Source organism: Sorex araneus, chromosome 1, assembly GCF_027595985.1.
Source record: "Sorex araneus isolate mSorAra2 chromosome 1, mSorAra2.pri, whole genome shotgun sequence".
In the NCBI taxonomy this organism is placed as follows: Eukaryota; Metazoa; Chordata; class Mammalia; order Eulipotyphla; family Soricidae; genus Sorex; species Sorex araneus.
Genome location: NC_073302.1, coordinates 307600920 through 307745098, shown reverse-complemented (window position 1 = coordinate 307745098; position 144179 = coordinate 307600920). Strand labels below are relative to the sequence as shown.

Sequence of the window (144179 nt, the reverse complement as noted above, 5' to 3'; positions counted from 1 at the left end):
TATCTCACCTGCATGGCAGGGCCTGGCAAGCTACCCATGGCGTAATTGATATGCCAAAAACGGTAACAAATCTCACTTGGAGACATTACTGGTGCCAGCTCCAGCAAATCGGTGAGCAGCAGGATGACAGTGATACAGTGATACATAAAAATAGAGAGGAAGAGGGAAAAAAAAGCATTTTGATGGCTCCTCTCATTAAAGCACCAACCCTGTCACATTTCCTGTCCTCAGGACCTCATCTAAGCCTCTTTGCCTGTCAGAAGTCCCACCTCCAAACACCATCACACTGAGTTAAAAGCCTGGATTGAGGGTGGAAAACAATTTGTCCACAGGAATATCTACCTATCCTCAACCATCTACAGATAGATATGCTATTGACATGTGACTCTGGAGAATATTGATGAATATATCTTGTCATTCACAGAATCTGAACGGCAAAATGGAAGCCACCGACCAAACCGTATTTCTAGATCACTTCATTCTCTTACTGACATTTTAGACACTTCCAATCCTTCGGCCACTTTATTTCTTGCGAATAACACCTGCCTTCTAGGTTCAGTTTCAGTTCTTAGTGGAATACTGAGTGGTGCCTTTGTCCCGTAGCAGGTAGGGCATTTGCCTTGCATGCAGCCAACCTGGATTTGATTCCTCCGTCCCTCTCGAAGAGCCCGGCAGCTACCAAGAGTATCCCACCTGGAAGGCAGAGCCTGGCAAGCTACCCATGGCGTAATCGATATGTCAAAAATGGTAACAAGTCTCACAATGGAGACATTACTGGTGCCCACTCGAGCAAATTGATGAACAATGGGATGACAGTGCTACAGTGCTATCAAGTTATACTTTCATATTCCCCTGGTATTCAAGTCTTTAGGGCCATTAATGGCTTTCATTTTGTCCTACAAACCAATACTTCTCTGGTCTTGCTGTAGACCTCCATCTCATTTGAGCCTATCTATGGATTCTTCTATATCACTGGACATCATGTTTGGTATGGACACCAAAATACGTAGGAATTAATTTTACTACAGAATTCACTTTACATGAAGTTCATGGATCCATTTTATTTCACTCAGCACCCCAAGTTCTATCAAAGTTTCTCCTAATCAGTAGTAAATGCTTAATGAAATCTTATTGAACGAGATTGGGCTGCACCTGAAGAAAAATCCCACAGAGATTGGTAATGACAGGTCATGACAAAATATGGGTTATTATCATCAGGGCAGAAATCAGGTGGAAAGGGGAGGCCCTAGTGTTGAGTGAATGTTAATACTCTCCCCTTTTATCTCTGATAAGTGAAAACAAAGCATCCTTCTGCCCAGGGGAATGGAAATGAGGAAATTGTGTACACTTCCTTTTATTCTGTAAATCAAACAAAAGATAGAATAACTCTCCTGAAGAATGAATCTTCTTGTAGAAGAACCATCGCATATTCTTTAAAATGCATTTTTAACTAACATAACAACTTGATTTCAGTTGAAAACATACTTGACAGCAAACAGCAGACCTCAATTTTTGTTCTGATTCTGGCTAATTGGCTGAGTTTTCTAGAAGTCAGTTAATGGCAGTAAAGAATTTTGTTTCATTTATTTGTGAAGGAATTGGACTGGATTATTTCTGAAGTCTCCCTCGGCTCTAAATTCCTTTTCTAGTCTAACAAGACTTAAATTTTTAAAGCCCTTATTTCTTACTAACTCTTTAAAAATGTAAAAATTGCCATGCAGCATTTTTCTGTGCCAAAAAAAAAGTTTCTGTGTCAGCATTTCAGGATACTTAGATATAAACCTTTATACATACACTCTAACATAAAAAATACTAATTTTCTATTCATTTTAAGGATTTCAATCTTCATAAGGCTCTACCTTATTATTTATTTAATGGTGGGACTAGTAATGAATAATATAAAATATATCTTTAGAGTTGGAATGCATGCTGTCTTGCATTTTCTTCTCTTAGTGCTGGATTTTATATTAGATTATTAAATATTTTAAACTAACATGATAGAAACTTAGCATAACATTTATTAATATCTCATGTTTTTAGGATTACTTTAAGATTATTTTGAGAGGGGCAAGGAGCTAATGCAAGGGATAATGCCCAGCCAGGAGTGATCTGAAATTTTCTCTTTTGTTTGTTTGTTTGTGGCTCACACTCAGAGGTAAACAGAGTTTAGTCCTGGTCTGCACTCAGGGCATCACTCCTGCAGTACTCATGGGACCATATGTGGTTCAGAGGCTCAAACCCGGGTCAGCAGCATGCAAGGCTTGCACTTACCCACTGTATTGTCTCTCCAGTTCAGAAAAAAAAAATTAGAATGAAATCTATTCATTCCATTCAATAGTCTTAAATAATGATGGATATTAAAACTACCATTCATATGTAGTAAATTACAGCACTTCTTTTTTAGTTTATTGAACTGTATGCCATAAAATTTTTTTCAGTTCAAAGTACTATTTCTAATCCTTAATGATTAAGCTATTGCAAGCAATATTTAAAGAAATCATATTATTCAAGTATGCTGAAACTTCCATTTCAAGAGTCAGTGAAATACAGACTGAGTAGAAAATACCACACAAAGATAAGTTTAATTATTCTGATTTAACTGTTGGTCTCCTTCTACCCTTGTGACAAATAATAGACTTAGAATATTTGAGATGGAGTAAGTTGTATCTCCTTAATAGCACTGTAGCACTGCACTGTCATCCCGTTGCTCATCGATTTGCTGGAGCGGACACCAGTAATGTCTCCATTGTGAGACTTGTTGTTACTGTTTTTGGCATACTGAATACGCCACGGGTAGCTTGCCAGGCTCTGCCGTGGGGGTGGGATACTCTCGGTAGCTTGCTGGGCTGTCCAAGAGGGATGAAGGAATCAAACCCAGGTCGGCCGTGTGCAAGGCAAACACCTTACCCAAGGAAATTGAGGAACATTGATGGGACTTAAGGTAGAGGTGAAAACATGCAGAATTGTCACAGATGAAGAGATCCAGTGTTCACAGGCAACAAAATGCTGCTTGCAAACCCCCTGTATTTGTTCCTTTCTCCCTTAATCTTTCCAAAGTCTTCCAGCAAGCACTGAACAGTCTCACCATGTGAACTCTGTTAATGCTATCATTGCGTGGATTGGTGACCTAAAAGGGTTTGTGCATTTCCATAGCCTCATCTCAACGAAGCCAGGGGATCCCAAAACAGCAGAATCCATCTACCGGTTTCACTTCCCTCTCGCCTTGCATAGAAATCTAACAGGAAGCAGAGGGGAGGAAGCTGACCTGAAAGTGCCCCAGAGCAGCGCCAAGGGGAAAAGAGGAAGAATTCATCAGAAACAGGAACAGAAGATCGCCAGCACAGACCAGAACTTAAAGTCTGAATCCATCTGCTGGACTGGGATGTTTGTGGAATATAAAGTAATAAAATGGGAGACTAACACCCAAGGATAGTAGAGATAAGGACCAGGAGGATTGTCCACAGCTTGGACACCGGCCTCACATTTTGGGGGAAAAGGCAGCTAAGATAGAGAAGGGACCACCAAGTGAAGGGTGCTTGGAGGGCCCGCTCAGGATGGGAGGTGCGTGCTGAAAGTAGACTATAGACCAAACATGATGGCCACTTAATACCTGTGTTGCAAACCACAACACTCAAAAGGAGAGAGAGAGAGAGAGAGAGAGAGAGAGAGAGAGAGAGAGAGAGAGAGAGAGAGAGAGAGAGAGAGAAAGAGTAAAAGGAAATATGCCTGCCACGGGTGGAGGGATGGGTAGTCGATCATTGCATGACCGAAACATGAGCACGAAAGTTTGTCAGTCTGTAATCTGTAATTGTACCTCACGGTAATTCATTAAAAAATATATATAGGGGCCGGAGCGATAGCACAGCGGGTAGGGTGTTTGCCTTGCACGCGGCCAACCCGGGTTCGATCCCTGGCATCCCATATTATGGTCCCCCGAGCACCGCCAGGAGTAATTCTTGAGTGCAAAGCCAGGAGTAACCCCTGAGCATCGCCGGGTGTGACCCAAAAAGCAAAAAATATATATATATATAAATTAACAAACAAACAAATAAATGAATAATTAAACATATGGCTACCTCCTCTCCCCCCACTTCTTTTCTCTGCCTCCCTGGGATAAAACCAGCAGGCAGGAGGCCCACACTCTACCATTCAGCCTCATCCCAAGGCTCTGGTTGCACTTTCAAAAGTAAAATGGATAAATTATTAATCAAAAGCAAAAAACTGAAATATGTAAAAGAGAAATATTCTTTAAGAAAGTGTTCGTTAGGGGCCAGAGAGATAGCAGAGGACATAAGGCACTGGCCTTACTTACATGCAGTAAACTCCAGTTCAGCACCACATATACCCAACCTCAACAGAAAGGGGGGGGGGAGTGGACAGAGGAAGGAAGGGAGGAAAGAGGGAGGGAGGGAGAAAGGGAGGGAGGGAAGGGGAAGGAAAGAATCATTAACTAACAAACCACCCTAGCTAAAATAAGAATAAGCAAAAGCCCATGGAATCAAAAAGATGATTAAATGAAATCTTTAAATATTGATAGACAAAATGCCCTTAGATACCTACATGAATTGAACGACTGTAATGGGAAATTCACACAGAGTATCATGCAGTGAGGAAAAAAGATTACAAATATGGAAGTATAGCTGAGAGAAAAGAAAGGAGTGTTTTAGGGACATGGCATATATCTAATCAGTTTTTCTAAAGAAGAGATTAAAGAAAATGGTTAAGGCCCAAGAGATAGTTACTCAAAATATTACAAATTCAAGAGAAAAACTCAAGTCTTAATAATAACAGTGCAATAATAACAAAGTTAATAATCAACTCTATTTCCATAAAACAGAAACAATTGAAAAATATTAAAAATAAAATTGTATATACCATAAAAGTCAGATATCAATGAAGTTAATGAATATGAGACCTCCAAGAGAAGATCTATACTGAACTGTTACTGAGAGAAATTAAAAAAAAAACCTAAACCACGGCAGGGCATACTATTTTATCAAGTTTCTATTGCCACAATAGCTCTATATTATTTTTAAAAAGAAAAGTTCAGTGGCTTAAAAGGCCAAGTATCTGTTTAGCTAGGTTAATGCATTGATAGTATAATTACTGAGATTCAGCTAACTGTTGGTTCAGAAAATCTGGTTTTGCTCTAACTTTTGCTGTCACTAGCTCAGGTTGGCTTAAGGAAGTTCTAAAGCAAAGAGAAAAAAGCCAGAGTAATAGGGAAATGCAAAAGGTTTCTTTTCAATCCTTCCCACTGTCTACTAAAATCCCACTAAATGAAGCAAGTTTACATGGCCGTGGACTCTAAGCTACCTCTGGATGAAAGATACAAAATCTGTTCAAAAAGCCCAGGGAATGTGTGTTCCAGGGTGTAGGATGACATTACTTTGTCCTTTCCCTCCTTGCCACAAGTAGCTTGTCCCGGTTTTACCCAGAGTTTAGGTTTACCCCAGTCACACCCATCAAGGTGTTCCCGAATCTCTCCCATCCCTTTGTTTAGCTATAATCACTTCTCTATGCTCTCTTCCCCAAAAGAGTTAATCCTCGGCTTTCCCTTAATCTGACTCTGCTAATTTGCAAGGTCAGACCTTCCTAGGATACTGAATTTATATTATATAAGTTAATATTGCCTTTCTCCTCTTCTTGTGCCTTTTGAATAATTTACTTTAAAGCTATGTCTGTTTTGTATAGACACAAGAAGACATTATTATGTTTTTATAACTTGGGAATTAATTGGCCTCGAATATTATTCCCTCCTGGGCATCTGCTTTCTCCACTTAAGTCTCAGTTGCCCTCAGTTCCTAGCACCCCAAAAGCAGGGTCCCCGACGTGGGACGGGAAGGATCCAGGGCAAGCGGTGAGTTATGTGCTACCCTGGCATCGAGATGGGCCTGGCCAAAGTGCCTAATTCTTAACTATAAATTAGAGCTTGATCATAGACAAATGTTGTCATGATCCAATAGTAATTATGAGACTGGGACCTTGCCAGGGATAGGAAAGACTGATCTGGCCTGAGCACTGTAGTCTGAGATTGAGATGGCCCCAGGAGAGCAATTCTATAAGCTTTAATGCATCTTTTATTGTGTCCATACAAAATAATTAATATTATGAATTCTTATATGTTTGCTGGCTGAGGAGAAGAGAAACACATTCATGGGACTCCGCCCTTGGGTGGATCCTCCTGCTGAAAGAGAATTAAGTCCTAGGAGAAGCATCCCCTAAGGGAAAGGACCTTACCCTATTGATGGTGACCACACCTATGTGTACGCCCCAACCCCCTGATGCTGTGGAGATTTAACTAGGCTGTAAGAGTGGGTTGGGGGGCCAGATCCACGGGGCGAGATCCACGAGAGTGGGAGAGAAGCGGAGAGAGAGAATGAAATAAACGGATCGAGCAACCAGTTTGGCCTTCTTCCTTCTTCCTTCCGTCGCCTGCCCTCGACCGACGGCACACACAGTGGTTCCGGGGCACCGGATGCGGGCGGTGAGACAGAGCAGCCCAGAGAGCCCGCGAGTGCTCGCGCCCCCTCGGCGAGCTTTAGTTTTTTACACCAGGGAACAGTGAGGAAGTAGACCCTACCAACACAATCACTCTCAGAGTAATGGGTGTGGCCTAGAATATTTACTTAAAAAGGATGCAAATTTGCCCAAAACAAATCTTCAGATATAAAACAATCCCAAAAGAAATCTGGATTTTAAGGTAAAAAAATGTCCTCTGATTTCATGATTCATAAGTAAATGCAAAATATCAAGAGGAGCCAATATAATCATGAAGAATAAATATAAGGTTTGAGGTTTTAGGCTGTCAAACATCAAAATTCTTCTATCCTTATTCTTCTAAGGATAAAAAAAAAGCCAATCTGGGGGCTGGAGAGATAGCACAGCGTGTAAGGCATTTGCCTTGCACGCAGCCAACCCAGGTTCGAATACTGCCAGGAGTGATTCCTGAGTGCAAAGCCAGAAGTAAACCCTGTGCATTGCTGGATGTGAACCAAAAAGAAAAAAAAATAGCCAATCAGAGGTTCGAAGCAAATTTATTAAATAGTAAAGGAAAAAAATCTTAAATAAACTGATGCTGAATCAATTAGAAGAAATCTAACCCCTTACTTCATGCCAATATGAAAATCAGTGCCAGATGCTTTGGCCTGAGGCAGGTGAAAGTTTATTAGTAAACAGTAATAAATCAGTAAAGCAAACTGTTAAGATATAATAACCAATTTATTTAGGTGATAGAGATAAAATTAAAATTGCAACTATACATGCACAGTTTAGCTATAAACCATAGATGGTGTTTTAAATTTTAATTTTAAATTAGTTTATATGACACTGGGTTTAAATTCATAAGATGAAGAAATATACATGAATCTCTACTAAAATAAGCAAGCATGTGAGTGAAAGTTTATCTCTCCAAAAAAATGAATGGATAAGAGAGGGATTGCTAAAATTAAAAGGAAATTTTTGACAAAAAGAATCTGCCCTACTCTCATATCATCTCATATATTAAATAGAGAAAATTAACTATTACTTTCTTTATGGTTTAAAAAACTAGAAGGTATCAGCGTAAGCAAGTGATCACTGTGAACATCCTGATAATGAGATATATGGACATTATATACTCCCTGGTAAGAGGTACTGCAAGGGAAATCAGAATCATAGTATTCTAGTCCCCAATGAAAAAATTATCTAATCTTGAGAAAACATCAGCCTAACCCAGAATTTCAGACATTTCCCAAATCACTGACTAGACTCTCCAACATACAATGGTCACAGAAGATAAGGAGAGATGGAGTCACCATCTGACTGGGGTGACTCATTGGATGCAGTGTCCTGAGTGGGTGGAAAAGAAGGACTTCCATGGGAAAACTGGTGAAATTCCAGTCACTGTCTTCTTGTTGCTCATCGATTTGCTCGAGCAGGCACCAGTAACGTCTCCATTGTGACACTTGTTACTGTTTTTGGCATAGTGACTATGCCACTGGTAGCTTCCTGGGAGTGATAGCGCAGTGGGTAGGGAGTTAGCCTTGCATGCAGCGGACCTGAGTTCTATTCCTTCGCCCCTCTCGGAGAGCCTGGCAAGCTACCTAGAGTATCTCACCCACACATCAGAGGCTGGAAATTCCAGTCAAGTTTCAAATTGTATCAGACTAATGCTAATGTCTCAGTCAAAAGTCCACAAAAAATAATAGAGAGATGGGCAAATCCTTTAATTTCATAAGGATAGAATGCCCATTTATGCTTGATACAATTAGATATTAAATATAGGTCATGCATAGGAAAAGTCAAAAGAGACCTTTTAGTCCTGACTGAAAAATATCAAGACTGCATAATTTTTTGTTTGTTTTGGGCCACACCCAGATCTGCTCAAGTTTTATTCCTGATTCTGTGGTCAGGGCTCATTCCTGGTGGTGCTCAGGATACCATATACTGCACTGGGATTAAACTGGGACCATGGAAAGCAAGCACCTTACCCCATATACTATCACCCAGGCACCTGTATATACTTTTTAATTGGTAAGAGTTCATCAAAATTTTTCTCCACAAAACATCAACATATACAATACCCTAAAAAGTTATTTAAAATGAAACAGAAATAAAGGTTATATTAATGATTACAATTGCTCCATCTAATATCCAGTAGATAGAAAAATAGCAAATCTAGTAAAGTAAATTTAGATGCTATCCTATTGAAGATATATGTCAAGTACAATAAATCTAGATTTACCATCTAGGTGCTATACCTAGCATCTAGTGTCTGGTATTTAGTATTGAGAATCCAGAGGTGTGCCAAAAATAAATTTTGGGGGTCAAATCCTAAATACATACATGTTAAAATTAAGATATAACCACAGTTGAGACAAAAGTCAAACATCACTATCATAAACAAACTTCTAGGATATAAGAACAATTCAGAATCTCATAAAAAATGTGTGATTAGTTTTACTATTTAAAAGTCTTTCTTTCAAGATTATTTTATTAATTTCATAATTCTGGAAATACTATTTTCCATAATTTCAGCTTTTAGGTTGTTTATGTAGCCACAACACAGAACATCTGCACTATTAAATGGACATTCAGTTTCAATTACTTTTGCTTAATGAGAAAAACTCCTTAAAGGGAACTAAATGTCTAAAAGTTCTTAATTTTCTTTCTGCAAATATTTGGATACTGTATTCTGATCAGTTGTATGATCAAATTATATAATCTCTAACATTCTCTCTTATATTATTTATAAGTATAAAATATTGTTTGTTTAAACATATTGAATGTTATTTTTCAAGAAGTTAGCATATTCTGTTAATATTCTGATTTCACTTTCAAATTCTAGTATAATGATCAAATAAAATTTCCTACATATTCATTTTAAAATGCATAATTTTAATGGTAGGCATCATTAGCAAAGCAGTGTATGCTTTCAATAAAAAAAAAATTTTACTTCAAAATTACAGATTCTCACCACAGAAACAGCATACGGAGAATTTTCACTTCAAATAACATCTAGAACATTTATATATTATAAATGACCATTCAGACATTCACAGAAAATTCAAATAGCATTTCTTATTTGCCTTACTGATATTATATCTGTTTAAATAAAAAAGCAGTCTTTGAGATTGCAGAATTATTGATTAAAGTCAAGTTCTGCATTGCCAGAAATTATATTAAAGTTGGCTCTTAGCTATTTTGTCTTCCAGAGACCAAGGTTGAAGCCACACTGCATAGCTATTTTCCATAATTTCCTGGTTTTGGCTAAATATCAAAGCCAAATAAAATCATCATGCAATTCTAAAAATTAGGAATAAATCTAGCAGAAATTATAATAACATGTTGAATAACATAAGGACTGCGTAAAGGGAAATAAATCAAGCACATGGTTGAAAAGTCATAACATTATAAAATATAATTCTGTTCAAACTGTTAATTTCAACCCAAATCCAAGTGAAATTCCAATGGAGTTTTTCATAGAATTTGACTATACTGGCCTAGAATCCACATGCGAGAGCAATGGCTAAAGCAAGCCAAAATAAAATGAATAAAAATCAAGGCACCTTCCCAGGATATCTTGAGGAACAGGAATGTTATCGAATTTGAACAGCAGATCTACATGAGTTTGCCATGTCCCTGTTAGTCCTTAACCAATAGAGAGTACACTTTAGTACAAAATACAAATGACTTCAATGCAATGGATGTCAAAGAGGAAAAACAGAATAATTTTTATTACTCTTCAGAAATTGCTACTCAGAAACTTCTAGAAACATGATAGTAGGGTCATTAAAAATAAGGGGAGTTCATTTTTCCATAAAGAATAATGGGAGAACAGAGATGATTATCAATAAGACTAGAGATTTATCTTACACTCTGAGTGAATGGATGCTCTTATTTGTAAAGTATTTGAAAAAAAAAAGATATGGTAGAATATTTTCATGACTACACGATAGGGAAAGATTCCTTAAATATGACTCAAAAACTCAAAAGAGTGTCGGTGAATTTGTACATACTAAGTCTTTAACTCTTCATCTAGAGACACTAAAACAAAAAATGTCTACCATTGATGAGAGACTATTTGCAATGTATGTACTAAAAAATCTTAGGTATAGGAAAGTATAAAGAGTTTAATTAATAAAATCTCCTAATAATTAACTAAAAAAAATAGACCAGACCAAAAAAAGAAGAAAAGAAAAGGATATAAACAGTAATCAAATGAGAAATCTATGTCCAGTAAGTATGTAAATTGACAGGACAGGGATTTTGCTCAAGAGTCAAAGCATATGACTTACATGTGTGAGGCTTCTGGATTAATCTCTTAGCATCATGTAAAGCCCTCCTCAGCACTATCAGATTGGCCCTCATGATCCCCAAGGACCAGTGGGAACAACCCCCAATTAAAATGAATGTATAGGGAAGTGGAAACTCTTAAAGGGATTGATGTTGGAATATTGCTTGTCTCAAACTCAGCCACAAATAATTTTGTAAATCATGGTGTCTCAAATAGAAAAATTAAAAAATAGAGGCCGGCGCGATAGTACAGCAGGTAGGGCATTTGCCTTGCATGTGGCCAACCTGTGTTCAATCCCCGGCATCCCATATGGTTCCCCAGGTACTGCCAGAAGTAATTCCTGAACACAGAACCAGGAGTAACTCCTGAGCATAGTTGGGTGTGACCCGAAAAGCAAACCAATAATAAATAAATAAATAAATAAATAAGCACAATTTTCAAAAAGTATATTCAAACTCATCCTAAGCGGTGAAACAAAACACAATAATCGAACATTATATCATATTACAAGATTGAGAAAACTGAGAATATTTAATTGCACTAGATATTAATAAGTCTGCAAAAATGGAAAATTCTTTGCACATTGTCAAATATGAGACTATACAACAAGAATCCTAAAGGGAAATATGGCAACAATATTGTGATTATGTTGTAGATATATAAAACATCAGATCTTCTTAACTATAAATATAGTACTCTGCTTGTCACACATGCCAGGATATATGGTATTGTATATGCTTAGGCATGAATTGATACACTAGGACACTCTTCATGCCCATAATAGTGAAAAATGAAACATAAACTAAACTGCTCATCAAATAAATTGCAACATACTCCATTGATGGCATAATATACTGTACATAAAATGAATGTTCCAGGACTGTACGTAAAAGCTCAAAAACAGACTGCTAAAGAAAAAAGGCAAAGTAAGCAATAAAAGTCTCATACTATTTGTATGGAGACTGAAAATATGCAACATCTTGCTTAGCCTTTATGCATAAATGCGAATAAATGCATACAGGAAATTGAAAAATAGTCTAATGAACAGGACATGAATGAACAGAAGGGAGAAGATCTGAGAATAAATAGTGACCAAGCCTGTACCCACAGTGCTTGCTGGGCAGTCTGAAATGGGCATCCAGGGAGCTGCACTTCTTCCCATAACATTTTATTTCTTCACTAAGCCTGACAGAATTGCAAAAGTTGTGTGTTTTTACAAAAATCGTGTTGACTGCTTGCAACGCCTTTAGCCCTGGGCTGTCTCTCCAGCCCCCAAACTGCCATTTGTATCACCATTTTCCCCATGGAACAACATAGTAACACACAAGACAACACCGTCGAGTTCCTGAGCATCTCCAGTTATCCTTCTGGAAAGCCCTGGGCATGCCCTTCACAGCTCCCAGCACTGCCAGTCGCATGGCCCAGGAAGCTTGGACCACGACGCTCAACCCCAACCCAGCACTGCAGCCTTGGACCGTCATAGTAGAACACTGACCTGGCAAGCCGAAAATTGCAGGACAAAACATGTGTCAAAAACAAATTAATTAATTAATTAATTAATTAATAAAAACTAGGACACTAAATTTACATGCGCATAATGGACCAGGGATATTCTCCAACGGCTGGAAACCATGACTTGCATGAGGAGATTCCGAGTTTGATGCCCAGTGGGGTGTTGTCCTGTGATAGCTCTAAGACAGTCCTGGAGACCCCAGCCTTGCCAGGTCCAACAGGATGGCCCTGCCAAGCTTGAGAACTGAAGCAATACACCCACTCCCTGCACAAAGACCTGGGACCAACCATCACATCCTAGCACACTGCAAGGGAGGCCTCACGGGGAAAAAAATGAAATAAGATGGAATAAAGTGCCAGTAAGCACTGCAGCACACCACTCTCATTTCTTGTCTTTGTTAAACATCGCCTTGACTGATAAAGGAGGGATACCTAGGACAGCTATGAAATATGAAACACAACACAGCTGTCTCATAAACCAATCAGCAAAGGAGGCGATAAAGCTATTTCCATTGTGAGTTCGGGAAAACAAATTTCCCATCAGAAATCCCAGCTCCTTCTCTGAAACTAAAACAACACAGGCATCATGGAACTGACGGCTTAACAAATCCCACAGTAAAGTGATAAATCCCTTTGAAATCTTTAAACAACCAAATTGATGGATGTGCATGGAAAGCTATGTTTAGGGAGGAAAGAAGGGATTTGATTTTTTTTTAAGAGTGAAAATTTACAGTTAGCATTGAATTATTCGGTGCAGAGCATAATATTTTAAGTAGGTAAGCGCCACCCTGATTTTAATCTCCCCAAGTCATTTATTTTACAGGTAATGATGATTCTTGTCCCACAAACTCCCCATTGCCTTTCTAAGTACGTAAGTTCTGACATCAGCAAGCTCCTGACATTTCATCTGTTTATAAAATCTCCCACACCCTGTTGCCATTTAGTACCAAGAATCCCCGTTTGTAAACAGAATGGTGATACATGATGATAGCCAAAGGGCAGAGCTTTACCTGGACAGAGATGCATCATTTTTTAATGCAGCACAGCTTGACGCTTGTGCTATCATCAAGCACTCTGAAAGGTTCTTGCCAGAGATTGATGAGCTAAACAATTACTGAAATTTAATAATAGCATCAGTGACTGCAGGTTGATACAGCACAAAGCAGAGATGTTACTTGCATTCTTGCCCATACTTTGGTGGATCACACCACAGTAATATTTTGACCAGAGAACATGACTGAGTAAACTACAATCTTCCTTGGTATTTTGCTATGATACTAGCTGGGCCACATGGAAAATAACTGACTTGACACCTGGGTGATATTATAATGTGTAGGATGTTTGCCTTGCATGTGGCCAATTTGGGTTGGATCCCCAGCATCCATGAGGTCTCCTGAGTTCTACCAGAAGTGATCTCTGAGTTCAGAGCCAGGAGTAAATCCTGCACATCACCAAAGTTTACTTGGCCCCCAAACCAAAATAAACACATGAAAATAACTGACTTGCACGTGTATACTGAGAAGTAAACTTTAACATATGGTGACATTTATGTAAATATATATAAATATATATGTGGCTTTTTGGGTTACAACCAGCTATGCTCAGGGATTACTCCTGCTCTGTACTCAGGAATCACTCCTGGCAGTGCTCAGTGGATCAAATGGGATGCCAGGGATCAAACCCAGGTTGGAGGCATACAGGGGAAACACCCTACTCACTGTACTATAGCTCTAGCCCCAACGTTTTATATATATTTTTGATGAATCTCTATGCTATTTTTAATATGAATGGTTCCATTTTACATTCCCTCTGTATGATATTCTCTGGCTCCTGAAATTGAGATGAGAACCTCAAAGGGATCATCTGCACTCCATATCTGCAGTGTTAGCATTATAGTATTCAGGCATGGGAGGTGCTCAAAGAACAACTGATGAAGGAATTCTTGTGGGCTCAGCACACTTCACACTGTGAAGCTCTGCTACCATCATGAAGGAATTCTTAACAAGTGGCATGTGCATACACTGGATTAGCCAATCTTTAGAAATAAGGGATGCCATCAGCTTTATGTGATAATAAGGGTGAACCTGTAGCACATTATGCTTATAAAATAAATCAATCACAGAAAGGCAAATGCATCAACAAAGATGAACTATCAAAAATATCACAGCTTATAGAAGCAGACCATAAAATGGTGGTTGTCAGGGAAGAGGAACAAGGAAGGAAAAGGATCTTATTTAACAGTATGAAGCTTCAGTGATGCAAGGTAGTTTGGGAGCTGCACTACACACCATTACATCTACCATCAAAACTCCACACCACTGTATTTACCATCAAAACTCCACACAACTGCAACTTCCGTCAAAGTTCCACACCATTGCATCTACAGTCAAAACTCCATACCATTGTGTCTACAGTCAAAACAGCTTTGTGCACCTAGAAGTTAGGGAAGAGAGAGCTGGGTGTACTTAATGCATGGGGAAAAAAATGTGTGCTTCACAAGCAGATGAACTACAAAACAATATACTATGATATATAATTAAAATTATCAAGAGAACATTGTGTCAATTACGCGACACATGGGAAACATCAAAGGAAATCTTGACGAGAACTCTATCCTGATTATACATGTTTTTATGTCAAACATACTCCCCCAAAAAATGCCGCTTGTAAGATGCAACTTTGAAATAGTGTGTCAGAGAAAAGGATTTTCTGGGTTTTGTCTCCTTCACTTCCTCAGGAAAAATACACTTTGTTTTCTATTGATTTGATAATTTGATGAAAGCATACTTTGCTGGGACAGTGCTTCTATTCAGACTAAAAAGGACTTGTTACATAGGTAACTTAGTAGATTTCAGTAACTTCACTGATAAGGATTAAAGATGTTGGGCACGACCACTTACAAACAAAACATTCAAAGTAAACAAAATAGTTTTGTAATAAGCTGAAAATGACTGACTTGTAAGTGTAAACACCATGAGGTTGATTCACACTCAGTTCAGAACTTAACTATATTCTTTGGAGAGTTCTTTGCATGCAACTACATTTTGAGAGTATAATAAAGAACAAGTCAGTGAGGGGCATGTGTGTTTGTGTGTGTGTGCACGCACATTCTGCTCAGGATATAAAGCAGGGCCTCATACATATGAATCATGCACCCCAACACCACACTATATCTCTGGCACCAAGTGAAGGATTTTTTACATTTAAATTTTGTTGTGAGCATTATCAACAAAGGCAGGCCATTAAAAACACTCTTTCTTTACTAGTGAATTAATGCTAGAAGGACAACTAGTGTAAACTATTCTGCAGACAGGCCAATAATGAAAACATAGTTAAAGCAGTAAAGCTTGCCAACTACTGATGAGACTCAGGAGAAATTCCTTAACAGATGTTTCCCTGAGCAAATATATACTTTGCCTACTCTGATTATGATGGTCTTGAGAATTCGTGATTTGATTCAACATTCAGCTACTCTTCAGCAGCCTCATAAAAATATGATTCCTACAAAAAATATATTCTAAATTTCCCTTTCCTAAGAACCCATATATACACCATATTTATATGTTATTCAGTTCCATATGGTGAAGCAGACCCAAGCAGCACTGTTTATAACGCTATAATTAAGGTTGTGTCAGCATTTTCTTATGAACGAAAGGAGGCAGAGCTTTTTTATTTTGTTTTCTTTTGCTTTATTTTTCATTTGTGAGCTTCCTTCCATTGAATGCCCACTGGCTGCAATAATCGTCTCTGACCTCCCATTTGCCTCCCACTAAGAATTTCTGATGTCTTGCTCTTGGTTGATTTATTTGTGTAAGGTTTTAAAGGAGCTTGTTATTATTTTTGCTATTTTGGGAAAATTAGGGAATGTTACTGACAATGCAACCTTCTAGATTCACACAAAATCATGCTAGTAGTCAGAAGACTACTTCTGAGGATGAGCAGTTGCAGGAAAAGGTAATAAATACATTGTAATGGCAATAAAATTCAGCAGGCAAGAGAGGTATGAGTTTCCCCATTCCTGAGTTCTCTAACTTTGCCTTCCGCTGATTCCTGCCTTCCCTAATATCTATTTCCTTTCCTAATATCTATTTGCATGTGCCAAAGTCCCGAGTATTTTCATCATTGATTTCCAAAATTCCTCCACTTTTCAATATTTTTACTGGATGAAAATTAGCTAAATAAATAAATAGCTAAATACTGCTCCTTGAGCTAAAGCTATGTTGATCTCCCAGGAGGAGTTGTCTGGACACAGTGAAAGAACATACTTGCCAGGGTGAAGAACTTAAATACACCAAAAATATCTATATTCCCTCTGACCATGACCTGAAGGGACTATTCTTCTTTGATGCCTTCTAATGACAAAATATTAAGAATCTTTTTTTTAATCTTAAAACTTTTTTATTTTTTTTAACTTTTTATTAAATCACCATGTGGAAAGTTACAAAGTTCTCAGGTTTATATGTCAGTTATACAATATTCAAACACCCATCCCTTCACCAGTGCCTATATTCCACCACCAGAAACCCCAGTATACCCCCCGCCCCCACCCCCTACCCCCTACTGTATAACTAATGAATTTCACTTCATTTTTTCTTTACCTTGATTACATTCCATAATTCAACACAAAACTCACTATAGTTGTTGGAGTTTCCAACCAAGAGAGACAGACCTGCTACATTTGATAATTAGTTTTTCATTGCTGGAAATGAAGAGATATGTAGCCCCACTGCTACAAGTACATAACTCTCTCTCTCTCTCTTTTTTTTCCTTTTTCCTTTTCCTTTTTTTTTTTTCTTTTTCCCCCTCATCCCCCTTCCCGCGCCTCATAGTATGGTGTACGCCACACCGCGTCGGCCAGCGTGGGGCTTTTGCTTAGTTCAAAGTCCAGAGAGGTGGCTGCTACATTAAAAACCTTCAATATTTCAACAAAATCTTACTGTTATTATTTGGAGTTTCCCCCCCAAGTCAGACCTGTTCAAAAGGAACCGTTTCACATTGCTGACAATTATAAATGTTAAGTCCAAGCGGTTTTGGATTTCTGTATAAAGTCCAGGGAAAATTCTGCCAGAAATTACATAGCCCAGCTCACAGTCCCAGTGCATTGCTGTAAGAAGTCTCTGAATTCAAAGTCTTTAGGCGCAGAGGGTCCGATTCGCGCTCAGCGGCTCCGGATTTATCTGGGCCGAGGGCGTGCCGGTTATGCCCCCTTCCCACGAGTTCCTGGGAGCCCCAAAAGTAAAAACCGAATACCTGTGGGTTTGGAGTCACAGAAGATGGCGCCTGCCACGTGGGTGCCGCCAGGCTGCTGCTTTCCGTGCAGGAAGGCAGGGTGGGGAGGAAAAAAATCCACCCCCGGCAGCACAGAGTTGTAGCCCAGTTCGGTGTCCCAGTGCATCGCTATCGGATGCTGCGCTGGATGCCCGAATGTGTTACATCTCTGGAATCAAAGTCTTTAGGCGCAGAGGGTCCGATTCTCGCTCAGCGGCTTCGGATTTATCTGGGCCGAGGGCAAAATCTTAAAACTTTTTTATTCAAGCACAAACTATAAGTGAACTAAAATCCATGACTGCTAAAATGAATAAATTGTGCTTTATGTTCTAAGGAGGGGAAAATCCATGGCTGTTCCATTGACATAACATCTCATGCTAGGCATAAAAACATGTGTCTCTTAAACTATTAGTCCTTACAGCAATTAGGTAGTTAGGAGATTACATATAGTGACTCAACTACTTGAGTGAAAGTCATTCATCTTATATTTGTGAATTCCATTTCTAATTGTGGTTGGCAAGTAACAAAAACTTGCTCTGGTATTTTGTCTTAATAATTTTGACATGAATTTAGTATTGAAATCATATTTAAAAATCCCTCTACTGCTCTTGGAGCTAAAGCTATGTTGATCTCCCGGTATAAGTAGGACTTGCCTGGACATAGTAAAAGAACAGACTTGCCAGGGTGAAGAACTTGAACACACCAAGATTATCTACATTCCCTCTGGTCATAACTCGAAGGGACTATTCTTCTTCGAATCCTCCTAATGACAAATCAAAATTGGCCCCACTGCTAATAATGTCCATTTGCAGAAGTCTTACTCCTTCGAGAATATCTTTTAGCCAACTTCATGTAAGAGAAATTGCATCTGTGGCTATGTGGCTAATAATACCATTCCACTTATCTTTTGACTCGTTTCTTTTCAGAGCACCTGAAAAAGATGAATTAACAATCTCCCGGACAATTATGTGAGGACTCAGTGAGAATCTAGCTCTATCAAAACTGTATAAATTAACCAACAGGACTGCCTGTCTCAGTGACTGTAGACACACACACACACACACACACATACACACACACACACACACATACACACACACACACACGCTCGCGCGTGCCTGCACGCACGCACGCACGCACAATATTCTGGGCTAGATTCATAGGTTTCTTTTCACTGGTACTGCCAAACTTGATAGGTGACAGTTCATTAATACAGCCCTTCCAAAATCAGCATTAATGTTTTATCCCCACAAACTAAGTGTTTCTGCATGTTCTGATAAGCAAGAACATTCAAAGCTTTGCAGGGTTTCTCTGTTATCAAGAGATTATTCACATGTGCCACCATCCCTTACCAACCGTTACATTCTCCGCAGTTGAAAGCTGTGAGAATCATTAACTGACTTCGCATTATGCCATTTCTCTTGCTGTCTAACCTGTCACCTTCATGCTCTCCCCAGTCTTTCCTGCCACTGCAGGCTCCTCGAAAGCGCATCAGGGTAACTGGCTCCTTCCCTTCCTCCGGCGGCCAGACAGGCTGCTAATTTGCTGTTGAACTCCAGGGAGCGCTGCTGGACTGTGAGCCTGCTCTGGATGACTAGCCAATCTCTGAGCAGCCAGGAAAAGAGATAGATTCTTTGTTAATGCAACAGCACAAGATTTTAATCAGTACCAAAGGCTAGGGTTTTTACTTCTGATTCCGAAAGGCAGTTTGTTTATCAAAATAAAATTAAAATATTGAGCTTTTGAAAGTCATCTAATTTCTTTTTTTAGGTGGGATTTTTGCAAAAAAAAAAAAGACCCAAAAATCATCAATGCAAACTTTATATTCTTAGCAGCTCTTCATTATATAGGATAGTGCAATTATTCTTTTTACTGAATTTCGATGAAAGGCTGGACTCTTTTTTATCTTTTAATTAATCCTATATGAAATATGGATTGATCAATAAATCTGGATCCGTTTATTAATTTTATCATGAAATTATATATTAATTATAATAATTTACATTTTTCCCATCAGTACTCCTTATAGCAAATCTTATCTAAATTTTTATTTAATATGCATTATTGAATATGTACATAACCTAAATGAGTATTATGTAACTTTGGAAAAGTTACTTTTAGTAATGTGTATCAATAATACTGTGATGCACTTATTAGTATCTATCACATATTTTATTTCACAATAAAAAATAAAATCTATATTTTCTTTAATATACAGATCACCTTCATTTATTCTGACATATATTAGTTTAAGAATAATCATAAATAAAATTTCTGTATATAAAACATTTCTCAACTGGTACCTATAATAGGAGAAAGCACTCGTTGAAATAATTAGGAAAACATTTTTTGGAAGGAATAATCCCTCTTAAAAATTATTGTGATTCTTGGGGCTGGAGCGATAGCACAGCAGGTAGGGCATTTGCTACCTGGCTTCGACCCAGGTTTGATTCCCAGCATCCCATATGGTCCCCTGAGCACCGCCAGTAGTAATTCCTGAGTGCAAAACCAGGAGTAACCCCTGAGTATCGCCGGATGTGACCCAAAAAGCGAAAAAAAAAATTATTGTGACTCTTTTCTGTAAATATGCTAGAAGTAGAATGGGTGATATTTATAAGACAAAAATATGATGTCCTTTCTCTCCTAAAATCTTAGAATGAGTTCCTATTGAAATAAAAATGATATGCAGAAGCTGCTATCCTCTTACAAAGCCCATCCTGTCAGCCGCTGCATCTGCCCTAATCTTCGGTTGCTCTGCTCTCAGTTTCTAAACTCACACTACAGTGGATTTTCCACGGTCCTTTCAGGAGTGAAAAACACAGGGGCGGAGGCTTGGCCTTCACACAGAGCTTCCCTTAGCTGGAGTGCCCCCGACACACGCGTTCCCTGTTGGCCTGCTGAACTACTTCTCTCTGTTGCCCAAAACTCACAGAAACAGCTGAATACAAAAAAGAGGGCTTGGTTGGCTAGAAACAACTCATACATTAGGAAACTAATGTGACCAGCATAGCCTGTCGAGCAAACTTCCAAAGGAAGAATGGGACTCTGGTTTTCTTCTAAATAGATGACAGTCTAGATTTCTTCTTTGGTTTGAGGGGTCACTCCCTGCAATGCCCAGAGGTTATTATAGAGGTTATTATTCCTGATGTTACTCAGGGGATCATATGGCGTGCTGGGAACTGAACCTGAGTCAGCTGTGAACAAGGCAAGCACCATACCCGCTGAACTAGCTCTCTACCCTAACATGCATTGTTTGTCATAAAGGTATTTTTACAGGAAAAACTCATGGACATGAATATTCAGTAAACATACAATGAACACATATTTATGCAGCACATATTCTTTTTTTTAATTGAATCACCATGTGGAAAGTTACAAAGCTTTCAGGCTTTAAGTCTCAGTTACACAATGCTCGAATACCCATCCCTTCACCAGTGCACATATTCCACCACCAAGAACCACGGTAAACCCCCCCACCCCTACCTGTGTAGCTGATACATTTCACTTTACTTTCTCTTTACTTTGATTACATACAAACAAAAAAATTCACTATTATTGTTTGGAGTTTCCCTGCCCAGATTCGAACCTGCTGGAAAGGAAGCATTTGATAATTTGTTTTCCATTGCTGAGAATGAAGAGATATGAGGTCGTGTGGCCACAATAGCAGCTGCAAGGTTCTGGATTTCTGTATCTTAGTATTTTAGTGACTAACCTGCAGCACATATTTTTTAATAAGATAAAAAAAAACCCTCTGGGCTGTGTCTTCTAGCATGATAAAGAGAGGGAAGGAGGCTGTCCTCAAGACAAGCTGCATCCTCCAGCTCTGTTCAGTCAGGGGCCTAAGGCATTTCTTGGCCCTATCAAAGACAAAAGAATGTCCCCCAGCAAGAGGCTGGTACCTGCCTTCAGAGTACTTGCCACACCGGTTTTGGCAAAGGCTACAGGATCACATGCCTTTCGTTTTCACTAAAGCTGGAATAGGGACCATTACTTCCTGAACTGAGAACAGGGCGTCTAGGAAACGGGGAATCAGGCCCCGGTTCATAGTTCTGCCAATTACTAACTTTGCAGACTTCATTCTCTCACATGCGAAATGCGCTGGGATCCATATTATTTGCGAGGATAGGTAGATTATAGAGAGATCACAGTGCTAGAGGTAATTACTATATAATCATATATTTACCATAGAATGTACTGAGATAGTGTAAATGCATTCCTGTCGTTCCAATGATAACCATATCATAAGCTTTGAAAATATTTGCACTCTCTGTTTTAGTCCATTCAATTCCTTTCCTTGTTCTCATAGGAAACTGCATAAGACGGAGATGTAGACTTATAGTGTTGGTGATTATAATTTTCTCCAGTGTTATAGAACATGAATGAGAATGAGAATGAAGAGGGAGAAAGACATTAAGGACAGGTTTATGAATCAGCTTTCCATTCTAGCTTGCCATTCTCTTCCCCTAACTCCAGGTATCACTGTATCACTGTATCACTGTCATCCTGTTGCTCATTGATTTGCTCCTGTGGGCACCAGCAAGGTCTCCATTGTGAGACTTGTTGTTACTGTTTTTGTTTTGTTTTGTTTTTAGTTTTTTTTAATTTTATTGAATCACTGTGAGATTATTACAAGCTTTCATGTTTGGGTTACAATCACACAATTATCAAACACCCATCTTCCACCAGTGCACATTCCCCACCACCAATATCCCCAGTATACAACCCCCTTTCCCACCACCCCCCTGCCTCCATGGCAGACAATATTCCCCATACTCTCTCTCTACTTTTGGGCATTATGGCTTGCAACACAGACACTGAGAGGTCATCATGTTTGGTCCATCATGTTTGGAGATACTTTTGGCACATATCTCCCATCCCGACTGCTTCCTTTAGCCGTCATTTTCTTAGTGATCCCTTCTCTAGTTCATCTGCCTTCTCCCCTCTGCTCATGAAGCAGGCGTCCAGCTATGTCAGAAAGAGAGGGACATAGAAGATTGTTACTGTTTTTGGCATATCAAATATGCCACGGGTAACTTGCCAGGTTTTGACGTGTGGGCGGGATACTCTTGGTAGCTAGCCAGGATCTCCGAGAGGGACGGAGGAATCGAACCTGCTCGGCCGTGTGCAAGCAAACGCCCGCCCTACCCGCTGTGCTATTGCTCCAGCCTTGCCTAACTCCAGGTATGTAGAATAAATATGATATCTTCTTTGTTTATTTAAGGAACAGGGAAATGGGCCACTTTCTGCTGTGCTCAAGACTTACGCCTGATCCTGTGCTCAGGGCTGGGGGCAGGTAGCATGGTGTGAATGAAACCCAGACAAGCATCCTACAATGCAAAAGCCCCCCGCCCTCTGCAGTATCACTTCAGCAGATAAACACAGTATCTTCTAAACTTATGACACACAATAACTATTTCATTCCTGTATTCATTAGATATTTTGGAAACCCTGATTATGTTCCAGGGATCAGAAGTAAACAGCATAAATGAAAATTCCTGTCTTTCTGGAACTTGCCCACACTGGGAATTAAATGGAAAAAAAAAAGTTTGGTTTATCTCAACTCTACAGATTTCTAAAATGAGTGTAATTAAATCCCTTGAACAATTCTCCCTGCCCTGGAAATTTTCAGATCTATTTACTATTACATAGTATTGCTGGAATTTCAGTGCTAATCTGGGGCCCAGAAGGGCAGGCATAGATCATCTAAATTAATGAAGCTTTTCTAGCGGTTCACATAGTAGTTATGGATTGGACTCCGAATGCGTAATCTATGAACAAATGAGTATGATAAAGAATAGCTCAAAAAGGCTTTTGAAAGGACTACTGTGCCTCTTAGAAGTTGTTCTGTTTAACTCTGTTGATGCTGAGCCCTTCTTTACTAATATATGTTGAAACAACTCAGACTTTTCCTACTGATGCACTTGGACGAATTATTGAACTTGTTATGCTTCCATATCCACAGCTTTAACCTTTAAGATAATAACAAGTTTTTGCCTTGTAAAATGATTGAGGATTAAGTGAGTTCATCATCTTGAGTAAGCCATCGTCCTGTTCAGAATTTAACACATGATGAATATTCGTTAATTCTGTTCTTATTCTTATTATCTGCCTCCTGATAAGCCACGCAATGTTTTAGCCCTAGACAATTTCTGTAGAACATACCTGGAAGAGTTTAAATTTCATCGGGGCATTAAGCATATTTTTTTTAAAAAAAAATAGCAATAACTCCATTCTAATCACTTCAAAAGAAACCCTAGGTCAACAGGTACATTCGCAGAAGAATAGGCTCCAGGAAAACTGAGGGCCACTACTGATGCAAGAAAATCCTGCTGGACCTGAACAATCTCAGTGGATCACATTCAAATGCAATTGCTTACGCTCTATGTGGCAAATGTCAGCATGTGCTGGCATGCTTATTTCACATTAAGACCTCTAATAACACCAATAAGATCTCGGGCTTTGGGCTGGGGATGTGGTTCAAGTGAAAGGACCATGCCTCATATGTGCAAGGTCTGGACTTTATTTTCCTGCACTGCTACCATAAGATTTCTCAAAAAGAAAAAAGTGACTGTAAAGGCAGACTCTTACCACCCAAGCTGCATGTTATTTAACCATTTGCAATAAATGCTCTAATTCAAATACATATAAAATAGCTATTCTCTTGCCTTTTTTCTCCTAAGAAGCTCTTTAAGTGCTTTACACCCAAAATTCCCAAACTCACAACTTAAATTGCCAAGTGAATCCACCAAATATGGTAATTGTTTTAAAACCGTGCATATAGAATATATGCAGATAAAGCGTTGTGCATTTCATCATCTTATTTTCTCTACCAAATTGTTATAACCAGGCTTTAGAGAAGCCCATATTGATACACAAGGGAGCAGTCAGGGGTATAATTGAATCCAAGAACAGAAGACAGATGAGGAATCTGAAGTCCAGAAACAGATATTTTTGGGGATCAACACAATGGACATAAGACTTTTATAAAAACCAACCTACTAGAAAATCTACTAGTACACTGGGTAGAGCATTTCCATGCATGCAGCTGAGTCTGGGGTTTAATTCCCAGGTCACCCCATTTGGTCCCCCACACCCCACCACCAAGAGTGAGCCCTGAGCACTGCCAGTGAAGCACAAAAACAAAATACAAAACAAAAAGCACTGTAGCACTGTCCTCTCATTGTTCATTGATTTGCTTGAGTGGGCACCAGTAACATCTTCATTGTGAGACATGTTGTTACTGTTTTTGGCATATTGAATATGCTATGGGTAGCTTGTCAGGCTCTGCCGTGTGAGTGGGATACTCTAGGTAGCTTTCCAGATTCTCTGAGAGGAATCGAACCCGGGTTGGCTGTGTTCAAGGCAAACACTCTAGCCACTGTGCTATCGCTCCAGTCCACAAAACAAACAAACAAAAATACAGAGCTCTGTAACACAGACATATTAATAGCTTAAAGTTGAGTTGACCTTTAACTTTTAAAGGTGGACTTTTAACAATTAAGTCCACTTATACACTAAAAATTAGATCATGGAAACTCAATATTAATATGCAGCCACCTTCTTATCTTTATGGCTACTAGAGAAGATATTATTCTTTCATCAAAATATGGAGAATAAACAACCTTAGAAAAGAATGATAAAGGTTAATGGATTAACAAATAAAAATTTGCAGGCAAAAATATGAACTGTAAACAAACAATTTATCACAGAATTAAAAAAGCAAAATTTTAAATAAGACATCTGAAAGGTACTTTTTCAAAAGAATTTCTTCTCTTATCTTGTCTTTGTTTCCCTTTCATTAGGCTATTTTTTCCAAGGCATGAGTGAATTCCTGTTTAGAAGAGATAAACAAGCATAAATAAACCGAGCACAATGAAAGTTAGTTAATGTAGATGCACCTTGAATCAGATAGCATTGCAAGTCAATTGAGTTTTCTCCTGTGGTATCCGTGTGGTCGATACTTTTCATGCTTTGTGTGTGCATTTATCTTTCACTTGAATCTTCCATAATAAAATGAATCCCCAAAAGCTTCAAAGCCAATTAACTCATAGTTATACTTTTCATTTTTTTCCCTATGAATCTCGTCTTCAGTTCAAAATACATTCAATAGGGAAAAGGACACAAAGCAGTGGCCAGGGGCCTCGCGCAGTGATTAGGTGAATGTTTTACCTCTGGGAGATCTGGGGTTTGAACCCTTAATTTTTTCCCTATGTTTTATTTGTTTGTTTGGGGGCAGGCCACACCCAGAGATGCTCAGGGATTGCTCCTGGCTCTGCACCTACTCCTCACAGTACTTGGGGGACCGTATGGGATGCTGGGAATCAAACCCTATATTTTTTAAACAAGAAAATACAGAAACTACTGGACTAGTGCTTCTGTGGGGTGCCTATCAACAAATACATCAAATTATCCATTCTGTAGGCAGTCAAGAGTTGACCGAAAGTCAACATATTTAGGGGGCTGGAGCGAGAGTACAGAGAGTAGGGTGTTTGCCTTGCACGTGGCTGACCTGGGGTTCAATCCCCAGAATCCCATATGGCTGCCTGATAGTGGCCAAGAGGAATTCCTGAGTGCAGAGTCAAGATTAACCCCTGAGCATCACCGGGTGTGACCCACCAAAAAAAAAAAAAACTAATATATTTAGCCTGCCCCAACTGTCTCAATGAAGGTACAAGAGCCTTTAGTAATTTGGGGTTCTACAATATAATTTATATAATGATAGTCAGGTGAGATTATGCTAAATCACACAACATAAATTGAATGCACAACCTTGCAACACCTTTCATGTTAAAGTTTAGTCACTTCTGAGAGAAACTAGAATCCTGACTGAAGATATTTTGGTTAAGTCAGATAAACTCTGACTCCCTAAGGTCCAATGAATACCTCTTTGCCAACAGAAACATAGCTGTCCTCTCTGAGGAAACAAAGTTACGATTTGTTTGAAGACTCTAAAATGGGCCCTAAGTTTGCAAAAAGATGGTAATATCTTTACACCAGCTCTTCTTTACAGCACCTCATCAATACTAGACCTATTCAAGAGTTACACCCTAGCTGCACTAGAAAGATGATTCAAGTTTAACAAGGACACTTACATTACACATCAAAATAAATCTGTGATTTTACTAAAATATGCTAGTAGAATGAATGAGACGACCGCTGGACTAGAGCTATTACCGACTAGATTCTACGGGATGTCAGGAGACCACGTGTCTGTGGTCTCCTGACAGATCCTGAAAGATCCTGAAAGATAGATTTGATGCTCTTCGTATTCCTGGAGTGAGCAGATGCCAACTAGATGGTCAGATTTCTTCGTCAAATCTGTGAATGAACGATTTGAGTCTCCTGGAGCAAGTTCCTGGAGCAAGTTCCTGGAGCAAGCACGCAATAGGGACAAATGGAGACCTTACTGCCGCCCACTCAAGCAAATCGAAGATCAACGGGACAACAAGTGATACAAGTGATGCTAGTAGAAAGTCAAGAAATACGGGTATAGATGGGTTCAACAGGTCTAGAATAGGGAAAAATATAAGAGGACAAATCTATGAATATGTGCATACCTTACTAGAGATTGTGTAACATTATCTTACTAGATCCAACATGCCAGTTAAAATCAATTGCCCTTTACAGTACTAAATAGCTTTGCGTAGCCAGCTCAGTGACGGGACTGCAGTGAATGAAAGTGAGATGCAGGACATTATTAGTGCAATATGAAAAAACTAATTTTAAAACTCAGAAATGTGGGCATGGAATAGATTGATTTCACCTCTCCTAAATTACTCAATCTGCAAGAATTTCTTCTGTGAAGGCTCAAAGAATTCTCCTTTTACCTATGCATACCTATGCAGTTAAACATAAACTGGTAAACAGGAATTAATTATAAATCACAGAAATAAATAAATCACAAAAAAAGCTATATGTTTAAAAAATAGATGTATATGTAGGGCACTGTTGCCACCCCCTCCACAATGAGGCAGTGAACCATTGAGGGGACCTGGGCCCTATGAAAACAGGATGAAAACACTATTTGGGTCTCCAAAAGAGAAACCGAAAGAGCTATGCTTGGAATATCACGTTCCACTCAAGTGAGAGAAGGAATTCAGAGTTCCGACCTCTGTCGACGATCGAGGATCAGGGATGCTGCCTTGTTTGCCAAGGCATCGAAAATCAGATGGGCCAAACACGTAATGCGATTTGGAGGCAACTACTGGACTAGAGCTGTTACTGACTGGATTCCACAGGATATCAAAAGAACACCTGAGCGCCCACCTACAAGATGGTCAGACTTCTTCATCAAGACCCTGAAAGATCGGTTTGATGCTCTTCGTATTCCTGGAGTGAGCAGACGCCATTGGGCTACAATAGCACACAACAGGGATGAATGGAGACATTACTGGCACCTGCTCAAGCAAATCAATGAGCAACGACATGACAAGTGACAATTGATACAAATTATGTATATGTATTTGCAAACATCTTATAAATATAATAAATTTAATTATAAATTTAATAAATTAGATCATGTCCAATACATGCTCATGCATTTCTATATTTCATTATGGATTCAGGTGAAAATATATGTAATTTTAAAAACTAATGACACTGGGGGCTGGAGTGATAGCACAGCGGGTAGGGAAATTGCCTTGCATGCGGCAGACCCGGGTTTGAATCCCAGCATCCCATATGGTCCCCCAAGCACCACCAGGAGTAATTCCTGAGTGCATGTGCCAGGAGTGACCCCTGTGCATCGCCGGGTTTGACCCCCCCAAAAAAATTAATGACACTAAGTATAATATATGATTAACATATTATACTTAAACATAATAATATAAATAAAATTTATAACTATAGAAATAATGTAAGTTTATACTACATAACTTTTATTATGGACTGGAGGGATGACACAACAGGCAGGGTATTTGCCTTGCACACAACTGACCCAGGTTCGATTCTACTGTTCCCCTCAGAGAGCCTAGCAAGCTACCAAGAGTATCTCGCCCAAATGGCAAAGCCTGGCAAGCTACCCATGGCATATTTGATACATCAAAAACCAGTAACAACAAGTTTCACGATGAAGACATTACCGGTGCCTGCTCAAGCAAATTGATGAAAAATGGGATGACAATGCTACAGTGCTACAGTGCTACCTTTTATTATATACTACAAAATAAATAGAAGACAGAGGTTCTCACTATTTAATAATATTAAGTGCTAACTGATAGATGTGGAGGAAATTCTGCAGTTGGGAAAAATGGTCACCTTCACATTCAATTTAGTAAATATTAGTATCTAAAAATTTTCAATTTATGCTAAGACAAGAATAAATTTTGATAATGAAAAAATTTCTATGACCATTGTCATTCTATAAAATGTTCTTTGATTTCTAGGTAAAAAATAGTAACTGAAAAGGATTACAAAGGTATAGGTGGACATTTTGCCTATTGATTTGATACTCTGAGAGGACAAACAAATCGCCATCTTTTGTAGGTACCATTATGGGTGGGAAGACAATATAAATCTGACCATAGCAAAACATCAAATAAACTCAAAGGAAGAGCACCATTTTCTAATTTTTGGAAGGTGAAGAAGTACTTTATTTTTCACAAATGCCAATGAAATAAAAGACAAAGGAAAACTTTAGTACTATTTAATGTTAAGTGAACTTACAAATATATGAAAATCAAGTGCAATATTTAAGCTCAGACTGATTTATGATGGAGGACAAACAAATTCACAAGGGCACTATTCGATCAACTGACAAACTTGAAACATAAATGATAAAGTTATATCATTCATACTTTCATATTATACGTGATGTTAAATTTACTGAAGATAACTGCAAAGTTGTTACATGTAAATATATCATTTTTCTTGGGAAAGATGTACTAGTGGTAAATTACCAAGAAGAATGCAACACTCTCAAATATTGAGAAAGTCCAAATGAAGTAAATGGAGCAAAAATAAATAATAAATGAACCTGGGTAAGAATATGTTTTGTTCTTTTTATAGGTTCATTTGCATAATTTTGCTCTAAGTTTTTTAAAATGCAAATACAGTATACCTATTTGATAAGATGCGTGCAATCACTTGCCCAAGGTCTCTAATGGTTGTCCTGAGTAAGTAGGCTTGGAAAAAAGGTAGAAAATGCTGCTACTTTGATAAGATCTCTGCTTTCAGTGAAGATGATTAGCTCTCAGAGTGGAAAAACTAAAAGGCAGGACTTGTTAGAAACAAGATACTTAGGGTTGCAAAATTAGGCAGTGGACCGAGGCCAGAGAGTCAGTGCACAGGTTTGAGTGCAGACTTCATATGCAAGAGACCCACATATGCATGGTCTCTGGCATGCATGCCCCCCTCCCAAGCACACAGCCTGGAGTAGGCCCCAAGCACCACTGGATGTGAGTTATGGAGGGAGGCAAGGAGGCAGGGAAGGAAGGAAGGAAGGAAGGAAGGAAGGAAGGAAGGAAGGAAGGAAGGAAGGAAGGAAGGAAGGAAGGAAGGAAGGAAGGAAGGAAGGAAGGAAGGAAGGAAGGAAGGAAGGAAGGAAGGAAGGAAGGAAGGAAGGGAGGGAGGGAGGGAGGGAGGGAAAAAGGTGGGAAGAAGGGAAGGAAGGGAAAGAAGGAGGGAAGGAAGGAAAGAGGGGAGGAAGAAAGAAAGGGAGGGAGGAAGGGAGGGAGGGAGGGAGCAAGGGAAGGAGGGAGCGAGGGAGGGAGATAATAATTTGCCCCAAAGGAAACTTTGACCATTGTTAATTAACCATTGTATTCTTGGACTAAAATAGTTAAGCAGTGCTAATACCCTACTTAATCTGGATGATCAAACAGAACTGTAGGTGAACAAGAAGAAACTTGATTCTATTACTCAAAAGAGGTAGATGATTATCTCAACAAGTTTAGGGTTCACTTCTCAAAAACAGGAGTTGTCCAAAGAAAGAGTCAAATACATGTCCCTAAGTAATGGGTTTGTGGCAAATTTTCCATTCTTTCCCCAGTTGAGTAGGAATAGGAGATGATCAGAGCTTTCAGAGGCTTCTTAAGGCCAAGGCCTTAAATGTGAGTTTGAAGAATCTCTCTTATATGTCTGAGTTCAGCAACACTTTGGGTATAGGCAACGGAAATCAAAACATATTCTTAATATTCTGGAGCATATGTCAGGTATGGTTAAATAATGCAGTGCCCTAGGTCCATAACGGAATTTATGCTGGAGCCCAGCTTAGCCTTTCTTCTTAACACTTACCTGACGGCATCAGAGTCTCTCATTATCAGTCTCACTGGAGATAATTTCCTGAGTTGTCAAAACGTTTGATTGAAGCTACGGTATCTATGTTATGACCATCTGACCTTCTTTCCATGAGTTACCAAGAGGCAAAATTGTCATTTTAGACATTTGAATACAGTGTTAGATTAAAAGAAATAAATATTAGAATTGATCTCCCGGCAACCAATAAGCAATGTTTGCCAACGGAAAGCTTCAAATTCCACTTCATTTTCAGATCAGGGACTACATAAAAAACTATGAATCATGTCAAAGATATAAAGGGATTATTGTTCATAAGAAATTTTTTCAACCTAACAGCTGTGCAGACTTTTTTTTTTAAATAATGATTGCAGTTAATTATATAAAGAGCTGTAAAGTCTCTTTTATTTTATCTTAATAACGAAGCCTTGATTCTGAAGATAATCCTGGCCTTTCTCTATCAAGGCCAGCAAGTGAGTAAAAGTGAACTCAATTCCCAGTCTTCATTATCCTTAGAGGCTAAAATTATAAAAATTTTCATGCACATTAGAAAGATGAAAAACGATTGCTATGGGGCATATTTTCTTTAATGTACTCTAAAACATATATATAATGATAGATATAAAAATTCATAATAATAATTAACATTAGGGCATTGCACAGCAGGTCAACTGGCATAAGCAGGAGTGCCTCTGAGTTCACCAAGCACAGGTACCTGCGGAACTTACTCAGAAAAAGAAAACAAAAATGAACTGGCCCCGGAGTTAATTGTAACACGGTTCAACCAAAACCAAACCATAACGTCTAAAACCAAACAGTTAGCTTGCTCTATTTTCTACTATCCAAGTGTATCTGTTTGAGATTTAGCATTGGCTTCTGTCAGTTTATATTGTTTCTCACCCTTGGTTGCTAGAAAGATCACTAGCTTCATAAAAATAATTAGGCGGCCCAGCTCTGCCATGTAAACTAGAGTCTTGAGGTTAATTAAAATGGAATAAATAATGCACATATGTGGACCACCAATGAAGCCTGATGATCAGGTGCACTGAATCCTGTCACCAACTGAGAATACAAGCCCAGAAAGATAGCACTGAAAATTAACTGCAGCCCTTCATAATTAGATAGTTTGCTACAATTCTCTCTTGACCCTGACATCTGTCAAATGATACCTCCAGAAATTGTGGGCATTTGTTCACATGGTCTTAATCACCATACAGACACTATCTGAATATTTCTGTGTATTATTTAAAAAGCAATGGGTATTTTTCTGGTACTCTGAGAGAAGGTTGATAGAAAACATTTTTAAATAAGCTTACTAATTTTAATGGACATGTCGCCCAGCCTAATTAATTGGCCACCATTGGCAAAATCTCACTTCCAAAATTCTTTTCCAAGTCACACAGGAAATGTGATGAAGATAAAAACAGGTACCAGTTCAAGGGCCTTATTTGGGGGAGAGAATTTGTAATAGGCGAACTGGTTTTAGAACCCAAACATTTCTTCAAAGGAAAATAACCTGAACAGGCCTTTCAAACTTTCTGAGGTTATTTCTTCAATATAAAATCAATGTCTTTCTCTAAAAAGTAGTATTGGGCTTGATAGATATTACAATGGGTGCTTGCATTGCATGCAATGGACATGGGTTAGATCTCAGCAGTGCACATGGTCCCCCAGAACACCACCAGGAGTGATCCCTGGACAGTCAGGAGTAAGCCCTGAGAACTTCTGGGGTACTTCCCTTCCCCCCATACACAAACACAAAAGCGATGCCTTATTGACTTTGTAGATGTTTTTAGGATAAAATAAGAAATATGGCTGTACTTTTTGTGTAAAGCACTACATACATTACATATATGTCAGACTTTCATTACAGAAAAAATATCCCTTTTCTCTTGAGATACATTTTTCTATTCTTAATGTATTATATGAAAATAGGAGGGGGTGTCAAGGAGCTCTCTTCCCACAATGCAGGACATATGGACCCCTGCCAGGTACCTAAAAGCAATCATGGACAAAAAATTTTAAAATATACAACATGTCACTTATTACCTAACCAACTATAAAACCCAATATAAGTGAAAGATAAATGAGTATGTGAACTCTCCATACATTCATACATAAGCGAGTCACACAACTGAGAAAAACATATGCAATCAAACTATATGAATGTCACCACCTTGCACGGATGCCAGAGTTAACGTAGCTAGAGTCAACAGAAGTCTGCAGAGTCTTATTCTGCACTTGAGAAACCTCAGAAGTTTCTTTATGTCGATGAAAATGTGATGCCTCAAGTTGAGGTGTCAAAATAAAGAAGGATGAAATAATACCCCAACAACACTGCATTTTTATCCATCCTGCAGCAAGCACTGAGAAAGGCACTGGGAGCTCATAATGCATTTCGAGGGCATGGACTTCAGAGCTTCAATTTATAACATCTTTATTAAGAGGTCAAAGGCATTTTCCCTAAATTACTAGTCTAATAAATTCTGAACAATATCTAGTTAAGGGCAGCACAACAAGTCTATGCTCAAATAGAACAGACACAGAGACTCACACACTTTCTTAATCAGGCTGGAAAATTAAATTGATTTTTCATTATTGAGTACATTTCACTCTCCGAGTGTTTCCCTTTCTAATACAAATTTTTATTGTTGGCATTTGTTTTTGGTTCCAGGGCCACATTGGGTGGTGCTCAGAGCTTATTCTTGGTGCTGTGCTCAGGATTATTCCTGGTGATGTTGGAGGAACCACAGATGGTGCCCGGTAAGGAACCCAGTTCAACCATGGCAAGACAATTTTGTACCTCTATTTCTAGGACTACCCAATGCTAGGTTAGATTTCTTGCTTTTTGAAAAACATGATTCTACTACTGACTCCAATTCAGCTGAGAGAGTACCTCATTCCAAAGTTTCAATAATTCAATCTAGCTTGTTATTATCAGAGCAGATTTAAAATCTGAATGAATCGGGGTATTTTGATAGCAAGTTTCAAAGTACATAATTAGCAATGGACCATAGAGGCATGATGTTTTACTATTTTTATTAAATTAACCTGCACACCATAGAGGTATTATGTTTTACCATTTTTATTAAATTAACCTCTGCACCATAGAGACATGATGTTTTACCATTTTTTTAAAGATGGGAAGTAGGTAATTCTATGGTCAATCTAGAAATCCAACAGTGACAGACTGTGAGGCAGGCTTTACTATAAATATTTCAGTCTGGCCTTTGAGGTCAAAGGATAACACAAAAGATTCGAAATATGTCCTCACCTAAGTCCCAGAGACAAAAGAACAGACTGCAAACAAACACGCGTGTTCCTTTCTATATTCTTGGCCTTAAAAGAGGATCAAAATTCTTCCCATATCCCTCCCTGGTCATTTCTCCTGTTTCATCATCCAGGACTGAATAATATGTCTTGCACAAACAAATCCCTAGTAAAGAGGAATGGGATTGTCAAGATGGCTCTGACCTCTCATATTTCATCCTTAGAGGTGGGCACAATATAAAACAAACAAAACAGGACTTGAGTAAACAAGAGAGAAGGAAAACGACTTTCAAAGAATCACCCCTTCACTGGCTTCATGCCACAAACTGTTTTGAGTTCTGAATAGAATAAGTGTGATAAAAAAAAAAAAGCTGTATATTTAAGAATGAAAGAGCCTGCAAACTTCTTTCTATAAAGGGCAAGCTAGAGAGTGAAAGTAGAGGAGTAAGGTGTTTGTTTGCACACAGCATACCCACATTCAATACCTGGCATCATATGTGGTCCCTTGAGGCAGCTAGGAGTGATCCCTGAGTACGAAGCCAGGAATAAACCCTGAGCAAAGCCAGATGTGGCCCAAAAACCAAAACAAAGCAAGACAAAGGGCCAGATAGTAAATATCTTTGTTTGTGGGTTTTGTGTATGTGTGTGTGTGCCACAGAACTCCCGTCATACATTCTTTTGTGTTATTTTTATGATCCTTTAAAAAGACTGTAGCACTGTAGCACTGTTGTCCCATTGTTCATCGATTTGTTCGAGTGGGCACGAGTAACATCTCCATTGTGAGACTTATTGTTGTTACTGTCTTTGGCATATTGAATATGCCACAGGTAGCTTGCCAGGCTAAGGCTAAAAGTAACAATTGGCTTACAGGAATTACATTACAAAACATGGAATAAATCTGACTCTGCTATCTAGGAAAGGTTTTCCTAGATAGATATATGGTACATGATATGGCTGGTGTTTCTTGCATTTCGTTAGATAATAAAAAGACATGAGAGCTTACTATGGCTAGTTATCCAACTAAACACTAAGAATACAGACATGAGCAATATAAGGTCTCTGGAAAAAACTTATAATCTAGTAGATTGATCAAACTATACATCTGAGTTCATGCTTCATTTTCCCAAGGTGAATAACATTTTTGTGATTTTATTATGTAAATCTTATCAATTTAAATTCAAATAGCCACAGTGTAACTTAGAAAAATATGGTTTTTTAATCACCATGAGATAGTTACAAAGCTTTCATATTTGAGTTTCAGTCATACAATTATAGAACACCCATCCCTCCACCAGTGCACATTTTCCACCATCAATGTCCCCAGTATCCCCACCCACATCCCACCCCTCCCTCTGCCTCCATGGTAGACAATTTCCCCCATACTCTAACCCTACTTTAGGGCATTATGGTCTGGGCCTCTTCTACCCAGATCCCCCATTTTCCAGTAGCTAGGCAGTCACACCCACAAACTGGCCCCATGCCGTGTAATCTCATCAATGGCCAACATCCAGAGACTATAAAGCAATGCTCCTGGAAGCATGCGGCCACATTCACTACCATACGACCTCTTATAGCCCAGTTCTCCTTCTAGAAGTACCTGGCAAGCTACCAAGAGTTTCCTTTTGCGCAAGAGAGCCTGGCAAGCGTCCATGGTGTATTCATATGCCAAAAATAGTAACAATGATGGTCTCATTCTACTGACCCTGAAAGAGCCTCTAATGTGGCACCTCTGGGAAGGATGAGTAAAGAGAGGCTGCTAAAATCTCAGGGCTCAGATAGATAGAGATGTTACTGGGCCTTCTCTAGCAACGAAAGGACAGGACCAGGACACTGTAATTTGGACCAAGTACCAAAATAACAAGATGATTGATTTCACATACAGGTCAAATAGGACATGGGAGCAGGGGTGGTGGGGCAAACCCATCTATTTAAACTGCATCATAAACATCAAGTTTTTTAGCATATGAGTCATGTATCAAAAACTTTCATGCAATTCTTAAATTCCATGAGCTAAACATGAATCTGCTTTTGCAGTAACAAATGTAAGACCTTCTCCTCCAAAGACTAACCATTACTCTCCTTAGGTTTGCAGAACACGCATGTGCCAGGGCCAGAGCAATAGTTCAGCAGGTAGGGTATTTGCCTGGCACACTGCCAACCAGGGTTCAATTCCTGGCATCCCATAGGGCAACCCCAAACATTGCCAGGAGCGATTCCCAGTGCAGAACCAGGAGTAAACTCTGAGTATTGCCAGGTACCCTGTACCCAAAATTATTAATATAATAATAATTGCACTGTTGCACTGTCATCCCGTTGTTCATCACTTTGCTTGAGCGGGCACCAGTAATGTCTCCATTGTGAGACTGTTGTTACTGTTTTTTGCCTATTGAATATGCCACAGGTAGCTTGCCAGGCTCTGCGTGTAGGCGGGATACTCTCGGTAGCTTGCTGGGCTCTCTTAGAGGTACACAAACCCAGTCAGCTGCATTCAAGGCAAACGCCCTACCCGCTGGGCTATCGCTCCAGTCCAATAATAATAATAGTGATAATAATAATAATAATAAAAGTTATAATAATAATAAAGATAGCATGTGCTCAGGTGATTAGCCCAAAAGGCGTTTTGACTGTTCCTTCTAGCACCCAATGCTCTACAATACTCTCAAAAACCATGCTTCCTGTTCTCTTTCTCTCTTCAACTTTCTTGTAACCTTACAAACAAGATGGCTTCTTCAAGAACATGAGTCGTCTCTCTTCCTGCCTAGTAGTGTGTTGTTCAAGTTCTGTCGCAACCCATCATTGATTGGGCCTCTTGGCTGACTGCCCTGGGGGAGGAGCATCCGTGAAATGAACTGGCAGTCATCAGAAGCTGAGTCCAATTCTTACTGTACGAGATGAACATTTTATTACCAAGATTTCAGGACTTTTAACGGGATTGCTTACAAAAACTATAAGAAATAGACATTTCATAGGGCGGAGAAAAGAAAGAAAAGAAAACATTTAATCTGGATCCACCTGAAGGGGCTCTTTGTTTGAAGAGCGTTTTAGACTGATTTTCAAAGGCTCCCTGAGTATCAGGAAGAGTAGCTGTTTGTGTCTGAACCATCTCAATCTGCTGCCTGGAGGCCGTGGAGGATTATTCGCCAACTCTTTTCTTTTCTTTCTTTTTCATGTTAACTAAAGAGGCCCATAAGCAATCCTTCTACACCAAGCAAAGTGAAACAACAAAAAATACTCACTAAGGCATTTCTGAAGAAGAATCAAACTGTCCTTTTAGAAAACTGAAATTGCGTTTGGGGACTGTGTTCTGTCTTTAAATGCAGTCAACAAAATTGTTGCTCTCTTTGAAATGGTTTGTTTGTGATAAGTGAGCGTGCTTTCTACAGAGGAAGCCCCTCGAGAAAGTTCCCATCACCAATGGTTCCCTGGACCACAGAAACTAGGAACTGTTGATAACGTACTTGCCTCAGCAAGTCAAAAACATCCCTCATTTCAGGGAGCGTCTGAACAACTTGGAGAAACATAGCCACCTATCCACTTCCCGCTCCTGCCACCACCCCCAGTGCCCTCAATGTTTATGACCATCCTAATCCTCTATGAAAGCACCAGCAAAGTTTGAGACAAGCTTCTCAACTGGTTTTCCTGGTGCTTTTTTCTTTTTCTGAGGAAGTTTAAGGCTGTTTCCTGAATCTAAGCATCATAAATGTGCTAGAGACAACATACAAAGTATTTTATAAAATGCCATCTTCCGGAGAAAAACATCTGATTCAATTCATTAGCTCCTATACGTTACTCATACAGCTTTACTGGCCACTTAGAAGCAACTGGAGTAACTGAAAAGTCAATGGTTCTCACTTAAGACAAATCTCCTCACTTAGTCTGAATGATATCACGTATCAATCCTGTGACCTTGTAAAATATGCCTTAATGATTTCTTTCCTCGTCTGTCTAATGGGAATAATGGTCTGATCATCAAAAGCCATAGTATTTTCATTCAACTTTCCATTCAGTGAATATTTATTGAGTCAAATATGATGCTTCAGTTTCTAAAAGCTAAGCACTGAACAGTAAGAAAAAGTCTGATCTGGCTTTACGAATGTAAAAATTTCTGGAAACCCGGAAAACAATCCAAAAATGTTGGCTACTATCATTAGAAGAAAGGGGAAGTATATAAGTAATATGTAGTAATAACTTCTTTCCAATAGTAAATCTAAAAGAAAAAATTATTTATCATGAAACTGATTAAAATAGGCAGAGCAGAATTTTTCTCCCTCAAGTAAAAATAAATTTTGTAGGAGGTGATGGAGAAGTGAAATTGATTCCTTCTACCAGACTCAGTCATCCTTTTCAGAGTTAGCTATTGACTACATCAGTGTAAAATCAGTTCTGAGATAGGCATTCTCGGAAGCAAAATTTAAATGCAATTTTAAATGCACTGGGCTGAATTCTAATCATGCATCATTTCTGAACAGAGAAAGCATTCAACTAGATTCAGGGCCTGTCCATGATGAAAATCTCAACAAATAGAGATTAAAGAAATTTATCTCAATATGGTAAAGGCCATATGCAACACAGCTAACATCATCCTCACCGTGGGGGAAAAACTGAAAGTGCTTCTTCTAACATCAGACACAAGATAAGGATGTCCATTTTCACCACTACTATTCAACATCGTATTGGAAGTCTTCCTGAGAGTAACTAGGCAAAAAAAGAGAACTGAAAATTAAAGAAGCCAAATTATCACTACTTGCAAATAACGTGCAAATAACATGAGGGAGGCACCGAGTATGTGATCGCCACCACCTAGCTGATGAACGGCTCCACCTGGATCTAGTCCCTCATGGAAAAGCTTTTCTAAGGTGTGCGGAGGAAGCTGTGCTGTCTCTGAAGAGCCCGGCAGGTACTCGGTGCAGTTCCTCCTGAGTCAGTCTCTGGGGTCAGTTTTTTTTTTTTTTGGGGGGGGTCATACCTGGCGATGCATAGGCGTTACTCCTGGCTCTGCACTCAGGAATTTCTCCTGGCGGTGCGCGGGGGACCATATGGGATGCTGGGTATCGAACCCAGGTCGGCCACGTGCAAGGCAACCGCCCTCCCCGCTGTGCTATCGCTCCAGCCCCGTGTGTTTCTCTTCGAGGAGCCGGGAGCCCGCCGAGCAAAGGAAGCACCAGTTGTGAATGTTCCAAGCTGTGGGTTTTCACGGACAGTCTCTGGAAACACCCCGTGGATGGTGGGTTGGATCATTGGTTTGGGGCACAAGAGGAGTAACGTAAAAGGAGCGCAGGGAGCGACGGGCGGGAATGAGACCAGCGGCCACCACGCCCGGTAGCCCGCAGTGCCCACAGCCGCAGCCTGGAGTCGGGGGTGAGTGTGGGGGCGTGGGCTGAGGTCGCCTGGGGTCCACGCAAGACTCCCCACCCCTTGCTCTACCCCTGCCCGGAGATTTCCTTTTCCTGTGGAGTCTGGTTCACGGTACTTAATGCCTCTGTGCCCAGAGCCTGATGTCTGATGTCTCTCCGGCCGGAGGAATGATACAGCTTTAAATTATTTTTAAGACTAAGGTCGGGAAGATAATATGTGAGATTCATTTTCCATGAATGTGATTTGACCCTGACCTTCCGTCTGTGGATTTATCCTAAAACTGCTCCCGTTTCAGAAAATCCTTTCTTGAGTACTTGTTATCCCAGGATGCTGGTTATTCTAGAACAGCCATCAGCCTTGGAGAAGGAGGCCCACCTCGCCCCGCAGTGTTTGTGACCCTCGGGATGTGATTCAAGCCCAGTCGGGTCTCCTGGGATCCGGGACCTGTGTCAGGACAGAAGCGCTTGTGTCTCCTGTGTTCACGTGCTCCGTGCCATCCATGCCTCCTGGGAGCATGCGTAGGCCAGCTCTTGAGAATGTGCTCAGCTTGAGACACACAACCCGAATCACTTCATTTGGATGCAGATAGAGGTGGGTAATTCCACACTACAGCCTGTGTGTGTTCACTTACTTTTTTGTTTTGTTTTGTTTTTGCTTTTTGGGTCATACCGGGTGATGCACAGGGGTTACTCCTGGCTCTGCACTCAGGAATTATCCCTGGCAGTGCTGGTAATGGAACCCAGTCGGCTGCATGCAAGGCAAACGCCCTAATTGCTGTGCTATTGCTTCAGCCCCCCCTTTGTTTTCTTTTTGGGTCACACCCAGCGATTCACAGGGGTTACTCCTGGCTCTGCACTCAGGAATTACTCCTGGCGGTCCTCAGGGAACTATATGGGATGCTGGGATTCGAACCCAGATGCCCCGCGTGCAAGGCAAAAGCCCTACCCACTGTGCTATCGCTCCAGCCTCCACCCATCCACCCACTTACTCTTGAAGCAGCACTTGGTCCCAGAGTGTGCGCGACTGAGCATGGGCTGTGAGTGGGACATTGATTCCTGGAGAGGCTGGATTGATTACAGCAACATCTGGCCTTTTGTCTACTTGGGTAGACGATTCTGGTACACTCACTCCCATAAAATAAAAAGGAGGGACTGGAACTATAGTACAGTGGGGAGGGCACTTGACTTGCACCTATCCAACCTGGGTTCAATCCCCAGCCTCCCAATGGTCCCCAACGCCCACCAGGAGTGACTCTGAGCTCAGAGGCAGGAGTAATCCCTGAGCACTGCTAAGTGTGACCCCAAACAAACAAAATTCCATAGAGGAAGCATTCTATATAGACACCATTTGTTTCTTACTATATGCTTGGATTTTAGCCATGAGAGAAATCAGTATTTGAACTGTACTGCATATGTGGGGCAGAAGAGTAACAGCTAGGAGGGAGAGCATCAAAAGTATCACCATCGGGGGTAGGGGGAAGATAGTCAGCAGGTAGGGTGCTTGCCTTGCACACCCTCATTTGATCCCCAGCATCCTGAATCCCCCCGAGTGGTACAGAGCAGAACTCTCTGTGGCCCCCAAACAAAAATAGCACCATAGGCTGGAGAGCTAGTAGGGTGAATAAGTCGCTCTCTCTGAAGCTGCCAACATCAATTTGATCCCTGGTACCACATACGGTCCCTCTAAGCCCTGCCAGAAGTGATCCCTGACACAGCCAGGAGTAAATCCTGAGCAGAGCCAGGAGTGCTCCCTCGACCCCCCCCCCACCACACACACACACACACACACACACACACACACACACAAAAGCACCTTTCATTCTTGGACAGAGCTGGGAAGGAAGGGCTTCTCAATGAGTTCTGGCCCATTCCAGCTTAGCCCTCAGTGAAGTTGGATTATGATTTCATCATCATATTCTCAACTATGGGCTGGAGCAATAGCACAGTGGGTAGGACCTTGCATGCGGCCGGCCCAGGTTCAATTCCTCCATCCCTCTCAGAGAGCCCGGCAAGCTACCGAGAGTATCTCACCTGCTCAGCAGAGTGTGGCAAGCTACCCGTGGGGTATTCGATATGCCAAAAACAGTAACAAGTCTCACAATGGAGACATTACTGGTGCCCGCTCGAGCAACTCGATGAGCAACGGGATGACAGTGATGACAGTGGTTGTACATTAAAAAAAACTAAAAACTCCATTAAAACAAAAAAATCTTAATTATAATCTTATACAGTAAAGTATCAGTCTACAAAATCAACGCACAGAAATCTATTTTATCATTATATGCAAATAGAAATATGGAAGAAAAATACATTTTAAATACAGTACCACTTACAATCATTAACAAATTCAAACTATGTAAAAAACACTGTAAAATGCTGCAGGATATTACTGCGGATAGGGTACTTGCCTTGCAAGCAGCCGGCCCTGGTTCAATTTCTGGCACCCTATATAGTCTCCCAAGTCAGCCATGAAAGATCCATGAGTGCTGAGCAAAGATTAAGCCCTGTGCACCACCAGATATGGCCCAAAAAGAACAACAAAAAACCAGAGATGAAGACCGTCTGGTTATTTGTCAATTTACTCGAGTGGGCACCAATAATGTCTCCATTGTGAAACTTATTACTGTTTTTGGCATATCAAATAAGCCACAGGTAGCTTGCCAGGCTCTGCTCTGCAAGATACTCTCAGTAGCTTGGCGGGCTCTCCAAGCAGGAAAGAGGAGTCGAACTCGCGTCAGCCACGTGCAAAGCAAACGCCCTACCCCCTGTGCTATCGCTCCAGTCCTATTTAATAAGAATGATAATTCGCTTCTGAAAGAAATAAAATAAGAAACAAGAAAATAGATATGCAGCTCTTGTTATTTATTGGAAAAATCAACATTGTTATAATAATCACCTTACCCAAAGTAACTTCCAGATAGATTATCATTCCCACCAAAATTCTTAGGGCAATTTTTAAGGACACAGAACTTATATAACATTGAACCATAAACTCCCCAGAATAGCCCAAATAATCTTGAGGAGAAAAGAATATGGGAGGCACTGCATTTCTAGATTTTAATCTGAAGTACAAAGCCATAGTAACCAAAACCACGTGGTACTGGGACAAAGAGAGACTTATCATTCAGAGGAATGAGTTGGAATTGCTGCTGGAATGTGGCAAAATAGGAATTCTCATTCATTGCTGGTGGGACTGTTACTTGGCTGAGCCTCTCAAGAAAATAGTTTGGAAACTTCTCAAAAAAATAAGGAATAGAGCTTTTTTTTTTTTTTGGCGTTTTGGGTCACACCCGGAGATGCTCAGGGGTTACTTCTGGTAGTCATCAAGGGACCATATGGGATGCTGAGGATTGAACTCAGGTCAGCTGCATGAAAGGCAAACGCCCTCCCCACTGTGCTATCACTCCGGCCCCAGGAATAGAGCTTTTGAGGCTGGAGAGATATAGAGAGGGTAGGACACTTGCCTTGCATGAGGCCAAATGGGGTTTGATCCCTAGCATACCAAGTGACCCTTCTGTGCAGAGACTGGAGGAAGTTTTGAGCACTGTTGGGTATGACCCTAAAACAAAAACAAATGAAAAACAAATAGAACTTCAATAGGACCCTATAATTCAACTCCTGGACATCTATCCTGAGAACGCAAAACCATTCATCTGAGAAAAATACACGCACACCTATGCCCAATACAGTAGTGTTTAAAATAGCTGAGATGTGGAAAAGCCCAACGTGAGTAGTTGGTATAGAAATGGTCCCAAGTCGACTGATGTAAAAGCACCAAGCTGTGACAAAAGATGCAATATTGAAGTTTGGCACAACTTGAGTAGAATTTGAGGAAGTCATGGTCTATGAAAGACGTCAGAAAGAAAACAAAAATAAATAACGCATCCTTGTCGCACGCTGCTTCATCCAGAGAAGAAACACGCAACTCGGAGATCCTTTTGGCTGCGATTTATTCAGGAGCTTTCTCATGCGTTAGAGAAGAAAACGGGAACGGGGACGAGGAGGAAGGAGGAAAGGGGGACGCATGAGGGAGAACCCACTAGCTAGGTGACTTCCCCCCTTATATACCTCTCGCTGCCTGCTTACGCCCACGTGTCTGCAGCTGATAGGTTAGTTACAGCTTATGGGCATGGCAAGACATCCTGTTTCCTTATTAGGAGTTGTTTTCGAAGCACACAGGTGTTGATTACGAAGAACGCTAGAAAGCATGGTCCCGTGGAGCCTCTCCACGCATCCTCTCAAACATATGCAGAGTATAAAGAAACAAAGCAAGGAATGAGACCAGACCTGGATACAGCCAATGGAACTGCGCTCTGAGGACAGCAAGTCAGGACAGTTCGGGGGAGAATGTGGGATCACGAAGATGGAGCTCAGCTCTCTAGTGATGCAGTATGTAAGAATAACATTAGAACTATATTAAAATAGAATTCCAATGAAATTTAAGATGAATCAAACAAAATATGAGAAATAAAAAATATAGCTATTCAAGGATGCAGCTTAGTAAAAGTTAGTAAGCATTTAACAACTACATTTTTAGAGCGTATCTACCAACAAACAAATGAGCATTGTTTATGTCCTAAAGCAATCTATGTGCCGTGAAGATAGAATAAGTCCTAATTTAAATCTGATAATTGAACTTTGAAAAAAGCAGTGTATTATCAAAATTTTACCTTATACTTTTATTTTTATTTATTTATTTATTTTGGCCTTTTGAGTCACACCCGGCAATACTCAGAGCTGACTCCTGGCGCTGCACTCAGTAATCACTCTGGCGGTGCTCAGGGGACCATATGAGATGCTGGGAATCGAACCCGGATCGGCCATGTGCAAGGCAAACGCCCTACCTGCTGTACTATCACTCCAGCCCCAAAATTTTACCTTAAACTTTTAAACTATCATAGAATTTCTGAACTAAGTACACTCCCTTCCTTTAATCATTTCAACCCTGTAAGTGAAGGAACTGTGTTTATTCTCACATGGCTTCTAAACATATATGGTAAAAGCTCAAACCCAAAGAGGCTGACTCCTGAGGCGCCATCTGTCTAACAATGACCTTGGTAAACCAAGGTCACAGGCGAAATTCTAACTCTGCTGGGTTTTGTGTGGCCCACAGGTGAGAATGGTGTCTGCATTTTGAAGTGGTTGGAAGTCCTTTCCTCAAGTACTATTATCAAACATTGAATTGGCTGGAAGTCAGCTTTTTGTGCGTATTTAACAATGTTTCTTAAGGAATTCAAAGTCAAATGATAAGGTAAGAGAGTCCTTATATGAAAAAAACTTATAAAGCAGTAAAGTTATTTCTATGACAACTGTGCTGTTTGAACCACAAATATGTAACTTTTCTACACATACCATGTGTAAGCAAAAGTTAAAAAAGATCTCCATTCCTGGATAAATTTGCAGTAGATACATTTCTCAATTTTAAACTCTGATTCCAGCAGCATTTTCAGGCTTCAATCAAATGTAAGGGGGAAAAAAAACTCCATATTTCAAAATCCAATTATCTGTACAATCGAGGAGTTTCTACCTAATCTTCCTTTGAAAGTTATTAATATGCAATATAATGACATTTTAAATCAATTATTAAAAGAAAAATATAATAGAATTCTATATGCCTTCCAATCAATGAATGCACTTAATTAAAATCATACGCTCCGTTATTAATACCAGTATTCAGTAGTACCTAACTGTGTGAAATTTTCATAGATGAATTAATAAAATTTCATTATGAATCAGCACTAACAGATGAGTCTACAAATGGTTTTGATAATGAAAACCAACTTTGAACCCCAATTAAGCAAAATGTTACCTCCTCCCCAAAAATAGTTTTATTCTCATTAGTGGAGCTGCATTTAAAAAGTCATAACCTAATTACCATCACTACAATTTCAATTTCATCAATAAATATTATGTGAAAATTCACTTTCCTCCTTAGCCTTAAGTCTCTACATAATATCCTCAACATTTTCTCCCATGGCCTGCAAGGCTTGAAATCTTTGCTATCTTACCCTTTACAGAAAAATGTTGCTGAACCCTCTTCAAATCTAAGAACAACTTCATTTGTATCATTTCTCATCAAAACTGCTGTTACACCTCTTTATCCAAATACCAATTCCCACTCCATTTCAGTGGTTTCCAAAGACTTTAAGTAAAATTTCAGGGTGTAAAAATTTTAATTTTTATTCGTTTTCTCAAGTTATTGACCTCTTGCTAATTCCATCTTCTGCTCCCGGCCAACCTCAAAGACAGCCCTACCCATTGTTCACTGTCATCCTCCTCCCCTAGGTGTTTTCTCTGAACTCCTTCCTCTCCTGATGGCCATCAGCCTTACTCTGGCGCCCTTCACTGTCTGAAGTCTACACCCCTATCCAGAGGCCTGGTGCTGAACCCCATGGAGGACCATGGTTCCCCCTACCTTCCTATTCCCCAAAGGAGGCTTTCTAAACTGCCTAGTTGAGCCAGAGGTGACTTATGGGAGTGACTGCTGAGTTGCTGGAAACAGGGGGGTACAGACAGAGGATCTCCGTTCCTGGTCCCGTTGAACCCATATATATATATATATATATATATATGTATATATATATATATACATATATATATATATCTGTTACTGTATTTGGAATATGAATACTCCACGGGGAGCTTGCCAGGCTCTCCTGTGCAGACAATAAATTCTCAGCAGCTTGTCAGGTTCTCCAAGAGGGAGAACTAGGCCATCAGATGTTGCTTCTGGAAGCTTGGTTTTTTAGTCTCTGGATGTTGGCTATTGATGGGATTGCTCGGCGCTGGGGGAAGTTTCTGGGTGTGACTGTCTAGCTACTGGAAAATGGGGAATCTGGGTGGAAGAGACCCAGATATATATATATAATTTTTAATTAAAATATATATTATATATATAAAAGCACACAAGACTCAACCTTTAACAACATGTTAGTGATCTCTTATAGAAAGTCTTAATGGTCACTGTTGAAACAGAAAAATCTTCAGACTTTTTCCTTTAAGGAAATGTTTTCATAGCATTTTCAGTGGTTTTTCATGACAAACAATAGCACTGTAGCACTGTCATCCCATTGTTCATCAATTTGCTCGAGCGGGCACTAGTAACGTCTCCATTGTGAGACTTGTTACTGATTTTGGCATATTGAATATGCCAGGGGTAGCTTGCCAGGCTCTGCCATGCTGGCGGGATACTCTCAGTAGCTTGCCGGGCTCTCGGAGAAGGATGGAAGAATTGAACCTGGGTTGGCGTTGTGCAAGGCAAACACCCTACCCACTGTGCTATCACTCCAGTCCAACAAACAATACAAAATATATTATTTTGGTTCTCCGATGGGACAGGGATGGGACAGGGTTCGGGATGAAAATATCCTGAACTATGGTGGTAGGAAGGTGTAATGGTGATGGGATTGGTTTGAATATTAAATGTAATCAAATATTGTAAACTACCTTATAAAATTAAAAAAAATTAAAATATAGCTGCCTGGGTGAGCTCCCCAGTGTACCATGTTCCCCTAAGACCTAAGAAATCACTGCTCACAAAGCAGTAAAGCAAGAACCTCATACACCTGGGGTTTGAGAAGGAAAGGCTTCCCACAAGAGCACCAAAGAGGTAAAAGATGAGACAAAAGATGAGCCAAACACTCCGGCCAGGCAGCTGCTGTGCCCAGGAGAGCAGAGCAGAGTGAGCAGACTGCTTTCGGAAGAATTTCTGAAATGTTTTCACTCAGGCTGCATTCAGGATGGGACCAGGCCATTCTTTTTGACTAAAGGGATTTATTCTCAAGTGCAAAAACGATTTAATTTTGTTTGATTTTGTTTAGGGGGTAGGGCACTAGTAGCAATACTCAGAGATTCCTCCCAGCTCTGTGCTCAGGGAGCACTCCTGGCATTGCTAAGGAGACCCTATGTGATGTGAGAGATCAAAGCAGAGTTGGTCGTACACAGGGAAGTGCCTTAACCCCTATACTATTTCTCTCTACACCCTCCAAAGTTAATATTTCTAGAGTTTTACTTTTGGGGAGTAGGGGGACTTACCAAAGGTTTATATTCGGTAGACTGGGAACACCTGTAAGGGCGATTGGAGGACTTCCAGTACTATACTGAATAGAGTGGCGAAAGCAGGCAACCTTGTCTTGTGCCCCACTTTAGAGGGAATGCTTTAAGTTTTTCCCCATTGAGAATGATACTCGCTGTGGGCTTTTGGTAGATGGCTTTGACTATATTGAGGAAGGTTCGTTCAATGCCCATTTTGCTGAGAGTTTTTATCATAAATGGGTGCTGGATCTTGTCAAATGCTTTCTCTGCATCTGTTGATATGATTATATGGCTTTTATTTCTGTTATTGGCATGATGAATTTTGTTGATTGACTTGTGAATGTTAAACCATCCTTGTATCCCTGGGATGAATCTTACTTGGTCATGGTGTACATTCTTTTTGATGAGTCTTTGGATTCTATTTGCTCATATTTTGTTGAGGATCTTTGTGTCTGTGTTCATCAGGGATATCGGTCTGTAATTTTCTTTCTTTGTGGTATCTTTGTCTACTTTTGGTAGTAGGGTGATATTTACTTCATAGAAACTGTTTGGAAGTGTTTTTATTATTTCAATTTCCTAGAAAAGCTGCTTTAAACTTTTTGGAGTAAGTCCTATTTAAAAATTTGGAAGAATTCACTAGTGAATCCATCTGGGCCAGGACTTTTGTGCTTGGGGAGAATTTTTATTACCGTTTCCATTTCCTTGATGGTGATAGGTCTGCTCGGATATTCCAGGTCTTCTTGGTTCAGCCTTGGGAAGCTATAGGAATCTGGAATTTATCCATTTCCTCAAGGTTTTCGTGTTTTGTGGCATAAAAATTCTCAAAGTAATCTCTTACAATTCTTTGAATTTCTGTAGTTTCTGTTGTAATGTGCCCCTTTTAATTTCTGATTAGGCTTATTAGGGTTTTCTCTCTCCCTTTTTTTGTGTCTTCCTAGAGGTTTATTGATCTCCTTAATTTTCTCAAAGAACCAGCTCTTGGTTTTATTGATCTTTCAGATAGTTTTCTGGGTTTCCATCTCATTAATTTCTGCTCTGAGTTTTATGATTTCCTTCCTCCAATTTGGACTGGGCTCCTTCTGCTGGTCATTCTCCAAGCTCTTAAGCTTTGAGGTTAGGTTACTTATGTGGGCTATATCCAGAGGATGCAAAAAAGCACTGTAGAAAAGACATCTGTACCTATATATTCATTGCAGAACTGTTCACAATAGCCAAAATATGGAAACAACCCGAATTCCCTACAACAAAGGGCTGGTTAAAGAAACTTTGGTATATCTACACAGTGGAATACTATGCAGCTGTTAGGAGAGATGAAGTCATGAAATTTGCTTATAAATGGATAGACATGGAGAGTATCATGCTAAGTGAAATGAGTCAGAAAGAGAGGGACAGACATAGAAGGACTGCACTCATTTGTGGAGTATAGAATAACATCACATGAGGCTGATACCCAAGGACAGTAGATACAAGGGCCAGGAGGATTGCCCCATAGCTGGAAGACTGCTTCATGAGAAGAGGAGAAAAGGCAGATGGAATAGATAAGGGATCACTAAGAAAATGATGGCTGGAGGAATCAGTCGGGATGGAAGATGCATGTCGAAAGTAGATAACGGACCAAACATGATGACCTCTCAGTGTCTGTGTTTCAAGCCATAATGCCCAAAAGTAGAGATAGAGTATGGGGAATATTGTCTGCCATGGAGGCAGGGAAAGTTTGGGGAAGTGGGGGGTATACCAGGGATATCAGTGGTGGGGAATGTGCACTGGTGGAGGGATGGGTGTTTGATAATTGTGAGATTGTAACCCAAACGTGAAAGCTTGTAACTATCTCACAGTGATTCAATAATTTTTTTAAAGGCGATTAGAGGTCGCCCAAAAGCCTTAGTCCCTCTGGAAGAGTCCGGCAAGCTACCTAGAGTATCCTGCCTGCACAGCAGAGCCTGGCAAGCTACCCATGGTGTACTTGATATTCGAAAAATAGTAACAACGATGGTCTTAATTCCCCTGACCCTGAAAGAGCCCCTAATATGCCATCAGGCTACACTAACACGTGACAGGGATGAATGGAGACATTACTGGAGCCTGCTTGAGCAAATCGATGAACAGCAGTATGAAAGTGACAATGACCATGACAGGGGGATTTACAGAAGACACCCAGCCGTGGTGAGGGTTCTCTCTTGGAGGTATTCAAACAACCATGTGAAGTGGGTAGAGAACATGGGAGCTCAAACTTATAAATCAAAAACTCAGCATATTAAGCTCTCTCCTGCCCTGGGTTAATTATTAAAGTTATTATTTATGCATATATGGATGCATAAATAGTCATATGATGTCTATTTATCCCCTTGTCTATTTCTTATTTAGAAGTGGAACATGAGTAGGCCTTTGGGAAACCTGTTTTTGTTTTTGTTTTTTGTTTTTAGAATGTGCATAAAGGGGGTTTAAGGAATCCAAATGTAAAAGTGTTTTAAATGCACTGCTAAATGTAGTGGAATGAAAAGAAGAGAGTACATGTTCATTTTAATGGGGTGGAAACAGGGAGCACAGACATAATCATAACTCAATGGGGAAGTAGACAGTTCAAAGAAAATTTCAAATGTCTGAGCAAGGATTTCCAAAATTTTTTAACTAGATTGATTGACCTATTCTGATTCACAAACTTTCTTCTTTACATCTCCATTTGTGTATAAATTGCATGTTCTTTGATCAATAAACCTTGCAATATACTTATCAACTTTATCATTCATTAATTACATTCCCCTAAATAGGACCAATAGTAGTAGGAATATCCCAGATGCAGTTTTCATCATTCAGGCTGTCACATAATGCTGCTTTTGTTTGTGTGCTACTTTGGCTTAATCATCTGAAGCAAGTCTTATATCTCATTTTGATACAGGCAGTAAGAATACCTTACTCAGTAAGTCCCTTATTGTGAATAACCAGTAAGTCTTGCTGGTTTTCTGTTAACTACATAAAAATTAGATCATAACTCTCAGATTAAAATATATTCAAAGAACCTGACATTAAGATCCAAGCATTTTGTAGACAGTAATTATTATTTTATTATTCACTCGAATTAAATCCTGTTTCCTTTTTTTTAAAAAAAAACTATATTTAAATGCCATGGCTTACAAAGTTGCTTATAATACAGTTGTTATGGGCATTCAATATTCGAATACCAATCCCACCACCAGTGTGACACTTCTTTCCATCATTATCCCCATTTTCCCAACCATACTCCAAACCTGCCTCCCTAGCAGATAGAAATAAGTTTGAATTGCTTATAATAATTTTTTTTAAATTTTATTGAATCACTGTGATATAGTTACAAGCTTTCATATTTGGGTTACAATCTCACAATGATCAAACACCTATTCCTCCACCAGTGCACATTCTCCACCACTAATATCCCCGGTATACCACCCCTTCCCCAACCTCCCCCTACCTCCATGGCAGACATGCATTTCCCATCCCGACTGATTCCTCCAGCCATCATTTTCTTAGTGATACCTTCTCTATTCCATCTGCCTTTTCTTCTCTGCTCATGAAGCAGTCTTCCAGCTATGGGGCAATCCTCCTGGCCCTTGTATCTACTGTCCTTGGGTATCAGCCTCATGTGATGTTATTCTATACTCCACAAATGAGTGCAGTCCTTCTATGTCTGCCCCTCTCTTTCTGACTCATTTCACTTAGCATGATACTCTCCATGTCTATCCATTTATAAGCAAATTTCATCACTTCATCTCTCCTAACAGCTGCATAGTATTCCACTATGTAGATGTACCAAAGTTTTTTTAACCAGTCCTCTGTTTTAGAGCACTCGGGTTGTTTCCATATTTTGGCTATTGTGAACAGTTCTGCAATGAATATATAGGTACAGATGTCATTTCTACTGAATTGCTTGTAATAATTAAATAGATAATGGAATTAGTACAAGATAATTCGTGAAAATTGTTATATATCACAATTTGTTTTTGTTTGGGGGCCACAACCAATGGTGTTCAGAGGTTACTCATAGCTCTGTACCCAGGGAACAGTCATGGTTGGCTAGGTAACCAAATGTGGTGCCAGGGATAGAACCTGAGCTATCCATGTGCAAGGAAAACACCTACCCACTGTATCCTCTGCCCACCTCCTTTTTTTCTAATATAAACTAATTTTCCTTCACTTGGGCTATTTATTCCAAAAGAAACTTTTTCAGACTTGCCCTTATATTTGCTAGTGTCTATGAAACATAGCACATGGTTTCTTTTTTTTTCTACTAACCATATCGTTGTAGGGAAGAATATATGAGAAGACTGACACTACTGAATAAAGCCCTTGCCAAAGTCAAAGTTTGAATATCCAGACAACATGAAGCTAGTGAGAAATACTTTAATCATTTGGTGTAGCTGTGTCACCAGATAAAAAAAACCTGGGTCAAAGGCCAGAGTCTGTGTGATAAGAAGCAGGAGGGATTAGTGTGAGACATCCTTGGTCTTTGGTTTCTGATATAAAACCTTTCTATTAGTGAAACCAAACAGTTCAAGAAAATGGTTCACTTACACTATTATGTAAAGGAAGAAGTATATACAAATGATCTCTAAGATTACTTTTAAAAATTATAATAAAGTGTTAAATCTTTCCAGATTGAATTACTATCGATGAGAAACATCAGGACACCTATGAAATAGAAGGCATAATTAGATTCAATAGCAATCAGTCTCTGAAAGTGCCCAGGTTCTCAGTAAATCATTAGTTAAATGAGCTGGAGCATCAAGCTTTAACAAGTAGAGACTTTGAAAAAATAAGGATGCTACAGAAAAACCATCTGCAATTGTAAAATACAGAGGAGAGATGAAGGACTCTAATACACACCCAGAACACACCCAGGAAATAAATGTGCTGTTAGTAACACTCAGAAATAATGCAAGAGGAGAATGAAGCTGATGTGAATGAATATGAAAATTATAAAAAGCCCTTGAACCAAAAGTAAAAAAGCTTGTGTCAAATAGAGTAGTATACCAAAAACTGCTACTAAAACAAAGAAGAGTTAAGAGCAAGAATATTATATTAAAAAAATCATTATGATGGAGGGCTTATAAAGTGAGTGAGCAGACTAGAGATGTAAATATACACAAGGTAAATCAACCACATGGGAAAAGAATATAGTGTAAGTTTAGTTCCACCATATTAAAAGAACATAATCTCCCTTGGAGGAAATAATAACATTTTTCACAACTCTGTTAGAATTGTTAGTACCTTCTTTCACCTTGCAAAAGCACCTATTCTTCCTCAAGTACAATAACCACTGAGGTTAATAAGAGGAGTGAGTCCTTTAGAATACTTTTGATTTAGCTAAATTCATTCCTAGTGCTAGGATTCTGTGTCCTGGTGAAATATTATGATACTTCTTAAAGGGAAATGAACTAATGTCGAAAGCTAATTAAATTAGTACTCAGGTTCAAGTCCAGTTTTGATCTCCTAGCACCTTCTGTGACATTGGACAACTAATCGGAAACCCTTCTGCATCAGCTCTTTCAAACTATGTATATTAAACTATTCCTTTGGAAGGAAAAACAAGACTAACATACAAAGCATTTCCTATTTTTCTCACTGGTCAGTATTGGTCTCTGTCTGTCTGTCTCTCTCTTGAACTTGGCACATCATTGAGCACCATCATAAAGAAAACAATCCCTCCTCATAAGCATGCTCAGGAAATCTATTGCTGATGAAAAAACATCTTAGCCTCAAGTGGTAGAGACACATTCTCTTCTGATTCCTTTAAGGGAACGTCTACACTGAGAAAAACTTAAGAGTAGCTGAGAGCAGTGGATAGTAATGCTTGCAATCAAAGCCAAGTTCAGTATGAGTAAAGCATGTAATGGTTGGGGAGCAGAAATAGGACAGTAAACATTTATGCACAGCACAGTGTCGAGGCCCCTGTGGGCACTCGGAAACTGTGATCTATGGTGATTATGAAATGATGAGCATGCAGCCAGGGACTGAGCCATTAGCGAAAGGCCACGCAATGAAGTGCGGGGCTCCTTCCTCCTCATCCCTGGCTGAGTCCGGACTGAGTGCTGGGTCAGTGTGCAGTGATTCCAGAAGGGGAGAGCTTGCGGAAGGAAAGGCCAGGACCGTTTTGTGACCCAAATAAAATGCTGACAGCTAGCCACGAAACCATTTTCAATTTCTTCCCTGAAGCTTTATTGACTTTATTTTTTCTTAAAAGTTCCATCTTAATTTAAAGAAGCAAATAATTCAGTATGAATTGTTCCCTGGGGTGGAGTGTGGGGATGAATGAGAAATGTTGCCGGTAACCTGTCTTTACTCGAACTCCAGCAACAGAAGGATATATAACATTTTAATATCTTAAATATTTTAAAATAAATATTAAAAATAAGTAACATGAAAGAATTCAAAATACTTCTGGTGCTTTTTAAAATTTTTTTCTAATTGTTCCACAATAGGCATGAAGCAAAAATTGCTTATGCTTGCCATTATCTGTTCATTCCTTTCTGCAAAGAGAGCACACATAGTTTTGTCTGAGATGAGTGTTGGATATCAACCCTAAGTGTTTCAAGCTTAACCAGTGAATTGCCCCTTTCCTCCTCCTAGAGAAGCTTACCATGCCCTTGCTAACATCCTTAATTTAGTTAAAGTTTATCTTTAACCTTCCCCTTGTATTTTACCTCTCATGGTCACAGATCCCCAAGTCAGTCTTGATTACTTAGAAGCCAAAACTTTCTGGTAATTCTGAACTTTCTATTTGTAGTGCTTTGTATTTGAAATGCTGTATATTTGTACCTGTTTTTCTATTTCCCCTATAGCCTTTTCATATTCTTCTATAGAGCAATGTTCTTTGGTTTAGCACAGGAAGACCATAAATGCTATGCTCCTAATATTTGGGAGTTGATTGAAATATATCTGCTCCTGGACGTAATTACTTGGCCATAATTACTTGACTCAGGCTTCAGTTGCTGTACTTCCTAACACCCCAAAAGGGAGGTCCCGCCATGGGACTGAGATGAACCTGGGGCAAGTCACAAAGCTACCCGGCATTGAAATGGGACATTCTAGATAGCATAAATGCATAGTCTTGGTGCAAGTTGCTATGACTTAAGAGATAGGACCCCCATGGGAAGGAAAAGCTAAAATGGTCTGAGGACTTAGTCTGGGATTTATAATAAAAGCCTTACTTGCTCTCAGCCCAGAGAACTCAGTGTTGGGATCTTTGTCTCTTACTGTGTTTATCCAAACAACTGCAAGTATTGATAATTTATACAACTAGAGGGAAAGATAAAAGCAATGTAGATATCTCTTGGAGACAGAGTGGCCACTTGAGTGGATCTCCCCAAGAGAATCTCCTCTGCCAAATGTTTATCTATGTAAATGATCAATCACAATTATGTCCTTACTTCAACCCTCCTTCAGATGTTCTAAAAGTATGCTAGCAACTCTGCATTAAATGGGACATTTTCACCATCAGGCTGTAATCCCCCAACCCCCCCCCCCACCCGCAGACTCCCATCTCTGTCTCTGTCTCTCTGTTGGGGAGCTCTGGGGAGGTAGGGAGGTGGGGAGGCAGCTCTGAGTCACCAAAAGCACATACATCACAGTAGCAGCCCCTGTGATTTACTTTGTGAACTCACAGGGAGTACTAACATTCCCAGTTTAAGGTACAAAAACCTTCCAGTCCCCCCAGTAACTCTGAAGCTAGAAGAAGCCATTTACCCAGTTCTGGCCAGTGAGCTCAAATTAGGCACCAGGGAAAAATTTCCCTTCTCCAGACAAGCCGTGTCTTTTGAGAAAGTCTCCGGGGTCTTCCCTATAGGCTTCCTGCCTGGAATGAGAATGTGATGCCTGGAAGGACTGCAGCTATTTTGCAAACCTGAGCACAAAGACCACTCACTGAGGTAGGCAGAGTAGATTCATAAGAGTGGGACTCCTTTATGCCCTTGCCGAATTCCAGTTCTAACAGGTCTGATCTATACTTTATCATTTGTAAGGAGTGTCACTGATTTTCAAGTTGAATCCACTGTTCCTTCCTTTTTTTTTTTCCTTATCTCCATCCCAAATATAGGAATGTATCATTGGCAGAACTGTCTTTAAGCTTCCATCAGAGGAGACTTGAGGAGGGGGAGCTTTTATTTGTTTTTTTGTTGTTGGTGGTGTATTTTTGCTTTTGTTTGGTGGCTACACTTGACAGCACTTGAGTGCTACTTGCTCCCAGCAGTGCACAGGGGAACAGGAAGCGGGAGGTGATACCTGGTACTCCTGTGTGGAAAGCACGCACTCCAACCCTTTGAGCTATCTCCCTGGTCCCTGGGGCATTTGCTTTGTCAAAAAGAGGAAAGTGGTGAAAAGTTCAAAGATCCCAGGAATCAGCCTTCACCATCCCCACAGGTCACAACGAGTTGGAATTCATCTGAAGTGTGTAGTGTTTCTCTCTCAAGCAGACTGCTTTCAAAACTCTTGTTGGTTAAAGACAAAAGAGAGTCTGCCTGGAGTTAACTAGAGAAAAACAACCTGAGCTGCCAAAGAAATATAACAGAGGTGCATTTATTTGAGGCACTAGGCAGAGTTTGCTGCTCCTGGTGCAGATGCGCTGAGACCCACGTATTTCAAGAGATGATATTATCTGCAATTCCAATCCTATTCCATTAAGCCCCGATCTTGCTTCCAAAACCTAAATTTCAACACCAGTATGCATTTGTGTCATTTAATCCTATGTGGTGGAAGATAACTTTTACTGCCTAATAAACTCCATTCCTAAAAATACAGATGCAGTATAACTAGTATTTTGTTGATTATGACCAATGTTTCCTCTAGAAACCAGAAGGGAAAGAAGGAAAGATGGAAAGGAGGGAGGGAGGGAGGAAGGGAGGGAGGGAGGGGAAGAAAAATAGAAAGAGATAAAGAGACAAAAAGAAACAAAGAAAAAGAAAAAATAGGAAGGAAGGTACGGAGGAAGGAAGGAAGGAAGGAAGGAAGGAAGGAAGGAAGGAAGGAAGGAAGGAAGGAAGGAAGGAAGGAAGGAAGGAAGGAAGGAAGGAAGGAAGGGAGGGAGGTAAGAAGGAAGGGTGGGAATGAAGGAAGGGTGGGAAGGAGGGAAAGAAAAGAAGGCAAGGGAAGGGAGAGAGAAGAAGAGAGGAGGGAAGAGACAGAAGGAAAAAGAAAGGAAGGAAGAAACAGGAGGAAATGAGAGCTTTTCAGGGTTGAACTCATGATTTGGTACTTGCTGGACAAGAGTTTATAGTACTGGACCACCTTCCAGACTTCTATACACCTACAATTATCTATTTAAAAAATCATAGTATTGGAGGCTAGAGAGATAATACAGTGAACTTGAGTGCTTGCCTTGCATATGGTCGACCTGGATTTGATCCCCAGCACCACATGTGGTTCCCTGAGCACGACCAGGAGTGATCCCTGAACACAGGAATAAGTTTTGAGTACCACTGGGTGTGGCCCCAAAACCAAAAAGATAAATAAAAGTAAAGTCATTACACAAACATTTTCTATCTATCCATCCATCTATCTATAGCTATATACATTCACACACAGATATATACATACTACTTTGGCATTTATATATCTACACACATCCACCTATGTGTCCTAAATGTCACATTTTTATACTATTTTTATCAATAATCAACTTTTCTGTGCCTTCTTACTTACCCACATGTAACTGCATATATTTATTTAGGTGTTCTCATATCTAGATGCTTGCCAGTGAATTCTGTGCACATACAAATATTAAGTGCATCTATTGGATTTGATTTGTTCTCAGCACCAAGAGATTTTTATTGTTGTTTGCTTAGGGGCCACACCCAGCAGTGCTCGGGGATCCCTCCTGGCAGCATTCTGTCAACTATAGTGGGTGCCAGAGACTGTCAGTTCAGCTATGCACAAGGCAAGCGCCCTACCCTCTCTGCTGTCTCTCCAAGCCCAGGAAACGGATTTTTAATGTGTGTCAGAAGAAAACTGCATCATGAGTAGCAGAAACCTGAACGGTTAAAAGAAACATCAGGAAGCCTTCAGGAAGTTCTGAGTCTCAAGGTGAGGGCACTGAGAAGTTCAGGCCAAAAGTTATCCAAAGGTGCTTAACACATGCTCTGAGCTTGTTTCTCAATTCCGCTACATAAAATAATTTAAGAAGATCTCCTTCAAATCTCCTTCATTCACAGTAATACACACTTCAACTCAGAGCAACGAAAGAGACCTGCAAAACCATCTTGTCCAAATCCTCTGATTCTGGAGATAATGAAGCAGAGATCCCCAAACACAGATGAATTGACCTGTGCTGGGAGTACTTCTAGGGCTGAGTGAAAACTGAAACCATTCCATTGGGGTTTTCAGTCAGAATTCTGTGGCATCTGAAAGGTGCATGCCTGTGCATTCACTGACGCCAAATTCTTTCCTATACTGCAGTTCACTTTAATCAAGAGCATGGGAGCAAAGAAAAAAACAGGATAGTCTTTCTTTTGTTTGTTGTCCGAGACTAATAAAGTCACCTCTCCCAGATCCGAGAGTCCTGTCTTTGGTAATTATCCATGAAACACTATTAGACTCCAATATTAGCTTGTAAATAGTGGATAGACACATGATGGGCTTGGACTAAGTTCTCAGAAAAGATGTTGGCAATGAAAATCTCTTTTTTTATTTTATGTGAGACCATCTATAATATTGGCATTATTTCTTTGTGTGTTTTTTTTTCATTTTACAGTAACAGGATTGAGCCAAGAGCTTCATGCATCCAAGACAAAAGCATTCTTTCCTTACAGATGCTTTGTAGAACTCACCTATAAAGTGATTTGAGATTTGAGTCTTTTTTTGTAGGATGGTATCACTGTATCACTGTCACTGTCATCCCATTGATCATCGATTTGCTGGAGAAGTCCCAGTAATGTCTCCATTCATCCTAGCCCTGAGATTTTAGCAGCCTCTCTTTACTCGTCCTTCCCAAGGGTGCCGCATTAGAGGCTCTTCAGGGTCAGGGGAGTGAGACCCATCATTGTTACTGTATTTGGCATATGAATAAGCCAAGGGGAGCTTGCGAGGCTCTCCCCCATGTGGGCAGTAAACTCTCAGTAGCTTGCCAGGTTCTTCAAGAGGAGGAACTAGACTATCAGATGATGCGGCCGGCCACACGCTTCCAGGAGCTTGGTTTTATAGTCTCTGGATGTTGTCTGTGGATGGGATTACATAGCACTGGGGGCAGTTTCTGGGTGTGACCTCCTACCTACTAGAAAACAGGGGATCTGGGTGGAAGAGGCCCCGTCCCGATCCGAGCAGCCTTGGAGATCTCAGTCCCTGGTCCCGCACACCTGGGTTCCTCTGCCAGTTCCTTCATGCGTGAGGCTCGTCCAAAGGTGTGGAGAGTGGCCTTGAGCATGGCTCTTGCTGGATTCCAGAGATCTTCAACTGCCAGGGCTCACTGCTCAGGCTTATAGGATGGTATCAATGATAAATTTAAGTGCATTAATATGGGTTTAACTCAAATTTTCTATTATTTCATCATTGATTACTTTCATTTTTCAAGGAATTATTCATAAATTGCCATAAATGTAGGCACACAGTTGTTCATTATTACTTTAGTAGCCATATATGTGTGCGTTTGCAAAACAAAACCTGAAAATTTCACTTTTAATTTCTAATTTTCACACTTTTTACTTATGAATATAATGAATATCATTAGGTTTAAGCCAATTTTACTAATTATCTCAGATCACTTACTTTTGGTTTGGTACACATTATTACTTGTTCTACGTTTCTCGATTTATTTTGTACTTATTGAGCACGTTTTACCTTTTATATGTTTGGATTTAATTTGCTTCACTTTTTACCAGGAGGTTGACTCCATGGCTTCGAGGCTGGCCTCACGTTCCGGGGAAAGGGCAACTCAGAGAAGCGATCACCAACTACATTGTAGTCGAAGGCCATGTGGGGGAAGGGAGTTGCGGTCTGAATGAGGGCTAGAGACTGAGCACAGCGGCCACTCAACACCTTTATTGCGAACCACAACAGCTAATTAGAGAGAGAGAACAGAGGGGAATGCCCTGCCACAGTGGCAGGGTGGGGTGGGGGGGAGATGGGATTGGGGAGGGTGGGAGGGACGCTGGGTTTACGGGTGGTGGAGAATGGGCACTGGTGAAGGGATGGGTTCCCGAACTTTGTATGAGGGAAGTATAAGCACAAAAGTGTATAAATCTGTAACTGTACCCTCACGGTGATTCTCTAATTAAAAATAAATAAATTAAAAAAAATTGCTTCACTTTTTCAGTCTTAACCCTGAATTTGAGTGACCTTAAATAATTTTTATTTCCTAATTTAAAAATGTTTAGTTAAGTATTTCTTCTGAGATAACCAACAACTTTACATCAGTTATATTTTATTTAGTTTACTTTTTAATCATCTTTTCTTTTACCCCTTTGATATTTACAAGAGAGTATTCAATATTCAACCATTTGAGAGTATCATCTTACTGGTTTCAAATTTAAGCTTGCTGTTATCCATTTACATGTGTAAACGGGAAAAAATTAATTTGTTATTCTGTTTTGGAGCCACACTGGTTTTGTCAGGGATCACTCCTGGAGGTGCTCAGGGAAACCACATTTGGTACTGGGAATAGAGTCCCTCTTGGTTCTGTGAAAGAAAAGCATCCACCCTAGAATTATCACTCCAGTCCAAAACACAGTGAATCTTTTTTCTTTTTTAGTTTAATTTTTTGTCTTTGAGCCATATGTGGCAGTGTCAGGGGCTACTCCTGCCTCTGTGCTCAGGGAATGATTCCTGGGAATGCTCAGGAGACTATATTCAAGGCTGGAGATTTGAACCTGGGTTGGCTGCAGGTATAGTAAGCACCTTACCTTCTATACTGCTTCTCCATCCCAATAGCAAATCTTTTAAATTTAGTGTATATGTTTAATTTTCCAGCATATGGTTTATCTTAGAGATTGGAACATGTGTTCTTGATAATGGTCATTACTGTCTCTATTGAATCTGTTATTGTTTTCTTTTTTTAACCAACATTTGTAATGGAAATTTTGGTATCAGTATTGCTGATCTTTTAGAGTTGAACTCTCAGGGCCATCCTTTGAGTAAAAATGTCATTTTGCTTTAGGTTTTTGTTGTTGTTGTTGTTGTTTGTTTGTTTGCTTGTTTTTTATTTTTGGTCCAGTGTTGCTGCTCTAACATTCCTTCCAAGCTTTTCTGAATGGATAATTGGGTTTGGTGGTATTGGGTTTGGACCACTGTGAAGGAATGAAATCTTCAGCTGCCACATCTGTGAATATTATTATCCCATGAGAACATCCACTCCATATACTAAAGCCTTTGGACAAATTCTTATCAAGAAAATAAGGATGGGGGGGGGTGTGGAGCACAGCAGGTAGGGCGTTTGCCTTGCACGAGGCTGACCCAAGTTTGATTCATAGCATCCCATATGGTCCCCTGAGCACAGCCAGGAGTGATTCCCGAGTGCACGAGCCAAGAGTAACCCCTGTGCATCACCGGGTGTGACCCAAAATGCAAAAAAAAAAAAGAAAAGAAAAGAAAAGAGAAAAGAAAAGAAAAGAGAAAAGAAAAGAAGAGAAAAGAAAAGAAAAGAAAAGAAAAGAAAAGAAAAGAAAAGAAAAGAAAAGAAAGAGAAAGTAAGGATAGAGAGCCTTGGAATGAAAATTAAGAACTATAATGTCACAGATATTGCCAAATCAGATGGACATTAGCGAAGAACTTGATCTAATGTTTGCTGATGGATCTTGGTGCTAGAATACCATATTTATTCTTGCCTCTGTTTTTACTATAATAGATCTCAATTAATTTTTAATGGCAATAAAAAAATCACACCATTTCTCAGACCCTGTTATAGGGAAGACTTACCTGCCATATGGAAGGTGGCTTGGTCAATAACATTAGCTAAAAATCATCAGGATTTTCCATATAGTTTGTCATTGCTGACATAGTCCACCCTTCCTAGTGGACATCTCTCTCTCTCTCCATGCCTGGAATATGAAAGGGATTTTAGAGGTAGAGAATACTAGCTTGTAATCCTGAGGATGAAGAAACAAAAAGATAATTAAGTCTAGGATGTTGATGATAAAACTACAATACCAAATTTGTCTCTGTGTTTAAATTTAATATATGAAGTGAAAAAAAAAATCCCTGCTTAGTTAATCCACCATAAATTTGTTTCTCTTCTATGTAGCAAAAATGAAATCCCTAATTAATATCAAAACGGAAAGTCTTGAGAAATCATGACTACCATTTCTACTTGAGAGTTAACACTTTCACATTTTCTACTTTTTTAGAAGTTTCCATAAAGAATAAATGTTTTTAAAAAACTTTGCTATAATACAAAGAACTCGGTGCAGAATTTTTCCCATTATTCATCATTTTGGTAATCAGAAGTCTCCCAAGCAGTGTTTCTCTATCTTTGAAACATCACGACCTTTTTGAAAATGAGATATTAAGTCCATGCTATATGGTGGAAGATTGTTGACTGTCCTTCTGTAAAACAATTCAAGTTCTTACATAGTTTAAAAGACATTACAGGGTGAAATTTGTACAAAATTATTTTAATGTCTGTAACCTCTTCAAATGTGTTTCTGTAACTGCCTTGGCTCTTCTGAGTTCATGTTATGCTTAACTTTGTGCTTTTACAGAGTTCTGAATTCTCAATGTTAATCTTTTTTGTACAAGCTCTCAAACCCAAAAGCAAGTTTTAACATGTATGTGCTAAGGAATTAATAAAAACTACTTATAGCAAATCTGACACAAAAAGGCCTATTGAAGAAAATTTTCACATCTCAAATTAATTAATAGTAATTCAGGTAAGCATTTAGGATCTAAATCTGGATTCCTTAGAGCAAATAGAATTTAAAAAAAAAACAGCAAATAAAATGCTGTTTTGCTTGTCTTAATCTAATTATAGTATTTTATTAAGGTTGGTGTTTATACCTGAAAACATGACAGTTACATGTGAAGGTATATAAGCAGGCAGTCATGCACACACACACACACACACACACACACACACACACACACACACACACACACACACACCACTAGCACTTTCCAACTATCTGACAGCTTTGGGTCTGATAAACTTTTCAAGTCTAAGAGAATAATAATGGAGAACAGAGCCCTTTGTAGCTTAATCACTACTTCAATTTGGGTTCAAGCCAATAATAATTGAATCAGAAATGCCAAAGGATCCTTCTTGAGGCTTGACAGATAAATGCCTGTCTGCATAAAATGAGCAATATCAGATTATTGCTTTTCCTTTTAATGGTTTCCATGACATGTACAAATTACAAGAGACTGAGCTTTTCTGTTGACTTAGGTGACTGATTAAAATGATAAACTGAAAGTTTAGTCAAGAAGAGACCTTTTATCTGGCTACAGAAACTAACCTTATAAATCCATTTCACTAGCACCATTTTGTTCTCATTAAAACATCAAATATGATAGATTGGACTCAATCATCTTCCAAGTTTTCTTCTTGATCTGTAATAGGCAGAGGTGGGAACACATATTGCTGACAGATTATTGCCCAAGTGCAGAAATGTGACAGAGAAGGAAGAGAATGCCCAACTGTCTTACTATATTTATGCCTGACCTTTTGTTAATAATATAACCTGCTTCTATAGAGTGTCAAGTTTCAGATTGAGCATTTTGGCTTCAACTTTGCATACCTTTAATTGCTTCATGCTAGCACGGTCCACATGTTGCTGTCATTTCCCAGCTATCAATTTCATTGTTCCCTTTCTTCAAATCATACCTTAATACATCCAAACCAAGACCGGAATTTCCAGAGTATAAAACCTGGTACAATGACATAATTGAGGCACTTCTATTTTAAGCTCCAGTTTCTGAATCAGGCCCACGATCATTCCTATGCATTTTTTATTTCTTCGAAGAAACCCAAAGGACTTTGCCTGGTCTCTTCTCTTCCTGTTTGCTGCCTAGTGGCCACTTTGTCCTTCACTTTCCTTCTCCAAATGTCTTGTTATCCTGTATGCTAAAAACAAAACAAGCATACAGGTTGTTAATATCTCAAAAGCTATGCAGCTGCTCATTATGAAAAAAATGGAAATAATCACCAATATATATTCAAATCAAGAAAGCTTTCAAACCTCTTAAACTTGTGGTCCTAAGTCCTAAGTTCTAAATGTTTTCTTCACATTATGATCCAATCAAGTTGTACAGTGGTTGTTACTTTGCCTTAAATTGGGAGTCTACATTTTAAGTTTGATTACTCTGGAACAAATGTCAGACCCACCAGAAATCTAATGTTTTATAGAAATTGCGATCTTTAGGCTTTGCTGACTTTTTTTGTCTATAAATTTGCCCTTCAATTTTGCTACAGCATTAGCAGAACTGGTGGGGGTGACGTAAAGTAAGTAAGAATAAAAATATTAGATGACCAGATGAGATCTGGAGCAGCCGCGCATGACACGGCTGGGCCCTCTGCTCCTTAATGACTGATCCGGGAGGTCTACTAACCCATCTTGGCACCCAGAGACTTATAGAAATGCATTTGGACTGTGAGCTGAGCTAAAACAACAGAAATCCAAAACTACACGGCTCCTATAATCTTCATTATCAGCAATGGAAAACAAACTATCAAATGAACCCTTTTCAGCTAGTTTGATTGTTGGGGTAAAATTCCAAATAATAATAATAAGTTCTCTGTTGAAATATTGAATGTATCCAAAGTATAGAGAGAAAAAGTGAAGCTCATTGGCCACTCAGGTGTGGGGTGTGGGAGGGGGTATATTGGGGTTCTTGGTGGGGGAACAGGTGCACTGGTGAAGGGATGGGGTTTTGATCATTATTTGACTGAGACTTAAACCTGAAAGCTTTTGTAACTTTTGTCACGGTGATTCAATAAAATAAAATTTAAAAAATATATTAGATGATCTTGCTGGTATACAGTCTATCAAGGAACAAAGCAGAGAAACAAAGTCTGTTGAAAACAAACATTTAGACACTGAGGACTGAATTGAGGTTACCAAAGTGACAGGATGGGGTGCAGGGGTAGGGGGGACCCAGAGACTGTGGTGGAGCAATACTGGCACTTTGTTATTCTGTTCGGTGTGGTAATACCATACCTCTAAAACATGTAAACCTGTACAGATGTGACTCTCCCAATCCAATAAAATGAAAAGGTTAAAAAGGGAAAAGGATAATCTATGCTGACACTGTTACCTTAATTTGTTGATTTAATAATCTTATGGGAATTGTAAGGAGAGCAGTCTTCTAAAACGGTAGGCAAGCAAAATTAAGCAAATAGACAAAGCCCTTCAGGTTTGCAATCTTTTCTAAAGAATTTCCAAAACTGCCAGATACTGTGAATTCCAAATTCTACTGTGATACTTTAAAACTCACTTATCTTATGATAAATTGAAGAAAGTGTTTAACTGACTAAAGCAGAATCCTTTAGGAAATGCCATTACTCAGGTTTGATTTCCCTCCTTTTCTTTATTAACTAAATACCTCACATACAGGTGAAATAGAGTCCTTTAAAGGTTCATAAGTGAAACCCTGAAAAGCATATGCTTTATTTTATGAAAGCTCTTCCCTAAAAAGACTGCATAAGTCATTTTTATGAGTCTAATATCTGGATACACAGACAAAAAAATATAATATTAAAGAAAAAGGAAAATAAATAATATGAGCTCACTTTGGATGAGAAATAAGTAAATAAAATAATAGCTAAATAAACCCAAAATTAACAAAGAAGAATACACTGTGAATTGTAGGGATTATTTGAGGAAAGTTACAATGGCCTACAGATCAAAATTGTATTGATGTAGTTCATCATACTAGTGGAAAAATGAAGAAAAATATTCATTTGGCATATATAGATTAAAACACTAATAAATTTAACATTATTTATAATAAAACAAACTCAAGTCTAAAAAAATTGAGAACAAAGATGATGTCATTATAAAATGATTTACATAAACATCTCAGCTTGGTAGTAAATATGGAAGAAAAAGTTTATGGATTAAACAGTCCATAAGTCTGTATATGTTTTCAGGGGACAATATCTCAACAAGGAATGATGTCTTTTTTAGCACTGCCATTTAATATGATACCATAGCCTGAGACAACACAATAAAACTAGGAAAATAATAATTATAAGAATTAAAAAGGAAGAGACAAATTGGTGATTATTTTTAATTTTAAGATTATATTTACATAATAGAAAACCTATGAGACTCAACAAATTAACATATATAATAAAAGTTAAGTGAAAATACTAGATACAAGATTACTTTTGAAGATTAATAGCAATTTTTCTATGCAACTAGCCTTAAAATACTGGCTCTTCTAAAGGTTAGTAGATAAAACTTTCTAAAAGCAATCCTTATCTTTACCAAGCAGGCATGTTCATTTTTTGAGCCTAATATGACCCTAATGTGGTTTTAGTAACTAAATTATATACATATAAAATTCCATGCTTTGTATATAACATAACAGAGATAAAGAATAAGATTGTGGGGGCTGGAGCAATAGCACAGTGAGTAGGGCATTTGCCTTGCAGGCAGCCAACCCGGGTTTGATTCCCAGCATCCCATATGGTTCCCTCAGGACCTCCAGGAGTAGTTCCTGAGTGCCGAGCCAGGAGGAACTCCTGTGCATTGCCAGGTGTGACCCAAAAAGCAAAAAAAAAAAAAAAAAAGAGTAAGATTGTGTTGGAGCCAGAGCAATAGTACAGCAGTGGGTAGGGCATTTTGTCTTGCATATGGCTGGTCTGGTTTTGATTCTTGACATCCCCTGTGGTGCCCTGAGTATCATCATGAATAATTCCTGAGTGTAGAGACAGGAGTAACCCCTGAGCATCACTGGGTGTGTACTCTTTTCCCCTCACCCACCCAAAATAAGGTTGCTCTGGGACTACTTTAAATCTTAAAATATTTCTTATGTGAGTGTGAGCAAATTACACAACCATTTTCTGCTTCATTCTTCTAACCTTTCAGATGATGATAATAATAATAATAATAATAATAATAATGTAAAATATTTTGAAAATTTTGATTTAAAACTTTGAAAGCACTTGAATAGTACCTGGGGTGGAGTGAGTAACTATTAAATAAGTAGGTTTTATAATTATTAGAGAACTATATATTAATACATTAGATACTGTTTAACTAAAAATAAGAATGTCAAAATAAAAACATAAGTATACTTAGAAGAGCTAATGTTTTCTTCTCTTTCCCAGAGTGAACATACTTCATAGAAAAGTCCAGAAAGTTACACACAAAAAAAAAACCAACCAAATACTTAACAGAAAATAATTTGCTTCTCAAAAGATCAACCCAAACTATGGCATAACTAAGAATTAAACCAGCAAAGACAAAACAATATTTTAACTGATAAACTTTAAAAATTTCTTAAGTTAATCAAATAAAACTTAATTAAACAAGGCATAATAACATTATAAAGCTGTTAATAATGATTTTGCAAATATCTGCAAGTCTTATAATTTTATAGTCAATATTTCATTTAGAAGACAAACACTGAAGTTTAAATATTTATACAAAGTGAAAATGATTTTGAGGATGACTAGAAGTGATAACTCATCTCACAAGATATTAAGGAATAATATCGTATTAATAAAAACAATATAGAACTGCTAAAGGAACACATAGATCAATAAAACCAACTAGAAAGACAATATATGTTAACATGAAAATGGTAAATATTCCAATGATAGCCCCAGATACAAAGGGCCTAACTCTAACATTAATAAAGTCAACTTTCCCTAGGTTAGGCTACATAACTAAATCATCCCAAAGTTTCAGTGGCTTTCAAGAATAAACATTCTAGTTCTCACTCTCCACTCAGTTGACCAAATATACTCAGATGGTCCATCCTGACTATAGAGTGATGAAATATATTCCTCTACATGAACAGAAGACAATTATGGTGTTAAGAATGCTGCTGTTTAGAAGAAACTGATAATGATAATCAATCATAATAAAGTTAAAAGAAATGTTTAGAGAGAAAACTCTGCCTTGGAATACCAATCAGAACATAGAGCACTGATGGATTTGAATCAATTTAAAGTAAAACTTTTTACTCAGAATAGAAAATGTTAGCTGATATCTGATGGATTGGGAATGAAAATTAGTGTGAATGGAGATGGAATGCAATGGAGATGAATTCCTGGAATGCAGCAGGAATTCATACAAATCATTACACTATAACTTCAAGAGCTTATGATTAAAAAAGATAGATATTTTTTTCTGCCTTGGTCACTGCTCTATCGCCAGTGCTCAGACAAGTGCCTGAAAATATAAACACCCCCTTTCTGCTGATACTGCCTCAAAATTCTTCTCCCATATAGCCTATTTACAAACCAGTATTTTCATTTCCTATCACTAAGTATAACCAACTTCCCCAAATTTAATGGCTTAAAATAACACAAAAAGTATTATCTAACTATTTTGGAGCTCAAAAGTGAAAATAATCAGTGTAAGCAGATTAAATGGTACCAGCAGAACCAAGAACCTCTTAGGAGGTTCTTTTTTTTTTTTCTTTTTGGGTCACAGGGGTTACTCCTGGCTCTGCACTCAGGAATTACTCCTGGTGGTGCTCAGGGGACCATATGGGATGCTGGGAATTGAACCCGGGTCAGCCGTGTGCAAGGCAAATGCCCTACCTGCTGTACTATCGATCCAGCCCCTTGGGAGTTTCTTGAGGGGAGAATTTCAACTTGTTCCTTCTACATTTATCTACAGCTCCTTCCTCCACCTCCCAAGACCCCAGCATCACCACAAACATCTTCTCGACCTTTTTGGTTCCTCCCAGTACCTCTTCTCCTCTTCCTTCCTGCCTCATCATCAGGACACTCTCAATGAAGCTGGATATACGTATCTCTAATTCAGCCACATCCATTAAGTTCTTTTTGCCAAGTACATTCCAGGGGGTCGAATGGGAATGTTTTGTGGGGCATCTTGATTTCGTCCACAACACTAAGGTCTCTCCTATTCTTGGCCCTATTGACATTTTAGCTTAGAAATGTTTTTCCTATGTCAGTGTGTGCTGTGCACCAAAAGATATCAAGTAGCATCAGTGCTCTCTGTCCAAGAGATGCCAGCAGCACCCCTTTCTCTAGTGACTGTCACCGGAAGGGCACATTTGGCCTGGTTGAGTGCTCTGCCTTGGGCTGTTCACAGAATCATTTAATAGAGCAAATCTACCCATGTCGGGCCCCTACATAAAGTTCTTTATTTCCTGTCCTACTACTTTCAAAGTGCTGATGAACTATTATTCCTCCTTAAAAATTGGCTGAAACTTATGGGAAACAGTTTCTATCCTAATTTAGAGCATGGACTGATTGTAGACTGATGATTATTTCCTTTTCTCCCTACAGTGCTCTGTGAGCTTTTTAGATTTCTGACACTTTTTTCTACATCCATGGATCTAGCACTTTTGCTTCAACATAAAAATTGTTCAATAACTGTTTTTTTAATAAGAGAATGGTGTCTTAATTTCAATACTCTACAGTGACTGAGACAACATAGAATGCTACGCCATGATATTATCAACAACAAAGAGACACCTTCCTTTATTATTTTTTAAAATTTTTAAATTTTTATTTTACTTTATTTTATTTTTTGTGTCACACCCGGCGATGCACAGGGGTTAGTCCTGGCTCTTCGCTCAGGAATTACTCCTGGCAGTGCTCAGGGGACCATATGAGATGCTGGGAATTGAACCTGGTATGGCCACATACAAGGCAAACACCCTACCTGCTATGCTACTGCTATTGCTATTGCTATTGCTCCAGCCCCACCTTCCTTCCTTTATTATTTTAAAAGAGAAAAAAAATGAAGTATCTTATCCTCTCTCATGGTAATTTTTGCTCTATTGTGAATGTAGTGACTATTTTTTACTATTTCTCCTCAATTAAGTTCATACTCTGAAATCATATTCATTTACTAAATTTACTTAAATTAAAAATAATCCATCTATATGCAAATTTCTTGAGTCAGAAAGTGAGGGACAGACATAGAAAGATTGTACTCATTTGTGGAATATAAAGTAACAGAATGGGAGACTAACACCCAAGAATAGAGGAGATAAGGACCAGGAGGATTACTCCACAGCTTAGAAGCCGGCCTCACATGCTGGGGGAGAAAGCAGCTCAGGTAGAAAAGGGACCACAAAGTAAAGGGTGCTAGGAGGGCCTGCTTAGGATGGGAGATTCGGGCTAAAAGTAGACTATGGACCGAACATGATGGCCACTTAATACTTCTATTGCAAACCACAACAGCCAAAAGGAGAGAGAACAAAAGGGAATGCCTTGCCACAGAGGTGGGATGGGGTGGAGGGGACGGGGTGGGGGTGGTGGGAGAAATGCTGGGACTATTGGTGGTGGAAAATGGACACTGGTGGGGGATGGGTACTCGATCATTGTATGACTAAAATGCAAGCATGAAAGTTTGTAAGTCTGTAACTGTACCTCACAGTGATTCACTAATAAATTTTTTTTTAAAAAAATCAACTAGAAAAAAATCCTTTTCATAGAGAATTTGGCATAACAAAATTGGAATTATAACACCACCTTCATAGATTTCTTGAATACTACGCAAAGGCTAGGAACATCAGGCTCTGTGTATCACTTAGGAGGGGTAGGTTGATTGCAATTGTAATTATGCAGGCAAAAACCATAACCTTGGCACTTCAAGTCCTTACAATGGAATAAAATCAACTGTTTTGCAAAGTCCCCAGTTTGGTAAATGTGTCAAACAATAAATGTCAGAATGGTTTCTGTTGCTGTGCATTTTATTGTTCTTCTGGTAGATGAATGTTACAAGTTTCTCTTAATGGTTAGAAACCAGAGGCTCTTTAGTAAATACCACAGAAACACCTGCATGCAATGCTTGCTAATGGCACTTCTCTCTATTCGGAGCTCAAATTAAGAGGAAGATGGGAGAGGATGGATGATGTCTTTCCACTTGTTAAATATAGCCAGGTAATTTATGTAAAACACAGAAATGAAGACATTTCCCCCATGCTACGTTTTTATCATTCCAGCTAAAATCTGCCCACAGACCTTGTAAAAATGAGATAAGAACAAAGTTTCATTATCCAAAGTATGTCAATACTGACTATGCCAAAGGAAAGGCTTTAGCGGGCTGATTCCATAAGGTTGACTGGAAGGTTGCTTTGCTTTTAGACCATTTCTTAACTTCTTGCTAAAAGTACCTCGTTAAGTCTACCATACGATACACTATCGTTAATGTAACTGAAGATACTTGAAGACCAGAGCTTGACTGGTTCAATTCGAACTCTGAACCTGACTGAGCAAGTTACTCAAGCTTGCAGTACTCTGTTCACTTATAAAATGATTTCTGACATGAAGAGTACCACACTCAGAGAACTATTTTGAGGATTCAAAGTGTCAGTATGTCCCTCGATGACAGAGTGTGGGCTTCTTGTGACCAAGGCTGTGACTCTCATCCTTCAGAACAAAAAGAAAAAAAATAGTATTTGCAAAACCAGGTTAGCACTGCCTGTACACTGAGAACTAAATAAGTTTGTTGGAGAACTGGGAGGGTATTCAGAGATATTTTGAACTAAGGATCTTCCCAGGGGTAGGAAATCAGCGTTGTGTAAGAAACTTGACCTCCTGTAGATCTGAGAGTGATTCCTCTCTTAACAAAGAATAAGCAAATAAGGGATGCAAATTTCAGAGTGGTGCAAACCTCCTCTCGGCATCATAAAGAAATAAGGTTCTTGATTGCAGTTCTAGTAAATAAGAAGTAAATTCATGAGCTTGGGGAGCTGATGGCCTTCTATCTGAGGAAAAAGGAATTTGACTCTTTCCTTAGTTGGGTTCACCCAGTATCATTCTGAGAAAACTTCCAGTGTTATCTCTCCTACCTGATACTTCTGCTTCAGTTATTCTGTCTCAAACACATGACATATTTCCCTTTTGTTTTTCTCTCTTAGAATTTCCTTAATTCTCTAGAAACCTTTTTTTTAAAAATTTTTAATTTTTAATTTTTGGCTTTTTTTTGGGGGGGGGTCATACCCGGCGATCCACAGGAGTTACTCTTGGTTCATGCACTCAGGAATTAACTCCTGGCGGTGCTCAGGGGACCATATGGGATGCTGGGAATAGAACCCAGGGGGTCGGATGCGTGCGAGGAGAACGCCCTACCTGATGTGCTATCACTCCAGCCCCCGGAACCATTTCTTAAAAGACCAGCAGTTCTCAGCTCTTCTCTGAACATGTCCTAAGCTAGCTTCTGGAATTATGGGTCATGACCAATCCCATGAAACAATAAAATAAATATTTTTGAATTTATCTATGATTTATTATCAGTTCATTTCGGACAGGCCTCATGCATGAAGGTACTGGCAGAGGAACCCAGTTGTGTGTAATCCCATCCGGCCAACATCCAGAGACTTAAAAGCGAGCTCCCAGAAGCCTACTTGTAGCCTATTTCTCTTCTGGGAGAAACTGGCAAGCTTCTGAGAGTTTCCTGCCCACATGGGACAGCCTTGCAAGCTTCTCATGGTGTATTCATATGCTAAAGCCAGTAACAAGCTGGATCTCATTCCCCTGACCCTGAAAGAGCCTCCAGTGCGACATCATTGGGAGGGCCAAGTCTAGACAGTCTTCTAAGATCTCAGGGAAAGGACAAATGGAGAGGTTACTGAGCCCGCTCGAGAAATCGACGATTATCGGGATTTCGTGATTATTATATCAGTGAATGTTTCAGTCGCACACCTATTTTATATACCTTCCTACTGGAGATTGTCTAAAAGTTTCCTGAGAAAAAAAGCAGTTGTGAGTGGAAAAAGATTAAGAAGCACCCTTCCTAACCTTACCTGAGAGAGAACAGTACTTGATCCTCTGTACACTCCACCCCCACCCATATATACATATCTACAGAAATTTACATTTATAAATCAGGCCTGCTGAGATTAGCAATAGTAATTATAATCACATAGAAGAATTAAAAAAGTTTACGCGAACTCTCTCAATCTCAAAATATCTTCTAGTCTGGAATTTGGAACCTCAGTTGACCACGGGTAACTGAAATCATGGAAAGCGAAACCGCCCAGGAAGGGGAGGACTGCTCGTTGCTTGAGTGATTCCTTCCTTTAATGAATTCCCATAGTATCCATATTCTTCTTCTTTTTTTTTTTGTATCTGCCATGAGACCTCTTTTTCTTTTATTACATTTTTTAGTGCCAGGATGTAACTGCAGGGTAATTTATTTTGTGTGCAAAGTCTCCTCTGTGTCACTTTGTGCCCCAGAGCCTGTCTATGTGGCTCACACCGAGGAAATATGACATGCTTATACTAATGAAAATCTGTAGGAATAAAATTCACTCTTTTTAGCCCTGTTCATCTCTGTTTGGAATTGTCTTAACATGTTAATTGCTTTAACGTGTTTCTTTTCCTCCCACTGAAACTACATATGATGCATTTAACCACTTAAAATAGCCTGAGAAAACAAAGTTGTCTTTTAACAATGTTTTAGAAATTTCTATTTACCTATACTTTCCTGTGGCTTTTTTTTTTTTTTTTTGCTTTTTGGGTCACACCTGGTAATATACAGAGGTTACTCCTGGCTCTGCACTCAGGAAATTACCCTCTCGGTGCTCAGGGGACCATATGGGATGCTGGGAATCGAACCAGGGTCGGCCGCATGCAAGGCAAACACCCTACCCACTGTGCTATTGCTCCAGCCCCTTTCCAGTGCCTTTGTGTAAAAAAAAAAATTCTCATCTAACAGTCAGAAAATCTGAAGTCCATTCTGTTTCTTTGTTGGTTTCTACATGTGGTCGTGGAGAAAATCAACTGGCTTGAAACTCAGTTTCTGCAGTACTAATGACAGGTCCTATTGTACTATGAAGTTAAATATGAGGAAAGACACATAAATTAATATACACATGTGACTACACATATGGCTAGCCTGGTTTACTCAGAAAAACATAATCTTTAGTGGCTTGGTGATTTGATAAAACATATTGTAGGTACTACCTATTCTTAGAATTTATTTTAGAAGAGATTTATTGAAAAGCACAGTTTTCATTCAGAAGAATGTTATTAAGATAAAAAGAAGTTACTTGGGAACAGAAAGCTTTGATTATTTTGATCTTAAATTCAATCTCACTGTTTTTCAACAAATATTTGTTGAATATTTATTATGTACAGAAGATCCTCGTGCTATATGGGAAGGATAAAGGAGGAAGAGAATTTTTTCTCAGGTCCTCTAGGAAAATCTAATATAATAAGAGACTAATAAATACCAATTAACTCTAACCCAGGGTAGGTCTGGTAAAAATCTATGGAAGAGCTATCTTTAAAAGAGACTGATTCTGACTGCATCCATGAGAGGGTTTTTCTTTTTTGAGTAGGATATGCATTCAATTAAGACATAAATGTTAAAAGAATTTCAATACACTGGGGTGAAGAAGGCTTCTTTTTTTAAAAGTGAGAATAACAGCATCAGAAAAGTCACACACACATAAAATTACAGAGCATATTCTGGGACTGGCAAATGGAATTTACCCTTGAATTTACCGAGTGCTTTATAGTTTTCAAAGTGCTTTCACATATATTATTGGGAATTAGAGCAATCATGTGGAAGTTTATAAGAAAGGTATATTTTATTTTATATTATCAAGGCAGAATTTAAAGATAAAGGAGAAATGGCTTTTATAACGTTCACAATAAAAACTGCTAAGGAAGAAATCACTGTTAAGATTACTCTGGTAACAGCATGAAAAGGAAAGTGCAGAGCGAAGGTAATTGGATGTTACTGCAAGTTCCTGACCAAACCTAGGTGATTGGACCAAGAGTCTACACCAGGTCTCTCTCGTTGCAATGATTCTCTTTAGAGATGATGTAGATTCACAATGCATATGACTTGACTCTTACTGATGTAAGGAGCGAAAACAAACAGAAGCAGCAAAAGACTGATAAAGAGATATATAGAGTCTGGCTTGGCCTTCAAGATCATATCAATAAAGTCTATTAATGGAATCATATTACTCCCAACTCTTATTCAGAATATTGGGGAATAGTAAGCCTAGCACTGTAGCACTGTCATCCTGTTGTTCATTGATTTGCAGATGAGGCACCAGTAACGTCTCCATTGTGAGATTTGTTGTTACTGTTTCTGACATATTGAATACACCAGGGGTAGCTTGCCAAGCTCTGCCGTGCGGGCGAGATATACTTGATAGCTTGCCGGGCTCTCTGAGAGGGGCGGAGGAACCGAACCCAGGTCGGCCTCGTGCAAGGCAAATGCCCTACCACTGTGCTATGGCTCCAGCTCTGCTCCAGTTCATAGTAAGCCTAAATCTAATGAAAGATTCTTGATCCAAATATAGTTCAGTACACAACACCTGAAAGCAAATGAAAAGTCCATGATAAAAGGAACATATCAATAAGGACTGTAATTTTTATAATATTCTCACTAGCAAATTATATTCCTCCTCTCCAAGAGAGGAAGAATAATTCTCCAACACTACCTCTTTGATATGGGCTTTACCTCATGATTTGATTTTTTTTTTTTTGAGGCTACATCCTGCGGTGCTTAGGTCTTACTGCTGGCTCTGCCCTCAGGGATCACTCCTCTCAGTTCTTGGGGTGCTAGAGATTGAACCTGGATCAGCCGCCGGCATGGCCAGCTCCCTACCCTCTGCACTCTCTCTGCAGCTCCTTCATGACTAGAAGTTAATCAGGGGAAGTAGGGGTGTTGACCAGCAAGAACTTGTTCTTTGTGCATGTACTTTTCAGAACGTCTTATTCTTAGCTAACCTTTTCTATCTCCCCAATCAAAAGAAAGTTTTCATGAATTGTATATTTAACATAAAACCAAGTCCAATTACGGGCATAGGGGAGACAGCAAAAAATAAGCTCTGTGGAAAGATTTCCAGAGGTTGACATGTAGCCCCCAAGGTTGGATACTATTTAATAATCCTCTCAGCTTTACAAGGAAGGCCCAGACCCTCATCCCAAGGGAAAATCATGCCACCACTGAGAGACAGAGGACTGTTTCCAGACTGGACTTTTTTCTGCCCTTGATCTGTTATCCATTTCTATTTTTTATTTCTGTTTACTTACTTTCTCAGTAAACCCTATATAAACCTCTAGCCCCAATCTGGGGAGTAGATGATTTTGGGGGATGAAGTTCATCAACTTTTCATATGGCAAACACCCTAAGTCTCTGTTCCCCAAACACACACACACACACACACACACACACACACACACACACACACACACACACACACACCTTAATCCTCATCTCCTGAATAAATGGCCTTTGAGCAGTGAGAACTGAATTTGGGTTCAGTAACTGCAGCAAATGGATGTGCTAGTCACACAGGAGGGCACTGCAGCTTTCTCTGTGCCTTCTCTCTTGGATCACACGTTCTGCTGTAAACCAGCTGCCATGTCATGAGAACAGCCATTCCGACCTATGGAGGGACTCATAAACTAAGAAATTGAGATTTCTGCCAGCAGTCAAGCAACTGAATCCTCAGAGTGGACCAAATGCAATTCAAAAATATGGAAAAAAGGGAACCTTGATCCAGCTATTAATAGAAGTAACTATTTTGGAGTCTTGAGGCTGGAAAATGAAAGCAGATATTAGCTAAGGCTGTTGAGCATCAGGTCCCACACATGCTCAGGCATGCCCAGGCAAGTTCAGACACATCCACCTCCAGGAAGTAGCTGAAAGGCACAGTACTGACACTTGGTCAATCTTCGATAAACTAACTTCCCACCTAATTTGCATAAACTTATATCAGTCTGGACTGAGGCTTAATTTACATAAAAGGTGCCCAATGGGCACTTGATGGACAATTAATTAGAATTTGAATAGCTGACCAAGTGAGAATTCTCCTGCTTTTTTCTACGTGGATATAAATCTTGCACTTCCAGTTCAGAGTAAACACTATGGATTTAGTCCCAAATCCCACTAAGAGAAACAAAACAGAAAACAAACCCTACCGCACCAGGCAAACCAGAACATGACTCAAGGAATTATTTGGATTCATGTCTCTCTGGGTGCATTCCTAAGAAAACTTCAAATGAATGTCTGTATTTTGCTTCAACCAGCTTGTTCATTTTGATAGGACAACTTTGATCTCTGACCTTTCCCCATCAACAAAGAGACACTACTTTTCAGAGACTTTAATTCAAGTCTGTACTGACATTTTGTACTTGAATGGTGTGTGTATGCGTGTGTCTGGTTTAACTAAAGCATGGTTGATGCACCGACCAAATCCCTTATAGGCAGATATGCTATATTTTAATTAAAAAAAAAAACAATTCTTTACTGGCTAAATTATACATACATGCCTCTTTGTATACATTTGAAAAGTTACAGAACCCTGCCTTTTGTTATAGTAATTTCATCTCTGGGCATGCTGTAACAGAATGGGTGTATGAATGAGGCTGGTCTTAGTTAACCATCTAAAACTGAGGAGTATCTAATACAGACTCGGGGAATATAATGGGTATAAAAAATCCCATTACTTTAGTGGGAGTATAGGGGGGCAGTACCTCGGGCACTTGGTGTGCGTACAGTGTTGGGGATCAGACCTTTGGAGAGCAAAGGATACGGTCCAGCTCTGACTCTAAGATCCTACTTTCTATGGCATGCTAAATCTTTAAGCAGGCTGGGGCGTGGCGACAAAGTTCCGTATTCCCCAAAGCCTCTTCCAAGTCCCGCTTCTCCAGTCACGGAGTAAGATTCACTCAACTGATCCAACTACAGCGACACAGCAGGACCCTGATCTGGAGCCACTGCGCCTGCGCTGCTGGGGTTCGCGCCGCACCCCAAAAGCTGACCGGGCGGGGCCTGGGCGGACCCGGAGCGGGATCTGGGCGGGGACTGGGCGTGTCTGGTGGGTAGTGGGCGTGTCCGGGCGGGAACGGGGCGGGACCTGGGCGGGGCCTAGGCGTGTCCGGGGCGGGGCCGGGCGCGCGCGGGTATTTTGACCTTCCTGTTTGCGGAATTAAGTCCCGCTCAGACGTTAATCTGCACGTCTGTTTGTCTTCTGGTTCTTGCTCCTCAGAGTCCACAGTGGTGGCTCGAAAGATGGTGGAAGGACCCGGCTGTACCCTAAATGGAGAGAAAATTCGCGCTCGGGTGCTTCCGGGTCAAGCAGTGATGGGCGTGCGGGGAAGCGCTGTGCAGAGTCTAGCGGGGCCCGCGGCGCCTCCTGCAGCCCTAGCTGCTGAAGCTTCTGCCCAGGTGAGCCGCTTCTCTAACTTCCTATGGGACTGATACGGGAAAATGGAATAAAGCCCACAGGAGCGCCCGTATTGCCACCTTCCTTGCGTGATTTAGGTTCCCGGGCGTCAAAGTTTATCCTGACTTTACAAGAGGCAGAATTTGCCCTAGTGCGCCTGTATCATTAGTGGCTGCCTAAGCAAGATGCATCTGTTTTCTCTGTAATTTCCACCCTTTTTTCCCCCATTCACATTACAATAGTGTTTGGTATTAAATTCTAACTTCTCTTGGGGCTGGAGTGATAGCACAGCGGGTAGGGCGTTTGCCTTGCACGCGGCCGACCCGGGTTCGAATCCCAGCATCCCATATGGTCCCCCGAGCACCGCCAGTAGTAATTCCTGAGTGCATGAGCCAGGAGTGACCCCTGTGCATCGCCGGGTGTGACCCAAAAAGCAAAAATAAATAAATAAATAAATAAATTCTAACTTCTCACTTGTCTACTATTCCACAAGTGGTTAAGGTATAACGATATGTAATTTTTGTTAAAGATGTCAATTCTTTTCTCTGAACATGGGAAATTTAGCGTTAACCTTTCCATTCAATATTGCCATTTAAAGGAGGGGTATGAAACCCAGTTCTGATTCTCTTAAGTGGATTTACTTAAATTGTAACACAGCTTCTTACCATTCAGTCTTTGCCGAAGGCGTGTTATTCATTTGGCATGAATTTAAAACTTGTACTAAAATATTCTGATTAAGCCCTTATGCCTTAAAAGCCCTTTTGAGGCGTGGATGATTGTAGTTCCTGGTGCATGCAATATTTGACTGTACTTCAATTTCACCTGCAAGGCTCCCTCAGAGCCTTTGGTCCTGGAAGGAAAAAGTTCTTTGCTATGAAATTAGCATATGCTTACAACTCCAAAGAAATGAGGTGGTTAGTCAAAAAAATGCATTTCAAATTTGGAAAATAGACATTTTCTATCCCTTCATTTAAAAAAAAAAAGGCCTATATGTCACTAAGTTCTCTGAACCTAGTCTTTTATTATAGGTGTTTCTCAAAATTGTTCCAAGGAACCATAGAGATGGATTTTGAGTGGTTTTCAAGAATATTATTTATTTTAAAAATCCTTTATTCAACAAAATTTTGAAAACTCAGCACCAGGAGAGCAAAAAAAAAAAAAAAAAAACCCAAATGGTTCTCCCCTTTTTAGAGTCTGTACTTTAGTTGGGAAGTTACATAGACATCCATTAAATAGTAATAGATGTGCAAGTTGATCAGTTTTTGAAGGAAAGATCCTGCTTCTGCTGATGCACAGGAAGGTCAGGGGAGCTTTCCCTGGGAAGTAAAATGGAAGCTGAATTTTGAAGGGTGAGAAACAAATGATCTAAAGGACTAAAAGAAAATCTACATGGATGGAAAAGGGGGAAAGGAAGCCTGGGATTTTCAAAGATGGGTATGTAGTTATAAAACAGGTTCTAGGAAAGGTTGAAAACACTGAGCTAGACCAGAGAACAGTTTGCTAATGATTTTCAGAGTAAAGGGGGCTCTCTGAAGTGTTATAAGATTCATTTGTGCTTTGAGAAAATCACTTTATACTGGATGGAAAAAAAAATATAAGACTGGAGGAAAGGCAGAGTATATTGTTTATGATCCCTTGTAGGAGCTGACTACACTAATCAAGGAGAGAGGCTGCCATGGGATTCATTGTACGATAATCCAAGGCAGAAGGTATGGAGCATGGCTATGGCACTGGGGTAATAAGATCTGACCTTGCAAAGTGGTCCTGAAGTGAGACCCCATGGAAGGGAGTATCTGGGCAAAGTTGGCAAGAATAGGGTGTCAGCACCAGGTATATAGCCTTGACCTCCTAGTCACATGCGCCCAAGACTAGGAAACTGTCACATGAGCTTAGCGAGTCATCCTAACCGCAGCATCTAGCCTTGAATGGGATTGGACCGGAGCAGTGCAGAGTACCAAAGGTGATAGGCCCATAATGCTAAACTTTGTGATTGGGCCTTCCTGTAAACCGAGACCCTCTATAAAATCCATGTGCATTTGGCAGCAAAGTGAACAGTCATCACCTACTCCCGGAGGATGTTTCTTCATGCACCTGAAATCATTCCCCCCACATCTGCCCAGGACCCAGTGCGCAATGTGTCCGGGCACCTTGGGGAAAACTGTCACCCAACAAGGAGGACAGAGAATAATAAACAGGGGAGCACATCATTCTTTTGGAAATCTGGGCAAAAGGGCTTGACAGTGAGAGGCCGTGAGTGTTTATGTCAGAATTTCCATCATTCAATAATGTATTTCACCTTACTTTATATGCTAGCTCCAGGAGATGCACGATGAATCAGATATTCCTGCTGAGAGAATCCATCTTAATGTTGCAAAGAAGTTTCCTTTCACTAGTGTGGAGACCAAAATAGATTTCCTTTTACCTACCACCACATATGGCCCAGAGCTTTCTCCATGTAATCCCTGAGCAGAGAGTCAGTCCACTCTGAGCCCCACTGGTTGTGGTTCAGACTCTTGCCCATCCCGCTAAAGAAACCTTGAGTATCTAAATTCAAACAGGTGAAAGAAGTGTATTGAGGAAATTTCAGTGTGTATAGGTTCAAATTTAGACCATCACTTACTAGCTTTGACCCTTTTTCCCCAATTACTTACCATTTCCCCCCCTAGGTTGCTAATGGGAACAATGTAGCACTGTCCACTGTCCTCTGGTGTTCGTAGATTTGCTTCAGTGGGCACCAGTAACGTCTCCATTGTGAGACTTGTTACTGTTTTTGGCATGTGGAATATGCCATGGGTAGCTTACCAGGCTCTACCGAATGGGAACAATAATGATTTAGAAAAACTAGTAAAACTCTTTAACACTAAGCATATGCTCAGAAATATTTTAAGAATTAATTTTATTTATCTGTTATTCTTCTATTACAATTACAGTGGCTAGGACTATAATTCAACATTACAGATATTTTACTTTTTTTTTTAAGAGAAACATTCCTAGACATTTTTAAAATGATAATTTCTATTCTAAGAAATAGAAATTATTGTAGGCTAGGAACTTTACTACACAGAATTCCTTTCTGACATTTGCCTTGGTTTTAGAGAGCATCTTCCAGACCCTAGAGCTGGGGAAAAGGAAAACTGTACTGAAAGAAAAGCAACTCCTGGCACGATCGATCATGAAAGGGCACGCCAGGGTCCGGGCCCAGGACACCCGGGCAGGAGAAGGTCTCACTGGAGCATTTACTGGGCAGGGGTCTGGCCAGCGCCTGGTCAGGCCCGGGCCTCTATCTGCATCCCCCGGGTGAGGTGCTGCGGGACCCCCGTGTCTGGAGTTAAAGGGTTTCGTCACATATCTCTACAGAACACGGGTGAGAAACTCTTGGATCCCGAGCCTTGATGCCCAAGGACCCCTGGGACTGCCTGTCCGGGGTGTGGGGGTAGGCATTGTCCTCGCGTGGGATGTCGCCCTCGCTGGAGCTGCGGCGGATGCCAGGGGCGTCCCCAGCCCCCCGGCACACCCACGGAGGTGGCTCAGACACAGTGGTCTCCAGGTGAGGCAGCGGAGAAGCAGGCCCCACCAGACGGGAGCAGGCGGGCCAGGCCAGGGCCGTGCTGTAGAGAGTGGGCGAGTGACCCCGGAGGGGCAGCCGTGGTCTCGGCGCAGTCAGGAGCTCGAGAAGGCTGGGCGTGGAGTGGCCGTGGGCAGGCAGGATGCACGGAGGGCAGCCGGCGGTGGAAAGCGGGGGCATCCTGGCGGACTGCACAGTGTCCGGCGGCTGGCTGGGCAAGGCGTGGCTGGACTCCAGGTGTGGGCCCGCGGGCGTGGGCCCAGGACTCAGCACCTCCTGCAATGCCTGCGGGTCCGCATCCTGCGGCTGGACGGCCACCCTGCTCGGGTGGGCTCGCAGATGCTTCGTCATCCAGGACCCCGTGCGCTGGGTCAGCTGGCGGACCGAAGTCCACCAGCGGGGTTCCCTGCTGAACCACGAGGTGGAGGAGAACTCCAGGGTCAGCGTGGAGAAGCTGCTCCTGACGGTGGCGGTGAAGCTGCCCATGTCGTGGGAGGCCAGCCCGCGGCTGATGGACTCCATCAGCCCCTGGAAGTCGGGCCCCACGGAGAAGTCCGGGTCAGGGGAGCCGGCGGCCGTGGTGGCGGCAACGGCCACGGCAGACAGGGCCGCGGTGGCCGCGGCATCGTCGACCCCCAGCTCGATGTTGCCGCTAAACCAGCAGACCCACCAGAGCAGGCCCAGGAAAGAGAAGCTGCCGCCCAGGTAGAGCAGCGCTTGCCAGTAGACCTCGGCCGAGAGCGCGCCCGTCAGCATCAGCGCGAAGCCAGTGACCTCGAAGGACACTGCAAGCCAGAAGAAGATGAGGCATCGGCCCAGGGCCGTGGGCCGCCGCAGGACAAACCACCCGCACTGCCAGCTCTTGCCATCTGGGCTTTTGTCCGGGCTCACGGACTCAGCATCAGACAAAGAACTGTCACTAGACATGCTCGAAGGCACCGGCCTGAGGCTCAGCCCCAGGCCAAATGAAGCTTAGAAGCCTCTCTCGTCTCCTAGGCAACGCGTGGGGGCGTGGCCTGCGGTGGGGGTGTGGTGCACAGGTCACAATGGGTGGGGACAGCAGGTGGGGGCAGGGCCCACGTGTGCAGGTGGAGCTCAGGCCAGTGCTCTGGCTCTGCCTGCTCTGACTCCCTGTCCTGCTCTGAACCCATCAACCTGAGCTGTCCCATGTGCTGGGTGGTCTGTGTCCTGGCCACATGGTCCGGGAAGTGGTAGTGTTGCCCTCCTGCCAGGTCTGTGCCTTCCAAAAAGAAGGCGAGGTTCTGGAGGAGAGCCAAAGTCAGCCGAAGGAACTCCCAACAGCCAGTGTTGGAGTCCTGTCCCGAGTTTTCCATCATTTGGTCCCTGCAAGGCGGTGCCAGGTGGTTCTTGGTCCTTAGATGGGAGGAGAGCCAAGACCCCCAAGGAGCCTCGAGTCAAGGAGCTCCCAACAGACCAGTGATACTGCCTGGCTGAGAGGCAAAGTCCCCTGTTGGGTTCTGAGTTTCCCACCCTTTGGTCCATGCAGGGGTAGGGGTGCCATGTGGTTCTTGGTTCTTACGTGGGACGGATTTTATTTCCCACGGCCTGGCTGACCTGTGAGACGGCGCTCTTGTGAGGGGAAATAGGTCAAAGAGATGAAACGTGTGTAGTGTGATGGAGGCCCGGGTTTGATCCCTGGCCATGCCAGGATGACCCCCACACTCTCACCCCCAACCCCAGCCACACTGGGTGTGACCCATAGGCAGGGTGTATGGGCAAAGACCACTCTTTGTGCTAGTCATTAGCCAACCTGGATGTGAATTCTCTCTAGGGGTTTTCTACCTGGCTTCCTTTCTTCCGTTTTTGTTACTATTGTGTTTGATTTGGTAGTTGTTGTTGCTGGCCTTTTTTGCTCACAGGTGCGAAGCCGATTCGAAAAGCAAAATGATAGTACTGGAGTCAGGGAATTTGCCTTGCATGTGGCCAACCCGAATTCTACCCCCAGCATTACATATGGGCCCCCAAGCACCTCCATGAGTGATCCCTGAGTGCAGTGGGAGGAGTAATCCCTGAGCACTGCCTCTGTGGCCCCCAAAGAAACAAAAAAACAAAATACCTGATGGGTCTGGAAAGATAGTACATGAGGCTAAATCACTTGGCTTTATACAGCAGATCAGCTTGATTTCTCAGCACCATGGTGCCCCCGACATCTGCCCTAAAACCACAAACACCATTTGTTTGTAAAGATACTTTACATAGTTTCTCTTTGCTCAGAAAATTTGGTCACAATTTTTTTTTAATTGTAAATTAGAAGGTTCTTTACATTTTAAAGGTATGTTAAGTCCACTGTAAATTTCACCAAAACATGGTAGGACCTCTGCCATGACAATTTTTATTATAGATTGCCCCAGGTTTCCTAGGCATTTATTTATGCCAGAGAAATTAAAATTATTTAAGTGTCTCTTCTACTGGGCTAAAATCATTAGTCTTCACAAGGCAAGCTTTAAAACTTTAAAAATAATTGTATACTTTTATTTCTAATTGGTTCTAGTTTGTAGGTTTTGGGAATGAAACATAGCAGCATCTTCCTGTGTGTTATTTTCATTACCAAAAGTCATGTTGCAGTAGACAGGAAAGATGAAAATAATAATTAAGGGAATATTAATTCAGCATTTAAAGAGATGATTCAGACTTTTAATGAACACTGTACCCGAGAACCAGTTCTTGAAACACTGTCCCTACCACAGTCTGAAGGAATTATTTTGTCATACAGCTTTTCTCTGTCCCAGTTTAAAATTCATAGAAAACACACTTGAATTCAAGTCTCCATGTGAGAACTGATCCTCATTCTGAAGAATCCTAGACATGGAGGATCTCAGCATCTGTATATGAACGACATTATTTTTCTGAGTTTTGATCCACTGTCTTGTCAGCATAAACTTGTGCAACTGTGTAAGCACATTGCATACAACTCTGCTTGAGCTTACGGAACCTATGGTAAGAAAAAATATTTGGAATATGAATGAACATGGCTGGTTAATGAGCTGTGAAAAGTCAATCCTTTGATTTTAATTGTTGGGTGGGTACAATATTTTAAGTGAAATCAGTATGTAATCTGCATGTTTTTAATCTTTCACAAAACAGGATACGAAACCACTTATAAGCAGTCATTTCATTTGAAACTTGATCCTCTAGTTAGTTCATCACTCCTTAAGGGTTGATGCATCTATTTACTACAGCTACTCTTATTTGTCTTTATGTGTCTTTCAGGGTATTGTGAATAGAGTTAGCATTTAATGACTGACTGGATGGATGAACAACATAAAAATTTTGAATAGTACAAAATTATTAAGCATTTAAAAATACAGTTTGGGACCTTTTATTATGAGTCTGAGTAGTTAGTTGTGTTTGTTATATGAAAATTTCTCCTAAATGAAGCCACATGAAAGTTTTCCACCCACCTTTCCTATCTTAGTTGGGGAAAAATGGCTCATTTTATTGCCATTATCTGCAGGAATTAACTAGTCCACAAAGATTCATTTTCTCACTAAATGAAACTTACTCCTTGAAACCCACAGGGGTTTCAGAATTCTACAGAACATGCATTACATACTTTCTTACTTCATAAAGGGATACAGGTAATAGCTTTACCTTAATGACACAGGATCATTATCATCAGCATTCAGCAGTATATGGTATCATGAAACCGAGATAAAACAGATGAGTCCGATAGATGAGGAAAGTAAGGAAGGGGATTTTTCAGGACCACAGTTATAGCTTTTAATTAAACACTGTCACATTCAGTATGCTATAGAAAAAGAACAGCTATTCATCTTGATGTGGAATTTCAATTTCTTTTTCACTTCCTTATCTGGAGATAAAGATGCCCACAGCTTTGGTTTTTGGTTAGGATTAGATCAGACGATATATACGACTCTTAATTTAGTGCTTGCCACAGTAATGTTCTCATAATTGTTCATTCTTTTTTCTACCAGATCAGGGCTTTCTCATCAAACCCATTTATCTGAGGAATTCTATTTCCTTATGAAGGGTTTGAATTGATTTGGTGCCCTCAGATTATGTACAAAGTATTTAGCCCTCTGGGTGAGTGCTTGAAGTGTGATGATTTGATGTATGGACCTAAAAGATTCTTCTTTTAGTGCTTAAAGGCCATCTTAAAATTGGATTTTTTCATAGTTTAAATTGGCAGATAAGTGACCTCTTGATCAAAAAGAGATTGTGTTAGGAGGGTAAGGCATGGGGGAGGAGGAAAGAGATACACTGAAAGTAAATATGTTTTTTTTTTCCTACTGCAGGGAAAATATGTAACTGCACTAGAGTGAAACATTTATCTATGGAAAAGTCTTATTCTATTCTGAAAAGTTCATCTTCTTCATTCACCCATGGATAGACAGGATAAATGATAATCACCACAATAAATATGTGCTATCTCTGAAGATATATGTTGTTTTGACAATTTCATATTATTAAGCCACTTGAAAGTGGGAAGGTGAACCCTTCTCAATCATACTTAAAATTGTGGCAAAGGAGATTTTCTTCTCTATTTCAGGAAAAAGGGATGAAATGTTCAAATAATACAGTAACAAGATTATAAGGGTCAGTGTGAGAAAGTCAAATATATAGTGGACAATTGTTATAGCAAAGGTAATAGGCTTGTGGAAATTAATTTTTGAATTTGGGCAGCTGAATCTTGTACAAAGGTTGATAACCCCAATTCAACAGTAGGGCACATAAATATCTTGTAAATCTAAGGTTTATTGCTGAAGGCTTGCCAAATCATACACAATGGCTCTCCAGAGAAGTGCAACAAACCACCTTAGGATTTTCCCCTAAAATAATCTTCAAAAGCAGTTGAAGATTTAGAGGTGCTTGAGCTGTTGAATCGTAAATTGTCATTTTACTGTGTCCTGAGTATATTATCCGCAGCTGATTATTTTAGAAATGATAGTATGTTGGGAGTCGTCTGACTTGGACTAACTGTCCTGAGAAGCATATCTATAAAAATATTCTTTAGGTATTATGGTTTTTAACATCAAAATGAATTATTGGAATGGATGTTTTAGAAATAACCACTTAAATGCCAAGTAAATAGCTCAAATAAAAGTTAGAACCTAGGATTGGTCTCTAGAAATGTAATTTGCCCTTTCCTGAGCTTCCCCATAAAGATTTTTGATTTTTTTTAACTTTATGGAAAATTCTGGTAACTATTGTATTTTACTTCCATATAAGCATCTGGTGATCATGAAAACATTTAAATATTTAAAACTCACTACATTGTAGATCATTAGAAAATATAGCATTTAGCGATTACAAAAACATTTAGCCCTATATTGAAAAGTGACTCCATTGTAGATCATTGAAAATAAGAGGCAGGAGGAAGAGGAGTTAGTAATTATTATTTTGCCTAGAAGTCATGGGAAAGTTAAAATAGAAGTGGTGAATGAGCAGACAAAGAACCAGTATTTTAAAAGCCTATTCAGTTCTAGGAGGTAAAGGTGGATAGATTTGGTTAATCCTACCAATGTTAACTGAACTTCTGGCATTGTGTAAAGTTCTCAGGACATTAAGTAAATACCATAGTCACTGTCCCCAACTAGGTTTTAAGGGAGAACCACAAGTCCCAGCAAAACCCTAATGTGGCACTCAGGTTTTAATGGTTGAAAACACTGGCCGATTTAGAAGCAGAAAGCCTTAACATGATGATTCCCAGGTAGAGAAATGTTAGTGCTCTGAACTACATATGTGTAAAAGGAGGAGGTTATACTATTATTCAACTCCTCAACACTTCTTCTGGTATAAGAAAATTTACTCACTTCTTTGTGGGCCACATCTGGTGATGCTCAGGACCCATTCCTGACTGTACTCGGGAGTGACAGTGGTTAGGAGTAAGCCATGAACATAGCCAGGTATGCACCACCCTGCCCCTCCCTCCAAAATCAAAGATTTTGAAGCCATTTGAATGCTGATCCTTAAATGAGTATTTCAAAATAGCCTCCCTCCAGAATTCCAGACTCACGTTCAACTGCCTACTCTACATCTCTGCTGACATGTTGAATAGACATCGAAACCTTAACTTATCTCAAATGTAGCCTTTGATCCCATCCTGCTATGGTCATCTTCATCACAGTTGATAGTATGACCAGCCTTTCCATTGTTCATGCCAAGAACATTCAACATTCAATCTACAAGCTTATTCACTTTGGTGTACTTTAAAGATATTTCTAGAATCTGATCACTTTCCACCCCTTCCTGATTCTTTTTACAGAATTGTATCTTCCTGATACAATTCAAGATTGTACCCAGCAGGGGCTGGAGCAATAGCACAGCAGGGAGGGCATTTGCCTTGCACGCGGCCGATCCGGGTTCGATTCCCAGCACCCCATATGGTCCCCTGAGCACCGCCAGGGGTAATTCCTGAGTGCAGAGCCAGGAGTAACCCCTGTGCATCGCCGAGTGTGACCCAAAAAGCAAAAAAAAAAAAAAAAGATTGTACCCAGCAGCTAGACAGAGCATTTTAAAAAGTATTGTAAGTCAGTAAGTCATAATCTTTCACGGTTAACGTTCACTATGAAGCCCTTCAAAACTTGCTCCAATATCATTTTCCCAATGAGACTATGACTGTTAATTGCAAATTGCAACTAACTGCTCACTGAAAATTGCAATCAGTTCCACCCAACCTGGTCGCAATTTCTCTTTCTCATATTGATTTCTTTTTATAAGGTCCTAATATGCTGTGTTATTGTGTTCATTTAATTTTCTTTCCTCCAAAATATAAACTCAATGAAGGCAGGGAGTTGGTTACTTCTTCCACTAATGCATTCTTAGTATCTGAAGGAGATGTTATAGATAGTGGAAGGTCAAAAAACTTCTCTAAAATAGAATGAATACAATCAGACTACCAGGAATAAGTGCATTTTTAATGGAGAAGGGTACCTTTCTAAATGTCAGATGCCACCTTTGTTGGCAGGGGATATCAAAATTGTAGACAAAACCATGTGAATGACATGACATAGGATTGCTAGTGACTATTAAAGAGTTTTTATCTAAATAGCATAAATTCTTGTCAAAGCTATTAATTTAGCAACATGAGACCATTGGGACTCATATACTGTTTTATTACGTGTTGTGACAGTACTATGTCTGTCAAAGTGACCTTGTCTGTCTCTTTGCCAGGAGTCATTAGAAAACATGGTAAAGTGAAAATTAAGTAAAGGAAAGGATGTCTGGAAAGAGGTCAGAAAAGCAGTTGAGTGAGAAAACACAAGTCTTACATTTGTCATTTGCAGAAAGGAGACAATTCAGCTTAGGGTACCACAGTTCTGAAATCTTTCACTTGGCCAATCAGCAGGTCTCACTGTTCACCAAGGGGGTCAGGGCAGTGGCAAAGGTTAGACTAGAACGTTACTGTGGCCAGTGTAAGCAGGCAGATCAGAGCCAGGTGCAGAAACCAGAGCTGGATTCCAAGTCAGAAACGAAAAACAACCTTTTCATCGGGCTCAAGCCATCCGGCGTTTCCTTATAGCAAGAGGAAGGAGACCTAGTAGGATCTGCCTCCAGCCCTGGGGAGCACTGGGTCCCCAGTGCTCAGTGAACCACACCACACATGTACCCCACTTTTGTGCTGCAGTGGAAGGATTTCAGCTCTCCCCCATGGGCTTTGGAATACAGAAAGCTCTAGCGCACATGAAGGTCACTGACATATGAATGTGCATAAGCAGGAGGATGGGATATACCTGCAGTCTACAAGAGTGAAGATTCTCCCTCCTCAGGCAGACAGCCCAGTCAAGATTGAGAGGTCCCTTATCTCCCAGGAAGGAACTGGGGGGGCAGGCCCAAGGTCCATTCTAACACGTGAGGACAGGAGGGAAGTTCAGGGGAGGCCAAGAGTGTACCTATTCCCTTCTCCAGTGGGTGCAGGTTGAGCTTTAGAAGATGCTTGTGAGCCCTAAAGTCTGAAAGCTGTTCAGAGCACCAGGATGGTAACAGGAGCAGCTGGAATCCTGGCATCCAGAGGTAGGGATGTCCTGGAGGTACGCAGGACTGTATGATTGAAAGAAACCAAAGAAACCCAAAGACATCACGGGATTCAAATCGGTTGCTAATAAAGAATGTCAGGAGAGGATAAGGCAGGGTTTACATTGGCTTGGGGGGGAATTACCAACTGAACCGTTGATTTGGAAATAGAGGTTTCAAAAGTCCTCTTTAAAGCCAAATAACCTAAAACATAAAACCTGAATCCTGTCGAGGCAAAGCATCCCCTTCACCTCTGTCTGCTCTGGAAGTCGTAAGAAATGACACAGCTAGTTTTTAAGAACGTTTACCTACTAATTGGTTGCTAAGGAAACCTATATTGAAACTTATTGTCAGTCTGCACTGGGCTTGACTGCATATCAGCTGGTGGAAAGTCTTTTGTTTGGCAGAAAAACATTGGGACTCTTGGTGCATGTCAATGCAGGGCTCTTACAGACTCATCTGAAACCCAAGCAAAATGGCAAGTCTGTGCATAGCAGACGGCTCAAACCAGCCCTGCTAGTGCCTGATAATCACTGACTGAGATTTCATGCAAGAATGAGAAGAAACGGGCTGTGGCTGTCAGGAATACGTAGTAAAATAGGCTAGCATCTCTCACAATTTCTTATGTGACTTGTGCTGAATTGGAAAGCTTTTTTCTGGGTCACTCTGAGCAGATGATTGATTCCCTAATTGTATTCATGTGAAATGGGTGGCATAAGGAGGACAGAGAGACAGTGCAGCGGGTCAGGTATTTGCCTTGCATGTTGCCAACCCAGATTCAATCGCCAACACCCCTGATGGTCCCCCTCAGCATGCCCAGTAGTGATCCCTGAGTGTGGTTCACGGTAAAGCCCTTCAGGACTTGCTCAAAACAACCAGAAACCACAAGTTAATGCTGGGGTTCTCTTCCCCTTTTTCTTGGTGTTCACCTCTTGGTCTTGACCTTATAAGGTAATATAATGGTTACAAGTTCACCAATGCAGTTCAAATTGTTTGCTTACATATTTTGCCCACCAACTTTATCTGTTTTCACCCATTTGCTCTTTTGGAAAACTTGCCTTTACTTTTGGAAATGGAAGACTAGATGTCCTGGTTTCTAGGTTTAAGGCATCCACATTGTTTTCCCGTGCTTTCTTTTACATCATACATAGGCAACACTTTTCTTTTGGAGAAATTCATTTTGATTGTGTGCCAAATGCTTTTTTTTAAAACTTTGCTTATTTGTTTATTCTTTGGTCCTTCATTTTGTCTGATGGCATTGTAATTTGAAAAAAAATGTATGTAAACCACCAGTCACATTCCTTGGCTTAGAGATTATTCTTCTCCTTGGGATGCACCTGGACATGAAGTAATATAAATGCACTTAAGAGTCAAATTATCATTGTGTTTAGAGCTTGTGTGTGTTGACATATGTGTCTGATATTCCTGCTAGGATACTCCACTGCATAATAATAACGATCCTAGTCGAAATTTCCTGAGACTGTTTGATGGATGCGTTTACAGTGGTGTGGAGACTTTGGGAAAGGAGCTCTTTATGTACTTTGGACCAAAAGCTTTAAGGTAAGAGAATCCTCCTTCATGCATCTTATCCTCCTGTGTGTAAAGAGAGGTGGGGACCTTTTTTAATGCACATTTTTGTATGCCATATTTAATCTTGTGTCAAGTATTCTATTCTAAAGAGAGCTCTAATGTAACAAGTTGAGACTCTAACCTGGAAAGCCATCTCAGAAGAAGAATAAATTGTGTTCCCATCATTATAATGAAGGAGAGAAGTCAACTTAGCTATTATTTTTTTAAAGGAATAGGCTAATAGTGATTCCCCAGAAGTAGTAGAGTAATAGCTCTGTTTCATTCTTCCTTCAATTCCCTGCACTTCTGTAGATGTCACCAGATGTCTCTTAGTTACTAACACGGTTTCTATGCATTTATGACTGCTCCTAGTTTGATTTTAGTTTTACTCTAGGTTTTTGTTTCATTTGATTTTTGCCTTCTTTCTTGGTAGTCTTGAGTGGAATTTATAAAGGGATGTGTAGAATTCAAAAACTTCAGAAAATGAATAAGTTCTTTGTTGTTTCATAATTTTTTCTTGAATTTTTTTTTCTTTTTGGGTCACACCTGGCGATGCACAGGGGTTACTCCTGGCTCTGTACTGAGAAATTACCCCTGGCGGTGCTCAGGGGACTGTATGGGATGCTGGGAATCGAACCCGGGTCGGCTGCATGCAAGGCAAACTCCCTACCCACTGTGCTATTGCTCCAGCCCCTGAAATTTTGTTGTTAGTGTGTTGGCAAGGAACAAACAATCTACCTTGGTTGCTTAAAAATATATATGTGTGTATGTGTGTGTGTGTGTGTGTGTGTGTGTGTGTGTGTGTGTGTGTGTGTTGCCATAAGAGAGATAGTACAGTAGACAGGGTGCTTGCCGTGGCTGACTTGGGTTTGATACCTGGCACCCCAAATGGTCCCTCAAGCCTGCCAGGAGTAATCCCTGATTGCTGAGCCAGAAATAAGTCCTGAACATAACTGGCTGTGGCCCCCAAACAAGCAAACAAACAAAACAAAACAAAAAACTCAAAATGTATATGAGTGCCAAAACATGGTCACCTACTTAATTTCTGCAGGACAATGAAAAGATCTGTGGACTAAGATATCAAATTTTAGTCTATCGTTTTTGAGTTTAAATTCAGCTACTGCAAACTGTAAAGATTGCTAGTACTTTCATTTTTCAAAGCAGTATTTTTAGGATATTGAATAGCTTTCACTTTCTTTTCCTTTTAGCTTTTCCTTTTTTAATTTTCTTTTTTGTTAATGTCTTTTGCCCCCCACACCCCCTGCCGAGAGCTTACCGTGCTCAGGGATCATCCCATAAGTGCTGTGGGGGGGACCCACAACATTCTCCTTTTTTTTTTCTTTTTGGGTCACACCATGATATGCACAGGGGTCACTCCTGGCTCATGCACTCAGGCATTACTACTGTGGTGCTCAGGGGACCATATGGGATGCTGGGAATCGAACCTGGGTTAGCCGCGTGCAAGGCAAATGCCCTCCCCACTGTGCTGTCGTTCCAGCCCCAACATTCTCCTTCTTAAAAGAAAGTCTTATTACTGGACTCTGCTTTGAGCTGAAGTGAATAATGATGACAAAGGGATAATCTGACTTTATGATTATTTATTGCATCTCATCTACCGCATGTGTGAGGACTTCAGAGTCTGTAATTGCTTTTCCTTTGATGGGTTGTTTCTTCATTGTCAGCAGCTGCTGTCCTTGGTCAACGTTGTCACTTTCTGGACGTTCCCTGTCGGGAACCGATAGTATCAGCTTCTTCCTACAGTAATGATCTATTGCATGTTGCATTTCTGTTGGAGTAGACTGAGGTGATTGAAAAACTCTTAGCTCTGAACAGAGAAGGGCACGATGGAATCCATGTAAGACAGTTGAAAACATTGATATGTTATTGATTCTCTGGGTTAGCTGCAGATTTATTTCCCTATAAGGAGAGGGAGGTTTTTATCAAGTGTTCTCCACCAGACTGATAGAGAGGGAATCATTTTTCAGTACGGGTCTGTCAGTAAGTGTTTCATAAACTCCCCAGCAAGGGCAATCACTTTTTTGAACTAAGTGAACTACTTGCATTCCCAGATAGTTATCTTAGGTTAAGGGTGGGGGAAAGGCCTGCTTATTTTCCCATTCCTACAGCCTTAATGACTATCTTATAGAACAATTCAAGATGAGTAGTAGACCATCTGTTTGAATATGAATTGAGCAACCAAAAATGAGTGGTATCCCCATTCAAAATATAGCATAAATATTAAAAAAGTGCTCCTTTGCATTTTAGAAGAATGGATATCTCTTCTAAGAAATGTGATCTTTGTGCAAATGCAGTCACCACTTGTGTCTTCAGCTTTCTGCCACTAGATATGTGCCAGAAATGAAGCTTTTTGCAGTTAAACTTATTGATGGGTTTGACTGTATCTTGTGAGACAGGCCGTGAATTTTCATGGGAGTCATTTGTGCTGAAAGTAAAATTTTTCTATGAAAGTGGAATAGCCCTTTGAAAGAGTGTGGAAATCTACACTTTGAAAAGACATAAATTAGAGGTGACTATTTATGTTACTAAAATACATATGAAAGGGCTCAAGCATTTAAGTGTCAAAGAATGCAAAGAAATTATTGGAATATGACCCCACTTATTTTTAACATAATAGTTGTGATGTTATGTGTGATTAATACAAACGACTTTTGTTTTTTGGTTTGTTTGGTTTGTTCTTCTTTTGTTTTATTTGTCTGAGGGTCACACCCGGCAATGCTTACAAGTTACTCTTGGCTCTGCACACAGGAATCACTTCTAGAGGTGCTCAGGAGACCATACAGGATGCTGAGGATTGAACCCCGGTTAGCCATGTGCAAGGCAAGCACCTTACTATACTGTCTCTCCTGTCCCCATACAAACTACTTTTGAACACTCTTTTTTTTTTTTTTGCTTTTTGGTCACACCCAGTGATACTCAGGGTTACTCCTGGCTCAGCACTCAGGAATTACTCCTGAGTGCTTGGAGGTGCTTGGAGGACCATATGGCATGCCAGAGCTTGAACTCAGGTAGGACGCATGCATGGCAAACACCCTACCTGCTCTACTATCGTTCTGGTCCCATGGAACACTTTTCATAATAGCCTACAAGTAAATCAAAATTGTTTCCAATTTTTTAGCGAATATTAGTACAAACTGAGGAAAATGGCCTATAAGAATGAATTTCAATGTATGCATTCATAATTCCACTGCAAAATGTATATTTCATATTAACATAGAATGCATATGTTACCAACACTAACATATGTACCTGTAAGTCTTTTTGCCCGAGCACCCCGCCCCTCCCCCCGCCCACAACCCCATAAGCTGCCTTTTCAATCAGATGTACACAGCTGTAACATCTTGGGCTAACATTTAAAAGATATATTTTTTTCATGAGTAACTCTCTCCAAAAACAATTTGCTATTTCCAATCTCTGATTTACATTACGTTGATTGTCTGCAATTATCCTCAGAGACCAGAAACTGTATCTGAAATATTTTGGAGGCTTTGCCATTTTAGAAAAGCTTTATATATTATTGATTTTGTAATTTATTGGCATCTAAGTGATCTGATTCTCTGTTAGATATGCAAGAGATAATGCAACAGCTCTCTTTAGTTTATTACAAAGTCTTTATTGAAACCCACCACACCGTATTCATAAAAGTGTTGTGTGGCAGAGGTGCAGTTGTGGTAAACAGTAGCATAATGTTAGAGAAAACCGAAGGTGTGATCGAGATTCGAAGCTGAATTGTATTATTATTTGGAAGAGTAAATTCCTACTGGAGTGTTCCTTCTGAAAACAGGTCACCTGGCCACAGAGTGCCAGTTGAATTTAACAATCACATGTCATTTTCTCTCTTTGACATGGTTGATTGGGTTCATCTGAGTTGATTGCTTCTTGAACCTTTCTCATCTAGAGAGGAGTTTTAGACCCTCTACAGTAGGGAAGCCACGGGTGTGAGGTCTCGGAATATAATTGCACATGGCCATTTTACTTGGCTTTTCAAGAGAGACCAGGCTAGAGCAGAGAAAATAAGTACATTGCATAAAGAAGAAGAGAATACCAGGGGCTCTTTCATTGCCTGTTCCATTTGCTCCTGAGCTTCCGCTATATTCCTGCCTTCCCTTCAGCTTGACTCTTGAGCACTTCAGGGTTCACAAACTACAAAATACTCCCTGATCCCTAAGCCTTTTTGAGTTGAGTCTCCATCATTTGTTATTTAATAGAACACACCATTAAAGTAAACTGCAGGTAGGAAAATTAAGCATGTTTAGTTCTCAAAATGCTAACTTAATTTTTTTCTGTTTTGATTACCATAATCCCTTCATGCGTAACTGAGGGGTATTTGGAAATCTGGACCTCAAATTCATTTACTTCCCCTTTGCACCCTGACACTGACAGGGCCTCACTGGTTCTGTTGCTTCCTGCGACTTTTAATAATATACAGCATCATTTTATTGCCATTTTCTCTTATTTTAAAAGTGACATATAAGCCAATTGGAAACAATTAAAATCACTCAAAAAGTAAAATAGAAAAAGTGAACACTACCCATAATTGGTACCACTAAGAAAGCACTCAATTGTTTTATAAATAATTAGAGAAAGAATGGGCTGAAGCCATAGCACAGCGGGTAGGGCGTTTGCCTTGCACGTGGCCGACCCGGGTTTGATTCTCCGTCCTTCTCAGAGAGCCCAGCAAGCTACCGAGAGTATCTTGCCCTCATGGCAAAGCCTGGCAAGCTACCATGAATATTCGATCTGCCAAAAACAGTAACAACAAGTCTTACAATGGAGATGTTACTGGTGCCTGCTCGAGCAAATCGGTGAGCAACGGGATGACAGTGATACAGTGATATAGAAAGAATAGAAATGGTATATTTGATATATATTTATAGTACATATGAATATTTATAAATTATGATATTAAATTAGAATTTTAAATTATGTTGATGTGTTCCTGTAATATGCACTGCATTCATTGATATAAAATACATATGTACATTATTTTTTCTTTTTCTTTGTTTTGTAATTGAACTACAGCCTGCTGTGTTCAGGGCTTATACCTGCTCTGTGCTTGGGAACCATTCCTGGAGGGGATCAGGGGACCATATGGGAATGCTAGAGATTGAACCCAGGTTGGCCAAATGCAAACAAACACCTTGCCTGATGTTCTCTCTCTCTCTGGAACCCTACATTACTATTTTCAATGTGTAAAGGACTCTCTGATGAGAATGCTTCATCATTTTTGATCAAAACCGATTGATTAGCATCCCCTTCCATTTTTCACTAATAAATACTGTTAACATCCTTGCTCCATATATTTACCATTCTAAAAGTTAGTATCAATTCCTAGATGTATTTTTGGTGGAGCTTGTTGCTGTTGTTTTTTGTGTCCAGTCGAAAGGCCTAGAAATGTATCAAGAATAGGAAAGAAAGGCATTTGCTAGTTGCATATTGAAGAATGACTCACACATGGCCCAGCCTGGCTATGATCAGTGTTTATTGACCTCTCTGTGCAAGATTTTTAAACCCCTGAAAACATGTTAAACTGAAATCCGCATGAAGCATTTAGTACTTAGAAGACTGGAAGGCTGTAAAATCATACCCACTAAACATGGTTCTCAGAAGTCATATTTTTTTTAACTTATCTGCCTCAATTTTTCCAACATCTGAGCTATCTTTGGATCTGACTCTGTTAATTGCCCTCTCTTAACATTACACTTTATGGTTTTACTTTATTGTTTCTATATTTTTAATGTGTTCTCGTTTTTGACTCTCGAGGTTATGGTCACATCAATATAGTACAGACTGAGTTCAATAGTATAAGCGCAGATACAGTATTATCTCTTAAACAGTGATGAAGGGTGGAGGAATTGAAAGGTGAAGGAAGGAGTTGGATGGCTTTGGGTTTTGTTATTTTGTAGTTGCCCGAAAAACAACAGTGAGTGTAGAGCCACCAAATGCAGCTACCACTTTATTCTTGGAGTGTGGCTAGGGTGTGGCTGTTCTGTGTTTCTGCTCCATGCCAGGCAGAACTTACATACGAATGGCGGGGCAGGGTCGGGGAGGAGAATCCCACAGCCTTGCCACTCCCCTTTGGCAGGCCACTATTGCTTGTTACTCAGTGAGAGGTTCATTATTGACAGGAAGGAAGTTTTTGTTCTCCTAGACCAGTCTTAATCTTGGGCTTGCCATTTTTATGGGATGCCTATGGATGGATAGGAATTTGATTCCCTTGTTCCCAAAATAAGCTCTCCCTTCACTCTATGGTGTTCCCTGGTCAGAGGCTTTCCAGCCTTCCTCTAAGTCTTTTGCAGAATTTAGTGTTGGAGCCAATTCCTTGCCTCTCCGCTGGCCACAGAGAGATTGCTTTGGCTTCTACTCTGCAAGAGCAGTTCTTGCTAATTCTTGAAACCCTGGGCAAAGGAAGCATCCTGTGGCTCAGGGAAGCTGCAGTTTGTTTGTCTCTTCCCAGCTGCAATCTATCAGTTTGGGATCATTTTGCTTCATCTGTGGGTAGTACTCAAGAAGACAGGGTTCCCTGCAGATTAGTGCCTTCTACCCAGGGTGGATCTTCCAGGTCTCCCTGCCAGGATTTGCATCATTTTCATGTGCGACCAACCAGGGGTGGGGATGTGTGTGTAAGCGTGTAAGGTGGGAGGTTGGGGGATATCTTATAAATGAATGTATGCTCTACTCAAATCTGATGCTGCAGGGATTCTAAATTGCCCCACCAGTAGTAACATTTAGCACATTCTGTATTTAAAAGGTTTTTATGTGTGTGTGAGGGTGTGGCTACACACCCATCATTTCTCAGGTCTTACTCCAGGCTCTGCACTCAGCGATCAGTCCTAGCAGTCTCGGGGACTATACAGGGCATTGGGAATCAAATCCGATTGGCTGTGTCCAAATCAAATGCCCTACCCACTGTCCTTTCTCCCTGACCACGACTTGAAAGTTTTTTGAAGACGTTTTGTTTTTAGTTATTTTCATGTCAATTATGGGGAGGAAGGAAGGATGCACGGTGCTCAGAGTCCGAATGACCCGTGGTGATGCTCAGGGGGCCCTATATGGTGTGAGGGATCCGGCCATGGTGGGCTGCATGCAAAGCAAGTGCCTTACCCCCTGCATCTCTTCTCTGCCCCTCCTGACCCATTTTTTTTTGCTTTTTGGGTCACTCCCAGCAATGCTCAGGGGTTACTCCTGGCTTTGCACTCAGGAATTGCTCCTGGCAGTGCTTAGGGGACCATATGGGATGCCGGGGGTCGAACCCAGGTCGGCCACATGCAAGGCAAACGCCCTACCTGCTGTGCTATCGCTCCGGCCCCTCCTGACCCATTTTTAATAGTCATTTCTTCCTCCTGTGCTTGACCACAGGTCCGTTTGTCTCCCCACGAAGGAGCTTATCACTCTTTGGAGCCTAATTCACTGCACCTCGGGTCTCTGGTGGTCTCAAGAAAGTGAATGAATCTTAAAATAATGTGGCACTTTTTTCTTCCTCATTATTGCGGGCGTTAATAATTTCACTCATTTATGTTCTGAGTAAAAGCAGACTTCCTTTTATTCCTTTTCTACATAGGTGAAGCCATCTTTCGAACAACCTCTTTTTTTAAAACTCCTAGCATACATTTTACAATAAATTGATCTATTTTATGCTCTGTTTTCTGAGGACACTTTTGTCCACTTGATAATTTTCATAAGCACTTGCCTTGCAAGCAGTTAGGTTGTTATAAACACCACTCTACTCATGCTATTTATGCTTGCTTAAGGATTTCAAATTATTCCAATAGTAGTTCGCTGGAAGAATGTGACTGATTAAATAGTATCAAGTCTTAGTTTATCATTTATTTTAGGAAGAAATTGTTAGCTAGAAGGATTTTATTAATATCAATTCCATTTTTGTTCTGAATGCAATTTTGATGTTCAAGTTTTGATTGCAAATTATAGAAGCCTACCCTAAATAAGTTTAATAATTGTTTATTAAAAGAATATAGGGTAGGGTCAGAGAAATAGTGCTGAGAGTATGGTGCTTGCCTTTTACACAGGTGACCTTGGTTCTATTTCTGACCCTCGAGCACCACCAGGAGTGACCCCTGAGCAGAGAGCGGGGAGTAAACCTTGAGCAAAGCTGGGTACTGTCAAATCAAGTCCAGAATGAAAGATAAAAGAAGATGTTCTATTATATTACAACTAAAGAGACGGGAGTGAGGATTCAGGCCAAACTGGAAGCAAAATTTTGCAAGCTGCTAGGACCTATTTGTGATTTCTGTTTCCCACTGAAATCTGCTATCATCATTTCTGTCTGCAGACCGAGGTCCTCTTTCAGCTTTTCTGAGGACTGTATAAAGTCAGCCTTATAGGTACCCCTCATAGTAGATCTCCGAGAGACAGCAACACCCTGCAACCTTCCATGCCCGAACCCAGAAATTCATCGTATCAACTTGTGTGTCAGTGTACTCACCTTGCCCCCAATGTCCGCTCCCGATCAGCTAGACCCAAGGTACGGGGTCTTTGAATAGGGCAGAGAGACCACTGAAGATTGAATCTGATGCTCAGTGCTTGCCAGGAAGCATCAAAGATAGAATGGGCGATCTCAAGGAGCCAGTTGGACTGTGGATGGAGGGAGCTTGAAAAGATCAAAGAAAAGAAATAGGGGTCTAATAAAACACTCCTAAACTTGATTAATTCTAATAAGGAATCTGTATTATGGATCTGCGGGGCCTGGTCCGGAAAAGATCCAGATGGCAGTTTTTGGAACGGTGCCACATTTTTATTACGGACACCGATATGTTTTCTATATTTCAGATCCATCATTTACCAGTAAATGGAAATATATCGGCTTCCTTGTCACAAGATGTAGCTATTTAACACAAGGAAAATAACAAGTATATATTTTTCTGTATACTTTTGAATTAAATTGATTTTTAACAACAAAACAGGCTTAGTTATTTGCATCAGGGTTCTCACTGTGACTACTGAGTCTGCTTTTCTGAGTTGGGTCTTAACCTTTAAGGGTTTGGTGTTTTTTTTTTTTTTTTATGTGGGTGCAGTTTCATTATAGAAAGTGATTTAGAATCCACTTTATGAGCCATGCAGCTGAAAAGATTTTCAGATACGATGGCTCCCGGGCATGACAGTTGTACACCTTTCACTGGGGTTGAGGCTCCATCAGCTAAATTATGGAGTACTTACAGGCACACATTTTCCCTGTCAAGAACTATGGGGCATGTAAAATGCATTTATGATTGATAGTGGGGCACCCAGAGTTTAAAACCCACATTTTTAAAGTTAGACTGGTTAACCTTGTACAGTACTATAACAGGATGCTTTGGAATTAGCACCACCGAGCAGTAACATTTGCTGCCAAAGGAGCCATATTTATTAACTCAACAAAGCTGTAAGGAGAAAGATTTGAAAGGCAGACCACACTATTTCATCTGGAGAATCATTTTTGATCTTCATCACAGGCCACCCAAAATCACTTTTTTTTTTTCTGGACATGCTAATCAATCCTTTACAATCTGAAAGGTTATGAATTTTTCATCTCTGCATTGGGCTTTCAAGTTAACTGTAAATATTTATAAATGCCTACCTCCCACTCCATAGAAAGATAGAAGAAATCTAAAAGGTTGCGAGACAATATCAGGTTGACTTGTTTCTCTTTTTCTTTCTTCTCTCTTTGTTTTTTGACGTGAAAGATTTTGCCCAAAAAATACATTTTTTTAAGTGTCATCGTATAGCCAAAAGCAGTGGGGGAAAAAAACGTGTCGTAAACTGTAGATGCGGTCTTGAAATGCTTCAACATTTCCAACCCATTGTGGCTTATAATAAGGACTTTTAATGTTAGGAGCTCTGTAACATTTATAAAGGCACAAATTCTGGGCAATTTAAATTTAGCCCTGCCTTGTCCCAATATTTTTTTGAGTCTGAGAAACAGCTGAACAATACTAGACTGTTCCCGGAATAAAAGATATTTTGACAAGAAAAGAGTAGAAGGAGTCTTTTTCTTGGGCTTGTTGTCAGGACCTTATTATTTCTCTAGGAATAATAAATAATAATAATCCATCAATGGCCAACATCCAGAGACTATAAAACCAAGCTCCCAGAAGCACAGCCAGGACATCTTATAGCCTTGTTCTCCCTTTCGGAGAACCTTGAAAGCTACCGAGAGTTTCCTGCCCGAGTGGGAGAGCCTGGCAAGCTCCCTGTGGCATATTCATATGCCAAAACCAGTAGCAATGATGGGTCTCATTCCCCTGACCCTGAAAGAGCCTCCAATGCGGCATTGTTGGGAAGGACGAGTAAAGAGAGGCTTCTAAAATCTAAGGGCTAGGATGAATGGAGACGTTACTGAGACCGCTCGAGAAAATCAGCGATCAACGAGATGATGATGATGAGAATTGTATTTGTGGGGTGAAATGGATGCAAAGCCATAACGGGAAATTATATTAAAATATTATTTATGGTTTTCTGCCTATTAAAAGTATCTACCTTAACTAATTGTTTGCTGTAAACAGAAAAGGTGAAGAAGCAAAAACATCATATGTGATAGTTTCTACCACTCATAAACAAGTTTGATTTTGTTTCAGGATTCATTTTGGAATGAACGGCTCCATGATGATTAATCCTCATGGATATAAAAATAAGAACAGAGCTTTTCCTGTTTTAGAAATGCAACTCTCCACAGACTTAATTTGTTTCTTTGACTCAACGATAGAACTCAGGTAAAGAATAATACATGCACTGCAGCTGCAAAAAGGGGGACGTAAAAAAATAAGAAAATAAGTTAATACATAACAAGTCCCCAAATAATGTGCTTGAGAACAGATTAAAACCTCATTGTAAAAGAACCTCCAATTAATACAGTTTGTTAGTCTCTTATTGTCTGGCTGTGTAACTTGTAACCTGATTAACATAATGCATGTATATTGTTTTTTTTCATCAAAACTCATTTTCAGTGACACTATGAAATATTAAGCAGACTTTATGATTAATGTGTCTTATATTCCTTTCTATAGGAACTCAGCAGAAAGCCAACAGAGAATAAGAATGATGGAAGAATTAGATGTCTGTTCACCTAAATTTAGCTTCTCCAGAGCAGAAAGCAAAGTGAAGGACCAAAAAGGCCGGATGCTCTGTGATGTGCTGATGGATCAGAGAGTGTTGCCAGGGGTGGGAAACATCATCAAAAATGAGGCTCTCTCTGACGCTGGTCTCCACCCTGCTGTTCAAGTAGGTCAGGGGTAATTTTTCAACAGTTTCAATATTTTTAAATACTGTGAAGGAACCCCCATGAGACAGTGGAATCTGTATCACAGTGACAGTCTTCCCAAACAGACTTTGGGGGGGTTTATCCTTCGAGTCTTTGCTCTGAGCCCACCTCCCAGTGAGGCCATCCTTCAGTACTCTTTCAGTGGATCTCACAGGAATCACCTGCCTTCCCACCCCATGCATCCGATCTCCGCAAATTTGCTTTGTCTTTGATTTTTCTTTCTTTTTTTTGTCTTTGATTTTTCTTCCTGTCATTTATCACTCTCAATCATAAAGAGGTCCTTGTTATACTTAGTATTTAAAGTCTGCCTCCTTTGGCTACTAGAAAATTCTCTTAAGGAAGATGCCTCTTCTGTTCTCAAATGTAGCCTCAGTCTAATGCAGCCTTCTTTGCTCCTGGCAGGCACAGGGCAAAGAAGAATTACTGCTGGATGTTTGAATATGTGAAGCTCACAGTGTTCTTACATTCTAGCATATTAACTCCATACTCTGTATACTCATGCCTTAAAAAAAAACCCAACAATTGAGGCCATACCCAGCACTGCTTATAGCTCTTGCTCCTGGCTTTGTGCTCAGGGATCACTCCTGATGGGGCTTGGGGTACCATATGGAGGATCAAGGATTGAACCCATTTCCGCCTCATGCAAGACAAGACCTTACACAATGTACTATTCTCTGGCCCACCATGCCTTCTTATTTATAACGATTCAAGACATGGGCATTGTTCTTTTAGCAGAATAAGAATGGAAATCGGGTAACAGAGACTGAGTGATCAGTGAAGAAACAGCAGTAAAATTTAGAACACTTATTAGAAGATATTTTAACAAGAGGAAGGGGGAGGGAATTATATGGCTCAAGGGAAATATAGGGAAAAGACTAGATTTTGGTTTGGTTTTTTGTTTATTTTTAATTTTTTAATTTACATTATTATTATTGTTGTTGTTGTTGTTGTTATTGGGGGCAGGGCAGCACCCGGCTGTGGTCAGGGCTTACTCCTGGCTCTGCATTCACTGTGATCTCTTCGAGTGGACTCGGGATCATCAGTGCCAACCCCCTGCCCGCTGTACTAGCTCTATGGCCCATGTTTGTTTTTGTTTTTGTTGTTATTGTTCAGCTGCCAAAGCTTGAGTTTACTTATACTTTGAGAAAAGAAAAAAGGAAAACTGATAGAGAAGTGATAAAATCACAGAAAGGAGAATGAATAATTAATAGGACATACTTGTGAGAACTCTCGGTACTTTGCCGGGCTCTCCAAGAGGGACGGAGGAATCGAACCTGGGTTGGCCTCATGCAAGGCAAACACCCTACCCGCTGTGCTATATCGCTCCAGTTCGTGGCGTATTTGATATGCCAAAAACCGTAACAACAAGTCTCACAATGGAGACAATACTGGTGCCCGCTCGAGCAAATCGATGAATAACCAGACGACAGTGTTACAGTGGTACTTGCGAGAATATCAGAGGTTAAAATCCAAATCTAGATATAAGTATCTCCTGGATAATTTTCATAAAATCTCAATCAGCCGAAATCACACTTAGAAGAAACTACTTCATAATTGTTCTAGATTTAGTTCCATCTTTTGATATTTGAAACAAGCTCATCAAATTTCTGTCAGATCTGAATAATGAAACAGAATTTTAGTACACAATGAGCTTTAATTTAATTAGAACAAGCTTTCTAAAATCACTTAGACGTCAGTGGAAATTGCTTTTAAAAAAGAACCCAGGGTATTGCCATCATAAGTATTGTTATTGCTCCTGAAAAATTAAGAATTTCCTTTTCATCAGTACTTTTAGTCAGCTATTCATCTCATAAAAGGTCATATGCCCATAAATGTCTGTGGATTTAAAAATTAATGACATTCCTGAAGTTTAGCTATTATCTCTCTGCAAGCACATGCACATTTATTGAAAACTATGTCTCAGCATTTCAAGGTGTCACTGAATGTAAGGTACAATAAGAAAATAGGTGAGTTTTAGACATGTATTCGTTCTAAATTTTAAATAATTGAAAGGTATATGCCATACTGTCATAGAATGGTAATGTTGATTAGATGCCTTCAGGTTTTAAGAGTTACCAATAAATGGTTTACTGTTGTATATAGTTATTGTTTATATGCATGTACATAAGACAAAAAGTATGAGAATTCCTTCTGAAAAAAGCCACAATAGCACAGAGACCCAAGGATGATTGTGTTTGCAGGGAGACACTGAAATTTATGCCAGGGGGTTCCCCCCCCCCAAATGTCTTTGGAGAGCCCAGGAAGGTGGCTTGGTGGTAGCACTGCTGCCCCGCACCTGCCAAAGACCTCCCGTTAGTTCCTGGCAGCATACAAATGGGTAGCCTCCGGCACGGTGCAACTGAATAACAATCCCTGGTGATCTGTACAGCTAGGTGGGCATCACGCCCAGCCAGCACCCAAACCCTGCTGTTGAAGCTATCTGGTTCTGCCGCCTGCTTCTCAGTTTCTCTCCGTCCCTTGTTGTTCCCCTTCCTATTTCCTCACCTCCTTCTTCTTTATTGTCTTTTTTTCAAATCCAGCAAGACTTTTCAAGGGGGAAACATTGCTTATTTGTTTGTTTTTTTTAGTTGGGGTTTAGGCCACACCTGGCTGTGCTTAGGGTTTTATTCTTGGCTCTGTGCTCAGGGATGGTCTTTCCTGGCGATGCTCAGTGGACTTTATGGGGTTCCGGGCATCAAATCCAGCTCAGCAGTATGCCTGGTAATTGCCTTTCCCATTAAACTATCCCTTTGGACCCTCAAGATAGATAACTTGAAGATACATGATCCTGAATTCAATAAATGCTTAAAAATTATCATTAAGAATGGTCAGTTTAGGGGCCTGGAGTAATAGTACAGTGGATAGGGTGTTTGCCTTGCACGTGGCCAACCCTGGTTTGATTCCCGGCATCCTATATGGCCAACCCGGGTTCAATCCCTGGCATCCTAAACAGTCCTTCAAGCACCGCCAGGAGTAATTCCTGAGTGCAGAGCCACGAGTAACCCCTATGCATCGGCGAGTATCACCCAAAAAGCAAAACAAACAAACAATAAGGTCAGTTTATCTATACACCTATTTAAAGATGAAATTTTGAAATTTAATGAGAGTATATGAAAACCAGTACTCTAGAATATATATGTGTATATATATATGTATGGGCTGGAGTGATAGTACAGCAGTAGGGCGTTTGCTTTTCATGCAGCCGACCCATGTTCGATACCTCCACCCCTCTTGGAGAGCCCGGCAAGCTACAGAGAGTATCGTGCCCACACTGCAGAGCCTGGCAAGCTACCCGTGGCATATTGGATATGCCAAAAACAGTAACAATAAGTCTCACAATGAGAGATGTTACTGGTGCCCACTCGAACAAATCGATGAACAATGAATGGGATTACAGTGACAGTGATATATATGTATATTTCAAATCTGCTTATAGTTTTTTTGTGTTATTTATAGTTTTCTTAAAATTGGCAAGTGGTGTTATTTTTCCACAATATGAAAGTATCTACATTTGTTTTCTGTTTTAAGGTTTGTCAGTTAACAGATGAACAGATTCATCACCTTGTGAAAATGACACGTGATTTCAGCATTCTTTTCTACAAGGTAAGAGCATACGATTGTTGACAATATAAAATGTCAATTTTCCCATTTCGATGGCACCAAAAATGTTAAAGTTATATGTACTCATTTAGTGGTAAAAGTAGAAGGATAAAATGAAGGCAAATGGCGTGTTCTGGACATAACTAACAATCTTAAAAGTTTGAGTCAGAGTTCAACCCGAACTCATCTAAGTACGTTTATATTTAATTACCTTTATCCTAAATTGAAGGGATGCTATGTTGCCATTTTATTTCAGATCTAATTCAATTACTGGCAACATAAAAGTAAAACTTAGGACATCTCAAGAGAGACTATTCTTTAGGATAAGTAGACCTCACTTCAGATTTTGCCACTTGCCATCTGTTTCTTAGGTTATTCGCAAAAACATATTAAAATTTAGTTTTTCATCTGTCAGATAGAACACTAATGTTTCCTGTCTGTCATAGACTTCATTGAGAATGAAATAAGTACTAGTAAAAACACAACTTTGAAAAGTTGTGTGTATGCTTTTCTATTCATACAGAGCTCAGTAAACACAATTTGTCTTTTAAACAAAACATTGTTGGGACAGAGATACAGTAGAGGGAATAAATCACTTGACTTGCACACCATACATGGTTCCCCAACCACTGCCACATGTGGTACCAGAGCACAGAGCCAGGAGTGAGCCCTGAGCACTGCTGGGTGTGACTCAAAAAGCCAAAAAGGGAAAGAAAAAAAAAAGTCATATTATTTTTACACCTATCGTCCACTTTCTATACGCAAATTATTTATTTAGTGTTTAAAGGAATCAAGCCCAGGGCCTCAAACATGTGGGGCATGTAATTCTTTTATACCTCCAACTCCAACACTTTTATATTTTAAATGCCACGGCTGTGTATAGCTGTAAGAAAGGCAGGTTTTCTGGTATTTTTCACTAATTGGCTAAAGTATTAATGAATTTCTTACTTATATACCTCCCTTCAGTATCTACGGGTATTCTAATATTTATTTTGTTGTATTGTTTTATTTTGTTTTATTTTGATTGCAAAACAAGCACCCTATCTGCTGCTCTGTCTCTCTAGCCCTATTTTAATATTCTTTATGCTCATTTATTCATCCCAGAAAGTTTATGATAGGAATTATATCCTTTTAGTGCCCATTTAAATTTCAGGTTTTTTGCTAAATAAATTTGAAGTATCTGTAATTTTAAGCTTACACCTAATAAGCTATGTTTTCAGACATTCTCATTTTCACACGCTGATATAAAATCAGAATACGCTTTTTTTTTGCAGGAGCGTGAATGTATGTGAGCAGAGTAAGACAATGACAGTCTCAAATTTTGAGTCTTTTGTCAGGTCAACCAAAAAAGATTTTCTTGTTAACATTTCCCCCAGAAATAAATTTCTGATCATTAACACTAAGTAAACAGTTTAAAGTGTTCTAAATGTGATCAGGTTTAAAGCTAATCAAATCTCTCAGGACCACATAATTAAGTTCAATTAAAAAAACTGAAAGGCACAAAATGTTTTAAATTGTAAAAATTATATGTCCCATTTAGATAAGAGGATAAAGTTATACCCAGAATTTTGAAATCTAATGTCATAAAATAGTAATTTCTTTGCACAAATATTATTTAACAAATATTCCTAAATGTTGCCAATACCTTTTCTCATAGATAAAAGAAAAGATTATATGTGACTTGTAGTTTCTAACAATTATTTCCAGAAATGGCATGTAAGGGGATGTACTTTTGATTTCTTGGCAACATTGTTTTAATGTGGCTAGCATTATACTATAATTATCATCTTTGCTTTGCAGTGCTGTAAAGTTGGATCTGCCATCTCTAAACATTATAAGGTTTATAAGCGTCCTAACTGTGGTCGGTGCTCTAGAAAAATAACCATATGTCGTTTAGGAGAAAATAACAGAATGACATATTTCTGTCCTCATTGTCAAAAAGAAAATCCTCAACATGCTAATATACGGTAAGATATCAAATTTAAAGGTATCTATTTGCCCCTGTTTGCCCCAATTTTATAACTAAGCATCTTTTTCATATAAAAACATTAATTAATAGCCATCAGATTATTACTGAATATAACTGAAACATAACACAGAGTGTCAGAACCACTGGGAAAGAAACAGTAAGTACATTTTCCAATAGTCTAAACAAACCAGATATCATTACAGAATTCAGTAAAATAAATCTCTAGCTAAGTTATTAATAGCAGGCTGCAGTTGTAATCACCTTTACAAAATGATTATCAGGAGGCATTGATATTATAAATAATTGGGAAAAAAGCAACTGCCTTCAAAAGTCTTCATTTAGAAATAAAATTAAAAAATAATAAAGATCTCTCTCTAAACACTCTGCTTTCTTGGTCAAACAGGCTACTGATGAAGCATTCTCAAAATCACTGGGTTTTGATGCATCCCAGAACAATGGAGATAATTACAGGATATGCCAGGGGCCCACAGTGTCACCATTGACGTGGTGAACTTAGGCTATAGTTCCATTGGTTCCCTGACATCCATAAGCCCCTCCTCTGATTGGTGTTGCTCAGTGAGGGTTTGAATCTGCTAGAATCAGTGTCACTGCAGAACCAGTGTGCAATCTGGTGATTTCCTCTTTCCCAATGCACAGTTATCCTGGAAAAATACCATACATCCCTTGTGGGGAAGACTGGGAGAAATAGTAACATATAAAACAGTTGCATAGTGGTAAATGTGATTCTAAACCAAAATAATCGGTACAGACATGGAGTATATTAATGCTACAAGAATTCAGGGGTATGAGTGGTTGTATATAAAGGTTGGGAAAACCTCGTAGGAAAAGCTCTGTTTTAAATTGACCTTAGCATACAGAGCTTGGGTTAAGTAAGTGAAAACACAAACCAAGTCATTGAAGAGAAGGAGTATAACCCAGACCTTGAATATTCCTAAGCATTTGGAGGAATGATGGAAACAGTAATGAAATCAAAGGAAGACTCAAAGCATGGAGTAGTTATATTAGCTGGTGTTATCGTTAGGATGGAATAAAATAGTAGGAGTCATAAGAAGTACTGAGAATGTTTCATTGTATTTCCTGAATCAGTTGGATTGATAACTTTGGACTGAGAGCTTTGTAATATAGTTAGATTGAAAATGAAGAGACATAGAGCCCACAAAGTACGAATTCTTCTGGAATAGGAGTAAAAAGGCAAGGATCAAAAGTTTATAGTGGGTATTGAGAATGTGCATCACAACAAATTAGGGTATTTAACAACCATACACACAGTAGGGAGCTTGTTTAGAGGTTCTAGCAGGGGAGCACAGCTACTCATATACCATCGACCAAAGATGGGTCTGTCTCTATTCAGGTAAGGCCATCCTCTTTGACCAAGAGTGCAGCTTCGGGAGGAACGGACATGGAGCAGTGAGGGAGGAAGGGGACACCCGCCTAGCCAGCCAGATCAGCCGAATCAACCCTGGCGATCAATGAGGTGACAGATGTCGCAGTGATAACGTCCTCACATCCAATAGCAATAGCACAGCCAGTAGGGTGTTTGCCTTGCCCGTGGTCAACCCGGGTTCGATTCCTCCGTCCCTCATGGAGAGCCCGGCAAGCTACGAGACTATCCCACCCACATGGCAGAGCCTGGCAAGTTACCAGTGATGTACTTGATATGCCAGAAACAGTAACAAGTCTACAACGGAGACATTACTGGTGCCCGCTAGAGCAAATTGATGAACAGGACGATAGTGCTACACACAGTAGAAATAAAAGCCGAGATATTGTTCATGAACTGCCTGGTATAGCTATGAATCACTTCCCCCGCACCTCCCCTACACTCCCCCATCCCCCTCCCGTATCGCCCCGCTATGGTGCATGGAGATGCGGACTCCTGGACGTGTCCGACGGCTAGCAAGAGTAGGTGGGCATAGAAAGTTACCTGTTGGCCTCACAATTGGCTGTTGGCACATCTCTGATGTCCGCCCAGCTGTTTTCCTCCTGCATTCCTTCTGCCAAGACATGAGGCCTGAGGTTTTCCTGTGTCAGGGAGCTCCAGGTGTGTATGTGGTGAGTATGTGGCCGCCACACTCCACTGTATCGTGAGGCCAAACATTGCCAGTGTGCCTTGGGATCCAGTCCCAGCCCCTACGGAAAAAAAAAAAAAGATATTTTTTAATGTGTGGGGAGACCTGTGCTCCCGGCAAAGGTCAGGAGACAGTCCATGATTTTGCCCATATGGCTTCCTGTTCATACCAACCCCTATCTCTGCAGCCTATTTGTGTTTGCTTATTTAAGTTTCTTTGGGGCCAGACCTGGTGATGTTCAGGAATTACTCCTAGTTCTGTGGTAACTCCTGGGAGTGCGTGGAGGACCATATGGGATGCTGGGGATCAAACCCAGGTTGGCCACATGCAAGGCAAATGCCCTCCCCACTACACTGTTCCCAACCCATCTCTGTGGTTTTACTTCCTTCTGTATGTCTCAAATGTTTCTCTCCATAATTGGAAGAAACCACCCAGTCAATCCAAGATTCTTTCCCCCCTCAAGATATTTAATTCCATATGCAAAGATTCTCTTTCTTTATAGAGGATATTCCTTTATTCCTGGTAATATGAAGGAATTTATAAAGCAGTTGCTGGTATTATGTCATAGCATCATTGCAAAGCCAGTGCTCAGCCGAGTAGAACCATGTAACTAAGTTTGAAATTTCTGGTGACAACTCAGTGGAGATTACAAATAATGTATTAGTTGGTGACTAAGAAATGGAAATACAAAGGGAAAATTGCTTTCAACGTTTCTGTGTAAGTCAGTAAATTATACATATTATTTTGGAATAGGCCACCAATTCCAATTCATTATCACCAGAAATGAGGAGCTTTAAAGAACTCTTTTCTATGTTAGATTTAGAACTTGAAAAAAATCCATAACATTGGCATGGATTGACCGACCCACCAACTGATGTATTCTATGCATTCAGCACTACTCTATCAGTTTACAGAGGCATTTTGTGCTACAAATAGCCAATTAAGTTACAGATAGATAGTCATGATTTGTCTGTGAACAAAAATCAAGGCAGAACTTTTCCTTCATTTACTTTCAATATCTTAGTTTCTACATAGCAACCTTTTGCCCCAACTTGGAAAATCACATATATTTAGTTTTGCTTTGGGAAGACTCCTGTTTACGTAAATATCATTGAAACATGCTTCCCAGTGTTTTTGTCAAAACAGTTTGTCTTAAAAAAAATGCAGCCTCTTGGCTCTAAGTAAAATATTCTCTTATTTCTGTCTTGAATAGCAATCAATAGAATGCTACCAAAAACATTTTATCCAGAAATAGAACTTCTGAGAATTTGGATGTAATTGGTCTGTAATAATTTCTAAAATATCCAGACTATATGAGAAAAAAAAAGTGAAAGATATTTTAATGAGGAAAAATTATTTTCCAGCCAGCTGCCTCCTGGGACCAGTATTATCAGTGGGACATTTAAGAGAAGGGATCAGTTTCAGGAGGACTGTGTGGCTCGGAGATCTGAAGAACACTGGACGTGCGTGGCCTGCACACTAATAAACACACCATCTTCTAGAACATGTGATGCTTGCCTAACATGCAGGCCTATTGGTAAGATGGAATTGTGGCATGAATGTTTCATTCTATAGGGGGCTAATTATAGAGACGGGCATATATCTTGTTCCATCTTGCTATATTTCATAACTAAGTAAAATGCTTTCTTTCCAAGAGCCTAAAAAGAATTGCCAGCCTATTCATGTAAACCATGCTGATATTATGTTGAATATGTGTGTGTGTGTGTGTATATATATATGTATATATAAATAAATAATTTTTTTAACAAGGAGGAGGAAAACATGCTTGAGCTAAAAGAGTGTGTGCCTTTGTATCTCAAAAAACTGAGATGATCACATCTGTTCTCCACTGTTTCTAATGAATTATTCAATAAAAGCTTTGTTTTATGCAGATTTCAGCAACTTTTGAGTTTGTTATTCAGTCCAAGCATTCCATAAATTGAAAGGGAGGATTTCAGTAAGAATATCTTTGCAGGTGGAATAGAAAAATTCTGATTTTTTTTCCCCTCTTCTTTATCCTTCATACCCCTTGTTATTAAAATCTTTACTCAGACAATTGTACTGATTTCATTGAAATCCTTCAAAATAACTCTTCAGAGCTCACAATTTCATGCGTTCAGAGAATGTAAAACCTCAGAGGAAACCTGTGATTAAGAACTGGCTCATTGATGCGGCTTCTATTGTGTCCTCAAAGTGTTAGTTTTTTCCCCAATTAGAGATGAGGAGCTTCATTCTTGACTTATGGACCTCCACATTGTGTTCGCTGTCAGATTGTGTTTTGTTCTCTGGGCCAGGAAGGCGGGCCCCTTCCTTTCTCTTGGTGGCCGAAAGGACTGTGTCTCCTTTTGGTGTCCCTCACTGTACAGTCTCATTCATCAGAGAATTCTCAGAACACCACATCTTAGGATCACACATACATTTCAGTGTTCTTCTGTGCTCCTCCTATATACCTCATTAACGTTTTTCTCTTTGTATAAAAGACATATATCTGAGCTATAACTTAGGGTGTTGCAACACAGATTCTAAAATACTGTACTTTGTTGAAAGATACGGGCTAAATATTGCCTTTGTAACTCATCTTATTTTAGATCAGCCTTTTAGTTTTGTCATGAAATCCTCATAAATGCCTATTATTTTCTAGATAGACCCCTAACTGTAATCCAAGACTTTATGACTTATCTGTTGCCTTTAATAAACACCACTTCAATATTTTGCCTGATAGTAACAAAACTGATGGCTGAATGAACTGAATGTTTAAACATAGTGCAAGGAAAATGAAGATCTTTGTTACATTCAACCCCGAATTTCTTTGAATAGTTGAAATTTGGCACTTGTATGGTACTTTATTTCCTAATCAAAACATTACTTTTAATTAATCATGTTAACTTTATATTTTCAGTTCATATATTATTTGAACTGAAATAGTATTATATTAATGATTTAATCTTAAATGTTTGAACAAGTTAAAAAGATGTTTCAAATAATATGTTATAGGAAAACTGCAGAATCACTTCTCTCTTCTTGCAGATTCAATACTCAAGAATGAAGAAAACTCTGTACCTTTTACTAATTTAGTAAAGTATCCTAGTAATAACTTTGGAAAACCAAATACAGAAGTAAAAATCAACAGGAGAACTGCATTTGGAACTACGACCCTAGTGTTGACCGATTTTAGCAATAAATCCAATACACTGGAAAGAAAACAGAGCCAAAACAATAGACTAGATGTGGAATTTCAATCTTCTTGTATTAATGCTGGTTTATGTGACCTGCCACTCACCTCCAAGAAAAGAACAAGCTCCAGAATTCAACCATCTAACAAAGTAAATGCATCACCCACGGTTTGCTCTCAGTCAAAATCACTTACTCCAGCGTATAAAAGATTGAAAACAACCCATGACTCTTCTCCAGATCTCCCCAGCCCTTACCCTGGACATTCTGAAAGGTAAGGTACAACTTTCTATGTTCATCTTTAAGTTGCTGGCATTCAGTTTTAAAATAATAGAAAGATCATCCACTGGCTAAAGTAGTTGAATTGCAAGGCTGGAGCAGTAGCACAGCGGGTAGGGCATTTGCCTTGCACGCAGCTGACCCAGGTTCAATTCCCAGTGTCCCATATGACCCCCTAAGCACCGCCAGAAGTAATTCCTGAGTGCAGAGCCAGGAGTAACCCCTGTGCATAGCCAAGTGTGACCAAAAAAGAAAAAAAAGAAAAAAAAAAGAAGACGTTAATTTCTTTTGGTACTGCTTAGAGACTATAGAGAGTTCCATAGGGAGGAGAATAAAAACAGTAATGCCTGCATCAGTTAAAATAAGAAAAGCATTTGGTTTTGTTGTTTTACTCTCTCCACATACATGCATCATACAGTGTATTTGGAAAATACTAGAAGGCTTAAATTTAAAATGCATGACTTCTCTTTTATCTTATCCTCTGTCAATGACCATGGTTCATGTTTTAAAAATATTTCCTTATAATGAGAGATACTTTTTCTTAAAGGGACACTATTATTCATAAAAGTTGACTGTGTGTACTCTTCTTGAGAGGGCTCAATGGAGGGATCACTTATGCTAAACAAAGTGGCTATTTCTCAGCCGTATTGGGATGGTGGTTTTTTTGGGGGTTGGAGAGGGCATGGGTGGGGGGGTAGTTGGTCATTCCTGACAGTGCTCAGGGCTTACTCCTGGATCTATGCTCAGAGATCACTGCTGGTGAGGCTCATATGTGGTGCTTGGGGTTGAACGCAGGTCATCTGCATGCAAAGGGGAGAGCCTTAACTCCTATTTTATCTCTCCAGCCCAGTGTTCTGTGTTTTAACTAAGAAGGCCTAAAGAGCATGCCTGCTACTTTTGAATCTGAAATGAGAAACATTTCTACAATCAATAAAAAACTATCAGGCCTGGGGCTGGAGCAACAGCACAGAGGGTAGGGCCTTTGCCTTGCATGCAGCCAACCCACGTTTGATTTCCAGCATCCCATATGGTCCTCCAAGCACTGCCAGGAGTAATTCCTGAGTGCATGAGCCATGAGTAACCCCTCTGCATCGCCAGGTGTGATCCAAAAAGCAAAAAAAACCAAAAAACCAACAAACAAACAAAACAAAACAAAAAAATCCCATCAGGCCAGATTTGGGCCTGAGAGATAGCACAGAGGGTAAGGCATTTGCCTTGCCGGCAGCCAATTTGGGTTCTGTCCTTGGCATCCCAGGAGTGATCCAGAACCAGGAGGAAGTTCTGAGCTTCACTGGATGTGACCCCTAAACAACAACAACAGCAACAACAAATCATCAGTCCAGATGTTTCTATAATACTAACTTAACCTATCTAGGAGAAGACTCCCATTAGCAGGCACCATAGAGAAATTTTTATAAATAGAATGCTTCATGGCTGGTCTTGAAATTATCAGTCCAAACAAGCTTATTTGTTTGTTGACCCTTCCATCTAGGCTTTCTATTAAAGCCTGATAGGGTGCTTCAGTCAGAGATCCATCTCTCTACAATTTTCTTTCCTAAGCCTCCCCACCCTCCAGCCCTCCAAGATCAGGTATTACATTTTAGAATAGTAAAGGTGTCATGTATTTTGATACCCATGGAAGGTAAGCAGAGAAACCCCTCCTGTGGATGGATGTAAAGTAATCTCAGGAAGGATTCTGATCGCTACATTTCCCTCTGATTACCTCTGCCTTTGTAATGGAAAGATTAGTTTCTTGGGGCAGGAGAGGAGAGACCCTCGGCAGACAATTTTACACAACTGTTTTGAAATCTCAAAGCTCACAGTTGACCCTTGAGCAGTGCAAACTAAGAGTATCAGCTTCCCTCAAAACCACTCCAAAGGGCAAAAATCTCTATAACTTTTTACTCCTCCTAAAACTTGATTTAGTAGCCTACTGTTGATTTGCTCTTACATAATATAAAGAACTGATTAACTTACATTTGGTGTGTTAGGTGTTTTTGCTGGTATCATACAATAAAGGATGCTAGAGAAAATTGTTAATAAAATTCACTGTATCACTGTCATCCCATTGTTCATCAATTTGCTCAAGCGGGCACCAGTAACGTCTCCATTGTGAGACTTGTTACTGTTTTGGGCATATCAAATACACCACAGGTAGCTTGCCAGGCTTTGCCGTGGGGGTGGGATATTCTCAATAGTTTGCTGGGCTCTCCGAGAGGGGCGGAGGAATTGAACCCAGGTTGGCTGCGTGCAAGGCAAACACCCTATCCGCTGTGCTGAGGAAGAAATATGCCTGTATTAAATTTTATCAATAATGCAAATTTATGTCATCCATGTGCCAGATGATCTGTCACTACCTCAGTATTGTTTTGTCTTACCTGATACAAAACACTAGGTATTCTACATTTAGTAACATCCATCAAAAGGAAATTCATGCTGATTTACAGGTTAAAGATTCATGCATTGATAACATTGACTGAAAAATATCCACACTGCACAAACACATTCCAGGATCAACTGTATGTCATACTAGAACTATGAGACAGTTTTTGATCAACAGATACATTTAATGCAAGCTTTTTATTTTAAGTCTAAATTTAACATCCCTTCATCTTGCTATGTTATCCCTGAATGATTATTTAAAGTGTTTATGATCATTTTGAATAGCTTGACTTTCATTCATAGTACTCCCAAATGACGGATGTTTGAATTAAGCTATGGGACCAAGCTTCAACTGTCCAGATCCCTGTACCACCCTTTCATTTTAACCCTAATTAATGTCTCATGATAAAAGTTCCTGAAGGAGCTCGCTGAGAGTATCTGAGTAAGGATGCTCTCCTGTTCTTAAGCAATCGTTTGGCCTGCTGGAGCTAAGTGGAAAGAAGTAGATGTGATCCTTTAAAAATATTGTGACACTCGTTGTACCCAGATGAAATATCTTGACATATGTTTATTTCCTCATTGCTGATAGAAAACCTCAGACAATTTTACTAATACATCAGAGATTTAAAAGGACATTAAAATAATCTTATATTTAAATGATTTTTTCATAAGTCGTGAGTAATAGGGTCATATGATTAATCACCATGGCCAGCATTACTTAGAATTGCTGCCGTGTGTGTATGTCGAATGTAAGAACACCAAGACTTAGTCTGCACCATCCATCAAGATCAACTAGCAGAATAAATGTCAAGTGATGAAATAAATTCACCCAGCAGCCTTCCTGCACCCAGCTACTTTACAAGGAATAAATTGCAAATTACTGTCATTTATTTCATTTTTCTCCTTGTCTGGCAGCTATAGTGTTCATCTTGTGGACAAGATGCTGAGCAGAAGCTCACAACATAATACGATTAAAGCAGGTGGTCCACTCAGAGAATTTAGAGCCAGCTTATTTTTTCTTTAATAATTATATGGTAATTAATTCGCCTTTTGTTCTGTTAATTACCGATCTCATCCCCACATGATACAGGCTATGTTGATGAGGCATATTTTCGGATTGCTCTTTAGAAATATGTACTTGAATTTTATCCAGCTACTGGATTATAAATTAGATGGTTGAACCAATTTATAAGCAGTTACGAATCAGTGCTAGAAACAGTTTCTAGTCTGTGTCGCAATTATTGTAAATAGAGAGCAAAACACAGTGATCCATTTTCCAAGAGTACATAGCTTAGGTTGATATTTTTCCCGAGCTGATTGGCAAAGGCTCACAGAGCGAAGTGAAATGAAAGTAACAAATTTATTAATATTTTCTTATGTCTTCCACAGTCAGGGGTGCCAAAGATGTACCTCCAATTACCAGTGCGTGTCCTAGATTCATATTGACACTCCACCTCACCTGTTGGAGTTTTCAGTCCTCCAGAATTTCAAACCTTTGAGCACGAGTCACCGAAGCTCTGCTTTAATCCCTTAAGTACGGCTGAATGTACTTAAATTTACATTCAGACTGATCAGTTCCTCCCAAATTTAGACAGTATTTGTATTATAATAGATCACTCAATCTATAAAATTATTTCACCCATGACACACTGATCAGTTGAAGAAGAGATCTAAAATTCTAATCCCATGCTTAATAATGTCCTCTTCGAAGGATCTTTATTAGTTTTATTGGTTTCCTATTCAATGTTGCTTGCCTATCTGTTAATAGGTATTAATTACGAACCATGAATCATCAAGCATTTGCTGGAAATTCTAATGACTACTACCTTAGCAAACAATACCAGTAGAGCCAAATCCAGCCCAGCACCAGTTTTTGTAACTAGATATTGGGACATGTCCATTCTCGCTGGTTTACATATTTGTCGTGGCTGCTTCTCATCCTATGACAGTGAAGCTGAAGTAGTTGCAACAGACCTGGAAAGACCCACAGACCTAAAACCTGAGCTTCCAGGGAAGATTTGCCACCCACCCAATCTATTTGTATTAACAGATCATGTAAGATTCAGCTTTAATCTTCAAAATGATGGTCCGGCTTAAGCTATTATAGTACAGCCGGTAGGACATTTACCTTATATGCCACCTGGGTTTGATTCCCGGCATCCCATACGGTCCCCCAAAGCACCACCAGGAGTACTTCCAGAGTGCAGAGCCAGAAGTAACTCTTGAGCTTTGCCAGGTGTGCCTTCCCCAGAAAACAAACAAAAAAAGATGGTCTTAATTCAACCTAAATGATTCTTTATATTGTTTACCTACTAAGTGTTCTGCTGTACTTTCGAGAGTTTTAAAATAATGATTGAAACAAAGAGGAACCAAGATGCCGTCAATTAATGAGAACATTTAATCATGCCGCCTACTGTTGGCGCTGAGCAGATTGAGTTGAGCTGCGCGTATTTAGAGCACAGGTACCTCGCAGGTGGCAGCAGTTTCCTGGTTACAAAAACTCAGGGTTCCACAGCTTATTTTGCTCTGGACTCACCTGGGAATCTGTGAACATGCAGATTGTGATTCTGGGGGCGCCCTGGGAGAGCACGGGCTAAATATGCATTTCTAAGTTTCTCCCTGGATGAGCTGCCCCTTCTGGGCAGTGCCTCACACTCAGAAGAATAAGCGAACATATGGCTGCTTTGCAGGCTATCTTGATACAGGGAAGAAGCAAGCAAAACTACGAAGTGACTGGAAAGGGGCGGGGGGAGGGGGTGGAAGAGATGGGGGAAGGGTGGGACCATTCCTTTCCACCTTCAACCTCCTACTTGCTTGACTGGTAGGGGAATCTGAACCTCTCTCTATGTATTTGGACCCAAGAGATTCCTAGGTGGAAGCAATTGGTTAGAAAATGTTGCTAATTCTTAGCTAAGACAGCCAACTTCGAAGTATTATCTTAAATGATATATCAGTACGTTTGAAAAAAAACCTTGTATTTTTTCTTTCTCCTTTAAGAAGTTTTTTAAGAGTGCTACTTATTCTCCCCGCTTACCCCTGCCCCCCACCTCCTTGATTTAATTTTGAAATTTCTTGTTTTTCCTATAAACATCTAGCTTCTTAAACTGAAGTTAAAGCTTTCAGTATTCCCTCAATTGGAGGAAGATTGGTAAAATGGAAGTTGGTTTTTTTTGTTTTGTTTTGTTTTTTGTTTTTTTTTTTCTTTTTAGGGTCACACCCAGCGATGCTCAGGGGTTACTTACTCCTGGCTCTGTACTCAGGATTACCCCTGGCGGTGCTCAGGGGACCATATGGGATGCTGGGAATCGAACCAGGGTCGGCTGCATGCAAGGCAAACACCCTACCCGCTGTGCTATCGCTCCAGCCCCAAAATGGAAGTTTTTGCAAAGAAATGCCTATTCTCTCTCAATTTCCCTCTTCAGTATTATTATCTGTTTATTGTGAAATATAAGCCCCTGACCTTGAAAAAAAGTAAAAACAAAGCACCATCAATGAAATAGTTGCAGGTAATGTACACATCCCACACCCTTGCTGTAGGTACCACTTCAAGAGCCACCCTCAAAATGTGTGGGTCCACGAACATCAATAGCAGCAGATGTCTGCTTATAAGTGAGTTTAAACTCTCTTCACAAATAAAAGATCTCATGTGCTACAATTATAGCTCACTCAGACTGGAAGAATAGTTCCCTTAGAATAGGAACAAGCGGATGAATGATGCAGTTCAGGAAGCAGAGAAAAGGGGTAGCCATTAGTTTGTGAATTTTAAGGTTTTTTTTTTAATACTTAAGAATGTTTTTTTCTTCCTTGGAAATTAGCAAAATAAGTGAGAAGGGATGAGCATCTTTTATCATTAAAAAAGCAACAAACGGGGCAGGAGTGTTAGTACAGTGTTAGTGAATTTACCTTTTATGCTGCTGACGCGGTTCAATCTAGGAACTCCATACAGTTAGTTCCCCAAGGTCTGCCAAGAATGAACCCTGAGCATGGGCCAGGAGGAAGGCCTGATCACTGCCCGGTGTAGCCAGAACAAACCAACAAAACAAATCAACAAGTATGGACTCAGACGTGTTTAACTTTCTTATCGACTATCCCTTGTTTCAAATTAAGCCTGAGAAAGGCATCGCTGCCTAATATAAAAAATTAAAAGTAATCATGAAGCTCCTTTTAAAGAGAAAATGGGGTTTCTGCAGCTACAGGGGTAGTCTCTGACCTTGGTGCCTGCTGTGTGGGACACTCTTGCTCTTAATCAAGAAGAATCAAGCTTCCCCCGTTAGCATTACAAAACGGGCATTTCTGCTGTGCCAGGCAGCCTTCTCCTTGCTGGAATGTGATTGCAGCGATTACCGTGGCTTTGATCAAAACAGAAAATTGTCTTTAAAGTAGAAATCTGATCTCTCTGGTCGGAGACACGGATGAGACTTGGCTACCAATGAGAAAATAATTAGAAAAAAAAATGTTGACTAGTTTCCGCAAAGGGCCAGGGCCTTGCTGGACTGGAAGCTCTTTTGGGGGGAGTAAGAGGAATCCACCCCGAAGAGTTGGTTAAGAGAAGACCCAGTGTTCCCAATGAACTCTCAAGCATTCTAGATGGAGAGCATGCGCAGTGTGGATGTGTTTGTTATTCTCCAGAAATGTTGTGTGCATTTGATTCTGAGGTACCTTGGTGGATTCAGTAAGATTTCCTTGGCAAACCTAGAATTGGAAAGACTTGGCAGTGGGTGTGAAGCTCTAAAGTTGACCCTGGCCCCCTGCTCGGTACAGTTTCTATGCACTGGGGCTATGCTAATGGGGCAAAGGGGTGAAAACGATCCTTTTAGCAGGATTGTGCTTTTCCGATTTTGTCACCTGTCGTTGCAGAGAACTTCAAGCGTCTATGACAGATGGTCCTTGTACATTAAATGCCGGCACTCCACGCTGCAGTAAACATAACCGCCTCTGTGTTCTCCGAGTTGTGAGAAAAGATGGAGAAAACAAGGGCAGGCAGTTTTATGCTTGTCCTCTACCTGGAGAATTACAGTGTGGATTTTTTAAAGTAGGTACAAGATCTATCAAACTTACTGTAGTGTAATTGAATATTACAGCTATTACATTCAACAGATAGTCATTTCTTTCCGGACTGGAGCGATAGCACAGCCAGTAGGGCGTTTGCCTTGCACGCCACCAACCCAGGTTACATTTCTCTGTCCCTCTTGGAGAGCCCCACAAGCTACCGAGAGTATCCCGCCAGCAGAGTAGAGCCTGGCAAGCCACCCATGGCAAATTTGACATGCCAAAAACAGTAACAACAAGTCTCACAGTGGAGACGTTACTGGTGTCCACTCAAGCAAATGGATGAACAAGGGGATGACAGTGCTACAGTGCATCTCTTTCCAGTTTTGCCTTTCGAAAGCCTGAATGTTGAACAACTGAAAATTCAAAGAGGTTTGGGGGATAAAAGGAGTCAAATAATAGACACTTGATTATGAAGAGCGTGTTTTATTCATAGCCACAAGCAGAAAAGTATTGTTCTTAGTTTATGAAGATCGAAAGATATTATATGGATGACGTTCCCAGATGACTAATAATGCAGGATGAAAATGAGGCATTCCTAATTCAGTGCAACACCTAAACTTTTGGTTTCAGGCTCTGGATGGAGGGGCATGAGAAAATAATTTATATGCCTCGGATTTACAATTAACTTAGCATATGTTACTACATAAGCTTGACTTTTGAAAAAAGTGATTGCACGATAAATGTTTAGATGTAGTCAGTTCTCCTCTTTCCATCTGTGACTGTGTCCTGAAAATGAACTTGAGGAAAGAGATGAGAATTTGGAATTCTTTAAGTCAATGTCTCTGCATTTCTCACACACTGAGCATTTCACTAGCTGAGTGTGATTCTAATGTTGAGAGAGAAATACTCTTTCAAAGGCTTTATCTGGAACATAACTGAAAATGAAAGTTGTGGTTGGATTCAGTACGGGGGTAAACTTATTTGGGTTGGATTCTTGAAAGAAAATATCTGTCTTCAGTGTGGTACCTTCCTAAAAAATTTTAGAGAAGGATTTTAGATCGTAATCCCATGTATAAGAGGCGATGCCATCCTATTAATTTCCTCTTTAAAACGCTTTTATAGATGTACAGAGAAAATATCATTATCTTAATAACATCACAGCCTGCTCCATGCTTCTCTTAAGGTCATTATTAACAATATTACAATGGAACCCAATTAAATTAGTCGTGGTAGTTCTGTAATGGGTTCTCCTTCTCCTAAGTGTGTTTGCTGCTTAAATTATGACAAATCTTTAGCCTTCATAACTCTAATTAACACAGACTTATAACAGGAATATTGGCAATTGCTTTCCAGCAAGGTTATGTAGTTTTCAGTTATTCTCAATAAAGTGGAAGAACTCTATAAATATGTTGATAGTCAAAGAGGCACGGAGAATGATAGCGATGCTCTCTGTGATTCACGCAAATCTTTGGAGATAGTTCTTACAGGATATAAGTGTTCTCAAGGCCGATAGCCAAAGACTTATGCAGTGCCATCTTGACTATCAGGGCAGTGAAGACTGAAGCAGTAACCAAGTCCATATAGATTGAGCTGCTACTGTTCTTAATTCTAATTTCCAATTGACAAACTTTCTTTTCTCTTGGTAGTGGGCTGATCTGTCCTTCCCATTTTGCAACCATGGCAAACGCTCCATCATGAGAACCGTGTTGAAGATTGGACCTAATAATGGAAAGAAATTCTTTGTGTGTCCCCTTGGAAAGGAAAAACAATGTAATTTTTTCCAGTGGGCAGAAAATGGGCCAGGAATCAAAATTCTTCCAGGATGCTAATATTTTCCCCTTCAATGGGATATCTGGCATTTTAAGCTCTTCAAATTATATGTAATGTTTAAACCCATCTTGTGGAATTGAATGGTTGAAGAATAACTATGGTTCATTGTGAAGTTATTGTAATTTTTCATTGTGTGCCACTTTACATTCTGTGGCCATGTATGGTTTTTATCTTAGGGATGCTACTTGTGTATTATCAAATATATGCTATATTCTGTTTAAAATATGTACTTAATGCATTTAGTTTTACAATAAAGTGTTTTTAGCTCTCGAATGTGTATCTTCTCTGGGGAAACTGTTTTTCTTTAGAAGAGTATTATGCAATATAAAAAAAATATGGTATTCTGTCGGTAATGAATAATTTTACCAAATATTCATAATATATAAACGAGGATACTTCTTTTCTTAACTGAATTTCAGAAATGAGATCTCCTTTGTGAAAAAGAATGTTTTCTTTATCCAATAAGCAAACAGGAAGTTATGTTGTTGTTAGTGATCTGCCGATCCAAACACTCCAATGCTTTCTATGAAAGTGCATTTTCGTAGGAAGCTATAGAGATTCAGAGTATAAAATGTAACATTTAATAATGGAAGTTGTCTATCTGTCAAAAGGAAGTTGATTTGAATATTTCTAATCTTGATATTAAAATCTTTATTTTTAATAATTACTTTATTTCAAAATATTAATTAGCCTTCTTATTTTCATTTCTACGTTTTTGGTCTGGGTAGAGGGTCTTTGAGCAATCCCCAGCCTTGCCCAGGTGCTAATCATGTTTTTTTATCAAGGTTCAATCCTGAAGTTGCTCTGGGAACTCTATTTTGAAGCAGGAGATTGAACCGGGGTCTGCCTCATGCAGAACAAGTGCTTTACCCCTATATTCTCTCTCCAGGCCCTCGTTTTCATGTAGTACCTCTCTTTTTAAAATGTGAAGGCTGGGGGTCTTCACCTCTGTAACCCAGCCACAGCCATGCTCAAGGCCCCTCTCCACACATTCGGACGAGCCTCATGCATGAAGGAACCGGCAGAGGAACCCAGGTGTGTGGACCTGGGTCTGAAATCTCTAAGCCTGCTCGGATTGGGACTGGGCCTCCTCCACCCAGACCCCCCATTTTCTAGTAGCTTGTCAGCCACACCTAGAAATTGCCCCATCAACGTAATCCCATCAACAACCAAGATCCAGAGACTGGTAGAGATAAGGACCAGGAAGTCTTCCCCACAGGTTGGAAACTGGCCTCACATGCTGGGGGAAAAGGCAGCTCAGATAGAGAAGGGAACACCAAGTAGAGGATGCTGGGAGGACCCATTTGGGTTGGAAGATGCGAACTGAAAGTAGACTATAGACCAAACATGAAAGCCACTCAATACCTCCATTGCAAGCTACAACACCCAAAAGGAGAGAGAACTAAAGGGAATGCCCTGCCGCAGAGGCAGGGTGGGGTGGTGGGGGATGGGGTGTGGGTGGTGAGAGGAATACTGGGATCATTGGATCATTGGAGGTGAACGGGCAGTGGTGGAGGGATGGGTAAATAATCACTTTATGAGTGAAATGCAAACACAAAAGTTCATAAGTTTGTAACTATACATCACAGTGATTCTCTAATAATTTTTTTTTAAAAAATCCAGAGACTTTAAAATAATGCTCCAAGAGACCTCAAACCTGGCAAGGTACCGAGGGCATCCTGTCCACATGGCAGAGCCTGGCAAGCTCTCCATGGCATATTTGATATGCCAAGAATGGTAACAATGATGGGTTTCATTCCCCTTACCCTGAAAGAGCCTCCAATGTGGCACCACTGGGAAGAACGAGGAAAGAGATGCTGCTAAAATCCCAGGACTAGGACGAATGAAGATGTTACTGGCATCCACTTGAGCAAATTGATGATCAACGGGATGACAGTGACACAGTGAAGGTTGGGGGAGGGGAGAGGTCTCCTAAGCAGTGCTCATTAGACTCAGGGCGCCCAAATTTCATGGCCAACTAGACTGGTGACTTAATATTCAAGTTTCCTTTCTCTTTCAGATTGTGCCTTTTTTGGGATTTTGAGGTATAACAGGTGTTAGCTTGGTATCGTGGTTGGTGGTTTTTATAGTAGGAGACTGTAGATCGCACTTAGGTTTGTGTTAGCATGGAGTCTTTTCTTGAGGTCAGGTGTGTAAGTTCTGACTTGCATTTCCTTTTCAGAGCCCTCGGGAGGTTCTGTTTTGGTATGCCCTTGCTGCAGCTACTCCCCTGGTGCCATCTTACAGATGCAGCAGATGGTTCCTTACTGCTGTCTACAGGGCTAGTGGGCATATGCCACTATATTTCTGTCCCTTACAACACTAGGTGTGGGGGAGCAGGGTTTTGTTCTTGGGTTTTTGGGTTTTTTTTGGCTTTTGGGGCCAAACCCACAATGCTCAGTGGTTAGTCCTGGCTCTGCACTCAAGAATGACTCCTGGCAGTGTTCAGGGGACCACATGAGATGCCAGGGATCCAATCCAGGTTGGCCGTGTGCAAGGCAAACACCCTCTCCACTGTGCTATACCTCCGGCCCTGGGAAGCAGGTTTTTACTTTTCCATATTGAAAGTATTGATCTCACAACAGGACGTGGGGAGGCTGTTAACTTTCAAAGCACGCCTCCATTTTCTGAGCTGCACTTCTGGGTTGTCTGCTTGGATTCATCTCTTTGGAGTTGATTTGCCTTTTGGTACATCACACCAGTACCATCACAAGATAAAATAGGTTCAGGGTGGGGCGGAACAGAATGGATAAGAAGTAAAATGAAGAAGATAATGATTTTAAGGTTTTTTGTTTGTTGGAGTCTAAAAGTGTAACAACAGCTGAAACATTTTACATAGACCAATCTGCCTGACCACCCCAGGAAACAGATTGAATTATTATTATTGCTGATTTTCCATCTTAGAAAACACAGCTTTGTGTAGGTTAAGTATGGTCTTTCTGTTGATTCAATAAAAGTGGCTGGGCCAGGGAGATAGAACAACAGGTAGGGCACTTGCCTTGCCTGGGCCAGCCCGGGTTCAATCCCTGGCACCAAACATGATCCCCCAAAGCCCTACCAGGAGTGATCCCTGAGCACTGGCAGGTGTGACCCCCCTTAAAAAAATAAAAAACAAAATAAATGAAAATGGTTATACCCAGGAATGCATACCTTTTACATATGTAAATATATTTAACATTCAGAGGTGAAAATTGGTGTGACATGGTAATACTCTACCTGTATTATTTTCTCTTAAGTTTGCCACGTTAAATTTGCAATGTTAAGTTTTCTATTAATGTATTTTAAATTTGCATTGCTTTTACTATTTAATTTTATTTAAACTTTTATCAGCCCATTACTTTTATGTGCTTTCTAAAGGTAATGATCACTGCATTTTCAAGGTCTCCTATCTGTAGCAATTTAACTGCTATGGGAAATGCAAAAACAATTGTTCCAATGAGGTGACTCAAAGATGCAACCTCCTTTTCCTTTGTGTATCCTTACAGCACTCTACCTCTTGGAGAGCTTATGCCACAGTCACTACATTATTTGTTCTATTTGCATTTCCTGATGTTCACCTTCTTAAAGTATTCACATAAAACTTTGAGTATTGTACATAACTTCTTTATTTTTCACAAAATCTTACCAGGTATTATGCCTTGTACACAGAGTACAACCTCGGTAAATATCTATTGGATTTAGTAGTCGAAGGCTTAATATAAAGTCAATCTATTGAACATTTTTAACCTTGTTAATACCATTCAAACATGAATGCATTTAAATGCCACTGAAAAGAATGTTGCTGGCTTATTACAGAAGAAAAAGAAACTCCTCAGTGTCTAAAAGCTGTTACATCTTTCTAGCAATTTAAATGGAAATCTTGGGGAGTTGGGTTGACATTTTATAGAAATTTGCTTACAGATGAATAGGACAAAACTAATTGGATCAAATGGTGCTCATTCACTGAAAAAAGAAAGAAAACATAAAAAAATAACCTGGTGTATAAATGCACTGTATTTAAGAACATGTAAAGATTTGTTTTTAAAGAGTAACTGCTTCTCACAATGCCGATGAGTTTGAGTCTCTAATTTTATAGGGAACAAAGTCTGAAAGGCTAAAATAATTTCTTTGTGTTTAATTGAATTCACCCCTTTTGAACATAGGTGAAAAACTCCATGATATGTATTTGTAACAAGAATGTGAACAATACATAGTGAGGTTAAGAAAAATGAGAATAAGAAACCTGTCTCAGTACCTGTATTGCAAACCATAATGCCCCCAAACAGAGAGAGACAGAGACAGAGAGAGAAGGAGAGTACCTGCAATAGAGACAAGATGGCGGAGGGTTGTGGGAGGTAAACGGGTCATTGATGGTGGGAAATGTACACTGGTGGAAGGGTGGATGTTGGAATACTGTATACCTGAAATCTGGCCATGATAAGCTTTGTACTCTATGTCATGGTAACTCAATTAAAAAAAAAACCAAAAAGTTTTTAAAGAATCTATAAGAAGCATATAGAGGGGCTGGAGCAGTAGCACAGTGGGTAGGGCCTTTGCCTTGCACGCGGCTGACCCGGGTTTGATTCCCAGCACCCCATATGGTCCCCTGAGCACCGCCAAGAGTAATTCCTGAGTGCAAAGCCAGGAGTAACCCCTGTGCATTGCCAGGTGTGACTCAAAAAGAAAAAAAAAAAAGCATATAGAGAACATAGAAAATGAAATAATAAAATTCATGCAGCCCAGCACTGTTTTAAAAAATGAAATGAGAATAAGAAGGCAATAAGCAAATTACAGGTAAGGAAGCTCATATCTGAATCCTAAGAAGACCTGAAGGAAAGACAGTAGTTGAAAATTTTATCTGACGAAGATTTGCATATGGAAGACAGCATTTCAGGCGGTAGGCAAAGAATAAAGGAAGATATCTAAAACTCCAAAATGAGTGAGTTATATAGCAAGCAGTCCTGGTTAGCAAGATTTCTGGAAAATGCAGAGGAGAAATAATGAATATTTCTGTGTCATTGTTGCATGCATTCCTAAGGTCAGCCAGTTCTAGACTCCAAAGATAGAAAAATAAAGACAAACTAAGGAATCCACAGGTTGCAAGGTTATGAACAACCTTGTAAACTGCAGCATTTAAATAAAAATAATAATTTAAAATTAATTAAAAAATAAATTTAAATACTCTCCTATTATCTGAATTCTGTGATTTCTCTAATGAAATTATAAAGAAAGAGGCAAATGACAGAGAAAGGTGATGCATAATGGTTCCAAAAATATATAAATAATTAGTGCATGTGAGTGGAAAGAGAAGGATAAATACCTAAAGTTAGCAATGCACACTGAGATCTTTGCTAGACTAATGTTGCAGACAGGGAACTTTATGGACAAAAGAAAATAAATGTCTGGTTTTGGCAATAAATTGGGTTATGGCATGTATTGAGTTTTTAAATTCAGATTCTGGAATAAGTTGAGTTTTGGGGTTTTTTTTTTCTGTTTCTGGGCCTCATCTGGTGGTTCTTGGGGGTTACTCCTGATTCGGAATGAAGGAATCAATCTGGGTGGCCTCAGGGAACTATATAAAATGCCAGGATTGATGCCTGGTCTGCCAAGTGCAAGGCAAGCGCCCTCCCTACCCATTGTGCCATTGCTCTGGCCCAAAGTTGAGTTTTGGAATCAGACTGCTAGACCTAACTGCATTCCTTCTTACCTTGCTCTTAGCCATGTGACCTTGGATAGGGATATTTCCTGGGCTTGGCTGTTGTTTTCTGTATCTTAGTTACTTCATCTATTGGATGGTGATATTCATGATACTCACTGCCCTGTTGGAAGGCTGAAGTGCTATTACCTATTGAATGGATTATCACAATTCCTGCCAGTTAAGTCACTTGAGCTAAATTTTATGATACTTACTAATAATACTTCACTTCCACTATTCTCACAGCTATTAGAGGAGGATTCATAGAAATAACAATAGCAGCAATCATAATTTCAAATTTCCCTAAAAAGAGACTGTGCTTAGAGGTAGTGGTAAAAGAGAAGCACAGACAGGTGTAGGATGGATGCCGAAGTATAGGAGAACAGAAGGACTTGCGGAATCTGGGTTAGATGGAGTTGTTAGAAAGAAAGAGTTAGGGGCCTATGGCTTCAGTAATACCAGCAGTTTAGAAATAGGAAGCAAACAAAAAAGTCACAGCTTTAATACATGAGATTCAAAGTTTCAGAGTTAGTCAGACATTAACACTGGAGTGATAGCACAGTGGGTAAGGTGTTTACTTTGCGTCCGGCTGACCCGGGTTCAATTCCTCCATCCCTCTCAGAGAACCCGGCAAACTACTGAGAGTATCCTGCCCACATGGCAGAGCCTGGCAAGCTACCCGTGGTGTATTCAATATGCCAAAAACAGTAACAAGTCTCACAATGGAGAAGTTACTGGTGCCCGCTCGAGCAAATCGATGAACAATGGGATGACAGTGCTACAGTGCTACATTAACATTCTAGATATGAACCATATACCAACAATTTTAAAAAGTGTTTTAAAAAAACAGTGTTTCTGGAAAAGCAACTATATAATCACAGTTTCACTCATAGCAATGGTCCAGGAAGTACACAAGGTTCCATTTATTGAGTTTTTTTTTAATTGTGAGATTTATGAGGTATACCTGGGGTTAAATCCAGAAACTCAGACCTGCAGAGTATACACGCTACTGCTTGTGACACATCCCAGCCCCTGATATCTCTATTGTAAGGGGCAAATCAAATATGAAAAGGCCTGAAGAATGCAGAGAAGAGAAAATTCCGTCATCCTTGGAAGTTGAAGAATGAAAGCCAAGGTTTGTTTTTAAATCCAAATTCTCTTCTCACATCCCACAGCTGCTGCCGTGTAAGATAACTGACCTAGCTTTACAGATTGTCATCCACTAATCTTCAATGACAAGCCACTAAAATTCATAGGAACACCAGACTAGGACTGAAAATAGGGCCCCTAGGGACAGGCATGGACCAAGTCCCCACACTGCCAAAATCCAGCAGCTGTCTCAAGGCCAGTGGCCCAATACCACTGCTGCGTCACTAATCTATGCAAAAACACCAAACTGATAAAATTCTAGGTACACCAGTTTTCAAACTGAAAACTGGGGTCTTCTTGGAGTCAGGACAGTAGCCTCACCCCCATAAACCCATACTTCCAGAAGCTTTGGCAACCACCCCCACACACCCATATCTCACAGCTGGCTCTGTAAACTCATCAACCCAGTTCTACAGATCCTGGAGTTCCTGCAGTTTGTCACCTCCAAATTCCACAATACTGACACCAAATTAGATGGGAAATCAATATAAAAGCCACTAATCTCAATGAACAACAACAAAATAGCAAGGCTCAACTAGCAATGACTGCTTGGTAAACCATCTGACAGAGACTTAATGGCCCCATGGTGAGCTATAACAATTTTCACCAATTTTCTTTTACTTTTGTCTTTTGATAATTCCATTCCCCATTTAGTTGTCACAAGCAATATAAGTCATTGTTTTGTGCCTGATAAGGGGGCCGTCCTTGGAAATGCATGGTAAAGTGGGGAAAATGGTGGAGGGTTGGTCACACTGGTAGTGGGATTGGGGTTTGACTATTGAATGGCCACAACAACTGTATTATGAACAACCTTGTAAACTGCAGCATTTAAATAAAAAATAATAATTTAAAATTAATTAAAAAATTCAAATACTCTCATATCTGAATTCTGTGATTTCTCTAATGAAATTATAAGGAAAGAGGCAAATGACAGAGAAAGATGATGCATAATGTTTCCAAAAGTATATAAATAATTAGTTCATGTGAGTGGAAAGAGAAGGTTAAATACCTAAAGTATCTCTATGGCCTCTTGCATACATCTTCATAATCAGACACAAACATTGATCATCAACAAAGGAACAGACTTCTAAATTTTTCAAAATACATACAAGCTTTTTGGAAAAATGCTATCATAAAATGCAAACTTGCAAGGTAAAATAGAAGATCTCATTACAACAGCTTCATAGCTACTGTTCATATTAACATCTCCAAGTCATTCCCAATCCCTAGAATTGGTATCTTGGTTTACATATAAATACTTGTCTGGATTTTAATATGCATATATTTTTCTCATTATTATGCTATTACATTCAGCTTGCCTGGCAGCATCTTAAAAGAATTTATATTGCTATCAATGGCAGAAAACAATTTAGCCAACTGAATAGAGAAGGAAAAATGTTACATCTATGTATTGGGGTTGGTTATGGAGTCATTAGTTTAATAACTCATTTTCTCAAAACTTGAATAATTTAAATGCATTAAAAATGATACAGCATTAAAAAGTGCATTCTTAAAATGGTAAACACTGGATCTAGGATCTGAGTTTGTAGTTATTACTTATTTAAAATAAACAAGCAAATTCCATTGAGATATGGTCTCATTTTCAGGAATGGTCTATTAGCAGGCAGCAGTGAGAACAACAATTAACCATATCAGCACATTAAAGCCTAATGTGTAAACTCAACATAGCAGCAAACACACATCCTACCATGGCCTATTAAGTAATCAGAAATGATTGTAGATAATTAGCTTGTGAACAGCTGCATAAATTCCATTTTTTTCATCAGACATGGAGACTTCAAGTGGAAGCAAGGTTTATCAGCTATGTCTTAAAATGAAGGGGGGAGCGCCACAATATGACAAAGTTAAGGATCATTTCTAATGTTTGATGGGTGCACTGCCATTTCAATTTTCTTCTAATAATACTTCTACTGTTCATGATGTTGGATAACATTGGGTTGTCCTCCTCCCACAGGGAGCTTAGGTTTATTGAGCTACTCACACAACAGTGCCCCTGAGGCACATCCAATTCCATCAAGCACTAATAATCCTCTATTGTGTTTCTCTTTCCTTTATGTTACTTCCGTGGTTTAGCTATGTTCTTTTTGTATAGACATGGGAAGACGGTTCACACTATGTTTTGTAACATGGGAGTTATTCACTCAAAAATCATATTTACTCCTGGGCATCCATATTTACTTGACTTAAGCTTCAATTGCCCTTAGTTCCTAGCACTCCATAAGCAAGGTCCCAACGAAGGGACTGGATGGAGGGCAAGCTGTAAGCTACCCTGGCATTGAAAGGGAACAATCTAAGCACCATAAGTATAATAAGCTAAGAGCATGGTCATGGGACAAACTTTTCATGACCCAAAAAGAAGTAACTTAATAAAGACCCTGCTGGGGTTAGGAAAGACTAACCTGATCTGCTAGGACCAGCCTCATGCATGAAGGAACCAGCAGTGGAACCCAAGTGTGTGGGACCTGGGGCTGAGATCTCCAAGCCTGCTCCAATCGGTACTGGGCCTCCACCCAGATCCCTCATTTTCCAGTAGCTTGGCAGCCACATGCACAAGCTGCCCTCCCTCCACCCATGTCGTGTAATCTCATCAATGGCCAAGATCCAGAGACTATAAAACAAGCTCCCAGAAGTGACTTCTTATAGCCTAGTTCTCCCTCTCAGAGAACCTGGCAAAGTACTGAGCACATCCTGTCTGCATGGCAGAGCCTGGCAAGCTCTCCATGGTGTATTCGATATGCCAAACACAGTAACAGTAATGAGTCTCATTCCCCTGACCCTGAAAGAGTCTCCAATGCGGCACCACTGAGAAGAACGAGTAAAGAGAGGCTGCTAATATCTCAGGCCTAGGATGAATGAAGACATTACTGGTGCCCACTCAAGCAAATTGATGATCAACGGGATGACAGTGATGCAGTGATACAGTGAACCTGGTCTGAGGACTGTAGTCTGGGGTATATAGAGTGATGTTCCCAGGAAGAGCCAACCTTTAAGTTTAATATATCTCTTGTGTTCACACAAAATGACTAGAAGTATATAAGAAATAAATTTACTATGGTTGTTTAAATGGATTGCTAGCTGATAAAAGGATAACGCAATGCACCCTGAGTGGAATCCTGCCCTTACTAGCGGATCCTCTAGTAATCTGGAGTAATCTCCTCAAATGTGATTTTTGTTCTTGAGTTAATCCCCTCCCCGCCTGGAGCAGAGCCCCGGCAGGGGAAGACCTCCAAAACCCAGCCACAACCATGCTCAAGACCCCTCTCCACACATTCAGACGAGCTTCACGCATGAAGGAACTGGCAGAGGAACCCAGATGTGTGGGACCGGGGGCTGAGATCTCCAAACCTGCTCGGATTGGGACTGGGCCTCTTCTGCCCAGATCCACCATTTTCCAGTAGCTAGGCGGTCACACCCAGAAATTGCCCCTGGAACTGTGTAATCCCATCAATGGCCAACATCCATAGACTATAAAACCAAGCTCCCAGATACTTGAGGCCACTTTTCAACCGTGCAACATCTTATAGCCTATTTCTCCTTCTTGGAGAACCTGGCAAGCTACCGAGAGTTTCCTGCCTGCATGTGAGAGCCTGGCAAGCTCCCTGTGGCATATTCATATGCCAAAACTAGTAACAATGATGGGTTTCATTCCCCTGACCCTGAAAGAGCCTCCAATGTGGCACCATGGGGAAGGGGGAGTAACAAGAGCCTTCTAAAATCCCAGGGCTAGTCCGAATGGAGATGTTACTGAGACCACTCGAGAAAATCAACGATCAACGGGATGTATGATGATGATGATGATGATGATGATGATGATGATGAGTTAATCCCCTAGAACTTCCCCTGAAGGAGTGGCTTTACCACTGTTTGTTGTTATGACAATGTTCAACCCCACCTATGTGTACCCCAGCCTTTCATGATTTCTATATAACTATGCTGTAAGGAGAAGAGAAGACTAGAAAGACTAGACTATGATGAAGATGAAAACTAGATGAGAACCAGTAGAGGACTATGAGGTCTACCAGGAGTCTAGGATGGTGGAACTATGATGACTGGGATTATGACCAAAACTACAACTATGATTGTGCAGTAAGGGAGAGATCAGACTATGCTGAGAGGAGAGAGAAAAAACCAACTACCATAGTGCATCCCTATATCTAAACAATATATAAACGTATATAGATGCATTTAAATGAATGCATGAACATGAGAAATATGTCTTGTAAAATTTAAAATGTAGTTTCTCCTTTTCCCCTCAACTTTTATTTAAAAAAAAAAACGCAAAACAGATCAAAAGAACTATGCTTACTCAATGCATAGGACTGGGCGTTGTAGGCTTCTTTACTGACAAAACGGCATGTTGAACACTGGGAATGACACATCCATCCTGCAGAATTTGATATGTAGGCAGGTGACTATCAAAGAGATCTGAGTAGAATTCGTCTATAATCTTCTCCTTTGCCCTTCTGGAAGATGTGATAGATCCATCAGGACCTCGGAGGCCACTCATCTTGGTTTTATAGTTGGCAAAGGACAGGAAGGTGTTGCGAATACTTTTCCCAGCTTCTGTCGCATTGGCCAACACTGCTGCTCTTCTCTCCTTTAGGTCTTCCTTTTTCGCTTTTCTGCACAACTTTTTGAGTTCAGAGGTTAGCTTGTGATTGCCTGAGGCTCATATCAAACCACATTGGTGAATGAGCTCAAGAGCTTCTGAAGACAGGCGTCTGTTTGTGGCTTTCTAACTCTCAGCATTCTTTGCACAGTCATGGAGGTGCTGAACCAGTCGATCATATTTCTTGTCGATGTTGTCAATGGAGCCATCTTCCCATACTGCCTCAATATTGCCAAAGAGCTCCCAGTTGGTGGTCATTCTGAGAGTTCTCTTCTTAAACTTTGCAGCTTTTTCTCCCCACTCTGTGAAGTAGAATTTTGCACGAAAGAGACGTTGGTCTGATTCCATTTGGAATTTTGTGACAACAGCAACATGGGTCAGGCAAAACCATTGATTGAATATGATGTGGTTAATTTCATTGTGGAACTGTAAAGTGGGAGACTCCCATGTCCAACATTTAGATTCGTCCCTATGGAACTGTGAGTTACCATGGGTGGTTTTGGTCGACATAATGAATTCAGACAGTCTCTCACCCTGACCCTATTTGTTCATGGGTCCCTATGTGGAGTTCTTCAGGCCATCTTCTCGGTCCTATCTTGGCATTAAAATCACCAACAATGATCTTGTAGAAGGTGTGGTCTTCTTTATAGAACTTCTCCAGCTCCATGTAGAACTTCTCTATTTGTTCTTCATCGTAGTTGGATGTTGGTGCATAGACGATGAAGATAGAAACTGCAGACAATGAGCCACATCTATTCATTTCATCTCATTACTCATAAGTAGAGATATGGATAGAAAAATAAGTAGGTAGTAAGAGAGGAGAGAGAGAGAGGCAATAATGGGTAATTGAGAATGATTTTATTCACAGATATGTTCATTAAATTTTACTATGTGTATTTTACATTTGTTTTCTCTCTCATTAGCTTTATTTTCATAAACATTCTATCAACATTTAAGTGACTGTGGCTATGTTAATCTAAAATGATAATTGAAGAGTACCCCATCGAGTTTAAGGTCTTTAGAGGTAAATAAGCATTCAGAATAACATCCAACTATATGTGTGTGTGTACACACATATATATACATATATATATATGTATATATATATATATATATATATAGTTGAGTAAGACAAGATCTGTGCTGGAAGGGCTGGAGCAGTAGTACATCAATAGGGTGCTTGGCTTGCGTGTGACAAACCCTGATTCAAACCTTGGTATCCCATATGGTTTCTCAAGCCTGCTACGAGTAACTCCTAAGAGGAAAGACAGAAGTAAGCCCTGCGCACTGTGGGATATGACTGCCTCCCCACCTTCCCCTCTCCCCCCACATAAAGTGGAAAGACACGAAGCAAAAGGAGTAAAGCAAAGACCCCGAGGAACTGCAGGAAGGCTGCACACAGAAGGGAACTTATGTTGAAGATGAGTTTGCTAGTCACAAAGCATAGGAGAAACCTGTGAATGAAGAAGAGTTTAAGCTGTTGGGCATGGAAAGAGGCTATTGTGTTGTATATTTTCAAGGTAACTAGAGCTACAATTAATCTACTTTGGTAGTTGTAATTGTTCCATGAAACTTATGCATCGCAAACTTCAATTAAATTTGAATGACTAAGAGTGGGCTTTTTTCTAAAGAAATGCTAGAAAATATCACTGTATAACTGTCATCCCATTGTTTATTGATTTGCCTGAAAGGGCACCAGTAACAACTTCATTTGTTCCTGTCACGTGCTAGTGTAGCCCAATGGTGTATTGGGGGCTCTTTCAGGAGCATTGGAATGAGGACCATCATTGTTACTGTTTTTGGCATATTGAGTGTAACACAGGTAGATTGCCAGGCTCTGCCATGCAGGCTGGATACTCTCAATAGCTTGCCAGACTCTCTGAGAGGCATAGAGGCTTTTGGGGTGGTCTCTAATTGCCTTTACAAGTGTTCCAAGTCTACTGAATGTAAGCTTTTGGTCGACTGGCATTTTTGTAACTATCTGCACACTGACAAATATGCACCTGCCTGCGTCTCTGGGCAGCACCTGGGACTTCTGCAGCCTAGGTTGATCACCTTGAGGTTCATGGAGTGCGCCCGGAGGTTGTTGAGCAGCTGGCAGAGCAGGACCCTATCGAGGAAGGTCTGGGCCAGGTCGAACACCTGTCCTGAGTCCCAGGTCATCCCGTGGTTGGCTGACAGCACCCCATAGTGGATAAGCCACTGTTCACAGTGCCACCACAGCTCTAGAAGAAACTGCTGCCTGCCCCAGCTGGGCTGAGTCGCAGCGCCGTCCGACACAGAGCTAGAAAATATACAAAGGAAAATGTGGGATTAACTAGAACGTGGTGACTCCAGGGTTAAAGTCCAGTGATATCTGCTCTTCCAAGAATCCATATGCAACCTCAAAGTTCCCAACCACTGTTCTGGAGTAAAAGTATCACAAAAGATTTGAATGGACTCCTAGAGTAACATGCTATCTGCTCATGTGAGTATGTGGCATTCATTAGAAAAGTGATTGGAAATGAACTGGGAATCAAAGACGAAGCAGAGGAAAGAGCCAAGCTGGACTAAGGAAGCAAGTGACTCGGTTTCTAATTCCAGCTTTACCACCAAATAGTTGTCATCATTATCAAAAAATAATAAAGACGCTAAACTTCTCTTGCCACTCAGCGTTGTCTGCCACAAAATGTATTGGTTCTATGAGTGGAGTTCAAAAACTCTTCTCCATCTCTAAACTATAGTGGCTCTGTCTGGTGTTGAGCATTCTTTGCATAATTAAATAATTCCGACCCACCCGGTTTGTAGACAGATTGCTTTCCATATGTTTGCCCTTTGTCTGTTTTTTGACACTCTAGGTTTTCCACCCCATCACTTTTAAACCTTTTTCTCTGTCAATTTTTCCTCTTTCCGGTGAGTCACTTGAGCCACAGACAACTGATGAAAATGAGATCCTCTTTCTTGTATACATAGTAACTCCCACAAAGACAGCCTTGATTAAAACTCCCCAACAGACAACTTTTAGATGAAAACAAAACCCAGCGCATTCATCTCGGCATGTGGAACAGTTTGTCTTGAATGTCAATAGAATAAGTCACAGGGGATGGTAAGAAAGAAGAAAACTGTTTCGGGGAAGTTAACATCGGGCAGAGGAGATTACAAAAGCTAGACACCCAGGGGATGATTTTGCCTTTCGGTTTGGAGTGGGTGTCTTCAAATGGTTTCTGTCCCTCTCTCTCTTTCTTTTTTCTTTTTTAAAAATTTATTTATTTTTATTGAATCACCATGAGCTACACTTACAAAGCTTTCATGTTTGAGTTTCAATCATACAATGATCGAAATCCCATCCCTCCACCAGGGTACATTTTCCACCACCAATGTTCCCAGTATCCCTACCCCACCCCTCTGTCCCACGCTTCCCCCTGCCTCTATGGCAGACAGTTTTCCTCGTACTTTCTCTACTTATGAACGTTATCGTTTGCAATACAGATCATGCCTTCTCTCTTTCTCCCTTCGCATTGCATGCAGTTGGTGATATTCTCTCTCTTGAATTGTTTCAGCACCAAATCTTAACTATGTAGAACTGCCAACTTTCTCCAAAGAACAGAATTTATGTGACCCCCAAAACTCTGAGCATAACAACACTCCACAAACAAATACTGTCTCACTAGGAGTGTAAGGAATATACTCTTAAATGCCCAAGGCTTTATAATCCTGGCCACCGTCAGCCAATTGGTTCGTCCTTGTCAAATATTTTATCTGCATTGTTCTAAGAAGGCAGTTTTCCCATGCACCTATTTGCTGCCTCATCTGCTTCTGCTCCCTCTTATGATCTGTGACTAGGGAGCTAACATACACCAGCACTCTCCTTCCACCTTACACAGTTCAGTGTTTTAGCACTCTATATTTTATGCCCTGGCATTCCGCTCCTAACACGTTTCCAGGTAATGCAGCTTCTGCCTGAGTGCTCTGGAGACCCACTTAAAGCATGTGCATGGTTGATCTAAAACTTTTCAATCACCCTTTTCTGCCTCGGATAGGAAATTACAGGAGAATGCTCTATTTCAGCATCACTTTGCAATCATTCCACCTTTATGCCTTATGGTCTTGCAGCCCCAAATTGGTCTTATCAGCTCTGGCTGATTGTCCAGGGCTTTGCAATGATGTTTCCACCAGAATTCCATGCCAGTGTTCTCATTTTGTTTCCGAGCTTAACATAGATAATTTAGACCCATGGTCAAGTCCAATGGTGTAAAATCTGCAAAAGTTGTTATTGGTTTTAAAAAAGATCAGAAGGGGCTCACTTCTAAAAAGTCTTTAGAATGTGTGCCACCTTATATTCTTCTCTTAGAGTCACACTTAAATTAACACTAACAATCTTTCTAGCTTTCTAGCACCATCTGTAGCACTGTCGTCCCATTGTTCATTGGTTTGCTCGAGTGGGCACCAGTAACATCTCCATTGTGAGACTCTTTGTTATTGTTTTTGGCATATCATTTACACCACAAGTAGCTTGCCAGGCTCTACTGTGCTGGCAGGATACTCTCAGTATCTTGCAGGACTTTCCGAGAGGGATGGAGGAATTAAACCCAGGTTGGCTTTGAGCAAGGCAAACGCCCTACCTGCTGTGCTTCACTCCAGTTCATTATCTTTCTAAACACTCTCAAAGTGAATCTGTGTTTGCCACAGTTCTTTTTGGAACTACTTCTCCTCTATCTCATTCACAGTATGAGTCTGATTTTACTCCTTGCATTCATTCCTAACTTCCTTCATACCTTTCTTCTTTATAAGGTACATATAAATCTACCAACCGGCTCATGGAAAGAACTTTCTCTAAAACTGCTACATCAGATCTGGGGCACCTGCAAATTTTTGTTTCTATTCAAGGAAATTCCAAATATTGTCTTCCTAAGAAATTGATACATTTGTCACTGGTCTTTTAAGATGAAATAAAATTAGTCTTCAACTCCTGGCCGGGTGGCTTGAGTAGGCATTGTCTACAAGGTGCCTGGGCTCACATCCTCCTTTCCCTTTATTGCTTGGACTATTACTTGGCTTTGATGATCACTGTCACTGTCATCCTGTTGCTCATCAATTTGCTCAAGCAGGCACCAGTAACATCTCCATTATAAGACTTGTTACTGTTTTTGGCATAGCAAATACACCACGGGTAGCTTGCCAGTCTTTGCCATGTGGACGAGATACTCTCGGTAGGTTGCCAGGCTTTCCGAGAGGGACGGAGGTATCAAACCCAGGTCGGCCACATGCAAGGCGAATGCCCTACTCATTGTGCTATAATTCTCAAAATGCAAGCTTTGGGCCTCAAAACAGAAAACGATGGGTGTGTGACTCTCCCATGCACCCTATCCTTATAGGCAAATTTACTCAAAATCAAGACACCTTTGAAAGCCATATTACTATGGCAACAGTGACATTTGACCTGTTTGCCAAGGCTGCACTTTTGACACTGGAGAGAGCTGGAGACCGAAATCCTGACTTCCTGGGCTCTCTGTTTTCTTAGGAACACAATTCTACCCTTCCATCACTCCATTCTGGTAGGTTATGATACAACTGATTCAGTGGAGACTGCTTAATCTTCACCATAACTGAGTAAGTTCCTGCTTGATTGGGTCCTTTTGATTAGACTGTTGCTGGAAATATATGAATACAATTAAGTCTCTGCTATCCTCCTAGTCCACGGTCTTTCTAAATTTCTCTACATATTTTGGGATCTTCCTTAGGTGATGTTGCGTCTATAGGTAACTAATCTGCTCCATTATGCCTTCAATCATTCTGGCTTTATTTTCAGAGGGCAACTTCAGCTCAAATGCTTACGGTTAGTTTACTGCACTCCCCAGTGTTCATTTCGTACCTGTCAAGTTCATCCTGAGGCTGGTAGCCAGGACAAAATAAGGATATAGGAACCAGAGAGATAGTACAGTGGGCAGAGCACTCGCCTTGCACACAGTCAACCCTCAATCCTCAGCACACCATGTTGTCTCCCACGCACTGCCAAGACTGATCTCTGAGCACCAAGAATAAGCCCTGAGCACCACCAAGTCTGGAGAGAGAAAGGAAGGGTAGACAAGAAGAGAAGAATGGTAGGAAGTTTTTAAGAAATTGATTTCAGTTATGTTTTTAAAAACATCCTTTAGTTTCTATTCAACTTCTGACTCAGTTTTTCCAGGGTGAGGTGCAGTATGTCAGATGATACCCCTGACTCATATCCCTCCAGAATCTCTGTTGGGGATGACAAAAGTTCAGAGACAAATGATCTGACGCCACAGATTTGTGGTCATTAGTTTGTGGACAGAGTAGCTCTTTTAGGAGGCCAACAGAACAAGGAAAGAGGTTGAGTGTCTTTGTAACTTTTATTTTACAGAAACTTCCACTTGGATAATCCCTGAAAAGATTCCTCTCTCTAACACACACACACACACACACATACACACACACACACACACACACACACACACTTTCCTAGGATCCCTCCAGAGGTATTATGGTGTACCTAAATATTCACTAAAAGTGTTTGTTCCTGAACATTCAATGGTCTATGAAGGAACTCATGGTAAATAATAATCAGCAACTGAAAGTCTTCTAGTCTATAAATATGGTCATACTGGCCTCAGATACTTTATATGGCAGTAAGTTACTAGAAAACTTGAAATTCTAGTTTTCCAGCACTCTGATGTGACTTCCATTCATACTGTCAGGTTCACTCCCAAACTCTCTATCAGGCCCATGTCTAATTGCTTTCAACATTGAAAAAGAAGTATAAGGTAAATCTAGACAAAACACTTTCAGATTATTTCATCACACTTTCCTAACCTTTGAGATGTATACTTCTCTTAAACAGAACCTAAAATTTTCACATGAAGGAGAAAAGTAGAAAGATAAACACTTACTATAGTTTTAATTTCAAGAATAATTCTCCTGATATATTACACGTTCATTCCTCAAAGGCTTATTTCTGATTATTCTCTTTCTCTAAATGAGTGGCGATGTTATGTGCACTTCAAAGGTCAAAGAAAACATTAGCATATCTCTTAGGTCATTCACTTAAAGAACTTATGACATGTATATTTTGAGTTATGTATCCAACGTTGGCATAGCAATGGCACACTATGTGATCAAGCAAAATATATGCTAAGAGTGTTAGATATAGCTTCCAAGTCCAAACACTCTCTTTCTACAACTCTTTTGTTGTTGTTGTTTTTGTACTCCCAGTACCTTGAAGATGAGGATCAGAGTTTGAGTTTATTTTCACTATTTGTACTTTTTAGATTTTTTTAAATCCTGAAAGTGTCTGATGTTCCATAGCTCAGTAAACAAAAGTAGAAACTAAAGGCAGGGAACAAGGTTGCTTATTGTATCCATTCTGATAATAGCTAGGCGATAAAGGAAACTGTGAGAAGCAGCGTTCAAGACTTTAAAATCTCATAGTCTTTCCTATTTTATCAAGTTTTATTCTTATTATTTTAATTATTTTTTAAATTAAATAAAAATATTTAATTGTGAAAGCCCTTCTCACCCCAAGGGACCCAGCTCTGGCAGCCAACTTCCACTACCCCACTGCCGCCACGCTCCAGGCCAATTTCCACACTCTTGGGCAGAGTCTCACGCATGAGTTGAACATATTCCTGGACCGCGTGGCTGCAACACATCATTATAAAGGGAAATATATATATATACCTCTTGGAGAGCCCAGAAAGCTACCAAGAGTAGAGTATCCTGCCTGCACTGCAGAGCCTGGCAAGCTCATCCTGGTGTATTCCATATGCTAGATACAGTAACAATAACAGGTCTTATTCCTCTGACCCTAAAGAGAGCCTCCAATCATTGGGGAAAATGAGTAAGGGGAGGCTGCTAAAATCTCAGGGCTGGGGTGAATGGAGACGTGACTGATGCCCGCTCGAGTAAATCGATGAACAACAGGATGACAGTGATACAGTGATTTTTTAAAAAAATTGAGTCACTATGAGATACATAGTAACAAAGCTGTTCATGATCAGTTTTCAGTGATACAATGATCTAACACCCATCCCTTCACCCATGTTCATTTCCCACCACCAATGACCCCGGTTTCCCTCCCACCACAGCCTGCCTCTATTGCTCTATGAGAGGCTCTCTCTCTCTCTCTCTCTCTCTCTCTCTCTCTCTCTCTCCTCCCCCCTCCTCTTTCTGGATACTCTGGTCTGCAACACAGATACTGAGAGGCTATCCTCTTTGTTCCTTTACCTTCTTTCAGCACCTTTCAGTTCCTATCCAGGGTGATTATCTGCAACTAACTTTGTCTATTTCATCAAGTTTTAAAAGCATTTCTTTATTCTGGCACAGAAAAATAATGTGTATTGATGATGACCTTGATTGTTTGATTCAACAACATATAATGAAAGATATGTTGTACCTTTCATTTCACATGAATCACTATTTCGCATGAAGTGTTCAACACATTTTCTGACACAGTATAGGGGGTCCCACCATATCTACTGAATGAAATGGAAAAGAAACATCTCAGAAACATAGAGGGAATTAGGTACATTGTGTGGTGATTTTTCTTGAGAGACTACTTCAAGAGGAAGGTGGTTATTAAGCATAAAGCAAGTGAGCTGGTAACTGCAAGTTTTAAAAAATGGATGAAAAAGCCATCAAGGATTATAGGAAAAGGTCAAGAATATAGAGCTTTTAAAAATGCAGAGGTAATAGGATAGTAGTAGAATTCTAGATCTTCAAAACCATACAGTTTAAAGATTTAGGAAGGCTATAAATGAGATAGAGGTAGTATTTGATATAGAAAATGATTGAGATATAAATAAAGATCTCATCTTAGAAGACTGGAAGGGCATATATTAGAGATGTTCTGGAGTGGATCACAGAGTAAAAGGCGGAGGAGGAAATAATAAGTTTAATTCAAGAATATCTATTTGGGGCCTTCCGAGAAATATAAAAAATGGGAACATTAGGAGGAAAAAAGCAATGCCAAAATACTATCTAGCTAAATAGAAGGCAGACTGCATTCTTAAAAGAATAAGGAATGAATTGAGATCAATGTTCAGGGAAATAACAGACTCAAACAAAGTGATAAGAATGATAGAGAACGTTTGAAACATGATCATTGCTAACTACTGTCATCAGAATTATACTGCATGTCTGGAGTAATAGCACAGCAAGTAGGGCGTTTGCCTTGCACTTGGCCAACCTGGGTTCGATTCCTGTGTCCCTCTTGGAGAGCCCAGCAAGCTACATAGAGTATTCCGCTCTCATGGCAGAGCCTGGCAAGCTACCCGTGATGTATTCAATATGCCAAAAACAGTAACAACAAGTCTCACAATGGAGACCTAACTGGTGCCCGATCGAGCAAATTGATGAACAACAGGACACAGTGCTATAGTGCTACTCAAATGCAGAATTAATTACCTCAGGAAGGAAGCAGAAATGATAGGACAGTAGCTACAGTGCTTTCATTGTATGCAACTGACCCAGGTTCAATCCCTAGCATCCTATGGTCCTCAAACATGAATGTTCCTTGAGCACAGAGCCAGGAGTCATCCTTGAATACCTCTGGGTGTGGTCCTTAAACAAACAACAACAAAAAGAGGGGAGTAGTTCAGACAATGCTTTGTACTATGTTTTGAAACTTTGAAAAAGTGTACCCCAAAAGAGAAGTTGTAAATTGGAAACAGGGACTCATAAAAATAAGTAGCATTTATTACTGGTGGCTCAAACTCATCATGACAGTGTGTGTGAGTTAGCTTTAATGAGTCTACTTCTCCTAATCTTCTCATTAAAGTGTGTTCCCGAAAGGAAACTGTAGCAAAGGACTTTGACAAAACTTGAGAATGCATTACAATCACTCTTGCTTTACCAATTAGAATTATTTTTTCCAGATCTTCTCATTAATTATAAAAATGGAAATCAATGTACTTGGTGCTTTACAATAAATATTCAAATCACTGGAGCTGTAAAATATAACCTGGCAATTTAAGTGATTTATTCCAACAGTATAATGCTTGAGATATTCCGATTCACTGAAAAATTTAAATATTTTGAAATAAAATATTTAAAGAAATCTTTATTCTAAAAATAAAATCTAAAGCACTTATAAATGAGAAAAGTATATTTTTTTCCATTTGCTTCTCAAAGAAATATCAGAATAATTGTATACAACATTCTGTTACATATTATGGGGACCAGAGAGAGTACAGCAGATAATGTGATTTCCTTACATGCAGACGATCCGGATTTTAGGATTTTATTCCTGGCACCCCAGATGGTCTTCTGAGCCCTGCCGGAAGTGATCCTGAAGTGCAGAGCTAGAAGTCAGCCTTGAGCACCACCTGTTGTG

At 40.0% G+C, this 144179-nt stretch overlaps 1 protein-coding gene across 1 annotated transcript; it reads left to right on the top strand.

The window, feature by feature from the left end:
• Window positions 1-77531: 77531 nt before the first annotated feature.
• On the top strand, window positions 77532-122448 carry NEIL3 (nei like DNA glycosylase 3). Its single transcript, XM_004614684.2, has 10 exons — window positions 77532-77687; window positions 90678-90805; window positions 101404-101538; window positions 101833-102046; window positions 105615-105689; window positions 107487-107653; window positions 111110-111282; window positions 112773-113190; window positions 120435-120609; window positions 122216-122448. Exons 1-10 carry the CDS (start codon window positions 77532-77534, stop codon window positions 122396-122398), a joined length of 1824 nt encoding a protein of 607 aa, XP_004614741.2. The 3' UTR covers window positions 122399-122448.
• Window positions 122449-144179: the final 21731 nt, after the last annotated feature.

What these genes read in the sequence shown, in the direction of transcription:
- NEIL3 (XM_004614684.2), top strand. Translation starts at nt 77,532, where the DNA reads ATGGTGGAAGGACCCGGCTGTACCCTAAATGGAGAGAAAATTCGCGCT. An exon ending in CTGCTGAAGCTTCTGCCCAG is followed by an intron (nt 77,688 to 90,677) that starts GTGAGCCGCTTC and finishes TATTCCTGCTAG; the next exon opens with GATACTCCACTGCATAATAA. An exon ending in GACTCAACGATAGAACTCAG is followed by an intron (nt 101,539 to 101,832) that starts GTAAAGAATAAT and finishes TCCTTTCTATAG; the next exon opens with GAACTCAGCAGAAAGCCAAC.